The 136162-nt window shown below is 36.0% G+C and overlaps 5 protein-coding genes and 1 long non-coding RNA gene across 9 annotated transcripts; 2 read left to right on the top strand and 4 right to left on the bottom strand.

Annotated features, from left to right (window-relative positions):
* The first annotated feature begins 5632 nt into the window (after positions 1-5632).
* Positions 5633-12354, top strand: ostf1 (osteoclast stimulating factor 1). The gene is made up of 10 exons (XM_067406259.1): positions 5633-5838; positions 7217-7263; positions 7361-7411; positions 7525-7588; positions 9391-9444; positions 9524-9631; positions 9820-9869; positions 10049-10127; positions 11970-12068; positions 12162-12354. The coding sequence occupies exons 1-10, from the start codon at positions 5805-5807 to the stop codon at positions 12218-12220; spliced, it is 645 nt and encodes a 214-aa protein (XP_067262360.1). The 5' UTR covers positions 5633-5804; the 3' UTR covers positions 12221-12354.
* Positions 12355-21814: 9460 nt separating this feature from the next.
* Positions 21815-66875, bottom strand: pxna (paxillin a). Of its 4 annotated transcripts, XM_067405804.1 has the most exons (11): positions 41114-41186; positions 40942-41018; positions 38952-39157; positions 35468-35675; positions 35169-35361; positions 34398-34548; positions 26457-26615; positions 25627-25800; positions 23750-23831; positions 23486-23634; positions 21815-23233 (listed from the first exon to the last, which is right to left on the bottom strand). In XM_067405804.1, exons 4-11 carry the CDS (start codon positions 35562-35564, stop codon positions 22967-22969), a joined length of 1272 nt encoding a protein of 423 aa, XP_067261905.1. In that variant the 5' UTR covers positions 35565-35675; positions 38952-39157; positions 40942-41018; positions 41114-41186; the 3' UTR covers positions 21815-22966. The 4 variants fall into 4 exon arrangements, with proteins under 4 accessions (XP_067261905.1, XP_067261902.1, XP_067261901.1 ...); XM_067405801.1 differs by lacking the exons at positions 40942-41018; positions 41114-41186 and adding an exon at positions 66740-66875; XM_067405800.1 differs by lacking the exons at positions 40942-41018; positions 41114-41186 and adding an exon at positions 45197-45758.
* Positions 26651-34385, bottom strand: LOC137033663 (uncharacterized). The gene is made up of 3 exons (XM_067405805.1): positions 32524-34385; positions 30572-30841; positions 26651-29855 (listed from the first exon to the last, which is right to left on the bottom strand). The coding sequence occupies exons 1-3, from the start codon at positions 33427-33429 to the stop codon at positions 29526-29528; spliced, it is 1506 nt and encodes a 501-aa protein (XP_067261906.1). The 5' UTR covers positions 33430-34385; the 3' UTR covers positions 26651-29525.
* A 7796-nt stretch (positions 66876-74671) lies between the features above and the next one.
* On the bottom strand, positions 74672-81439 carry crybb3 (crystallin, beta B3). The gene is made up of 6 exons (XM_067407409.1): positions 81348-81439; positions 79955-80031; positions 79058-79176; positions 77233-77365; positions 77001-77143; positions 74672-74999 (listed from the first exon to the last, which is right to left on the bottom strand). The coding sequence occupies exons 2-6, from the start codon at positions 80027-80029 to the stop codon at positions 74702-74704; spliced, it is 768 nt and encodes a 255-aa protein (XP_067263510.1). The 5' UTR covers positions 80030-80031; positions 81348-81439; the 3' UTR covers positions 74672-74701.
* A 2844-nt stretch (positions 81440-84283) lies between these two features.
* Positions 84284-117800, bottom strand: tnks1bp1 (tankyrase 1 binding protein 1). Its single transcript, XM_067407738.1, has 10 exons — positions 117681-117800; positions 110298-111238; positions 106575-108996; positions 92830-92939; positions 91414-91546; positions 88618-88783; positions 88054-88190; positions 86781-86929; positions 86350-86441; positions 84284-85195 (listed from the first exon to the last, which is right to left on the bottom strand). The coding sequence occupies exons 2-9, from the start codon at positions 111221-111223 to the stop codon at positions 86366-86368; spliced, it is 4119 nt and encodes a 1372-aa protein (XP_067263839.1). The 5' UTR covers positions 111224-111238; positions 117681-117800; the 3' UTR covers positions 84284-85195; positions 86350-86365.
* A 13028-nt stretch (positions 117801-130828) lies between these two features.
* LOC137034921 (uncharacterized) lies at positions 130829-134351 on the top strand. The gene is made up of 4 exons (XR_010897010.1): positions 130829-131104; positions 132196-132224; positions 132357-132427; positions 133701-134351. It is a non-coding gene; the product is annotated as an uncharacterized lncRNA (long non-coding RNA).
* Positions 134352-136162: the final 1811 nt, after the last annotated feature.

Genomic DNA, 136162 nt, shown 5'->3' with positions numbered 1-136162 from the left:
ATAGACAGGAATATAATCACCACTTTCAAGGTCCAAAAAGATACTAAAGACATTGTTAAAACAGTTGACCTGACTCAAGTGGTTCAACCTTAAAGGGTTAGTTCACCCAAAAATGAAAATTTTGTCATTAATGACTCACCCTCATGTCGTTTCAAACCCGTAAGACCTCCGTTCTTCTTCAGAACACAGTATAAGATATTTTAGATTTAGTCCAAGAGCTTTCTGTCCCTCCATTGAAAATGTATGTACGGTAGACTGTCCATGACCAGAAAAGTAATAAAAACATCATCAAAGTAGTCCATGTGACATCAGTGGGTCAGTTAGAATTTTTTGAAGCATCGAAAATACATTTTGGTCCAAAAATAACAAAAACTATGACTTTATTCAGCATTTTCTTCTCTTCCAGAATCCTTTCCATTGAATTGATTCAATTGAATCCTTTCATCTGTCGGCGTTGGTAATGCACTTTTATGTCGCCGTGGTTGTTTTTGGCGATTAGGACATCTGCGACATTTTGAAGCATCGAAATACATTTTGGTCCAAAAATAACAAAAACTACGACTTTATTCAGCATTGTCTTCTCTTCCAGGTCTGTTGTCAATCCGCGTTCACGACTCTGCTTCTTCTTCTTCTTCTTTCCTGTTTTATGGCGGTTGGCATCCAGCTTATTGGTGCATTACCGCCCCCTTCTGCTCCGGAGTGTGGTTCTCGACTCCGCAGTGACGCTGCTGATGTAAGACGCTGCTGACGTGTTATCTGGTGCGCCTGAGCTTCATTTACAGTCTGAGGGAGCTATTCTACATTTTTTGTATTTTGGTATTGCTATATTTTTTAAAATGGTGCGTAAGTGTGCATGTCGCGGATGTCCTAATCGCCAAAAACAACCACGGCGATATAAAAGTGCATTACCAACGCCGACAGATGAAAGGATTCAATGGAATCAATTCAATGGAAAGGATTCCGGAATAGAAGACAATGCTGAATAAAGTCGTAGTTTTTGTTATTTTTGGACCAAAATGTATTTTCAATGCTTCGAAAAATTCTAACTAACCCACTGATGTCACATGGACTACTTTGATGATGTTTGTATCACCTTTCTGGTCATGGACAGTATACCGTACATACATTTTCAATGGAGGGACAGAAAGCTCTCTGACTAAATCTAAAATATCTTAAACTGTGTTCTGAAGATGAACGGCGGTCTTACGGGTTTGGAACGACATGAGGGTGAGTCATTAATGACAAAATTTTCATTTTTGGGTGAACTAACACTTTAATGTTATGAAGCGACGAGAATACATTTTGTGCTAAAAACAAAACAAAAATAAGGGCTTTATTCTACAATATCTTCTCTTCCCTGTCATTATCCATACGCAGGTGACGCAGTAAGCACAGTGAAGTCTTCCGTGTTTACGTCTGAATGCTGGCTCAGTATTGGTCAAAGCTGATCAGGTGAGCGCATGTGTGTGATGCTGACTCAGAAGCTGGCCAATAATGAGTCAGCGTTCTGACGTAGAACCTGGAAGCGCTGGACGTAAACAGCGTAGGAGAATGACACAGAAGAGAAGATATTGTTGAATTAAGTCCTTATTTTTGTTTTGTTTTTGCGCACAAAATGTATTCTCATTGCTTCAAAACATTAAGGTTGAATCACTGAAGTCACATGGGCTATTTTAACAATGTCTTTAGTGTTTTTCTGGATCTTGAAAGTGTTGGTTAAATTATAGTCTATGGATGAGTCATATACCTCTCGGATTTCATCAAAAATATCTTAATTTGTGAACGAAGGTCTTACGAGTGTAGAAAGACATGAGGGGGAGTAATTAATGACAGAATTTTTATTTTGGGGTGAACTAACCCTTTAATGCTCAGCTGTGATGATGACTTTACATGCGGTGTTTCAGGTTTTGGGACACAGAGTCACTGGAATTGAATTTGCCCTTGGAATATTTGAGATGGAATATGAGATGCATCATGTCTGGAATAAAAAGAATGAAAAGAATTAGGGAAAAATGCAATGAACAGATAAAGAGAGAAGCCAAAATATCACCAGTACACATACTTGTTCAGTGGAAGTAGCTGCCTGTGGGTGAACACGGCTTCATGGGTCATTAAATATGAATACTGTCCCTGTAATTTGAGGCCAAAAGAATTACGGAGGTACGGTAGCTGTAGGAACAACCCGTTTTTCTGAGATTGCCATTATTAAACGTGTTTGTGCATCTTAAATTCTGCGTAAGCCGCCTGCCGTGCAACATGTCCCTCACATCTGCATGGTAATGAGTTTCTGAAGAGCTCAAAAGGAAGAGAAATACAGCTAATGACCCTGAACCGTTAACAAATTTAGCACTAAAGACCCCATTAGGTGCTAACCAGAATTTAAATAAGAGTAAAAAACATCCCTCCGTTTAACTTTCAACTAAATGCAACGTATTTACTACTGCATTGTGCTATATATAACTTCAAAAACACAATGGACAGTGAACATGTGATGTGTTCATGAAATGTGTGTACAGAGGTCAATTTCACAAAGAGTTCACATTCTGATCATGAAGATGGCTTCAAATTCTGTGATAGCTGACGATATAGGTATTCAATGATAAAATCAAACATTCTTTGTTTTTACTCAAAATAGAGAACAGACAGGTCCGCTATGGGCAAAGGATGTAATGCTACAGTTTTTAGAGCAGAAATGAGTAACAGCAGACATACTACATACTACATACTTAGAAAGCTCCCTAAACTTGCCTGAAATGTAAACCAACTTGTTGGTGCAGCCCATGTGTGTCCTTTAATATGACACAAATGTTTAAAGGATTAGAGCATTGTTCCACTGGTATAAATGTACCAGTAATAAAGTAATACAAATAAATGAATAAAATGTATTTATATTAGTTGTGTGTGTGCCTGTACTTGTTTTGGCTATACTTGTGAGGACCAGATGTCTTACTTATATTGTGGAATACTTTCACAAGCCACTAGTGAGGACATTGACTGGTCCTCACTATTTTAAAAGACTTATAAATCAACCAGAAGATGTCTTTATTTAAATCTAGTGATGGTTACATGTTTCTGTGATGGGTTAGGTGATAGAAAATATCATTGACCTGATATATACCTCACTAAGATAGCAAAACAAACCTGTGTGTGTGTGTGCAAATTGTTTTGCAGAGCCTTTTTTCTGTACACAAATCTGAACTTTTATCAGCTTTTGTTAAACATAAAGGGTAGACTGGGGTAAGATGTCCCCTGGGGCAAGATGACCCACCTTATTTTTTTCTCTCTTGACCATAGATGGCACAAAATTTCAAAATTTCTGAATATCAACATTTGTGAGATTTAGATTGGCTGATCTAATTTTGTGTCTCTGGAAAATAGTGACGTATTATGTTGGATATCACAGTTTTGTTGTGTCTTGTTAATGAGGGATTTGTGGACACATTCATGTAAAGATGTGTGGAGTAAAATTTATAGTTTTTAAGTAAAAAGATTAGACCCCTCCCATTTAAATACAGACATCTTTGTACATTTCAGACATCTTTGCTTTTAATAAAACCTAGTAGAGTGGAATAATTACATTTGCATTCACAGTGTTGCTATTATGACAAACCTTCAATTAAAATATGGGGAATTAAATAAGTAAATATTCATATGCCCAGTGTTGGGGAGTAACTAGTTACAAAGCAAAATCCCCAGAGTTAAATCAACTCTGCTCTGGTTCCTCTCTACATGGAGTTAAAATAACACTGAAGCAGAGTTAAAGTTAATGAGATAATATGCTGTTTATGGAGTTGTTTATTCAGATCTTGAGAGATTTAATGTCTTTTATCTTCAGTAGATTTCATCTAAGGCTGTGGCTGGAAGTCATTTGTAGTTATTGTGTTTCTATTCAGTGATTCTGCTTGTTAACAGCAGGTGTTCATCACTAATGCCCAATCATAACTTAATTAATCACTTATCTCATTAACTTTAACTCTGCTTCTGTGTTACTTAACACTATATAGAGAGGGACCATATGCAATCTGAGCAGAGTTGATTTAACTCTGGGGATTTTGCTGTGTATATAATGGCGTACAAAATAACTGTAAATGTAATCCACTGAGAAAAAAAATGTGTCATTAAATTACAGTTACTTATGCAAATGAACGATTACAAAGGGGGTTACATCTGAATATTTTCTGTAAAAAGCTAGGATATGTTGAATAATATTAATTTGCTGCTTTTAATTTGCTGTACTTAACCTCAGAATGATCTTAAAGCAAAAAGAGGTGCTAAAGTCTGATTTTGTTGTGGCTGTGCTTTAAAATTAAATTATTATAATCTTAATTCAAGTGATGAAGGATTTTAAGGTTATTAGGGGTTAACCCTGCCTGCATGTTTGAAATGATAAACAGTTGAAAACATACCTTAGAAATGTAGAAAAGTAAACAAAAAATAATCAAATGTAATCAGTTATTACTTTAATAAAGTAATTGAAATAGATACACTACTTATTACATTTTAAATAGGGTAATTTGTAATCTGTCACCTATTACTTTTAAAAAGTAACCTTCCCAACATGGCATATGCATGTATGTAAGTTATAGAATAATTTTACCTTTCAGATGAATCTCTTTTACTGGTTTTTATTGGTTTTATTGGCTTTGTCTGTCATCGGTTATTCAATTATTATCAACTAAATTGTCGAAATAAAATTTTAAATACAAGTTTATTTAGTATTTTTATATTAATGACACTTTAAAAATATATAAATATTAATAAGAATTTATTTTTCCAGGGTGGGCTTCTTACCCTATAGGGGACCAACTTACCCCTCTCTTAATACTTGACATTTTGAGCTATAACTAAATTAGCAAATGTGTTTATTTCCTATAATAACACATTGGCTGATGCATCATCATCCTACATATGCTAAACTTATATCTAAATATATTACAATTTAAAAGAAAATCTGCATTGTTCCTAAGGTGGGCATCTTCCCCATCCTACCCTATTTTTATTTTGTTTGTTTGTTGTTTATACTATTTTGGTAGTAGGCTACTTTACATTATTGAGCCATGTTGTCTCAAAAAGGCAAGTTGTGTTAAATTAATTTTTTTACTTAATGTTGTTTTATTGTCTATATACTAATAATGTTAATGTTCATTGTGTACGTGATTAATGTTTGTTAATGTTATTAAAGAATGTTTATACTAATGTTTTAGGTCAAGACTTTCATCATCAAAGCCCCATTCAGTCATTTCTATAGAAATTACACAACTAAAGCGACATGTTGTTGATAGTGAAAGTTTCCCATATTGCGAAAACAAAAAAAATCAGCATTTTATATTCTGATGTTTGCAGTTTTGTCAGTATTTTTAGTTCTAAACAACAGAAATCATTATTAAAATGATAAATATTATAATAGGTCTAATAAACTGTTGGAATATCACCTCCAAATTTCCTACAAATTTTAATTTAATTTGTAGCAAATAAATTTATATCGAAGTTTGAGACATTTTAATATGCTTTTCGCCCCTGAAACTAAATAAAACTACAGTAACAAGGCATTTCGTTAGAAACTAGGTTACTAAAGTACACTTTTCATAAGGGCAGAAGCCTACGGAATTTCAGCCGTCCACTGACAGTGCGCATGCGCAGTGCAACTTTTCCGCATTGGGCTCCTTCACGCTTCCTCATTGACAGCGCCTAAAGGAAGAAAGCAGCGTTCCCCTGTTTCATTTGCAGTTTTATATCGCTTTTACGTACTTTTGACATCTTAAATAACTCAGAAGATTTCTTTAAAAGTCTTGGAAAGCTCAGAAATGTCAAAGCCTCCCCCCAAACCAGCTAAACCAGGTAAGAGGTGCGCGTGGAGGAAAAAGCCTCGCAAACCTACTAAAGTTTCATTATACATTCACATATTTTTGCATTGTTTCGTTGCCTAATAGCTGTACAAACACGCGGATATTCGATGTCATGCAATGAAATGTATATAAGAGCATGCAATTCCGTGTCTTAGTGAACTTTATACTGCGGGTGGAGTTTGGCGTTTCTCCAGCGCAGCGCAGCGCAACTTTCTTTGCGCTTTTGGAGCTTTTTAAACGATTGTTCTCGGTTAACATGCCTAAAACGATAACATCTTGGCTTCACTGTTCAATAGATAAAATAAAACGATTGAAACGCCTTGCCATGGACGGCAGGATTGGGTTTGGAAAGAGAAATATCACTCAAGCAAACCACTGGCTGTGTTTCAGAACCTAGTGAGAAGCCTATCTAGACAGCGCGAGTGGTCAACGTAGACGCACAACCCATTTTTGGAAACCGCATTTCAGTTGCTGTTCGCGCCCTTGATGCCCAAAATGCTGTTTAGTTAGAAATTTCAACGGTTTTGAGTCACTACCATTGTCGTTCGAGTGACCATTTACTTCCCTAAATGAAAGAGCAGCTTCACTGTGCTTAGTGTGCAAAAAAAACACATGACATTTGGACTGGTTGTGCACAGTCAAAGGAACAGGTCAACCAATATTGTTTGTTCACAAATGATTTTTGACACAACTAAATATTTAGATTACAAAACTAAAGCATAAGGTTCATTATGACTATATTATTTTTTTATTATTATAATGCAGTTATTGTATGCAAAATCATTTGAATGGTCCAAGTAGTCGCAAATTTATTAAGTTGAAATTAAGTTGAAAACAGTACAGTTTAGTACAGTTTACTCAGAATGTGGGTCTGCGATGTCCACCATGCAAATGTTACAATTTGCGTAGGATGGAATGTTTGGAATATTTAACATGTAATGTTTAGAAGTGGCCAGAGTGTTTCCATTTCACAGTCTGATATGTGTAGGAAGTTTGGGAGGAGCCAGTTGGATCCCACGTAGCAGGGCTTATTTGGTTGTTACAGGCCACATGGAAATACCTTTGCAGAAAGGAAGTACCCTTTGTTGTGCTTATAATGGTTTGTTTATTTATATATTTTGACCTCAGGCCTTGGGTTCCTCTGGCCTTGAGGCTTACACACTTTTGTCATGGGGTTTGCTACGTTTAGTTCTGATGTGATGGTGTTTTGCATATAGATGGGCTGATAGGTGAAGATAAAGGTTTAACAGGTGAAGTCTGTTTTGCCTCTAAACGGGCAACACTGGTCCTAAAAATGTGTATAAAATGCTTTGGATTTCCTGTAAATGATCATTTGAAACATGTAAGTAACATCCATTTGTTTTAAACAGGTCAGGTCAAGGTGTACAGGGCTTTATTCACCTTTGACCCAAGGACGGTGAGTTTCATTCTTACAAGTTCCCTTTTGTTTAGATATATTGATTGTTTTAGCTCGACAGGAGTGAGTTCATCATGTCTATTTTCCTCTTTTTCAGCCAGATGAACTGTACTTTGAGGAAGGAGACATTCTGTACATCTCAGATACTGTACGTTTATGATCTCTCTTGGTACTGCTTGGAAGTACTGATACTTCCTCCTGTGATTATGTTGATATTCATTACTTCCATGATTTTCTAGTAATTGCTGGGTTTGTTTTCAGAGTGACAGTAACTGGTGGAAAGGGACATGCAGGGGAAGGACTGGTCTTATTCCCAGTAATTACGGTAAGGAAAGCAAGTGGCAAACTAGAACCTACAAACAATAAAACCATATAGTACACCAGTGCTTCCCACACATAGACTTTACTTGGGCGGGCCGCCCTGGTATAATAATGGCCGCCCAAGTATATTTGGAGACACATTTTTGCTTTTATTATTTTTATGCTCTTATACTTTTATATCTGTCCAATATAATGAAACCATCCGCGATCGATTAACTAATCTTTTCGTACCTTCTCGTTATGTGTGTGTCAGAACTGTTTACTCCCGCTGACATTCCCACGGGCGCTGCATTTTGCGAAGTCACAACAGGGCGCTGTTGCGCGTTCTACAAGCTCGCGCAACAGTGCTTCAGACTGCTTCAAAGTGATTCTCAATCAATGAAAAGCGCAGATTTATGCCAAGTGATTACTAATGAACTCAAGTTGATGAATTATTACAATGTCTGCTTTGTAACATAGCCTTTATATAAAATGTTTTATACGGTTGTTTTATAATCTAAAGGATCAGCCTACAGTAGTACAGACATTTCAAAATAAGAGTCCCGGTGTATTGCGGGCTTGTTTATAATTAAAAGTCACACGCTAAGTTTTTTTCTTTTTGTTTTGGGCATTATTGGTATTTTAGTTGCATAATAAATTATATTTAATTTGATTTCCATTTAATTCTTAGTAAATTATTGTAGTCTCCCCCACAGGAAGAAAAGAATAAGAACATTATTTGACATATTATTCATTATATAAATTTTACTAGTAAAATCTGTGTCCCGTTCACTGAGAGAGACACTATATGACAGCAAGGAGAACATAGGAAAAGGATAACCATTTAAATACTGTAATTTTGCATAATTTACAATGCATAATATTAGTATGTAATTAAATGTAATATGCTATGTAATTAAAATTAATTTCAATAAATAAAAATACTGTTAAAAATCACACATTGTTTGTTTGTCACATGTAGTAGACCTTTTTTGTGCAATGGGTGATGGGAGGATTTTTCACCCGGCTACCACCGCAAGTATATTTCAAACCTGTGGGAAGCACTGTACACCTTCAGTGACTTTTTGGCTTTTGTAAAACGTTAACAAAATGTGTATATAAATGTGACTTTTAAAGACTTTTATGATGTCGGGAAAGTTTTATTAGAGATGTAACTGTTACCATTGCGCATATACTTGGGGTTAGGGAACGAATCCCAGCCTTAAGAATAAGTAAACTTTTCTGCTTATCTTTTCGTGTGCTATTATTGTTTTTAAGTGAACAGACTTCTGCTTGGCAGAAAATAAAATGGGTGAAAATAGCATTGCCATTGGTATACATTGGGGATGCATATGAAAACTTTGGCCTATACCGATAATTCTTTATATTTGAAAGCCGATAGCCGATATATTGGCCGATAAATCTAAATCCGCATTTTTATATAATTTTTTAGAGCCTGATTACAAAAACAAAAGTCTCCCCATTAAAAGCCATGTCCCAAACACACAATTACTATGTTCTCATTATAATATTATGTAGCCTATATGACAGACTTGCGCTCCACGTGTTGAACTTAACTGTATTTTCCTTTTTTGAAGTGATTTCAATCATATTTCAAGCAATTCAAAACCATCATGGTGAACGGTGCGCATCTGAAGTGTCTGAAGCCATTATTTATCAGCTTTAATATATCAGCCAAACTTTCTTAATATTCTTATTTTATATATCTGCTGATACCGATATGGTGGCCGATATATCGTGCATCCATAGTGTACATGCATCTTTCAGAGTATCATTTTTACGTTGGTGTGATTTGTCTTTTTCCAGTGGCTGAACAAGCAGAGTCCATAGACAACCCCATGCATGAAGCGGCCAAGCGAGGTACTCGAATTCAGACCCATTTAGCATTTTGTTTGTTTGTTAAAGTGGTGAAACAATCAAATGATTTGTGTAAATGCAGGTAATCTGAGCTGGCTCAGAGAGTGTTTGGATAATAAGGTTGGCATCAACGGACTGGACAAAGCAGGGAACACCTCTCTGTACTGGGCCTGTCACGGAGGGCATAAAGGTAAAAGATGAACACATTGGTAAAAACGCATACTTGGACTGTTTACAAATGCTAATATCTGAGGCGCAGCAGTAGCGCACAAGCTTGCCACCAATAGGAATTCAATTTTGTCTATTGACGGCACAGAGAAAAGCACCATAAATGAATTTTATGCAAACAGATGAGTAAAATAAATTGTTTGTTCTTAGATGTGGTGGAGATTCTGCTGAGTCAGCCAAACTGTGAGCTCAATCAGCAGGTACGTCTAATGTTGGTTAAAATGTTTTTGATGAATCAATGTTCTGGAGATCAAATGCATTTTATGAACATTGAGATGGTGTGTATGCAAAAGTGATTGCAAAATTATAGATTTTTCAGGAAACTGTTCTTTACATTTGACTCAGTGTATCAAATGACGTGTGTTCATTTCCACAACAGAATAAACTGGGAGACACGGCTCTACACGCAGCTGCCTGGAAGGGTTATTCAGATATAGTTGAGATGTTGCTCAATAAAAGTAAGTAAATACATTTTTCCTCTCATTAAAGGATTAGTTCATTCTCAAATAACTTTTTCCTGATAATTTACTCACCCCCCATGTCATCCAAGATGTTCATGTCCTTCTTTCTTCAGTCGAAAAGAAATTAAGGTTTTTGATGAAAACATTCCAGGATTTTTCTCCTTATAGTGGACTTCAATAGAGGCCAAACGGTTGAAGGTCAAAATCACAGTTTCAGTGCAGCTTCAAAGAGCTTTAAACGATACCAGACGAGAAATAAGGGTCTTATCTAGTGAAACAAATGAACGCAGCGCCAGTTCCATTTTTTCCATAAGTAGAATAGGGAAGGCGTAGGACATACATCGTAAGCTTTTTGAAGAATAAGAAAGTGCGGTTTTGGCGGAAGCACTTGGTAGGCGATCATTTGTCTTTATAAAGCATATACATTTACATTTTTTTCGAAAATGTGCGATGGTTTCTGTAGATAAGACCCTTATTCCTCGTCTGGTATCGTTTAAAGCCCTTTGAAGCTGCACTGAAACTGTAATTTTGACCTTCAACCTTACATTCTGTGATACAAGGATGGGGTAAAAATATTGATTAATTAACTTTCATCTTTAAAGATTTTAAGCTCTTTGTTTTTAAGCTATTTTTGTATTGTGTTTTTTGAGATGTAAAGCACTTTGGGTCAACAAGTGTTGTTTTAAATGTGCTATATAAATAAATGTTGATTTGATCCAATATTTGTTCTTAAAAGAATTTGGCTTTATGTTTATAAGTAGTGTTTTAGTAAACAAAGTTTTTTTAGGTCTTATATTTAATCTTAAAGGGATATTTTCACCAAAAATGAAAATGATCCCATGATTTACTCAGCATCAAGCCTTCCTAGGTGTATATGACTTTCTTCTTTCAGCCGAACACAAAACTTTATAAACTATTATCACTGGGCATTTGCATTTGCAAGAGAGTCAAGTTCCTGTGGAAGGGTGACCTCTGACCCGACGTATTTCTATCTGTCTGTCTATCGTTCATCCATCCATCCATCATTCTCTTTCATCCATCCATCTATCGTCTGTCTGTCTATCTCTCTCTCTATCCATCCATCATTCTATCGTCCATCCATCCATCATCGTATCTTTCACAAAAACCATGCAACTCGCTAGTGAACGCGTGTATGCCGATTACTGGAAGCCAGTGATTATAGTTTATAAAGTTTTAAATATGGGTATTTTTCTTAAAAAAACACATTGCGTCACTTCAGAAGGCCTTTATTAACCCACTGGAGTCATATGGACTCTTTTATGATGGATGGATATGCTTTGAAGCTTGGAAGAGCCAGGATATTATTTAATATAGCTCTGATTGTGTTTGGCTGAAAGAAGATAGTCATATACACCTAGGATGGCTTGAGGTTGAGTAAATCATTGGATAATTTTCATTTTTGGGTTAACTATCCCTTTAAACCATTAATATTTTAGTATTATTCATAAAGAATTTCTTTAATATCGAAGCAAAGTTAATATTGTAACTGGATTATTCTTAATTAAAACTGGAAGCGACCAATGGCAATCTTTATCATGCCAAAACAGAACTTGAAGCTTGACTTTAGCAAATGTTTACATTCAACAGAAATCCAGCTGTATTTGATTTAACTTCACATGGATTATATGAAAATAATGAAATCATTTTACACAAAATGGGCCTCATAAAACATGAGCAGGTTCATAAAATGATTCTTATGCAAAGTCATATTATGCGCGATGTCTTTGTAATAAATCAAGTACCAATAAGTGATAATTTTTAATCTGTATCTGCATCTTTTTTCATTGCTTATATCGCGTATGTGTGTTCATATCGTAGATGCCAGGACAGACATCCTCAACAATGAGAAGAAGACAGCTCTGGATATGGCCACCAACGCACAAAGTGCCTCTCTGCTAAAGAGGAAACTGGGAGGAGGTGAGTCAAAAGGCGTCTTCTTTCAGTTACCTCCTTCAGATGTCACTTCCTGTGAGATATTCACATAAATAACTGTGTCTGTTGAATTTACAGTGATTCTGCGCACCCACAGTAATGCCGAGGAGTATCTCGATGATGAAGACTCTGACTGAGAGAAGAGCAGCACTAATGAAGTCCATTCATTCCTACACTCATTCCAGCACAAACCATTATATGTATATAGATCTGATATCTGTGCGAGAAACATTACTTACAAAGGTTGGGAGGATTGCCACTGGTTGCCGCTGTCTGATAGTCTCAGCTTTCTTCTTTATTCCAGTTCATTGTAAAAGTATTGCAGTACTTGTCTGTTCAGTACATGTTTAGGATGGATACAGTGAACATTTGTTCTTCTATTTGCTGCTCCTCTCTTAACTGTATTTATTCTGTAAAATTGTCTTCTTGGTTTTAAAGTGCCTTCTTTAATAGGGAGATCGCCCAGGCAAAACGTCTCAGAGCCCTGGGTCTTTTTATTCCAATAGTTTTATGCACATGTATGTGGGTAAGCGTGTGTGTACACCCCTGAGCATTTTAAATTTTTGATTGTGTTTGTGTGTATGTGCATGTGTATGAGATGTTCTTGATGATGATAGAATTGCATGTAAATCCAAACATTACAACTATGCAAATAAATCAGTGGCATTTGCTTGATATGCAAGACTCAAGCTTGGAGCATGGGTATTTTAAAGTGTCCTCTTTTTACCTTGTATGCATTAATTTAGCCTTATTTTCTTAGGTTAAAAAAGGGTAGTTGACTTAAAAGGTTAGTTCACCCAAAAATGAAATTTCTCTCATTAATTACTCACCCTCATGTCGTTCCAAACCCGTAAGACAATGAACACAAATTAAGGTATTTTTTTTCAAAAATAAAAAAAAAAATTCATCAAAAATATCTTAAGTTGTGTACTGCAGTAAAGTTAGTTTAACGTTTGACATTCGTCAGACATTCGGTTTCATACCCAATTAAACTCTAAGCACATTTCACGTTTTCAGCCCAAACCAACTCAGATATGCATAAACAAATGTCCTTTGCATTGCACAAGGCTTAATTTCACCAAATAAAATATATAATAATTAGCCCTATAAATCAATTAAACAATTTAACTATATGACATTATGATATAAAACTAATGGTCAAATGTTCAGAAAAATATCCCCTTTATTGCACAAGGCTCTGTTTTTGGAATTAGCATTTCACTTATTTTATAATAATTTTTATTTTTATTTTAATGTATACAATACTGTAAATCCATTAAACCACAACACCATTTGACATGAAAGTATCAAACCAACTGTAAATTACTCAGAATATTATTCTCTATGATGCACAAGTCTTATTTTCCTGAGTAATAATCTGGTATTTTTATACGTCTTATTTTCCAGATTATAAATCTGGTATTTCTCATATACAGTACTAAACCCATTTATATCCATTAAACTACAACACCGTTTGACCTAAAACTGTCAAACCTACTGCAAATTACTCAGAATATTATTCTCTATGATGCACAAGGCTTATTTTCCAGATTAATAATCGGATATTTTTTTATATGTCTTATTTTCCAGATTATTAATCTGGTGTTTTTTTATATGCATTACTAAACACATTTAAATCCAATAAACTACAACAACGTATGGCCTAAAAGTGTCAAACCAACTGCAAATTACTCAGAATATTATTCTTTATGATGCACAAGGCTTGTTTTCCATATTTTTAATCTAGTGTTTTTCTTTTTTTTTTTTTTACAGTACTAAACCCATATTAATCCATTAAATTACAACACCGTTTGGCCTAAAAATGTCAAACCAACTGTAAATTACTCAGAATATTATTCTCTATGATGCACAAGGCTTCTTTTTCAAGATTAATAATATTATGGCTGTTATTTTTTTGACGGCCCGCTTTTCCGGTTTGATAATGAGGGCTCTTTAGGCTTAAAAGAACCCTAGATTCTATCCTTTCATGTGGAAAATGAGGAATCTTCGGTCTTCGAGCCGCAGGAAAGTAAGCTGGGTATATATTTTATATTTTAAAATATGTCAACCTTGGTTTTCCTGTATAGTTTTTTCTGAACATGTAGACAGCCAGGAGGCTGGTCCATCTCTAGCTGAGGCTCAGAGACAGGACCAGAGGTCCAGTATGGCCGCCGGGCGCCTCTTCGGTCTTGGAGCAAGTCACAAAGATGGCGGGACCCGAGGTGGAAGAAGCAGGTTATAAGGGAGGTGATCGATCGCAGACGCCAGCACCGTCGGTAATCGATTCCCTCTCTTTGCAAGGGTGACTTCACAACTGCCCTCGCCCCTTCTTCCTCCGCCTCCTGGGTTTTGGACTCGTTTAACATACTCAGGCACTTCTTAAACAGTCAGGCTGAAGGCTGGGCCCTTGATGAATATTTTTCTAAAGGCCTGCAAAGGGCTTGATAGTGAAAGAGGCTGTTTTACTCTTCAAAGAACCCTAGATTCCATCCTTCCTTGTGAAAGAAAAGGAAAAGAGGAATCTTGGGTCTTCGAGCTGCAGGAAGGTAAGCTGGGTTTATGTTTATGTGTATATATTGACCTTGTGTTCCTGCTTGGTTTTTCCTAAGTATGTAGTCGGAAAACGTTAGGGTTTTTTGGGAAAAGTTTGTTAGGTTGGCTAGAACGATATTTGTGCAGGCCACAAAATGGCCGCCTCTTAGCCACCATTGTACAGAGTAGGTTCTCCTCTGGTGTTAGCTAGAATAAGTTTGAGTTAGCACTCGTCACATCAGTTAATATTTATGACTAGTGTTGGCCTTAATCAGCCACCTCACATTGTTTGCATGTTGAGTTTTGATTTATTTCCTCTTATTTAGCTCTAATGGATTTAGCCTCCTTCTAGTTTAGCAGCTTGTGTTCACAAGTGTTGTTGGTCATGAGTTTTGCTCACTTAGTTTAGCACTGCCAGAGGTCTATGTTGGATCTCAGATGTTAAAATCCAAAGTTCCTCAGAATTGTAGAGACTTGGTGGTGTGTCTGATTAAAACACTTGAAAAGTTCTAGTCCTTACAGTCTTTATTTAATTCAGGATGCTTGAGTCTTGGACTCTTTGGCTGACCCAAGCACAAAGATACAGGGAGCAAATAAACATGACAGATGTTTGTAGGACAGGATTAACAGGATGGATAGGATGATCAGGATGGTCTTTTAATCACTACAAACCATACAAAAAGATAATCAGACTCAAACAATTCATAAATAAACATTAACAATATATATATATATATATATTCAATCCAAAATGATTATTAAACCCAATCCAAATAATTCAAATAAACAAATTCAAACCATACAATTGACACAAACAAACTTACGTAACGCATCCTAGACAACTCAAAGGACATGGTTGGGTGCCCATTCAAACACCCACTCCTCACCAATGCAAAAGAACAAAGGAAGGAAATTAGGTCTATTTATAGACCTTAACCAAAGAATTATGGGTAATGTAGTACACCAAATATGGTTATGCAAGTTACTGGGATTTTTGGGAAATGTAGTACATCATAAAAAAAAAAAAAAAGGAAAAAAAATAGGCCAATTTACAACAGTCTATGCTCGTGTCAGTTTGAGGTAGTAGGCCATTTGTAGGCCTCCCTTAGACCATGATAGCATTTCATTCAGCCCCTGTAACTGTGTAAATTCCTGTACATTTCCTGTTGGAATGTGCAGACTTAGCTCAGGTTGTGTTGAGATAGTTTCCCACAATTGTTTTTTGGGTTTAGAGCACTTTGAGCTTTATCCCCTTTATAACCACTAACTGGCGCCATGTGTTGTTGAATTTGTAGGCCCCATTAAGGCCTCCTTTCAGATTACATGTTGGCACAGTTCTGTGTTGGTTTTGTATGGCCCATCACCGCCACTGGCTAGGCCCGTCTCTGCTAAGAGTAGGTCCTAGGTAAGGCCTCTCAGAGTATTGTGGTGGAGTGTGTACTCCTCTTGATTTAAGAGTTTAGGAGTTTTTACTGAGTGCATGAAATGCACTCAGTAAAAACTGGTAACTGGTATGTTCATGATTGCCACTAGCAGATGCCACGTGTTTACGAGTTGTAGGCCTTCTGGGCCTCCTATGTTGCATGTTGGTATAGTGAACAGCACATTCCAGGGCCCAGTTTATGGCTGGGCCCCACTCTGTCCGTAACAGCAGACAAAGGTTTGCTACATTTTGATTGGATCTTGGTGGATCAACACAAACAAACTGTCCAACTCCATCAGATAAAGATGTAAGGACAACATCAAGACCTCTCTTAGAAGGCAAGAAGAATACCTCTTGTACCTAGCCTAGGAAGGACAGGACTTCTCTTTGGTCCACAGGCAGTTTCTGCCCTTCACCCATCTAGAGACTACCTCCTAAGGTTGGCCACAGACCCCCATAAAAATTCCACGAGACCTTAGCAGCAATAGGTGAAACAAAGAGAAATCACAAAGATCCATCCAAATCCATTCAAAATGATGTTTGAAAACCTTAGAACTGATGCAAACTACTAAATCAATTTCATACTTATTCAAATAAATAAGTATTCTAAGTGACAGCTATTTGTAGTGCAACATCTGGCACAAATTCAGCTGTTAATCTACAATTGAATGCCAAGTTCAATCTTTTTTCATCATGTTTAGTCTCTATTTGTTTAGAATATTGCCAAATGTATTCTGGTGGTGGTTTTGAAAGTGAGAAATGCATTGGTAAACTTTAAAGACACTGTAAAGACTTCCAACTTTGTGCTTTATGCAAATGATTTCCACAGGGGAGAGAGGTGTGGGGATAGACATACAGGGATAGACATTAACAGATATACCAAGTCCCGGCTTGCGAAGCTGAGACGCTAACAGATACAACACCGTTCTGAGCCTCTGGTTCATCCAGAGATACAACAACATATCCCATGATCTGAGTCTACAGCTTGTGAGGCAGCAACAGAGACGACCACGTTCTGAGCCTCTAGCCTGTGAGGAAAGAGACATTAACAAACACTACGTTCAGAATTTCTGTCCAGCGAGACAGTAACAACATCTGCAACAAGGTTAAGCTCAGGAGAGCACACCTTTAATCCAAGGTACCTTTGTCTGCGTGTTCCAGATTGTTAAGGACCTTCTGCACCTACACCAGGTGCTGACGCCACGTGTCTGTCTGAAGTTGTAGGCCCATTTTTGGGCCTCCTTTAGATCATGATGGCGTATGTTGTACTCCTCTTGCTTTAAAGAGTAAAAGTTGCTTTTACTGAGTACACTGCTTGCTGGATTGTGTTAGGTGAACTGTTATGTGGGCACTTTACAGTCTTATCTGTCTTGTAGTTATTTCTTGCTCCCAGCAAGATTGGTGTTCAAGGTGAGTGGCCTTGACACGCCGCCCTTGATTTTCCCACTCCCCTTCTGGGGTTGTGACTTAAGCAGAATGACTATTGTCATGTTGTAGGCCCCTCTCTGGCCTCCGTGATTATGTGCCAACTGTATGGTCTATCTGTTAGGTTGAGCTTTATACTCCCCTGCTAGGGTTGTCTTGTATAGTCCTTAGTTCCCTAAGCTAATAATTGGTTGCAGGCTTCCATGAGGCCTCCCGTTAAGGATCAGCCCCCAGACTGGTTTGTGCACCCCTTTATCAGGGTTTCTTAGCACACAGCCTGCTCAGTGCAAATAATCAGGCGCTGAGTAGATCCTAGGATTGAGCAGAGTATACTCCCCTCAATAAGAGGGTCCATAGCACTCAGCTGAGTTCTGCTCTCCAGGATGCCTGTCTCTACGTGTAGGTTTGAGTTACTTACTGCTTTTTTCAGTCGCTCTCACTTGCTGTCTTCTCTGAAGAATGCATTGTTGAGACTCTGTATTCAGACAGGGTTGGCCAAGACTAAGTTTGTCCTCTGTCAGACCAGGTCGGGACCATCTTTCTTTGGAAGATTTGGTCCCATAAGCCTTGGAGCAGCTATGGTAGGCTCTCTGCGGAAGGCCTCTTTGAGGTTCAGCTTGGGCTATTGGCCATAGGGATGCTGTCACTGACAGCCTTTGTGTGACCTGAGGGTGAGTTGCTACCTGGCATTTCTTTTGAAACTGCTTGACGTTTGTCTAGCCATCTTTGGCATGCACTCTCCTCAAGCATGGCGGCGTGGGAATATCGTTCCCCAAATGCGGTAAACGCAGAGTTCCCTTTCGAAAGGGAATGTCTCCGGTTACGTATGTAACCATGGTTCCCTGAGAACAGGGAACTAGACTCTGCATTGCTTAGCCATGCTTCGGGGCTGCTTGCTGAACAGATCTTATCGTCTTATCAAGACAATAAGATACTGACTGATTCTCTAGGCGCTCCTTATATAGATCCGGGTCACGCTATGATGATGTCATAGGCTGTCGCCGGCCAATAGGATTGGAGAGATTTGATACTTGGCTTTCGGACATCGGTTCACGTGTGACGTTCCCCAAATGCGGTAAACACAGAGTTGCAAGCCTTGTGCATCATAGAGAATAATATTCTGAGTAATTTACAGTTGGTTTGACCGTTTTAGGCCAAACGGTGTTGTAGTTTAATGGATTTAAATGGGTTTAGTACTGTATATAAAAAACACCAGATTAATAATCTGAAAAACAAGCCTTGTGCATCATAAAGAATAATATTCTGAGTAATTTACAGTTAGTTTGAGACTTTTAGGCCATACATTGATGTAGTTTAATTGATTTAAATGTGTTTAGTAATGCATATAAAAAAAAAAAACACCAGATTAATAATCTGAAAAACAAGCCTTGTGCATCATAAAGAATAATATTCTGAGTAATTTACAGTTAGTTTGACACTTTTAGGCCATACGTTGTTGTAGTTTTGTAACGAAGCGGGACTGAGGCAGAGATCCATATGCAAGCTTTTATTTACAGTGAGCATAGTCGTACAGGCTGGGTCGATCAGGGGCAAACAGGAACAGTAAGGAACAGGCAGAAACGTAGTCAGGGTACAGGCAGTAGATCGAGGCAGGCGGATATCATTCACAGAAAAGTAAACAAGGCAAGGGTCAGGACAGGCAGCAACGGGTCAAAAAAACAGGAACAGGCAAGATCAATCACAGGCAGACAGGATACAAGGAAACGCTCAAAACTGTCACAAGGAATCAAGACTTCGCAAACTGGTGGTGTGAGTCCTTTATAGTCCTGTTAATGTACTGCAGCTGGGTGTGGTGATTAGTGATAGTGATTGATGGAGTGAGTGAGTGCAGGTGATTGGCAGAGAGGATTATGGGTAATGTAGTCCGGGAACTGACAGGAACAGACGGTGATCATAACAAGTTTAATGGATTTAAATGTGTTTAGTAATGCATATAAAAAACACCAGATTAATAATCTGGAAAACAAGCCCTGTGCATCATAGACAATAATATTCTGAGTAATTTACAGTTAGTTTGACACTTTTAGGCCAAACAGTGTTGCAGTTTAATGAATTTAAATGGGTTTAGTACTGTATATGAGAAATACCAGATTATTAATCTGGAAAACAAGCCTTGTGCATCATAGAGAATAATATTCTGAGTAATTTGCAGTTGGTTTGACAGTTTTAGGTCAAATGGTGTTGTAGTTTAATGGATTTAAATGGGTACAGTACTGTATATAAGAAACACCAGATTAATAATCTGAATATAAAATCACCAGATTATTAATCTGGAAAACAAGCATTGTGCATCATAGAGAATAATATTCTGAGTAATTTGCAGTAGGTTTGACAGTTTTAGGTCAAACGGTGTTGTAGTTTAATGGATATAAATGGGTTTAGTACTGTATATGAGAAATACCAGATTAATAATCTGGAAAATAAGACGTATAAAAAATACCAGATTATTACTCTGGAAAATAAGCCTTGTGCATCATAGAGAATAATATTCTGAGTAATTTACAGTTGGTTTGATACTTTCAGGTCAAATGGTGTTGTGGTTTAATGGATTTACAGTATTGTATACATTAAAATAAAAATAAAAAATTATTATAAAATAAGTGAAATGCTAATTCCAAAAACAGAGCCTTGTGCAATAAAGGGGCTATTTTTCTGAACATTTGACCATTAGTTTGATATCATAATGTCATATAGTTAAATTGTTTAATTGATTTATAGGGCTAATTATTATATATTTTATTTGGTGAAATTAAGCCTTGTGCAATGCAAAGGACATTTGTTTATGCATATCTGAGTTGGTTTGGGCTGAAAACGTGAAATGTGCTTAGAGTTTAATTGGGTATGAAACCGAATGTCTGACGAATGTCAAACGTTAAACTAACTTTACATGAACGAAGGTCTTACGGGTGTGGAACGACAGTCATAACGACAGAAATTTCATTTTTGGGTGAACTATCACTTTAAGGACGAGCTTTTTTATTTATTTAATCATATTGGCGTCTAGCTTGTGCTGGTTTTTATGAACGTTGGCTTTGAGAGCAGCAGATTAATGGCAAAGAAATGTAATTTTACAATCGCAGGTCTTAGTTTATTAATCCAGCGTAACTGTGGCTAAACTCCATCTTAATTTAATGTTATTAATAAATTTACTTTAATAATTTTTTAAAAGAATTTGATAAAATTTGTCATGAAAAGACTTACCTCAGAAACTCGCGCCATTACTGTCAGGAAACGCTTGCTGGAGCTAAGCGCGCGCATTTGATATTATTTACCAATTAAATTAAATAATTAGGAAGTGTTGTAAATAACCTATAACTATAAAATTGAACAACCCAACTCTCACCGAAAATTAAATTTAAAATCTTCGGATATGCATGAAACATTGAACTTGACTAACACAATTTGCTTGCTTGAATTTATTTACAAAACTATTTTATTTTTAATTAGAGGAGTTCGAGTGGATAGTAAATTAAGAAAAAGCACCAGCAAGAGTTCCAACATATATGCATTCCCAGGGTGTTTTTTTTTTTTAAATATATTGGTTATTACATAATTCCATTTACACTGGTGTCATTTCATAGTTTTGATGGCTTAACTATTGTTCTATGAATATGCAAGATAATAGTAAGTAGGTTTGTGTCGTCTTTTGAATGGTTTTGTGATTTGACTAGTGGCTATCAACCTGCTAACCTGGAAAATAATTCAACATAACTGCATTTAGTGACCTCTTGTTACATTTTACCAATTCAACAACAACAAAAAAGGTTCTTAATTTGCTGACTTTCCTTTTTGTTCTGCCAGTCTCAACTGATGAAAGTGCATTTTAGATTACGATACTGAACAATACACTAACGACGAAACACTATCAAGTTAATCATTTTAGTGTGTGATGTATTCAAAATGTGCATTTTTGTATTAATTATAACCACAGGCCTGAGCTCAGACATACTGAATACATATTAACAAATTCTATCATAAGGTGGCGCTACAGAGCCAGACAACAGACAGTTGCACTTAAAATTTAATTAAAATGTAGTTAAATTTAAAATTTGACATCTGAATGTATTCTGTAAGCCTAGAAGGATGAGTCTTACCCCTTGGCAAAAAAAAAGCTCTTTAGCATACTATAAAAAGCGATTCTGGATATTTTAGTGTATCTGTGGTGGGAAACATTGAAATTTATGCATTTGGCAGATGCCTTTTGACACATCAGTTCATGCATTCCCTGGGAATGGAATTCATGAATTATGAATTTATATACAACATGACTTTAATACCGATAGAAAACAGCTGTTAATGGGACCTCAATGCAATGCAATCACATAAAATAAAGAAGCATAAATCAGTAAATGAGATCCTGGTATTTATTCAATGCCTTGTACAATCCATTTAGACCCCATGTTTTAAATACAATGTGCATGTCATAATTCAATTTAGAATAAAATATGACATCACTCTGAAGAAGAAAATCTTTAAATTACTAAAATGGGGAAAAAGAGTTGTGTAAAGCTTTTGTCATCAATTATAATTCATAAGACTTTAGTATATTTACTTGCATACAGTAGGAAATCATATGAATGGAAAAGGGGAAAAATGCATATCACAAAATTATTAAAACTTATTACATACAAGAACTTAAGACAACAATCACGTAAGTAAATCGCACATTTTGCCCGGTGGCAATAGGCACAATGTGGAACGCCACAAACTCAACGAAATGGGCATCTGAGCCCAAACTGGTATCTTTAAGAAGGCTTTTCATAAGAATGAAATAAGTATTATAACAGCAGAAGTCAAACTCTCATAAAGGCATAAGGATGGAAGCTCAAACCACTCCTGCCATCCAGATAAACAGAAACCTCCCATGAATATAAAAATAGAAACATCATCAAAAAAAAAAAAAAAAAAAGCACACTTTATAAAGTGATCAGACACAGAAATGCATGCACCATAAGATCAGGGATGACAAAACTCTTGAGTACCAAAAATTATAAAAATATACAGAATATGGCATTGAGATTTTGATGATACCAAGCAGTTATTGCACCTTTGAGAAAACCTGATGTGGCCAATGGAGGAAAGAAGCAAAATAAAATAGCAGAGTGTGTCGTTACCCTAGAAAGCAGCAAGAACAGGGTTTTAGTCTGAAATGTGCAAAGAGATGTGTATGTTCAAGTTAAGCTCAATGTGTGTGTGTAACAAGTACAAAAATAGATCTTGATTTGTCCAATGCAGTCGATCATATCCAAAATAGCTCCACGCAATTTAAAGACCTAGTCTGATAACATCTGGATCTTTAAAAAGGCTGTTAAAAATCATAATGGCCTCCCTGAAGATCTACACTTGTCTGACAGTGCTTTGGCACAGGAACAAGCTGGTGTAATGCTCACTATCACCACAAGATGACACAATTTTTAAACTCGACCCTCGGGACTGATATTGGCGCACGTGCTCAAACACACACTTTTAACGCTATCAGATTCTAGCTGAAGAGCTTGACAAAGCAGCTTTGGCAGTAGGGTTTGTCATTCTGCTCTTTGAATGTGCCTTTGTTCAGCTGTTTAAGGCAGAAGGCGCAGACGAAATGCTCGGGGTGAAACTTCTTGCCCATGGCAGTGATGCAGCGGCCGGTAATGGGTTTCTGACAGCCGGAGCAGAGGGAGCCGCGGCGCTCGTGGTAATGAGCCTCACAGTAGGGCTGCCCTTCATGCTCGAAGAAACTGCCGTTCACAAATGGAGTGAAACACTCCTGTGGAGGAGAGAGAAAACAGAAATCAGTCAGTTATATACAAATAGTCATTTGAGCTTCACGGGCCAGCCTTCACTCCCCACATGCATCAACGAGTCTTGGCCGCCCATGACCTTGTCACTTCTTTGGAGCACTTTTAAATATTGGGATATTAATATGCATAGCTGATATATCAGTCAATCACATTCTGTAGACACACAACTACATCAATGCATTCTTACACAGACACCCAACAAACACACACATACTGACCCTGCAGACAAAACACTCTGGGTGCCAGAGAGAGTTGAGGGCTGAAATGTAGTTCTCCAGGATGGCACGGGCACAGCCGCCACATTTAGGGGCAAACATGTCAAAGTAGTCCTTCCTACAGTATGCCTTTCCCTCCTTCTCATGGAAACCTGCAGGAAATAGAGGTTGACAAAGGCTTAAAACCTTTTAAAGAAAAAATAGCTTGGTAAAAAAAAAAGGCCAGCTAAAGAGAAGAAAAGAGGCTGAGAAGAGGAAGCTGCTTACCCTCAGGCCCAAAGAATGACCCGCACTGGGCACAAAAGAAATGCTCTGGATGCCAGGTCCTGTCTAATGCGGTCACCACCCTCTGCAGGATCAAATAAAGGCAAATGTACAATTCATGACAATGAACTGATGGCAAAACTAGAACAGAAAGCACAATTTAAATGTCAATGAATGTTTTCAAAATTAAGATATCTAAAACAAAGAATAAGACAATTACTAACAATTATTTCCCATTCCAGAAGTCATGTTTCCATCACATACTTCCTACCTTCAGACAGAATTGAGTGATTCAGGTAGTCAGGAATGTTATTTTAGCCTTTAGTTAAATATGCTTGTTATTTTTTTTCTTATGCATATGTTGTGAATGTGATTATTTTATGATTATTTCAGTTCATTTTCTATGTAAAGCACTTTGAATTACCATTGTGTGTGAAATGTGCTATATAAATAAACTTGCCTTGCCTTACATAATTCTGGTTTAGCAATGTAAACTACTCGAATCCTTACTATATACTAAACAAAACAACAAAATATATGCTTTTTTTTTTGCAATATACACTACCGCTCAAAAGTTCGGTAAGATTTTTAATGTTTTTAAAAGAGGTTTTGACTGCTCACCAAGGCTTAATTTAATTAATTAAAAATACAGTAAAAACAGTAATATTGTGAAAAATTATTACAATTTAAAATAACTGTTTTCTATTTGAATATATTTAACAAAGTAATTTATTCTCGTGTTGGCAAAGCTGAATTTTCAGCATCATTACTCCAGTCTTCAGTGTCACATGATCCTTCAGAAATCATTCTAATATGATGATTAGTTCCTCAAGAAATATTTGTTATTATTTTCAATGTTGAAAACAGTTGTACTTTTTTTTCCTTGATGAAAGCATTTATCTGAAATACAAAGCTTCTGTAGCATTATACACTACCGTTCAAAAGTTTGGGTCAGTAAGAATTTTTTTTTTATTTTATTTTTTTAAAGAAATTAAAGAAATTGATACTTTTATTCAGCAAGGATGCATTAAATCAATCAAAAGTGGCAGTAAAGACATTTATAATGTTACAAAAGATTAGATTTCAGATAAACACTGTTCTTTTGAACTTTCTATTCATCAAATAATCCTGAAAAAAATATTGTACACAAATATTTTGTACAATTTGCAGCAAATTGGAATATTAGAATGATTTCTGAAGGATCATGTGACACTGAAGACTGGAGTAATGATGCAGAAAATTCAGCTTTGCCAACACAAGAATAAATTATATTTTCAAATATTTTCAAATAGAAAATTATTTTAAATTGTAATAGTATTTCACAATTTTACTGTTTTTACTGTATTTTTAATTAAGTAAATACATCTATGGAAAACAAAATTCCATTATGGAAAATCTTGTGTTAATGTGTATATTTATCTATATTTATCATATACTGTAAACGTAAGTGAGTCAACATTTCTCTTTAAAAATTCTTGTTTTAGGCTTCTAATTAGTGACCAGTGATTTGGAAGTCAGTATATTTTTAAATATATGTCTGATTGTGTTTATCTGAAAGAAGATAGTCATATACACCCAGGATGGCTTGGTGGTGAGTAAATCATGGGATAATTTTCATTTTTGGGTAAAATGATTTATTTACATTCTCAGCAGACTCTATCTATATGCATGTGTTGAGTTCGATGGCAAAGACCCATTTAGACTGTATTTAAGTGACTGTTTATGTTTACAGGAAACATGAAGCCAGAGGTAATGTGTGAGCAGCTATAGTAAGCACCATCACTATTGGGTGGTGACATGTGAGACACACACAAACACACAGGCCTGTGAATGCCCTGTCTGTGACCGCTTAAGGTGGTGATAGGAAGCATAATCCTTACGTCCAGAATGGGTCCGTTGCAGTAGTAACAGCGTGGAGAGAAGAGGCTGTGGTAGTCCTTTTCACAGTACGGCTGGCCGTCTCGCTCAAAGAAGTTTTTGGAACCTATTTCCTCCTGACAGTGAGTACACACGAAATGTTCCGGATGCCACGTCCGACCCATTGCTGTCACCACCTGAATGAATCAAAGAAAACGATGATGGAAGTTTACAGCTATACTTAAAGTAGTAAACAACAAAAGACATAACTGAAAAGACATAACTTGAGATGCTATACAAGCTATGAAAGTTTGGAATAATTACAATTTTTTAATGTTTTTAAAAGTCTACATTTATTTGATCAAAAATACAGTGAAAACAGTAATATTATGAAATTAAAAATAACTGATTTGTGTGTGGAAACCAATACATTTTTTTCTTTCATGAATAAATTAGTTATCAACATTGATAAGAAATCCACAAATCAGCATATTAGAATGATTTCTGGAGCATCATGTGACACTGAAGACCACAGGAATAAATTACATTTTACAATATATTCAAATAGAATAGAGTTATTTTAAATTGTAATAATATTTCATAACATAAAATGCATTTTAATAATAAATGCAGGCTTAGTGAGCATAAGTGACAAAAACAATAAAAAAAAAAAAATACATATATCTGAAATCCACAAAATTTATATATACACACACAGACGTGAAAATATTCTTTGGTGGCTTTTTGGTTTGCTTTGGAACAGAGCTTCTGCTCTAGGGCATAATATCCTAAAAATCCAAATGGAATGTAGGTCAGGATAATGATTTGGGCATTAAATGAGATCATCTCTTACCTGGCCAGCGATTGGTTTCTTGCAGGCTCCACAAACACCTTTGGCTACAGTCTGGACACCCAGGCGGTTGAGGTCTGACTGCAGGCTGCCCAACATGTTATCCAGTTTATTCCCCTGTTTCGGGACGCTGGTGGGGGAACTCTTGCCCTGAGCCATAATCTACAGAAAAAAGAAACGAATTTTCATGTTTTAAAGTCTGTTTCATGTTTTAAAGCAAAGAAAATGTGGATGCAAATCCCACTCTGCACACGCAGACACAAAACAAGCAGCTTTGTTTATGATAAACACTTTCTACTTGGTACACATAACTAATTACTACCAATTAGTCATTGAAAGTGACTTTCAATACACTTTTTACCAGGTCAATCTTCCTGGAGCAACATGGGGTTTAATATCTTGAGCACAATGTTGATAATTCATGGCGAAACACATGCAGGATTTGAAGCCACACCATCCACTGATACTTGACTTGTTTTGGAGAACTCAACACTGAGAAGTCAATATAAATGTAGCCTTAATATGGAGTGTAGTTATTTAGATATTTTTGTGTGCTTCACTTTGTACCATGACTATGGTCAATCAACTTTATTTTTTTAAGTCAAAAATTTCCCAATATAACCATCATCACGTGAAAAGGGTATTTTCAAACACCTAATCAATCAGCATGTACATCAAGAGCTTTTTCCTTCAAACAAACAGGACTGGAGATGTTGAAGTGCACACATTTAATTTCATCATTTATTAGCCAATCCATTACAGGATGTTAGTGGTTTTAAACTACACTAGTCGTTCTCAGCTTCGCAAAAATACTCCACTTTTTTGGAATCAATCATGCATTGCTATGGCAATGGAAATGTTTACTGCATTTGTCTCATTTCACAGCCTTGAAAGCAAACAGCAATCAACAGCCAGCAGAGATACATGATCCTGCACAAACAAGAAATAGGCTAGTTACTATACATAAACAGCAAATCTGGTTAGATTTTATGCAACATTTGCAATTTTATATTTCAGTTTATTTCACATAAATGGAAAGGCTTTTGAATCATGTCTGCTTTATTAATCTAAGGAAACCAATCTCATGCTCTCTGCGTACCCTTCCCTAAATACAACAGGACCAAGAAGGTGCTAAATACATAATCAGATGACAGACCAAGCAAGGCCAAGAGTCAAAAAGTGCTGGTGTAACAGTATCCCCATCTCTGTTCTCACAATTCAAAGAACCGTGACACAGAAGCATTATTCACAAATCAAAAATAGCAACCTACACATCCTCTGTTATTTCTGCTTATGATCTCACACTTAAACAAGCTACTTCTGAAGTACTCCAGCGCAGCCTGACTATTAACTTGCAGCATTAAGCCTGGCTCATTCTGCAGCATTTTACACAATTTTTGCAGACTTGTTTCGAAAATCTACCAAAAAACAGGAAGAACACAAGTATAGATGGTAACAAATGTAATAAAACTCTTATGGAGTAGATTACATACAAAGTCAATGCAAAGACGCAAAAAGACATGAATTGGGCAACACGATTTGCCACGAATGCACGGTATTCGCCTCAAAAGATTTCACCTCGAGTAATTGATAACCAATTTCGTTGGCAACAGAATTAGCTCACGTTCCAGGAATCTAGAGGAAAAACAAGGGAAAACAGACTGTCTTCATGGGACATGTTGGCACCAGCAAAATATTTAATAAATGCTGAGACACTACTAGTGTTTGGAGGTCAAACACATAACTGCTTGTACTCAATAAGCAACATGCTAGAAACCATGAAATAATGAATGGAAAAGGCACAGGGTCTATCCGACCAATGCATTTTCAAAATATTTTTCATGATATTTTGTGATTACTAGATAGGAATCATTCACTTTTACATTCACATTCAAATTCAGAATGATTCACTATAGATTCATTCAGACTGATCAATTCAACAGATTCACTTGAAAACAATCCACTCATTCAGTAATCATTCCTTTAGGTCTCTCCCAAGGATTTTTCCACTACAGTCACCTGGTGGAGTTTGCTTGCTCAGTTTGGGTTTAAAAGACAATTAATATAAAGATGGTAAAGTCTTAAACACTTGTGGAAATCCTTTTGCTCCAGACTGCTTCACAAACGAGGGTCTTTTCAATGACTCCGGTTTGAACATATAAGGCTGAACACTGCTACTGACAGTTTCTGACATTTTCAGTGCGTGAGATTGTCCTGTTTTGTTGTTTCCAGTGTTCAGGCAATCTGTCCTACACTGGTATGCTGGAGAATGAGCTCTTGGAGCCCTGCCCTCTTCTTGAAAAAAGGGCCAGGAGCACCAGCTCAATTGCATTTGGCGCATTTTTGCTCACCCCCCCAAAAATGGCAATTTTAACATGCTATTAAAATAACCTGTGGGGTATTTTGAGCTAAAAATTCACATACACACTCTGGGGACATCAGATACTTATTTTACATCTTGTAAAAAGGGGCATAATAGGTCTCCTTTAACTAAACAAGCACTACATTTGCAACATCTACACTGTTATTGAATTGAATTGAGCTAAATAATGACACTATTGTCTTTTTAGAACTCCTTTACACCTGAAATTGAATTGGTTTCATAATTGATGACTTCTGCATCAATTACATTTTCCTGTTTATCAATGTGAGATCAGGTAAGATCTTACAGATTTATGAATGAACTGCTCAAAATCTTCCTGGTCTACTGACATTTGTTATGACATCCGCTTCAAACATTACAATGCTCATGATAACTTTTAAAAACTAACTCTATAATAAGTGAATCCACTTCACAAGCTAATTACTCTTTGACAGTGATGCCATAGAAATACAGAGCTAAAGCAAGTTCAAACACAAAATTCTAAAGATAGCAGCACACAAATAAATGTGACTTGACTTGAATGACTCACTATGACTTGTGAACTAGTTTTACTCTACACTATCTCAATATACAACCAGACTTTTCCAGGCCTATCAAATTCCCTGATATTTCCATGCTTTCCATGACCATGCAAACCCTTATGACAAAGATGCAAGCTCAGATCAGATGCAGATAAATAGAGAGCAAGTTCATGCCTGTACCGGTGGAAAAAGAGGTTCGTATTCCGTTTGGCAGCCCACAGATGATAAAACCTTTGGTGGAGGGGGTGGGGTCACAGGTTTGGGTTGAGGGGATGGAGGAGGGGTGGGGTCTTTAAGTGGAGGTGGGGCTGGAACTGGAGGAGCGGGAGGCGGAGGAGGAGGAGGAGGAGGAAGAGGAGGAGGAGGAGAGGGTTCCCTAGGAGGTGGAGGTGGTGGGGGGAGAGGAGGTGGCATCTGTACCATAGGCACTGGCTTTTTTGGGGCAGGATTGGTTAGGACTTTTTTCGGAGGACTGGGTGAGTCTGGAGGAATGATGATCTGATGGACAAAGAAATGTAAAACACATAATACGAAGTGAAATTGGCACAAAACGCATAATATTGTGCAACAGTCAGGTTCCAGAAGTAAAAAAAATATCACATTCATTTTCGCCATAGGAAGATTGGGTTTTTTTTAACGATAACCGAGGTTGAGGTTGTTAAAGAATAGTATATACTTTTGCTGAAGTCATCAGCTTACATTATTTCAAATTACAATATTATATAATATAATATATTGTAAATACTTATACATTTGTATATTTTTGCATATTTTGCAATAAACTTAAAACATATTGTTTCTATATATATAAAAAAAGGCAACTTTAAATTAATAATTTAATAGTTCTCCATAGTTTTTCATTGGATTGTCATTATGTTCATGGGATTGTAGCCTTTGTCATTTTGTCTTGTGTCTGTCTTCTTGTTTGATTTTAAAATACTTTTTTGCTTCAAATAAAAGTTTGTGATTCACATTGGTTAATGGCTTATAACACTTTAACGAAGACTTTTTTAAAAAGTGCCCTATGGGACAAATGAATGGAAAAGATTCTTCCAGAACTAACGCCACTGAAAAAGTGGACACGCATTGTTGCACTCTAATTCAAAACGTTTTATAAAGGTTAAAAAGCCAGTTTTATATAACAAACCAATTCAAAAACTGTTGTCGTGCAAGCTTTTTGTTAGTTCCACCAGTAATCTTGTGACTTACGCTACCTTATCAACCGTTGGTGATACACCACCTTCCTCTCTTAAGCGCTGTGGGTTGGAACAGACAATGACCCCTTCCGTAAGCCAATCATCTGGCCGTTTTCGTGGCCGCTCAGTGCGACCAATTCCCAGTTTCCCTTGCAGCTCTTCAATGAGTAGATCTTGTGAATTACTCTTGTTGAGAATGAGTGGGCCCATTTTTCTGCGCATGTGGCCATCACGAAACATTGGGTGAACGTTGGACGTTTCCTTTGTGCGTCTGATGACCGATTTAAGCTGCGGAGAAGCAGCATTAATGAAGTCACCACTTTAAATTTTTAGATCATGCAATGCTTTCTTTGCAAATGCCATTCAAGAACTCCAAAAGCCTCTAAAAAGCAGGCAGCATGATAAAAATCAGTACTGTAACCCCACACCTATCAAAGCTGGGCCAATGTAATGCATAGCCTAAAGCTTCCTTATAGTGACTCACTGAAGGAACATCTCTAACCTTTAACAAACAATCTGAAATGATGCAAGAGTGGGTATACAGACCATGAAGCCAACACATCATGCCAAAGCAATGCAAAGCAAAATTGTCAATTGACCCTTCGCCGGGAGTTTGATTGACAAGCAATCTAACCAATCAGAACGCCGAATCCGCCATTTTGTCTGACAAAGCAGTCAGGAGTTAGAAGATTAACCTCGGTGGACTTAAACTTGAACAATGGTGTGTATTGACGTCTTTCCGCGTTTGAAACAACTTTCCTTCTCATGTTTATTTGATGCTATAAATTAACTAGTAGGAAGAGATGATCATTTCACAAGCCTCCTCAGGTGAGGCGCTACAGCGATCTGTCACGACACATTAAAGAGTCACAAAACGTTTTTTATTGTTTGAATTTCTTAAAATAAACTACACAGTTTGAAAGCTGGGACTTTGTTTAATATCATAAGTAACCTGCTCTGTCTTGTCTGTCGACGTGTTGTCAGTGTCCTCTTTGCTCCGCGATGTATTTTTCCACTGCATGTGGCGTGACAGCACCACGGCTTGTCGGACAAACCAACAGTAACTAAGGGGGGCGGGTCTTTGCGAAGGGTCAATTGGACTAAAAAAGGAATTGAAATCACTACTAAAAATGCAAACTTGGGCCGTAATGATATCAGGTGTTTAGAAGCCTCAGACTGCTGAATCGATATTATATTTAGCATTTTAAATTAGTTACTGGTGAACACAATTTATGATTTAAAAGTTATATTTCAAGATTGATTTTAATGCATAGAGAGAATGACTAAACAGTTACACCCTTTGACTTCACACATCAAATTTAGCAATTGCAAATCATTTTCATCATGCAAGAATATGGGACCACAGTAAATAACCACTTTGCAGAACATCTCCTGCAGCAATCTAAAAAAGCATCATGTGCACTGAAGAAAGAAAGAAGTGAAGATGGAATGCAACTGCACAATGAAACTCCACTGCAAAACTACAAAGAAACAAGCAAGCCTAGCCTTGTTGTTCATTTAGCGGCATACACCTCTTTGAGGAAGCGCGTCAGGGCATGCATTTGAACATCCCAAAGACTATTAATATTATCCATTTCATGCACCACACATACTTTGGATTCCTCATTCCTCCACCTTTCCAACATGATACAAAGCAATGCAACTGAACAGAGCGGTTACAAACCAAATGAAATGACTAGCCCTCCAATTTTAGGAGCACTAAGTGACATTTGTGCTTGTGTATCAGGTTTTTGAGAGGCATATTTAACTTGCTAATGGTTGGTGCTTCTATATGAGCAGGATGGAAAGGTTCAGATTGGATATCAACAGGCCCCTTGACCCAAGGATCAGGCTCACGTATTTGAGAAAGCATAAACAGCCGTACGTGGTTCAGCATGCTTCTCGATCATGCTCGCTAAATTTAGGGGTGCAAATTGGAGACAGTCTGACAGAGTTGGTGCGCCTCATACTTGTCCAGAAGCGGAGAGCCTTTCAACCGCAGATGGCTGAAGAAGTGGAAGGTCCAGAGAAACATCTGATGCTCCAGGGTTAAAGGGGTCGTCTGTCCAACTGATCTCAGTTAAGGGGATTTGTGTGTCTTTATAGCCACCCTCTGGCGTCGATTGATGAAGAAGCTCCAGAATGTCATCGTTCATTTCAGATGAGGCAGGATATCCTTCAAGCAGTTTCACTGGCTCTGGTTGGGAAAGACCGGACGTCAACAGCTTGTCCAGAGCTTCCTCCAGAAGAGGCTTGGGGCAAGGTAGACTTATTCCCAATATGCCAGGTTCAGAGGTCTCAGGTTTCTCTTTGGAAGGCTTGGGAGTTAATGTTAGGGTTGAAACTGGAGGAGCGGGTAGTGTAATGAGAGTTGGCACTGGACTCTTGCTAGTAATCCCTGGCTCGGGACTTGGGCTCTTGGCAAGGACTCCAGGGACTGGACTTTTGGTTGCTTTAACAGCTGTAATGGGGCTTGGGCTCTTTCTTACCACAACTGGACTAGAGGTTTTAGGAGTTGTTCCAGGACTAGGACTTTTCACATCGACAATTCGATTTGAGCTCTTCATAACCTCTGGTGGACTGGGGCTTTTAGCCACTGGGCTAGATATCCTTCGAATGGTAACTGGTGAGGAGGCCTTTGCTACCACAGGTGGACTGTTTTTAGAAACCAAAACTGGACTTGAGGATTTAAGATTGACGGTCCTGGGTGAACCGATTTCACGTTTGTTTAAATTTGATGCCAGAAGGCTTGAAGTTTTTGCAGATGGTTCTGGTGATGAACGAGACTCAGGGGCTGGACTTTTTGCACTAGAAACGTCCAGTGGTTTATCCGAATTGGTCTTGGAGGAAGTGCAGATCACCGTGGTGCTGGACATTTGAGCTACAGTTGTTGATTCCTCAACAATGTGGAGTTCTAGCAGAAGTGGTGCACAATTAGAGGAAGGAGAGCTGCATTCAGATACCTCTGCTTCTGGGACAGAATGGACTGTGAGGCTCTTAGTCACCACAAGATTGGGAAGTTCTGACCCTTTAATGGATAATGAGTCCTCCTGAACCGACACAGAGCCAGACTAGACAACCAACAGTAAGACAACAATAATCAAAAAGAAAGGGAGGAAATCATTTGAGTAGAATCATGAAGGCATGCTGGGAATGATCCATTATCTTATTTTCAAATAAAAAAATATGCATGAAAGCCAGTGGCTTAATGCAGCGAGTTATGTAATATCTCGAAAAGTTTGGCTCATTTGGTCAATAAAAATGTATTCTAAGAATGCAACAAAGTACAAGTCGGATATTTGGTTTACCAACCTGAAAGCAAATATGATCACCAGAATTTCCAGATATAACATGACACCACAACCACAACATTCCAAATTCTTTTTGACCGCAGTGTGGCTCACGTCCAAGACAGATATGTTAACAAGACCTTCATAATGGCATGTCCTCATACAAGCATATAACCCTTTATTCATTTCAAAGGCCTTGACTGATAATACACTACTGTTTACTATCTGATTATCACTATCAGCACTCACAGACATGCATATAATAAATCACAACATTAAAACATAAAACCAATGACAACTCATTCAAAAAGCCTTTGTAATGCTATAGGCCAGATTAAAAATTAAAACCGTGTCTATTTCTATTAATAATTAAAATGAGTCTATTTCTAAACACAGTCTATTCCATCAGAGTGGCTTTCAAAAATAAAAACTTTTTGGAATAAGACTTATATTCTACTGTGTGGTAAAGCAATGGATCATAGTTTAGGGAACATTCATAGAAAATGTAAAAAATAACAGGTAATGTCATTCGTCTCTCTTGCTCCATGACTTACATTGCTCTGAACTTTGAAGTCAGACAGTGAAGCCATGAGTTCGTCGAGTTCTCGTGTGGCTGAGGAGGCTGAGATTCTGGCCTGCTGCTGGGTGGGGGTCTCTTCCTGAACTTCTCTCAATTCAGGAACATTCGGCACTGATGGGGCGGGTCTATGAATTTTACAATATTAAAAATGGGATGTAAGAAAAGGTCTAGCACATAGAACATCAATGTTAACGACAGTGGAGTACAAATGACCACAAAGAAAATCTGGGATTCAAATTCTAATTCTCAAAAACGATTCTGAAAAATGAATTTAATTTAAACAACATATTAGAGGTATGACCAAAATCTTATTGCACATTATGAGAAATTTTATTTCATAATAATGATATACAATACAACACTGATATTTTTGACGTAATGTACGCCCCATTCTTTATTTTCTCATTCATGCATGTCTCTTTATTTCTATTTCATTTCTATTTCGTGTCAATATCTTTAAGTAGTACTTTGCTATGCAAATATATTTTATATATTTATATATTTTAACATATTGATATAGCAAAATCTCTAACGATAGACACTTTATATCATTGCCATGATATATATCATCACACCGCCCAGCCCTACAACATATGATCAACATTACGAAAAAATAAAATAACATTTTGTTTCTACTCACTAAAGGTTGTATATATATAAATTGGAACATAAAAATATTAAATATGATACAATAATAATAATAATAATAAAAAAATGAAATGTTTTCAGCAGTGTGTAAGCTTACGCAGGGGCCGGCACAGAGCTCTCCAACTCGTTTAACAGGCTCTCCACACTGGGTCTGACATCTTCTATCCCCCGACCAGGTGCACTGCGTTTGGGTTTGTCTATCTTAGGAGGAGGCGCTTTTACTCCTGATGAAACACCATTTTCTGGGACATAGCGCTGGGCGTTGCTGGCTGGTTTGGGTGGGTAGGTCTCTGTGAAATATAAAATGGAAAAACATTCACATTTTAAAAACTGTCAAAAAGAGCATCTGATGTTTGTAGTGCTTTAACAACACTACTTGACTTTTGAAGGGCTCACCTTCAGTAGCGAAGGAGGGTGTGCTGTGCTGTACGGCGTTGAGCTCCAGCAGCAGACGGTCCAGCTCTGACAGGTTACTGCCCAGTGATGAGCTCATGACGGCAGTGGGGGAGTCAGTAGTCTTCTGCTTGTTGGGGAAACTATAGACGTGCTCTTCGTCGGTCTGTGACACACGAGGACTGGCGCTTTTCGGAGCTGAGCTGAAAGACTTGAGGAAAGAAAATATAGTTGTTTAACATTTAAGCACTTTTACTTTATAGATGGGAGAAGAAATAGCAAAAAATCACATAAAAAAAAAAAACGATACACCTGGGGTCTCAAAGAACCACTTAATGGTAACAAGACACTTAGCTCACAAGACGAGACAAGACACGAGATTGGGCTCACGAGAACGAGATGAAATTTTTGCATAGTATTTTTAAGAAATCCTCAATTCATGACTGGAAAAATAGTGTGCAGGTGCATTTCTAAATGTTTTAACTAATCATCTTGTAATGAATGTCATTTTAGTTCTACTTTCTGAGTATGAATTATCATATGCATTCAAAGACAACAATATAATGCTGTATTTTCAGTTCTACATTCTGAGTATGAATTATCATATTAATTGAAACAACAATAATACAACAATATACAAGCACTGAAAAAGTGAAATGAATTATGAGCTTCCAGAACTTCTGATTGAGGCTGTGTGTGACCTCCTAATTTAACTCCTTTCCACAAATTGAACAGAGAAATAAAAACAGTATAAACAACAAAAATAACAGTTCTAAGTACAAACAATAACCGCATCCATAATCAAAGTACTCCCTCAATATTCAAACTGCAAACAGAGACCAGAGTAAGAGGTGGTTACAACTACACAGCCCAGCCTAAGATAGGTTTGATATTGGGAGATTTTGCGCGCATCAGGAGAGTTCGCATTTTACTTTCACTTTCGAATTCGCAATTGCACATACTCTGTGTATAGGGAGTGGTAGTGCCTAGTGCACATACAAGACAAGTCATTTATCTGTCGCTTAAGCTCTGCTGCACAACGAATCCTCCACCATGGTCTTGTCAGTCATCTCACCTTATTCTCGTCACATGATCAGTGAACTGTAGGGGTGTGACAAGATCTCGTCACAACCCTATCGGTTGCAGACGCTCCATATTTACAGAGTACGCGCGATCACGAAAGTGAAAGTAAACGCGCGCGTGCATTCAAACGCGATTTCAATACCCGCATTTTGAAAGCGGCTCCCTGATGAATACAGATATCTCTCAATATGAAAGCTATTTTAGGCTGGGCAGTGTAGTTGTAACCATCTCTTAGCTCTGTATCAAAGAAAAATTTGGTCTTATTTGCACTTTGAATATTGAGAGAGTGCGATTATTGTTGCACTTATTGTAAAGTGTTACCATAAAAAACAGTTTTCTCTTAATCTTATTAAGCACAAACAGTAAGGTTTCATTTGTTAACATTAGTTAATGCACTGTGAACTATCATCAACTTACAATGAATGACATAAAACAAAGATTAATAAATACTGTAGCAAATATATTGCTCATTGTTAGTTGATGTTGGTTAATACATTAATGTTAATAAATGAGACCTTATTTTAAAGTGTTACCATTTTTATTTATACTGTTTTTATTTCTATGATCAGTTTGTGGAAAGGAGTTCAGTTAGGAGGTCAAAAGATGTAGAAACTCATAAATCATGTACAGTAAGGTCTGAAGAGATTGAAATCATACAGAAGTCAGTCAGCTGAGTTAGTGGCAAAACCTTTTACAGTACTTGAGTAATAAACAGTAATATTATGATTTAAATACACTGACACATCAGATGAGAATTTGAACTGGATAATGAGCTGGACACTAACTTTGCAACATCGACACTGTTATTGAACTGTACTGAATCAGCACTGAACTGAGCTGTATAATAACACTATTGTCTTCTGTAGAGATGCTTTACGGCTGAAATTGAACTTGTTTCATAACTAATGAATTTTACAACATTAACACTGTTTTTCCTGTTCATTAATGTGAAGCTGCTTTGAAACAATCTGTAATTATATAAAAGTGATATTGAAATATGTGTTTGGAGCTACATGAGGGGGTGAACTATACCTTTAATAATTCCTACTTTTTGATTTGGACTCCAAATTTGACCCCAAAATAAGTAAGTAATTTTTATTTCTATAGCATCTTGCTAGAGCAATCGTCACAAGGTGCTTTGCATCCAAAATATAAAAGAGAAATCAAAAATAAGAATAACAGACATTTAAAAACAGTCAATCAATAAAAAGATACATAGAGCACAATTTAGACAAAAGCAAGTTTAAACAAGTGAGTTGTTAACTGCTTTTTAAAAATGTCCACAGATCTTAGATCCAAGGGGACAGCATTCCACTCCCATTCCACTTGGGAGCAACTACCTCAAAAGCACAGCCATCTTTAATCTAATCTAGAGCGAGGGACGAGCTAACAAGATCTGTTTGGAGGATCTCAGATTCCTGCTGGAGTTATAAGGTTGCAACAACTCTAATATAAACAGGAGCTTGACTATGCAATGCTCTAAACACAATCACAAGTATATTAAATTGAATTCTAAATTTGACTGGGAGCCAATGTAGGGAAGTTAAAATTGGTGTTCCGTGTGACATCTTTGATGAGTTTGGGGGCAGCATTTTGAACCACTTGTAACAGTTTAAGGGATGAATTACTAAGACGAGTAAAAACAGAATTGCGATAATCATGATCTCTTTGATGACTTAGTTAAAAGCTTGGCGGCAGCATTTTGAACCACTTATAACCGTCTAATGTATGTTTGAATAATGAACATAATATTTTTATTACAGCCACTGTTTAAATGTTTATATTTCATCAAAAAATTGGAGTACAAACATAATTCTGTTGCTGATATAAAATACTGGCCTCATGTACACATTTAAATGTTAAACTCAGTTTTTATTTGAGTGTTGATTATTAAATACATCTGATAAATTAACTGATTATTTCATAAACTATTTTAGACCAGTTTTTGGCTAAATTAAAACCTTTCATTTTTTTTGCGCATCAGTAATATCAATACATATTCATTACTGTCTTAAAGGTACAGCAGCATAAAAAGTCAGATTAATTCTTAGGATCATTCAGAGGGTGGAAAATGGCCATGCAAGACTAAGTTTCTACTGTTTTGGTCCAAGAAAGCTTGACTAACATTATAAGTGAACTTAAAAAAAAAAAATGCTACAAATATGTAGAATATGGCTCCATTAAAGAAACCCTGAATATGCTGAACCTGCTTAATGGCGCAAGTTTCTGGAGCAACCGAAGATGAAGAAGTGCTTTGCTCGAGGGCACGACAAGCAGAAAGTGGAACAGGGCGGCATCTGGTATTTGCTGAAAGGTTAAAGGATAACCAAGTTGACTCATATAAAGACCAACAAAAACCCTGCCGAATAAAGAAACCCCTTCAGGAAGTAATGGTGCATTTTACCTGGGTTGATGAGTGCTTTGATTCTGGCTTTTCTACCCAAGATCCATTCAGTGTTTCAGCAGGAGGGGAAGTTACTCGAGGTGGGGAAGACACGTCCTGATAAGAGTCACTTCCTGTGGGGCAGGAATATGGCGTCTCTTCTGGCAGAAAAACAGCTTGTTTGGAAATGTGGGAGGTTGTGGACTCCAAATCCGCAAGAAGAGCATCTGTAAAAAAAAAAAAAAAAAAAAAATCATTCTCAGGGAGCATGTACTGATAAAACTTTGGATAACGGTGTCTATCAAACACATAAAGTAAATGTAAAAATCTGGAGCTATGGATTCGAAGGTCTGTTCAAACCCATAACCTCAAGTACTCAGATATTTGCATCAGATTCACATTCCCTGGAGTTGTTCCACGCATAATTAAATCTATCAGAATTCAAACGGGTTGTTGTTGAAAATAACCCTGATTCAACGTGACTTTGTCAAGTCTGTTCAAAACACGGCTCTCTCGGCTGGATCGGATCCTGGAGCGGTTATTATGAATCACATGACCGTGATGGTGAAATCACTGCAGGCTTCACTCATATGGGGTGTGGCGGAATGACAACCTCACATGTCAAGACTGCTCTAAAACTGCTTGCCTACAGGGATAGATTCAGCAGGAAGTAAAGCGCAAAATGCATGTGCATAAATGGACACACCTTTTAATGCACACATAAATCAATATTCAAAAGCCATACGCTCAGGAATAGAACAGAAAGCACTTCCACAAACTACCAAGTAAGCTTGTAAAACATGCTCTTAAGGTGACTATAAACACTTTTCCGACCATCACTGGTTTAAAAGTCCTTCACATAATTTCTTCGGCGATAAGGCACCTTTAGATCTCGGTTGCATCACCATCCTTTCAACCAAGCGTGTTACGTCGGTCGTGTCTACACAGGAAGTGATTAATGTCACATTGCAGCATGACAGCTCCAGGTTCTTGATACTTAAAGCAGCATATCATCTCAATTTGTTTGTCAGATTGAACCAGTAGAGCTGAGCTGTAAGCCCAATGGTAAACTATGAGAAATGTGTTAAAAACAAATCTATCGGTATAAAAATGTAAATTTTAAAAATTTAAAAGTATATTATATACATATATAGAATGTATATATAAAGTGAGCCATAAACATGGTCAGAGGATATTTAAATACAAAACATATAAAGTTTAAAGCATATTAATTGGTAAATATATTACATATAAAATTCAGAGGAAATTAATATTATAAATACATGTATTTATCTCATAAAATCCAGAGTAAATTAATTCATAAATACATAATGCAAAATATTCAGAGCATATTAATTAAAAAATATATAAATCATAGCAAATTAATTCATAAACATATAATTAATCAAATTCAGATGAAATTAATTAATGACAATATACTAAATTCAGAGCATATTAATTAATTAAATAAATATAAAGTATAAAAAACTAATTAAAGTAAAAAAAAGTAATTAATTCATACATAAATCAAAACTATAAATAAAGTAATTTTATTCCAGACAAATGGGAAAAATATATACAGCTAGAGTAGCCATGCAGTATATAAATAATATAAATAGGGGGTCCGTCAAATGAAGCTTCAGTTGTCAGAGTTTGTGATTTATGAGTGACGCTTCTCAAGCCGCTAATGTTGGGTGTCGACGCCTAGATGTGAGGCATTAGGTTTATCTACATTATTAACATTCATGTTATACAATCTAAAACTCACACAAGACACACAAGTGCAACAAAACACCAAACTTAACCCATTTCTGTAAGCCGAAGACACATTTTTTCAGTTCAGAAACACACAACACTCTGTTAATCACACAATATCAACCACCAATAATTGAAGAAGCCAGAAATCACCATTACAGGCACAAACACATGAAAGCCACAGTCCCAAAGACACTTTCCCAAGAGACAACCAACTAAAGGCAAATACAGCAACAGAGTGAAGCTGGTTACTTACACTGTGAGAGGGACAGACAGTAACGCCCTGCTGATCTGTGTGTCTTTACCTTCGCACTTTATCTCAGACGGGAGGAGCTACGACAAGGAGTGGGAAAAAACAGATAGGATAAGAGTGGAATATAAAAGAGAGAGAGAAAGATCTAGATAGAAGAAACAGGAGGAAAACGTACTTCAAGACAGGACAAGAATCGTAAAGCGGCAGCGTTCAGTAGCAGTGACTGTGGAGTGAGTCGTCCGAGGGGAGGGCGAGCTGTTTTTCGGCAGGTGCTAACTTTAACTACCCCTCCACATACCAGATACTAAAAAGGTTGCAGTATATGACCTGTCTGCAAATGTGTGTACAGGTCACTAATCTGAGTAAGAGAAAAACAGTGCTACCATTAGACAAACAGATGAACTTTCTAGATATTCACTCAATAATGCTTTAGCATCACAATTATGTCATTTGCACAATAAATGTGAATATTAGTAGAGAGGAAAGCAAGCAGGAAGACTTGTATCTGATTGTATCTCGACTGTTTGTTCAGCACTCGGCCTGATGAGGGAGTGGCAAAGGAAACATTAACCCATATTTCTCTCTGCTGTTTCTTCATCTACATCCATTATATTGATAATAGAAATCAGTCTGCCGCATGTTGAAATTAAGCACCTACAAAAAGGGATGTATCACACTCTTAAATAAAATAAAATAAAATTCAAATAAAACAGCACTTTATAGAGATTGCACTTAAAAATAGCAATTACTAGTCACTGAAACATAAGTAGAGTAAATACTCTATATTTTCCAGGTGCATGGTTGGAAATCACAATTTATAAATTCCCTTATTTTTCCAGGTTTTCGTGACTGTGGGAACCCTGGTAATATTGTGCACAAACATCTGATAAACATGTTTAAATGAGTGGATTGTAAATAATAAATCACAAAACACTACTCTCACATCCACAAGTGGACGTTCTGGTTCCTAAAATGACACGGTCTAAATGAAAACAAACACACTGAATAGACACTGCAGTGGACATGGAGTAAATAAACTTCCCCCAATAAGATGCTGAGATGTGCTAAACTACATATCCTATATGGAAACATGCCGAAACCAAAGCATGCTAACATCATCTCTAAATCTATATTCATCCCCTTTAAATCACTTATATTAAAAATATTAAGGCTGATACAAAAAGAAACAAATAAAAAGAAGAAGTCTTGACTCAACCACACTTGGGGGTTGGGTTGTAAACATTTGTATCTGCTGCTGTATATTATAAACAATATATGTTTTTTGGTGCACTGTCTGCTGCCAAACTGGACAACAAGTTACTGCTGTATATGATTAACAATTATAAATGCACATATCTAAATGTGTAACTGTGCAAATGAACAAAAAAGGAAGCATAACTGCAAGTATAACTGCATTTATGCTTCCTTTTTTCACACTGCTCTACTTGATGCAACTAATCAGACTTTGAAAATGCTAAATCGGGATGCAGTGATCAAGATTTTACAATCAAATGGGCCGATTACGATACCAGTTGCCTTTTTTGTCGCCATTGTTTCAGAGGATCTGTTTTGCAGATGTTGTTATATTTCCAAACAAATAACACTTTGGGAAATGATTGCAATGCAAGTCCTCAACAGAGACCGGCCAAATGAAAAAAAAATGATGGATGGCCAATCGACCAGTGCGTCTACAATGCTAAACTTTGATTGGTGTGAAATGTCTGAAAGCTAAAAGAAACCTCAGGTCATATAATCATTGCATTTTCACAATCAATCTGGGTTTGTTTCCTAAAAGCATTGTTAGCCAACTATAAATGCAAGTTCCGTCATTATCAGTGCAAGTCTGTTTCCTGAAACCATAGTTCCAGCAAACAACATTCACAACGACAGCTCTTGAGCTGTGTTTAGAAGCATAGTTTCTTGTTTTTATGTGGATTTTTTTTTATGACTTATGAAATCCTTGAGCTAAATAAGCAAGCTGGCATTCAGTATTTCGAATATATACAAATGTCATTTACGTCTTTCAGTTTGTCAAGAGAATTAAAGCACCCTTTTTGAAGAGTGCACATGTGTGTATGTGCTCACGTATGTAAGAATGAGCCAATGACTGAATCTGGAAATGAAGCAAAACAGCAGAGAAAAATGAGAAATAGTCATTGTGATGGCAAAATCTACTGATTCGTTCTCAAACATTAAAGACCCACTGAAGTGCCTTGAAATGCCAGCATTATTTAATGTGGTGAAGTAGTTTGCACTGAAACAGGAAGACAGGGCAGAACATATCGAACAGCTCCTTCCCTTTTTTTCAAATAACCAACAGTGTTTTGTTTATACCACAGCTCGGTCAGAGTAGTTGAGTTTGATAAAACCTCAATTTCCTTCTAATCTCTAACCGTTTCTCCTCCTAATCTCCTCTACATCGCTTTAAAATACAGCGTTCTGTGCAGAATTCAAATGGGTCCGATACGTTTTGTGGTCTGCGCCGACTTGCGCATGATGATCCGCTCTGTGCTATCACGCCTCTGGACCGGAGCAGACTGTGTGTGTGTGACTAACATGAACCCAGACTTCATTCGCCTCAATGGAAGATCTTAATCTGCCCTATGTGATACTGACCATGTAGAAAATAGCAAATGTGTGAACAAGTGACCAATTTCAGCTGCAGCTTCAGTGTCTATTTATAATGTAGGGGGCAGAAGGCTTTAGATTCTAGAGCATTTGATTGGGTGGAAGTGGAAGTGGTATTGGTGGAAGTGAGAGACTAAGTTTTGAATGCTTTTATCTACTAAATAGAGATGCACCGATCGACCAGCAAGGGATCGGATGATTTTTTACATGATTGGCCCGGATCGGTGACCAGCCAGTCAGTCTCATGTCTTTTCAATTGACCCTTCACCAGGAGTTTGATTGACAGGTAATCTAACCAATCATAATGCAGAATCTGCCATTTTATCCGACAAAGCAGTCAGGAGTTAGAAGATTATCCTCGGTGGACTTAAACTTGAAAAATGGTGTGTACTGACGTCTTTCCACATTTGAGACAACAGTTCTTCTCATGTTCATTCATGTTCATGTTTATTTGATGCTATAATATACGAGTCGCTTAAGCTGAGGCGCTACAGCAATCTGTCACAAAATATTAAAGAGCCTCAAAACGGTTTTTATTGTTCGAATTTCTTAAAAAGTACCAAAATGAGTGGCTTACTGCGCTTAAACGGTCAAATACACACAAACTTATGTCAAAATGCCCATATAGGCGAGTATCCAGTTAAACACAGTCAGTTTTGGAACATTAAATAGTTGATAAAGAGAACGCATGTTGTGTAGCAGTATTTTGGGTCCCTGCATAAACTCTTAGGGTGCTTTCACTCTTGGTTCGATTGCCTGGACTGAACCAGAGTTTGATTGCTCCCCCTACCCCCTGCCTCCACTGGACTGAGTTCACATTATATTATTTGGGTCCGAACCGCGGTTCGTTTGCATCATCAAACCAGCAGCTGTTTACTACATTGCTTAGTAACAACGGCGCAGGAGAAGGGAGCAAAACGCATAACGTTGCTCTCCTCACTTTTATATTTTTGTTTTTGAACCGTTGATTTTGTTCATAACGGCTCTTGCATCGATCTGCCGGAAATGCAGAACACTGAAGGAGAGCAGAAATGAGAAAGGCTACACTACAGCTCTCTGCTTGCAGCACATCAGTCACACTCGTCGGGAAAGTGAGTGAAACCAACAAACAAACACACATTTTTATCAAATAATACGGCAAAAAAACAAAACGACACTTACAAAAAAAAACGGAAATCAGAATTGGCCATTAAAATTGCGATTGGTGTATCTCTACTTCTAAATACGAATTTTGTCAGTGTTTTGGAGCACACTAGCTTATAGATAACAGTAAGGCTAACATATTCATACTAAAAGCAAAAAAACTTCAATTTTGATTACATGGTGACTTTAAAATAAGTTATAAGTTACCTGAGTGACGTCATTAACCAACGTGGTTTGCAACAATAAGTTTCGGGAAATTTCATGACAAGCGAGTTGATTTTTTCAACGATGCATCGTACTATGGTAGTTAAGCAGCGAGTTACATCATTGTTAGGGGAACGCACCACTGAATAGTCAAGTACTTGTGTCCATCCTCATCGCAGATGAGCAAAAACTCACATATCAGACAGCATATGTAGGTTTTTGGCAAATAAATTAACACATTAACTTAACTGCACAGTGTCAAGAAGATAAGAGCCAATCCTACCTCTCCCTGTCACCCAGTCTGCATCTGGGATCATGTACGTCCCGTCTGAATCAGACATGCTGGTCGATTGAACGGCAGAACCTGGCAATGACTCTCCAGCATGTGCTCCTTTAGTTTCCAGAGCTGTGTGTGTCTCTGATGCCTCCGTCAGAGCTGAATCTGGGGCTGAATGTGGGTCAGGAGCGGATGTTAATGATGGAGCGACTGAATCCACCTCTAAAGTTGAAACTGATACAGATTCAGCAGCTAAATCAGAAATAGTCTCCTTTTCTAACACATCTTCAGTGGCATCTGTCACAGAAGCGGAAACAGGTATGAAATCATCAACCACGGTTAAATCTGGTGACGTCTTCTCTGGTAAAGTTGATATATTGGTCTCAGAGACCTCAGTTCCTTGAGACTGTCCCGCTTCTGGTGTGAAATCCTGCATATCGAATTCCGATATAACCTTTTCAAACTCCTCGACGGCAAATGCTGATGCCGTTTCTTCATCCATCGGGGAACAAATAAGGAACCACACCCGAAGGAATCGAGCAGAGGATCCGGAAAAGTCTGGACTCGAGAGTGGGATGAGGAAAGGAAGGGTCGTTCCCGTTCCAAAGCATTCAAAACATTCCACAGGGCTCGATTATGTATACAGCCGGCAGTTCGCTAGATAACGGTTACTCTCAGGGGGATTTGCTTACATAAGCTATAGACACTACACAAACCCATATATGACCACGTTTTAGGGTGTACAAAAAATGTACTACGGGGAAAGAATTCCCAGACGTTATCTAGAAAGAAAGTTATTTCGAAAATCCCTAGAAAACCCTGCAAGAGCGAGAACCTTCATTCCTTTGAATGACTATACAGGATGCCACTTATTTAAACATCGTTTATCACTGACAAGTTGCCGGACAATCTCTGCTCAGCTTCAAAAGGGGGACAGTCCACTCAAAATCAGTTATCAGCATAACAATCAGGTCTCACTGTCCCCCCATAGAATCCTAGTCCCTTCTCAATGCATGCTTAAAGGGACAGTTCACCCAAAAATTTAAATTCTGTCATCATTTACTCACCCTCAAGTTATTCCAAACTTGTGTGAGTTTCTTTCTTCTGCTGAACACAAAGGAAGATATTTGGAAGAAAGTTTGTAACCAGGCTGCCATTGACTTCCATAGAAGAAAAAAAAAATACTATGGAAGTCAATGGTGCCCCAGAACGGTTCAGTTTCCCTTAATCTTCAAAATATCTTCCTTTATGTTCATCAGAAGAAAGAAATGTATACAGGTTTGGAGCAATTTGAGGGTGAGTAAATGGCAGAATTTCCAATTTTGGGTGAACTATCCCTTTAAAGTCCGAATGAAACGGACGTTGTGATATATAGTCTTTTTTACCCCATTTGTGACGTATATTAGTGAAATGGCTTCTCGAACATGAACAAATGTAGGGCGGGACTTGATTTTGTCCATCAGGATTAATTGAATGGTTGTGGTTTGCTATTGGAGGATCATTAGAGAAGAGAGAAGAGATGTCGCTGCAACAGTGAGGAGAAGTTATTTTGATTTAAGATTATGAGAATGCATGAATGATATGCATAGATAAATCATTTATAATAAACACTGCAATATTTCATAAAAAAACAAGAACTGTCAATTTTGATTTCATGGCATGTTATCATGATATCTTGTTCTAGTAGGGCTGGACGCTTATGGCCTAAAATCAAAACCTCGATTAATTGAACATTTTACCTCGATTATGATTAATGAACGATTATTTTGTTTTGTTTTTTTGGCCCTCATAGTTCACTGACAAGGTTTATACTTGTAAATATGATTGACTTAAAAGGTGGGATTTTTTTTTTCTTTTGAAAGAGTGATCTGACATAGCTCACTGTCAGCAGTTATTTTATCTATGGTTTGTAACATTTCTTACAGATTCCTGCTCGTTGTAAATCATATAAAGATAAATTAGCACAGTACCAGTACGTAATGAGAGCGATTGCGTGTGTGAATTAGTCATACCGTCCCTCTATTAAATATAAATAAATATAAATATAAATATATGCGCTACTTGTTTCAGAGTGAAGCATGGCACTGTGTTCTTAAACTAATGCCAATTTATTCCTATCAGATACACATTGTGTAAGTAAATATAAAGCTCACTCACTCTATTGTTCTCCCAGTTCACCGGCCACATGTATTTCAGGACAAAGGGAGGAATTCATGTTATATATTAAAAGGGGTCATGACATGAGAAATCAAATTTTCCTTGAGCTTTTGACATATAAGAGGTCATCATACTATAAGAATATCCTGTAAGTTTTAGAGCTGAAAACTTCCTTGTTAGTCCAATAAAAGCTTTAATTGACACCAGACCCAGAAAACTACATGATTTACAAAGTAGGGATCTATGACGTTAAAGGGCAGCAAGCACCTCCTCTTCAGAAGAAGATCAACACCTACTTCATCACTGCCTGTTTAGCCCCACCCACCGAATCGCGCATAAGTAACATATGAGGTGCTAAACCAGATTGAGCTAGCGAGTAATAAACATGCCATTGAGGATTACAAAATATTGTGCAGTGTCTGGTCTTGACAGTAACGCAACAACATGTGAGTAACTGTGTTAATTCTAATGCCTGATCTGATATTAATGATTCATGTACAGTCAGATGTTCTTTGTCTGTGTGTCAGTAAATCAAACCAGTGACTAAACGTCACCTTGCGTTGTTTCTCTTAGTAGGATGAAAATAATCAGTTATTTAACAGTGATTAAATTACATAAAGAAAGCTCAAAGTAATCGTTGGAGCTGTCAATCAAACAGCGTGAGTTTATCAGTGACTGACGCGCAAAACTCCCATTTTATTCAACAAATCTTTAAGTTATATCGCGTTTGCAGTGTTAGAAGATGAAAGATGAAAGCATTTGTTAGTGTACAGAAATTGAGTTGATATGACGAGATCACTGCGTTCATGCGCTCAACAACATGTCTGTGATCAGCTACAATGTTCATCACTGCAACCTTTCATGCCACGATCTAAATATAATGCAACACTTTTCACGATTAGTTAACCTTAGAGCTGTAATAGCAAAAACGCGCTAAAAGAGAGAGTAATACTTGGATATTTTCATATGCAAAGATGTCAGCCAATCACAGCAGTGGGCGTTTACACTGAAGTCTTACAGCAGACACGCCCCTTAAAATGGAGCGTTCAAATCAGAGGTTAAAATCAGGGTAGGAAAAATGCCTTTTATTCATGAATTATGACAATTTTGGATGTAAAAAGCATACTAACATTATAAGTGCACCCCAGGAAACATTATAAAACAATAAACCAATGCAGTTCATGACCCCTTTAAGATTAAGGTCATTATGTAGGTTTTTAAATGACAAAACACTCATTTGTACATATTTGAGATTTAGAATATCAGATAGTTGACGACATGGTTAGAAAAGCAATACATCTGTCATATAGTGTGTCCGGCTGGCCACGGTGTGTCATGTGACAATCATGACACGTCCTAATGGAAACAACAAAAGGAAACCTTCTAAAATAACAGTCGCCTTAACTCTGGGATGCGAGCCAGTCACATAAACTTATGTGTGAAAGGGTTATTTTAATTTTAATTAAGTTGAATTTAGGGCTGTCAAACAATTAATCGCGATTAATCGCATACAAAAAAAAAAAAAAAAGTTTGAGTTTGCCTAATATATGTGTGTGTACTGTGTGTAATTATTATGTATATATAAATACAAACACATTCATGTATATATTTGAGAAATATTTACAAGTATGTGAATTTATTTATATTCTTATATAATTTCTATTAAATAAATAAAAATATTTTGTACATAAATAACATATTTCTCTTAAACATATACATTAATTTGTGTGTATTTATATATACATATTAATTACACACAATACACCCACAAAAAATGAATACAAAAATAGGCATTCTTTTAAAATTTTATGATTTTTTTCTTGTTATATTTTTTTATAATGAATTGATTGAGGAATACCAAGAAGGTTGATGTCTAACTTTAAAAAATGAACAAGGAGGAGGGTAGTGAATGACGTCCCGGGTCACTAAAGACCCGAGGTATGCATTTAAGGGTTAACTATTTTAACAATGTCTTTACTACCTTTCTGCGCCTTGAATGTGGTAATAACGTTACAGTCTTTCGGAAGTCAGAAGCTCTCAGATTTTATCAAAAATATCATAATTTGTGTTCCAAAGATGAACAAAGATCGTACGGGTGTGGAACGACATGACAGAAATTTAATTTTTGGGTGAACCCAAACTACAAACTAATGAAGACTTTATAACAGCAATAAATATCAGTGTTGTAATTTCACAGTTGTAATGGGAATTTAAGAAGTTTTTCTGAAATACTATGTTTTATATTTCATTACATAAGATTTTGGTAATATCGCCCACCCCTAACTTGATGTAATTGAAAAGACAAGAAACAAATAACATTTAATATTTTCATGATTAAGAATAAATTTCATATCATATCATTCATATATTTTAGTTAGCTACACTGCAAATATACAGCCAATGCAAACATAACTTTACGCTGACATAACCTCAGTGTTAGGAAAGTGCTTGTACAAAATTCAACGACTACGATTATTAGTGGAACACAGTGATTATGTATCGTAAAAATTTTGAAAAATAGAAAGTATTTCATAACACTATTTCACAATGCACCACGTTTATATGCTGTAGGTCAGTAAATCTAATTCTGAGATGTCATTCATGATGGGAGTAAACAAAGCTGGAAATACACATCTAGACTGCCAAGACCTGTTATCTCTTTGCTTTAAAGGCCTGTTATTATTGCCATTTTTATAATCCATTCATCTCCACTCTCACATGTATACTTGTACGCCCCCATCTGGTCAACGAGTGGAAATGCAGATAACACTTTCTACACCTAAAGAGACAATAAAACTTATAAAAAACAATAAGACTTGAGAAACTAGTCTTTAAAATGACTCCAACTATTTACTCCAGTCTTAATTGCAGGAAGCTCAATCTACACAGACAGATCAAACCTGAGCGATTAAGTGTCTAAATTTGGCCAACTGACATTTTGGCCACAAGAAGACTCATTTATGACAGTAAAATATAGATGTTCTCAACTCCTTCCTAAGATCTGACCTTCTGAGATTTGAGACCACCAGTGTGGTCAGCCAAGGAGGGAGACCCAAGACCCCTGCGCTAAAATAAGAAGCCTCCAGTCCTAAACCTGCCACAGAGAGACGATGAAATACATCCCATGCTATAAAACCTGATAGATTCGAGAGAGTAAAGCATTAATAACCCTGAATTCTTGAGCATTCGGTTCTTGACATGTGACACAGATGTCAAACCAGCAAGAATGAGGGAGAGTATCGCTATTACACATTAAGGAAATGACACAATCTGTTTTTCCACAACAAGAGAGGCGAAAAAGTGTACATATACATACATATAAACACACACACACTTATAAGAAAATTAAAATTGATACTTTTCACGTTTGATTGATACTGTTATCATTTATTAGCAGCAGTAAATTATATGGTTTATACATTTTTAAAATGATTTTTTATTGCATTTTATTGATGCATTTATAATGAAAGGTAATAAAAAACAATTATATTAGTAAAAACTATTGCTCAAGATATATCAAAACGACAACGTATTGCTCCACTTATAATATGTGACAGTTTAAATAAGAAAACATTCAACCTAGGCTTGTTAGTTACTTTAAAATCTACAGAAAAAGAGAGAAAGACAAGAGAAAAATGATGTTCCTCGGTGGAGATTGTGTCCTTTGGCTCCTCTATATTTAAGGCTGTGTGTTTTTTAATTATTATTCTGTCAGAGTGACGCCATGTGGGACCAATTACCAGCTCTGAGTGAAACACACAGACAGAAAGAGAGAGAGTGAGAGTCCAGTATCATTATCAAAACTGCTATTTATACCAGCGGACCAACTCATTAATAACCTGAGAATTATAAGTTATATTTAATTTAAAATGATAGCCTTCTCATGAGGAGAATCTGTTGCTGTACAATATATTTGTGTAACATGGTCAAGATCTTGAAATTAACCACAAGCCAGTGATGAAGCAATGCAGAAGTGGAGGAATATGGAGGAAGTGAAGACACATAGATGGACAGTGATTATGAGCTGAAGCACAAATGATCCATCCTGAACGTTGCCAGACAACAACAGTTATTATGACTCAAAAATAATCTCAAAAATATGACTGCGGTGTTACCGGCCCCTATGATTGTGATTTTGACTCTGAACATGGAAAGGCATTCACAGGCTATTTTACCTCCAAAAGCAAAAACATAATAATGAAAAAAAAAAAAAAATCTGCAGAAACTTAAACAAATAAATGAGATAAATAAAATAAATGATATAAATAAAAAAAAAAAAAAGGAAAAATAAAATGATATATAAAATGAAAAACAATGAAAAATATATAAAAAAAAAAACATAAAAAAAAATGTATAAAATAGGAAGTTAAAATAGTGAAGTTCTCATTAAATGGAAAGACAAAGTACTCATGAAGTAGTTTTTGTTCCAGCTGCCATCTACAGGTGTATCTGAGTGAACACAAGAGCAAAGGCCCAAACTATCTCAGTCGACACAAAAACTGAAAGCCTTAAAAGTGGATAAGCACATTAATTTTTTAACCTACCCAATCTTGGTCACGATCTTGGCCTATTCAAACAGATAAACAAGCAGGCCTGACCTGACCTGAGAGTCACTGTACATTCAATATAAAAAGCACAAAGAAGGAACACAAGATAAATGTGCAAGTCTCTACTTAACATTCCTGCATCCAGCCGTTCTCCCATGAGCTCTTTCACCCTCCCAATCCCTCCGTCTCCCTATCTGATGGGCAGAAAGGTGTGCTGGGAATTCCTCAAATGTTTCAGCCTGTTTAGACTTGTGCAGAACGTCTCTGAACATCCTGCCAAAAGCATCACTTAGATTAAGATGGAGAAAAAGCAAGGCTAATTCTGGGAATAGAAAGACTTCACGGATTCGTCTAGTGATTATCCTTACAGTAGAACGTTAAATTTATCTAACTAGGTTATACAAGACATCTAACCTTTGCATGTCAGTTATGCTGTAATTTTACTTTGGGTGATGAGATGCATTTAAAAAGACATTAATTGTTCCTTTCTTTTTAAACAATTTAAATGATACAATTTAAAAGATGAATGACTAACAAATGTGATCACTTGGCCAGCTGGAAAAACCAACTACTGGAAAAAACAGGGATCGGGGACATTTGTTCACCAATGAAAGAGCTTCCAATTACATTCTGTACAGACCAGAGGACATTACCACAAACCATATGGCATCTGTCTAAACAATATGTTTATTGATCACAGTAAAAAAATAAATATAATCCAGTGTATTTAAGGATAAATAAAAAAAAATATATATATATATATATATTTACACACACACACTATATTGCCCAAAGTTTTGGGATGCCTGCCTTTACATGCACATGTACTTTAATGACATCCCATTCTTAATCCGTAGGGTTTAATATGGAGTCAGGCAAGTACCGTTCTCCTGGCAACCGCCAAACCCAGACTCATCCATCGGATTGCAGAGAAGCATGATTCGTCGTTGACTGTGGAATATTAAGTAGTGAGGAAAACTTCACAAATGGACTTATTGCACAGGTGGCAACCTATCACGGTACTGCGCTTTCTTTCACAAATATTTGTAGAAGCAGTCTGCATGCCTAGGTGCTTGATTTTATACACCTGTGGCCATGGAAGTGATTGGAAAACCTGAATTCAATTATTTGGAGGGGTGTCCCTATTGAGGATATGCATGTGACGTCACCGTCGACCGTTATGACTGTGGTCACGCCCACTGAGTGGCAAAAGACTGAGTGGCAGCATTGGTTTTCAGCGTGAACGCTGCGAAATACACACAAAACACATCCAAAACGGGAAAGAGCTTTGTGACTGACTGTACAAATAGATTTGACACAAAACCTGAGGTATATATTTAAAGACTGCCGAAAGCTACAGAAAAAAGCAGCAAATAGATCAGTGCAATTCACAGAAACAGCTGGACTCCAGGAAGAGAAACATGGATTTGCAGTTATTATTTTGTGCAAAAATTGTTGGATTCTGAGGTAAAAATCATACCGTATATATTGTTTGACAGATCATCAATTAAATATTTACCATCTTATATTTTGCATAATTTGGTGTTTTAAAATAAACACTGACAAAAACTATACAAGTTTTAGGGCTGGACGATATGACAATATATATAACATTGATATAGTGATTACTCAGATTTAAACCTACCTATATTGTAGTTATATAAAATATTCACAGGCAGATTTGCTCCATGTATTTCCCCGGTGTCAAAATCAGGCAAAAATAAATAACAGGAAACACGACTCCTGGCTGCATGTCAATATCCATGGATTAGGTTTATTTGACAAGTTGTAAAGAACACTTTCAAGTCCAACCTTTAGTGTAATTCGTTAGTTTCACGCGCGTTTTCGCAGTTTCCCTTATTAAATCCAGTCATCAGCAGGTTCTTTTGCCACTCAGTCCAGCTGAGGGAGCGCGTTTTCAGCGGGAAAGCGACGTCGATGCATACCCTCTATACTTTTCGCAATATAGTGTATATGTATGAAGAGTTCAGATGCAAAAGCCGCTAAATGCCACCTCCGTCAAAAATGAGAGAATGATATTGAGCGAATGCTTTCCACACTAGTATACGTTCATCAAATACCTTTGCTTCAAATCCGCTAAATCCTAGCATCAGTACATTTAGAAATACCAGTTCGCTGGCAGAAACCTCTAAATGCCACTTCCCTTTGTCAGCAAAAGTCTCTAAGTCAATCAGAATGATCAGATGGCCCGACAGAGCGACGCCGATTCAACATGTTGAATCGGCCGAAAAAAAGCAGACGAGGACCAACTTCAGCCGACAGTGCGGGACACACTAAGAAAACTTAAGTCGGCCGACGAACAAAAACTTTTTGAAATCGCCCATCACTAGATATTGTTGAATAAAGTTGTTATTTTGTTTTTTTGGCACACAAAAAGTATTCTCGTTGCTTTATAACATTACGTTTGAACCACTGTAGTCACATGAACTGTTTTAAATATGTCTTTAGTAGCTTTTTGAGCGTTTGAAAGTGTTAATTATCTTGCTGGCAATGGAGGCCTATAAAAAATATCTTAATTTTTGTTCCAAAGATAAACAAAGGTCTTACAGGTGTGGAACGACATGAGGGTGAGTAATAAAAGACAACATTTTCATTTTTGGGTGAACTAACCCTTTAAGACATGCCTTCACAAGCGCCCGTTGGAGCTTGAGTTGGGGGAGGTGAGATATGCGAACCATGCATTTGCAAGGTTGTTTCAAAACATGCTTCATTTTTGTAATTCTGCTAGGTGCCTCTAGTGTCACAGAGACTAAATACTTCACCTTTAAGGAAAAAAATAAATATAACATTAAAACATGTCAAAGTCCTGATCATTTTTACTTTGCAATAATGAATGAACATTATTTTTTTCTATAATCTACCTTCCTTGCAACATTACTTAAAAATAATAATAAATATTGTGTTAATACTTACAGTAACTTAATTGTATTGTATCCCAAACACAACACCTTTTGTTGATTACAACAGCATAGTATGTGGTAACTTCAAGAAAGATAAGCATTCAGCCGTGAGAAACATTAGGCCTATGTGTTGTCTGTATCTGCAGTGCAAATATGTGATTCTGTTGATAAATTCAAGATAACCTGAATGTGAAAGTCAGTTATTGACCATTATAAAACAGAACATGCATAAACATAAGTTAAACAAGATAAGCTGTATGTAAAATTTCAAAAAGTTTAATTCAGTGTTACTTGCTGTTTCTTTGTAATTATTTGTAAAATTTACTAGCAATTTCTGAGTGACGATTGTTTCTTCTACACCAAATTTATTTTAGTGTAGATTCAATTTCATAGACACAGGCTTTTTTTGCTTTTTCTCACCATAATGCATACAAACATTTCACAGTTTGAGCATGTACATTTCACCATAAAGCCTGTGAATGTGTGTGTGTGTGTGTTGAGGTTGAAGCGTTTCACCATTCACCAAACACTCTGTGTTTACACATCACAACCAAACGCTCTTTCCCAGAAAAGGAACCGTTGCAAGAGCATTTGCTATGTGACTAAGAATCATGATGGGGAGTTTATACAGTCATTTTTACTCATCCAGACAGATCAGTGTTAGTCTACTTTAAAAGAGTAGTTCTCCCTAAGATAAGATTAATTAGTAAGATTAGAAAAATTATTCACATAACACAATGAAAACAAATGGTGAATCATATATACACGCCATGGCCACACACCAAAAAGTACAAAAAAGGCATTATAAAAGTACTTCTTTTACCTTGTACACTGTTTGTATGAACTTTCTGGAGTCATACAACAGCTTTGTGAGTGAAATTTAAAGGGATAGTTCACCCAAAAATGAAAGCTCTGTCATTATTTATATTGATGTACCGATATGAAAATTTTGGCTGATACCGATAACCGATAATACTTTATATTCGAAAGCCGATAACCGATATATTGGCCGATAAATCTAAATCCAAATTTTTATATCATTTTTGAGAGCTTGATTACAAAAAAAGTCTCACTATTAAAATCCATGTCCAAAACACACAATTATAATGTTCTCATTATAAGATTATGTAGCCTATATGACAGACTTGCACTGTATGTTGTATTTAACTGTATTTTCCTTCTTGAAGTGATTTCAAACATATTTCAATGGGGGGGGGGGGGGTGCTTATGGTAATAAAGGCCTTCCGAAGCAAAAATATCCATATTTAAATATTCAACTTACAGAAAAGCTTAAAGGGTTAGTTCACCCAAAAATGAAAATGATGTCATTAATGACTCACCCTCATGTCGTTTCAAACCCGTAAGACCTCCGTTCATCTTCAGAACACAGTTTAAGATATTTTAGATTTAGTCCGAGAGCTTTCTGTCCCTCCATTGAAAATGTATGGTATACTGTCCATGACCAGAAAGGTAATAAAAACATCAACAAAGTAGTCCATGTGACATCAGTGGGTTAGTCAGAAGTTTTTGAAGCATCTAAAATACATTTTGGTCCAAAAATAACAAAAACTACGACTTTATTCAGCATTGTATTCTCTTCCGGGTCTGTTGTATATCTGCTTTCACTCCACAGTGACGCTGCTTCTTCTTCTTTCCTGTTTTACGGCGGGTGGCATCCAGCTTATTGGTGCATTACCGCCCCTTTCAGCTCCGGACAGTGATGCTGATGATGTGTTATTTAGTGCGCCCGAGCTTCGTTTACAGTCTGAGGGAGACGCACGCTGTATTCAAGCTATTCTACATTGTTTGTATTTTGGTATTGCTATATTTTTTAAAATGGTGCGTAAGTGTGCATGTCGAGGATGTCCTAATCACGTCACTGTCCGGAGCACGTTTATGATGGATGGATGTAGATGGAGGCACTTTCTTCAGCTCATACTCGTTGGTCCCGTTCACTGCCTTTATAAAGCTTGGATGCGTCAGGATATTTATTAATATATCTCTGTGTTCATCAGAAAGAAGAAAGTCATATACACCTAGGATGGCTTGAGGGAGAGCTTGGGCTAATTTTCATTTTAAAGTGAACTAATCCTTTAATATAATCGGCCAAATTTTCTCATCAGGTTAATAACAATAACATTAAAAATCAACATATATCTGCAATACTGATATGGTGGCCAATACCAATATATCGTTCACCCCTAATTATTTACTCACCCTGAAATTGTTCCAAATCCATAAGACTTTCATCTTCGAAACACAAATGAAGATATTTTAATGAAATCTGAGAGATCTTTCCCTACACTGAAATGCTTCAAAATGTTCATAAAGAGATCATAAAATATATCCATATGAACAGGGATGCTGCCATCTTTTCAGACATGAGAGGAAAATAAATGTCAAGTCTGGTACCAGCTTGTTTCTGACCTTTGTCTAATTGAGAGGTTTTATTTTTTTTATTAATTTGTACTCAGTAATATTTTTTTCCTATATTTTCCTTGTGACAATTTTATGATTGGTTTATGTACTACAAACACTTGTGCATTAAAGGGATAGTTCACCAAAAAATGAAAAATTCTGTCATTTACTCACCCTCAAGTTTTCCAAACCTGTGTGAATTTCTTTCTTCTGCTGAACACAAGAGAAGATATTTTGAAGAATGCCGATAACCAAACATGTTCTGGTCCCCACTGAGTTCCCTAGTATTTTTTTCCATACTATGGAAGTCAGTGGGGTCCATCAACTGTTTGGTTACCCATATTTCTTCATGATAACTTCTTTTGTGTTCAGCAGAAGAACGAAGCTCAGACAGGTTTGGAACAACTTGAGGGTGAGTAAATGAGGAACTTAAATTTTTGGGTGAGCTCTTCCTTTAACTCACAGATATCAGATCATCAAACCACAGTGTTGCATTTTAATGCATGCAACAAACAACAGTTTAAGTGCTAATGTCTTCACATATCATGTGTTTTTGAGATAAGCACAACTTCACATTTATACACAACAGAATAGTGCAGCAAACATCAGCAAATTCACAAGATGGTTTAGGTCAGACACAAAATAAAGCTTAATTACACACAGGCCTTTCTGATCGTCACCGTAATTCAGATAAATGTCATCTTGAGCACACATGGGTGGCCAGGTTAAACATTGCAGGCCTTGATCATACAGACTATCATCATCAAGCTTGGACTAAATGACAGGTCACTCATAAAGTACGAGAACAGACGATACATTAGGACAAATACTGTGTTATAATTCATGACAGGGCCAGGTAATGTATTCAATATACTGGTAAGATTTTTTTTAATGTTTTTGAAAATAAGAAGCTCACCAAGGCTGCATTTATTTGATCAAAAATACAGTAAAGAGTAATATTGTGAAATATTATTATAATTTTAAAAGTATTTTCTTTTTGATTATTTTAAAATGTAATTTATTCCTGTGATCAAAGCTGCATCATTTCTCCAGTCTTCAGTGTCACACGATCCTTCAGAAATCATTCTAATATGATGATTTGATGCTCAAGAAACATTTCTGATTATTATCAATGTTGAAAACAGTTGTGCTGCTTCATATTTTGTTGGAAAACAAGATACATTTTATGATTTTTGATGAATAGAAGGTTCAAAAGAAGCATTTATTTGAAGTAGAGTTTTTTTGTAATTATAAATGGCTTCATTCAATATTATTCTGTTGCCGAAATGAAATTAGGCTACAGCCACAATATTGTGATGGTGATTTTAATACACTTTTTAATAGTGGCGATTACAATTCCTAAAGACATAATTTAGCTATAACACTAAACCAAACAAACCAGTCATAAATATAAGAAATTGACTTATCTATGTCCCAACTAAATTTTACATTATATAAAATATACATAATACAATCAATATTAATGATCAGTCCAAATTTTCAATATTTACAGTCCAATTTACAGTCCAATATTTAAGAAATGAATAGCATTTTAGTAAAGTCAAGTCAAGTCACCTTTATTTATATAGCGCTTTTTACAATGCAGATTGTGTCAAAGCAGCTTTACATTGATAATTGGTATATAATTTTTCCTTTTAAAGAATAGTGTCATTGCAGGCAGATCAAAAGCACTGTTGAATAAATGTCAAGGATACTGTTGAATATCAAATGTCAAGTCAAATTAAATTAACTTAGGGCTGCATCATTAATCGTATTTTATCAAGATAACGATATCTGCTTCTCTCGATTGATTTTACATAATCGTCACAATATTGGCCTGCTCTATGAAAATGAACATAATTTGGAAATATTGGAAGTGATATTAGGAATTTCGCTGTTAGTAAAGATGCACTCAATTGATCAAAAGTGACAGTAAAGACATTCACAAGATTTCTATTTCAAATAAATTCTGTTCTTTCGAGTTTTCTAATTATCAAAGAATCCTGAATAAAACGTATCACGGTTTCCACAAAAATCTGAAGCAGCAACACTGATAAAAATAAGAAATGTTTCTTGAGCAGCAAATCATCATATTAGAATGATTTCTGAAGGATCATGTGACACTGAAGACTGGAGAAATGATGCTGAAAATTCACAAGAATCACAATATTACTTGTAACTAGTGTTGTCAAAAGTAGTGACTTTGGCACCAAGTCGGTACTGAATTTTTAAAAATGTGACGATACCAGCATTTCCCACAAGCATTGTGAGCACTGTTGAGCGGATTCTTAAACACCTCTGATTGGCCGTTGTGTTCACTCATTCAACAGATATGTCTTGCGTGCTTACACAGAAACAAATGGGAGCGTTTGAAAGCAGATCTATCATCAGATCCCCAATGGCTGATAGACACCTGCTTTCTTTTTACAACATGTTTTTGAAGCGTTATCACAGACATATCTGTTGAGCTTGTGAACACAATGGCCAATCAGAGGTGTTTAAGAACCCTCAAAATGATAGGGGGAAATGCTGCTGGCAGAGGTGGGTAGTAACAAAGTACATTTACTTCGTTACATGTACTTGAGTAGTTTTTTGGAAAATTTGTACTTTTTAGAGTAGATTAAAATGTGGGTACTTTTACTTTAACTTGAGTACATTTGTAATGAAAAATCTGTACTTTTACTTCGCTACAATGGGCAACGTTCCTCTCGTTACTTTATTTTAATTCAATACTGTAAATGTTAAGAAATGTGTAGTTCCATGCGCGCTGTCTCTTTTTCATGAACGATGCCCCATTCACAAATGAATCACTCTTTTGAGTCGATTCTGTTCAAAGACTTCAAACAAGTTGGTAAAGCTGTCTAAATTGATTCGCGAATCAGTTTGAATGATTTGTTCAGTTCCTGCACGCGCTGAATCGTCTGAAGCGGTTTCTCACTCGAGCGGATGAAGTGGCAGTGGACCTACAGTCAATTAAAAGCAAATCTGCAAATGCATCAAATTGTTTGCCAGCGATGAAGACCTTTATTAGTTGAGCTGCGTATGCTGTCTGTGAACAATTCCACAGGTAGGCCTATCAATTTCGTTTGATTTTACTTTATGATACAGCCAATAGCCGACATTTTACAACCAAACAGATTATTACGTCACTATAACAAAAGTATGCAGTATTTCTTTAGCGTTTTTATGGGCATATTTCTTAATTTATACATTAATTTATACATATACTATTGCGCAATGGCGGCGCCAGCGACCTGTTCGTCTTGAAAATGAACGCTTTGCGTTGACACAGTTAAGCAGTTACACGCGCCTGCAGAAATATACATTTAATTACATTTTGGAGAACAGACCGAAGAAGATCCGTCAATGTGTATTTGATCGTTGTTTGTGTCAAGTTCAGATATGAGCGCGAGCACATGTAAAGAGTTTTCTCTATTCTTTAAAATGTAACGTTAGCTGTATACGTTATTAATATAAGAACGATACATTCGGGTTACAGATGCTAGAAATAATGCTAGTCTCTTCTATGTTTGTTTGTTGCAAAGATATCTAATTATGATAATAAATTAAATATCTATTTAAATAATAAACATTAAATAATAACATGCTATTGTGTGTGTGTGTGTGTGTGTGTGTGTGTGTGTATATATATATATATATATATATCATTAAAGTAACTAGTAACGAGCTACTTGAGTACGATTTTTATTGGATACTTTTTTACTCTTACTCAAGTAACTATTAGGATTATTACTTTCACTTTTACTTTGAGTAAATATTTCTATAAGTACTTGTACTTTTACTTGAGTACAGTTTTTGGATACTCTACCCACCTCTGGCTGCTGGTATCATCACATTTTTTTAAATTTCACTAATTGACACTACTTGTTACTGTATTTTTCATTAAATAAATGCAGCCACTGGTTAGCAAAACCCTTACTGACCCCAACTGGTAGTCTAATCCTTTACTGAACGAACTAATTTGTTAAAATGAATCAGACTTCTCTTCTTTAAGAGGCATACATGGACATATTTGTTACATCAACAGTCTCAGGGCACAATACACCATCACTGAAAAGGACGCTGACGTACAGGTTTATTAGGTTCAAACAGTCCTCCACAGGCTTACGGTTACAGGAGAATGGCCTGGCAAAAAGAAACGCTCACACCTGCAATCTCAAAGTCCGCCTCGATCTACGCTCCACTGCTGAGGATAAAGCGACACTGTTTGTGTGCCATTTAGGACACATCGACGCGGGCCTGATGAAAAGAGGTGAAAGTGTACTCAAGTCAACATGAGCATATTTACATTCTTCATGCACGCTCTTGGTCTTATTGTGAACAGAACTCAATAACAAAGATTCACTGAATATTTGTGCAGAGACGCACTGAAATCAGATTGTGATGCTGCCACTGCAAACAGCATTTTCAAGTGCACTTTAAGCTTTTTCTAGAGGCCTGTTTCTCGTTGAAAATGTCTCATCTTTACAGAAAATTTGTTTATGTATATATATTCTGTTTAAGTATATATGGTATTCAATATACAGTACCAGTCAAAAGTTTGGACACACTTCCCATTTGTGGGAAGTGAACTATAATATACACGTAAAGAATATCACGCAATTCTGACTTTATATCACGCAATTCTGACTTTATATCACGCAATTCTGACTTTATATCACGCAATTCTGACTTTATATCTCGCGATTCTGACTTTATATCAGGCGATTCTGACTTTATATCACTCAATTCTGACCTTATATCAGGCAATTCTGACTTTATATCTCGCAATTCTGACTTTATATCACGCAATTCTGACTTTATATCAGGCGATTCTGACTTTATATCAGGCGATTCTGACTTTATATCAGGCAATTCTGACTTTATATCACGCAATTCTGACTTTATATCACTCAATTCTGACTTTATATCAGGCGATTCTGACTTTATATCACTCAATTCTGACCTTATATCAGGCAATTCTGACTTTATATCTCGCAATTCTGACTTTATATCACGCAATTCTGACTTTATATCAGGCGATTCTGACTTTATATCAGGCGATTCTGACTTTATATCAGGCAATTCTGACTTTATATCACGCAATTCTGACTTTATATCTCGCAATTCTGCTTTATATCACTCAATTCTGACTTTATATCTCGCGATTCTGACTTTATATCACGCGATTCTGACTTTATATCACGCAATTCTGACTTTATATCACGCAATTCTGACTTTATATCACGCAATTCTGACTTTATATCTCGCAATTCTGACTTTATATCTCGCAATTCTGACTTTATATCACGCAATTCTGACTTTATATCTCGCAATTCTGACTTTATATCTCGCAATTCTGACTTTATATCAGGCGATTCTGACTTTATATCACTCAATTCTGACTTTATATCAGGCAATTCTGACTTTATATCAGGCAATTCTGACTTTATATCACGCAATTCTGACTTTATATCACGCAATTCTGACTTTATATCACGCAATTCTGACTTTATATCACGCTATTCTGACTTTATATCTCGCAATTCTGCTTTATATCACTCAATTCTGACTTTATATCTCGCGATTCTGACTTTATATCACGCGATTCTGACTTTATATCACGCAATTCTGACTTTATATCACGCAATTCTGACTTTATATCACGCAATTCTGACTTTATATCTCGCAATTCTGACTTTATATCAGGCAATTCTGACTTTATATCACGCAATTCTGACTTTATATCAGGCAATTCTGACTTTATATCAGGCAATTCTGACTTTATATCACGCAATTCTGACTTTATATCAGGCGATTCTGACTTTATATCACGCAATTCTGACTTTATATCACTCAATTCTGACTTTATATCTCGCAATTCTGACTTTATATCACTCAATTCTGACTTTATATCACTCAATTCTGACTTTATATCACTCAATTCTGACTTTATATCACTCAATTCTGACTTTATATCAGGCAATTCTGACTTTATATCAGGCAATTCTGACTTTATATCACGCAATTCTGACTTTATATCACGCAATTCTGACTTTATATCACGCAATTCTGACTTTATATCACGCAATTCTGACTTTATATCACGCAATTCTGACTTTATATCACGCAATTCTGACTTTATATCTCGCAATTCTGACTTTATATCAGGCGATTCTGACTTTATATCACTCAATTCTGACTTTATATCACGCAATTCTGACTTTATATCACGCAATTCTGACTTTATATCAGGCGATTCTGACTTTATATCAGGCGATTCTGACTTTATATCTCACGATTCTGACTTTATATCAGGCGATTCTGACTTTATATCAGGCAATTCTGACTTTATATCAGGCAATTCTGACTTTATATCAGGCAATTCTGACTTTATATCAGGCAATTCTGACTTTATATCAGGCAATTCTGACTTTATATCAGGCAATTCTGACTTTATATCAGGCAATTCTGACTTTATATCAGGCAATTCTGACTTTATATCAGGCAATTCTGACTTTATATCTCGCAATTCTGACTTTATATCAGGCGATTCTGACTTTATATCAGGCGATTCTGACTTTATATCAGGCGATTCTGACTTTATATCTCACGATTCTGACTTTATATCAGGCGATTCTGACTTTATATCACTCAATTCTGACTTTATATCTCGCAATTCTGACTTTATATCAGGCGATTCTGACTTTATATCACTCAATTCTGACTTTATATCAGGCAATTCTGACTTTATATCACGCAATTCTGACTTTATATCACGCAATTCTGACTTTATATCACGCAATTCTGACTTTATATCACGCTATTCTGACTTTATATCTCGCAATTCTGCTTTATATCACTCAATTCTGACTTTATATCTCGCGATTCTGACTTTATATCACGCGATTCTGACTTTATATCACGCGATTCTGACTTTATATCACGCGATTCTGACTTTATATCACGCAATTCTGACTTTATATCACGCAATTCTGACTTTATATCTCGCAATTCTGACTTTATATCAGGCAATTCTGACTTTATATCACGCAATTCTGACTTTATATCAGGCAATTCTGACTTTATATCAGGCAATTCTGACTTTATATCACTCAATTCTGACTTTATATCACTCAATTCTGACTTTATATCACGCAATTCTGACTTTATATCACGCAATTCTGACTTTATATCACGCAATTCTGACTTTATATCACTCAATTCTGACTTTATATCACGCAATTCTGACTTTATATCAGGCGATTCTGACTTTATATCACGCAATTCTGACTTTATATCACTCAATTCTGACTTTATATCACGCAATTCTGACTTTATATCACGCAATTCTGACTTTATATCTCGCAATTCTGACTTTATATCAGGCGATTCTGACTTTATATCACTCAATTCTGACTTTATATCACGCAATTCTGACTTTATATCACGCAATTCTGACTTTATATCAGGCGATTCTGACTTTATATCTCACGATTCTGACTTTATATCAGGCAATTCTGACTTTATATCACGCAATTCTGACTTTATATCACGCAATTCTGACTTTATATCAGGCAATTCTGACTTTATATCAGGCAATTCTGACTTTATATCTCGCGATTCTGACTTTATATCTCGCGATTCTGACTTTATATCACGCAATTCTGACTTTATATCACGCAATTCTGACTTTATATCACGCAATTCTGACTTTATATCTCGCAATTCTGACTTTATATCTCGCAATTCTGCTTTATATCTCGCAATTCTGCTTTATATCACTCAATTCCGACTTTATATCAGTCAATTCTGACTTTATCTCACTCAATTCTGACTTTATATCTTGCAATTCTGACTTTATCTCAATTCTGACTTTATATCTCACAATTCTGACTTTATATCTCGCAATTATGACTTTATATCTCGCAATTATGACTTTGTATCACTCAATTATGACTTTATTAAACATAATTTTGAGTTTATATCATGCAATTCTGACTTTTTAACTCACGATTGTGAGTTTACCTCAGAATTGTGAGATAAATAGTCACAGATACCTTTTATTTATTTTTTTTATTTAGTGGGATAAACAAGCATCCATACTTTGTGACATTTGTGCAAAAACAAGCTCTTTAAATAAACCACCCACCAAATCTCTTATCATACATGACAATCTGTGTTAAATGATCAAATTGCCAGCAGACAACGTCAATGGAGCAAAAGCATAATTAAGTTTCAGAAAAGTCTTCCAATGAAAAGACACTTAAGACGCCCCGTTTATGGCAAAATCTACATTACAGAGTTTAAACTGTGCCTGTGATCAGTAAGCGAACAGATCTTTAAAACAGGACAGATAAGTGTGACGGACACTAAAGCGCTGTCAGGATGATACTGCCGTACCCCTGCTAAAAATAGGTTTGTGTGTTTGAAAGACTGAGGCTTTGCACAGCATCTTGAGTCATTCGGTGAACTTTTTTTTCTGTATAGAATCACATGACGATTAGCTCATGCAAGACTCTTTGGTTGCAATACGACACCCAAAGCAGTTTAGTACTTTAATTTGAGCATTTTAGTCCCCAGTCCTGGTTAATTTCTGACCTTTGCAGCACATTAATGTCTAAACTCTCTGAGCCAAACAAATGCTTGTGGTTCTTTGTCACAGGTGAGCGAAAATAACATTACTAAACAACATGTCACTCATGAAGACTCAACAGCCTCAAGGCACTAATATTGAGACTAGTTAGATTAGGCAGTGCTGATCTTTTTCTCATTGCCCTGGGCAACAAGTCAACAAGTTACAACATCAAGCTGTAGTTTATGGGATCAACTGTCTTACAGTAAGTGAATACAGTTAATTGGCAACAACAACTACCAGTTTTGCTGCTGATTTTGAAACATAAGTGTCTTGGCAAACCATGTGTCTCGATTCCTCCATTAAAGCGAATGCAGTCAACTGCACACTATCAAGACCAACAGCAAGTTTTGGTCAATATTTGTGAAGTTTGGAGGTCGGCTGCGAAATGACACATTGTTGTTTTGTTGACACACTGCAGAAACTGCACTGAAAACCAACCAGACAGGAACTATACATGCACATAAATCAGCAAAAAAGTATCTTCTAAACTTCTGCATTTAGGGACAAATATAAAGCTGGTTTTGCACTGGTAAGGGTCTGATATTAATCACATACCGTAGTGCTGCAAGAGCTGCAGCTGTAAAGACTGAATCAGTTTGACTCTTGCAACACTGCAGCATCAACGCAGAACACCAAACACCTTAAGATACACGAATATAACGTGTAAAACCAGCTTTAAATAGCCATTCAGACGCGCGAGCATGTGTTTTTCAGCATGTTGCTGCAGTCGAGCATCGGCGCGCGCTGACGTTGGCAACAGCACCGCGCTCCATCCGCTTCTACAGTGACAATTCAGCGGTCTAGCGTCGCGTCAAACTTCTCCTCTCGCGATTATCTGATGTCAAACGTCAAACCAGCTCGTACTTACCTAAATCGTCCATGTTTTGAGGTGGTTTTGATTCGGCAGCGGGAGCAGGAGCCCGTGATTTACCGCACGGTTCTGTTTCGGGTCTCGTGTGCGCTCCGCAATCGCACGCGGAGAAGTTTTCAACTCAAGTGCACGAGCTGCGCGAGCCCGTGATGAGTCAAGCACACGCCGCGCCCGCTCACCGTCCTGTTGACCGAAACGCGTCTAAAACAATATATTAATTATAATAATAATGATAATAATAATAATAATAATAAAAATGACAGAATTAATAAAAACAAAAAATATACAAAATAACGCAAATAAATATAATGGGTGCAAATATTTATATATAAAACTCTAGAAATAAGACAAATAATAATAGCTGGTGATAATATTCAAACAATACATTTTAATAATAATAATAATAATAATAAATATATATATATATATATATATATATATATATATATATATACACAATACGACAATAAATTATACAAATAATACAAATGATTGTAATGAGTGCAAATATTGAATGAAATAGTACAATAAATCTTAATAAAATATTAATATTTAACACACATATTTGTATAAATATATAATTATTTTATTGGTATTTGTATTGTATTATTATTTGTAATATTTCTTAAGTTTTATATATATAAATAAATATATATAACTTAAGAAATATTATAAATAATAATGGGTGCTAATTTTCAAACAAATACATTTTTAATAAAACAATATACATTATACAATATACTACAATATACTACAATTTAACATTAATACAAATAATTATAATGGGTGCAAATATTTAATAAAATAACAGAATTATTCAAAAAATAAATGTTAATAAAGTAATAATATATAATAATTAAAAATATTATAACATGTATATATATATAATCATATAATTAAAAAAATAATAATACATAATTAAACAATACATACAATATATAATATAAAAACAGAATATAATAATATATTCTAATATTTCAATATAAAATAACATAACATACCAATGTATATAGAAAAATATATGAACTAATATTACGGACAACTAGTAAAATTAAATTTAAAATAATAAAATTAATAAAACATTTAATTAGATAGTGTACAGGCTATTAAAATACTTATAAATATCTAATAAGTCTAAATTTAGCATTTTTTCATTATAAATCAGAAACACAATTTGATTTGTTAAGTTATGCATATATGTACAGTATCTGCATTAATTCATAGGAATCACGTGATAAATTTGCTGATGCAGGTATGTGAAGCTGTCTTTCCTTCACTTTTCCCCAGGTGTTTAACTCATTTAGACAGCAGTAATCACCCACAGATGAAATGTCACTCCACATCGTTCATGCCATACCATGTCAACTTATACATTACATAGTGATCAAGTCATCAGAGCATTGCACAACAGCTTCAACATGTTGTTATGGATTCTGCAGTGCAGAATTCCAGTAATGACAACAGATATGCAATGGATTTCAGTGGTAGATGTCTCACTGGTCTTTGTTTAATGAGAAGAAATATTTTTATCATCTTTAGTCCTTTCTGTTATGAGGGGGAGGTTGTGTGTGTTGGTGTGCGGGCCCGTAGCTCTGGCTATCATTAGACACTGGGACATCCCATGTTTCAACAGCTGTGAATGGGCTGCTGAAAGCTTCAGGATCTTAGGGAATCTACTGAACACACTCTAAATTCACACGTTCATTTCCATGTCCGAAGTGAGCGGCGGTCACAGCTGTACTATTCCTGCATTTTAATACTGTATTAAGACAGAATTTCCTACTCATTGCATAACTGTAACTACTCATTTGATCAAACATCTAAGAAATATCATATATTTGTAACAATGATAAATGTGCAATATGTGCTGTACACTACCATTTAAAAGTTTTTTGTTTCTTGAGCAGCAAATCATCATAAAATGATTTCTGAAGGATCATGTGACACTGAAGACTGGAGTAATGATGCTGAAAATGCAGCTTTGATCGCAGAAATAAATTATATTTTAAAATATGTTTACATAGAAAACAGTTCTGTTAAATTGCAATAATATTTTGCAAAATTACTGTTTTTACTGTATTTTTTATAAATGCAGCCTTAATGAGCAGAAGAGACTTCTTTAAAAAAAAATGCAGTATGCAAATTAAATACCTGCTACAAATGCCAAAATTTAACATAATATTTAATATATTTATTTGCTAAAATTTAATCCATACTGTAATATTTAATTACAAAATAGACCGTGTTGACTGGTTTCCAGTGTGAATGAATACCATAAAATTATATTAAAAATGCAAAATTAAAAAAGAAAGAAAGAATAAGCACTAGATATGCATGCTGTTTTCAGAACAGAAAAGGCCCGAGAACAAAGCAGAAGAACCTCTCTTATGATATCACATTGTGTGTAATGATTTGAAATGCCAGGAAATCTCATAATTTCACAACTGCTGAAGCCAACTGGATGAGTAACAAAACATTCTGAGCAGCTGAGCACATCTAACTTTACCAAAAAAACACACAATGACCTGGATCGCACTGAACCTTCTCAGACCGAAAAAAAAAAAAAAGAAACATACAAATGAAAAATGAAAGAATAGGGTTATTGAAGGCTCTTGGGGAAACATGTCAAAAAAATCAATTGATTCTAAAATAGAATCCTTGTCTGAAAATACAACATGTTTCTGTTCTTCTTCTGTTTTTAGCAACTGCAGTCAGTTCCACGGAAACACTTCTTCCTCTCAAAAACAGCAACTGAGCCGACACGGGCTAGAAAGAAAGCGTTTATTTAAATACTCATTTGAATAAATGTCAAACATCTGTTCTCTTTTACACGGAGGTTGTTTGCGGCACATCTCAAACCATTGCAGAGAGAAAATAACGTTCTCAGTCATTTACAAGATAATACATCATAATAGAAAGCTGGAAAATGTGCATTTTTAATAAAAAATCTTTCCAGAAGAGGGCGGAGCTTTAAAGGTGCTAAAGAGGATCTTTTCGTCGACTGAGAAACCAAAAACTGTTAGTGAGTTTTTGAAATGAGCGCATGCGTAAGAACAATCCCCCTCCTTCACAGCTCATTTCGAGGGAACGCCTCCCAAAACTCGTGCACGAGTGTTTACAACCGGCATTCGCTGTGTCGAATTCATTATGTCGGACTCACCGCAGGTAACTCATAATCTGCAGTTGTTACTCCTGACAAAAACATTGCATGCGGCGCCTGTGGAGTGTGGAAAGTCTCGATGATCGCGTAAACGATTGGCTGATGTTTTTAAGGCTCTACCACGTGCACAGATGATGTATATTAATATTATTCCTTTCAGTGCACCTAATAAATAGTCTTTTATCAGTTAGTAAAGACAGTTTCAAGTAATATTGCAAAAATGTATAAAACTAAACATCCTCTTTAGCACCTTTAAAAGCTTGAGCTTCGGTTGCTCAACAACAACAAAGCTGGAGAATCTCACGCAGCCAAAATGAGGATTGTCAGTAACGGTGTTCAGCCTTACATTGTTCAAACCGGAGTCGACACTGATGGAGAGACTCAGGAAGAAGTTACAACTTTTAGAATGAAACTGGACGCTTCTGAATGGTTACTGGATAAATTTAGGTAGTTGCTGTGAAGTTGATTCAACTCATCGACTAGCATGTGCCGTCATGTTCATCTTTTGTGGAAATCCAGTATTGACCCTCGTTTGTGAAGCAGTCCGGCGTAAAATGACAGCATGACAACAACACTCTACTACAACAACTCTTCCTCTTCTCTAAAGCAGCCCAACATGGCCTCACCCCCTTTGTTGTGTGTTCTCAGGGGTGGGGTTTATGTAAATGTGGGGGTTTGTGATGTCACCAACCTGGGAAGAAACTCGCTGTAGTCCCTAACAGCTGTTTGTTGTAGTCCTTAAACAGAGAATTCTGTAAAAGAAAATATCTCCCTTTGCATTAAACTTTGTTATTTACAGACCATGTTTATGCCCAAAGAGCAACATTACACACTAACTAAAATTAAAAACGTGAAATCATAATCAACCACCCCTTTAAAATTAGGCAAAATCAACCTCAACACATGACATATTGCACTGTGTCATTATTTATTTAACAAAATCTAGGCCAAATTGGACAAACCATGGGTGACAAGCAACCTTACTGATTCTATAGGAATTAAGAGAGTAAGTGATAGCAAAGTCCCTTTAAGACAAGTCATTTCACTCGGCGGCCATCTTTGAAATGCCTCTCAGGCATTGTGGGCATCATGCAATCTCTTTGAATGGGGAAACATCAAAATCTCCAAATCTGTTTGCCAAGCTTTCGATTAAATATTTAAATATAATAAATCACCAATGAAATCTGACAACAACTGTCTCATAATTTTTTTTTTCCAAACGCTCGAATCATGACAAAAAAACAACAACTATTTTTTAGGCTGGATCAAGCTAATGCGCATGCGCAGACCTAAATGCGCGTCTCTTGTGCCTAATTTCGGAGGCGCGCGTCTGACTGTTTCTATAGAAACCAGTACTTCTAACTGCCGCTGCAGTGACGCCATGACTTTACCAGTCAGCGATTGGCTCTTATTTTGAAGGCGGGACTTATTCCGCCATATTGCGCGTTACACTTTTTCCCATTCAAAACAATACGAGTGACACGTCTTGTGTTATTCTATAGTCAGACACTGCTAATCTAATGCCTTTGATTAACTGATCATCAGCAAGCATGACCAATTCTATAAAAGCAGAAGTTTTGGCAGTGTACTGGTCTGGAGGCTTCAGGTGTGTGTTAACACAATGCCAAGGAGGAAAGACATCAGCAATGATCTCAGGGAATCAAATTTGTTGCTGCCATCAATCTGAGAAAGGTTATACGGCCATTTCCAAACAATTTCAAAGTCCATCATTCTACAGTGAGAAAGTGGAAAACATTCAAGACAGTCGCCAATCTTCCCAGGAGTGACATAATGCTCAGAGAAATTGCAAAACACCCAAGAACGACATCTCAGACTCTACAGGCCTCAGTTAACATGTTAAATGTTAAAAGTTCATGACAATACAACTAGAAAAAGGGGGGAAACGAATGGCAAGTTTGGAAGGGTTTCCAGGAGAAAGCCTCTTCTCTAAAAAAACCACAACATGGCAGCACGGCTTGCAAAGTTGCATCTGAACAAACCACAAGACTTCTGGAACAAATTCCTAGTTTTGACAGACGAGACCAAAATAGAGATGTTTTGCTATAATGCACAGAAAGCCATTCACAGCATATCAGCACAAACACCTCAACTGTCCATCACAGTGCTGGAGTGGTAATGATTTGGGCTTGTTTTGCAGTCACAGGACCTGGGTATCTTCAGTCATTGAGTCGATCATGAACTCCTCTCTATAGCAAAGTATTCTAGAGTCAAATGTAAGGCGATCTGTCCAACAACTAAAGCTTGGCTCATATTGGGCCGTGCAACAGGACAATGATCCAATGAAAGAATCAAGGTGTTTCACTGGCCCAGACAAAGTCCAGACCTCAATCCGACTGAAATGCTGTGGCAGGACCTTCAGTGAGCCGTGCATAAACAAATGCCCACAAACCTTGATAAACTGAAGCAATGTTGTTACAATGGCTTGCAAAATATTTAGTTCAACAAGAGTCTCATCTGCTTTTCACTACCAAAATCTGCCTGTACTAGTAGTTTGGCGAGGTGTAGAGAGGCCTAGTCTGGTTTGGTAACCTCATAGGTATGCCATGGATAGGCAGTTTGGTCCAGTAGTGGAAGCTTGCCATATTTTTTTTCATCATCAGCTCTGATATCGATGCCAAACCATGCCAAGCCCTGGCCTGGCCACACCAGACTGGAGTTATTTCATTAGTAGTCATTTTTGGAGGCTGCCATGCTTTGTTCTCCGTTCACATGACTCAGCTGAACTCCTGCCAAGAGCCAGTGACTTACAAAGAGACAGGAAAGACATAAAGATGATGAAAGGAAATAAAGGAAAAATACACACACATGCACACCAAAATGGACAATAGCTGGCCTATTCATTGACTTTAGAAATATAGACATGAAGCCAACATGAAAAGCCATTCGCAACTCGTTTTACTTCCATAATCAGAAACAAGGTATTAAAAAGAGATTTTCTGGCTACGTATACCACAATGGAGGTGATTGGAGCAAACAGGGTTAAAGTTGTTTCAGAAGTACAGCCAGTTATACGTTTTAAAGGAAGATTACGTCAGGTCAGTTTTGATTTCATGTTGACTTAAAGGGATAGTTCACCCAAAAATGAAAATTTTGTCACCATTTACTCACCCTCATATTGTTCCAAACATTTATGAGTTTCTTTCTTCTGTTAAACAGAATTGCTTGATTAGAATTGCGTGGTATAAAGTCACAATTGCATGTTATAAAGTCAGAATTGTGAGTTATAAAGTCGCTATTGTGTGTTATAAACTCACATTTGCGAAATATAAACTCGTAATTCTGAATTTTTTCAGTTATAAATTCAGAATTGTGAGATACACCGATCAGGCATACCATTATGACCATCTTCCTAATATTGTGTTGGTCCCCCTTTTGCTGCCAAAACAGCCCTGACCCGTCGAGGCATGGACTCCTCTAGACCCCTGAAGGTGTGCTGTGGTATCTGCACCAAGATTTTAGCAGCAGATCCTTTCAGTCTTGTAAGTTGTGAGGTGGAGCCTCCATGGATTGGACTTGTTTGTTCGGCACATCCCACAGATGCTCAATTGGATTAAGATCTGGGGAATTTGGAGGCCAAGTCAACACCTCAAACTCATTGTTGTGCTCCTCAAACCATTCCTGAACTATTTTTACTTTGTGGCAGGAGCATTATCCTGCTGAAAAAGGCCACAGCCACCAGGGAATACCGTTTCCATGAAAGGGATGTACATGGTCTGCAACAATGATTAGGTAGGTGGTACGTGTCAAAGTAACATCCACATGGATGGCAGAACCCAAGGTTTCCCAACAGAACATTGCCCAAAGCATCACACTGCCTCCATCGGCTTGCCTTCTTCCCATAGTGCATCCTGGTGCCATGTGTTCCCCAGGTGACGCACACACACCTGGCCATCCAAGTGATGTTAAAGAAAACGTGATTCATCAGATCAGGCCACCTTCTTCCATTGCTCCGTGGTCCAGTTCTGATGCTCACGTGCCCACTGTTGCCGCTTTCGGCAGTGGACAGGGGTCAGCATGGGCACCCTGACTGGTCTGCATCTATTCAGCTCCATACACAACAAACTGTCATGCACTGTGTATTCTGACACCTTTCTATCAGAACCAGCATTAACTTCTTGAGCAGTTTGAGCTACAGCAGCTCGTCTGTTGGATCGGACCACACGGGCCAGCCTTCGCTCCCCACGTGCATCATGGAGTGCATCTGTTCCTTCCTTGGACCAATTGTGATAGATACTGACCACTGCAGACCGGGAACACCCCACAAGAGCTGCAGTTTTGGAGATGCTCTGACCCAGTCGTCTAGCCATCACAATTTGGCCCTTGTCAAACTCGCTCAAATCCTTACGCTTGCCCATTTTTCCTGCTTCTAACATCTACTTTGAGGACAAAATGTTCACTTGCTGCCTAATATATCCACCCAACAGGTGCCGTGATGAAGAGATGATCAGTGTTATTCACTTCACCTGTCAGTCGTCAAAAACTCGCAATTACCTTTTTTATTTTGTGGCAGAAACAAGCTTCCATACATAAGAGACTTCTTTCAAAAACTTCTTTTTAAAAAGATCTACTTGTGAACAGTAGTGCATTATCAGTCTAGCAGAGCAAATGAAAGCAGACACGAGCCAAAGGTCAGAGATCAAACCATGGGGCCGAGGCCTTTATTTCCAATGATAGACACACAAGAGGCAAGGCAGTCACTTTTGCTTTCGAGCTTTCTTCGCGGCCCTCTGAGCAGGTGCAGGGCAGAGGTCATCGGCGACGGGGCGGGCCGCCCTCCTTCAGCTGCTGGCAGGCATGGTGGTTGGGGCAGGAGGAGCGGGATTGGGGGCAGGATTGGGCGCAGGATTGGGGTTAGGATTGGGGTTTGGATTGGGGTTGGGATTGGGTTTGGGAGCTGGGTCGGGGACGGGGACAGGGACAGGGAAGCAGCCCCGTTTGTGCCACTGCATGTCGCGTACACGTCGGACGGACTGCAGCTGTGGTTCTGTGGCTCCCCATTCGTTCCAGTGTTTGTAGTCACCATGTTCAAACACGAACTGACGGCCGCGGTAGCCAGGGTACATGTAGCCCACCCACCTGAGAAAAGAGATCGGAGTGATATTTGAGTTTGCAAACCAATCTGGGATCTGCCGTGCTGATCCAGTCTTCAGTGCAATACCAGAAAAAAAGGAAATTAAGTAGCAAAAAGAGGAAATAAACTGTGATGCACAGTTATGGCATGGAGGATGGCCATTTTTGGTTCCCCAAAACCATTTAAATCAACATTTCTGAAAATATCCACTTTTTTCTTAGTGTGAAGAACATTTTAATTATCTAAAGAAACTTTTTCCACTTTAAAGTTTTTACATGACTAGAAATGACCATACATAGAAAACCATTATAAAGAAAACACAACCATTTAACACATTGCGTTCATATTCTGGGCTCATCTAGACTAGTATTCAGCATCAATAAGGTGTATACTGAATTTGCTGTTTTAATAGTTTTAGTTTTAGTACATTAAGGCACTTTAATGGTTTTTTACATTGAGCGTTTTAGAACATCTTGCTGTTTTTAGTGATTGAAATACTGCAGCAGGTGCTGGATATGGATCACAAGTGGCTAAAACTTGCATTTTATTCACATATGTTAATTAATCTTCTTTTTTAGATGGAAAATTGACAGGCCTATAATGCAGTTCTATGGATGTTTTGCCCACCCGGTCATATCATGTGACTGAAAACTATTCCATGAATGTCAAAGTGGTTTCGTGAATGTTCTTCATGGAACAACTGATGCCAATAAAGAACCTTTTTATGAGTGTATTTAAAATTGACAAACTTTTAAGTAACAAATTATTTCAAATTATTTTTATCTCTATATGACCAAAAATGAAGAAACTGATTGCTTGAAGATTTACTTATCTGACTAAGAGTCAACATAAAACAGAGTTCGAATCCAATCCAGTGGTGAAGAGATAATGTCAAAACCCGGAAGACTTATTCACCACTTGTTCACTTGAGATTTTCCTATGGAGTTTTTCAATTTATGAGTAAAATGAAGCCTGTGGTAAACATAATTGATGAAACTTGAATGTTTTGTTTCTACAACTTAAATGACACACACCCAACATGAACTTTGAAACTGTTATGTTTATTTAAAAAAAAAAAAAACATAATGTTTCTAATAAGTTACTAGATAAGCGGGTCGAGTGTGTGTAATCTTCGTTGTATAACAAAATATCAGTGTATCATCAATTTATGTTTACAACAGACCTTATTTTATCCATCAATTGAAAAAACCCATTAGTTTTCCGGGTTTTTACGTCATCCCTGCGACCCACTCTATTTGTTTTGTCATGTGAAACAGGATATTTAACAAGAAAATCACAAGACTTCATTTTATGATTGAATGAAGTGGGCATTTCATAAAATAATTGAGTCAGATTTGAGTTTGCTGTGGATCGTGGGGAACTAGCGGTGCACAATTTTTTAACATTTCTTTATCAAATCTATCTTTGTTTGTTATTATTGCTGTAACTTTTATTAGATTAACGTTAATCAACAAATTACTCTTTTGAAAGGTCGCAACCTCAGCCTTCCTGTGGGTCAAACAATGTCAAACATGGCGCTAAGAAGAGGTTGGGTTTTTGAAAGTCTCTTCTGCTCACCAAGGCTGCATTTATTTGATCAAAAATACAGTAAAATTAGTAATATTGTGAAATATTTTTGCAATTTAAAATAGCCATTTTCTATTGTAATACAGTTTAAAAAGTAATTTATTTCTGTGATCAAAGCTGAATTTTCAGCATCATTACTCCAGTCTTCAGTGTCACATGATCCTTCAGAAATCATTCTAATATGCTGATTTGATGCTCAAGAAACATTCATATCTTTTGTGGAAAAAATTATAAAAAAATTTTCAGGATTATTTGATGATTAAAATGTTCAAAAGAATTTGCATCCTTACGTAATAAAAGTTTTTGTTTTTAATTTACTAAATGCAAAATTAATTTTACTAATCCAAAAATGAAAGCTCAAGACCATCTTGAAAAAAATGAAATGTTCATAAGTCAATGGACTTTGGATAACAACTCACGTTCCATTGACAACTTTTGCACTGGCCACACGGTCCTGGAAGCCGTGAACCCACAAGCTGGGAATGTCATCATCCACGATTTCCATCTTTCTGCCGGCAAAGCCGCTGTTCTCAAACAGATGTAGTTTGTGGTCGGCACTGTCCTGGTAATGGAGCATAAACACAAGACTCAATGGACCGTGACAGCAGATCAGATCCTTAATAGCGTGTGCGGTGTGAACGAGTCTCTCACCACTCTCAGGGGTCTAATGGACAGGAGGCAGTTGCTGCTCTGGCTGTTGGTCCAGGTGGTCCAGCGAGGATATTCTCCTTTCTCCAAAACAAACTGCTCTCCCAAAAAGCCTTTCTGCTCAAAGGCGACCCATCTAAGACAAGAACACATTCACAGGCAAGCTCATTATATCATGATGGAGAAATGGATGATTCCTTTTGATTAAAGCAGGGATTCCCAAACTTTTTGTCAGCCAAACACATTCACTAGAAGATTAACTGAGATTTTCAGTATAAATAATTTAATAACAACTTCACATGTTCACAATTCACATGACATGCAAGTATTATTCATATACTGTACTACTATAGTTTTAATATTTTAAATAAGATTTTTACATGTTTTTTCTCAGTATTTTTGTCTTATCTTCCAGTTCAAATATCTAAACATTCTTACATCAAGATACATTTACTTCAGAAGCTTAAGACTTACGATAATACGTCTAACTTAAGATAATACAAGATAATCTTGTTTTCTAAAAAAAGCATCTAAATTAAGTAAGATTTTGCTGAAAACAAGCAATAATTTCTGCCAGCAGGGTCAGAAAAGTAAACTTAGTTCAAAGGGAAAACAAGATTATTTTTCTGATCCAAGTGGCAGATATTTGTTCTTGTTGTAAGCATGTCGCATTTTTCATTAAACTAGACTTATATCTTAATATCTTAAGTAATTTTGCTTCTCAAGTAAATGTATCTTGATTTAAGAATATTAAGATATTTGTACTGGAAAACAACAAAAATACTGAGGAAGAATATAATTTTTTTTCAATGTAGTTATTTAGTACTTTATTTTAAACGAAAATGAGAAATATTGTCTTGTAAACTAGCTGAAATAAAATAATTTTACATTTTTTTTATTTCATTTCAGCTAATGTTTATTTTATTTCAAGAAATGAAAATGTTTTTAGTTTTAATCTTAGATTTAGTTAAAGACTAACTGTCAGTCTCCTACACTCAAAAAAATAACTCTTTGAACGAACATAAAAAAAATAATGGAAATGATTTCCACATGATTAAGTTGCTTTATTTCAGCATTATGCAATTCTGTTATTCCAATTTAATGTACTTACGTTGGGTCAACTTAATTTATTAAGGTTGATTCAACCTTTTTACTATGTTTGGGCACAGCTTAATTTAATAGTGTCAGCCCAACTATTTTGCAATGTTTTGGACCAACTCATTTACTTAAGTTGATCCAATCTATGCAATTTAAGTTAGCCTAACAAAAGTGCTTAATGCTGAAAGAAAGCCATTTAATCACGCGGAAATCCTTTCCATGATTTAATTAGATTAATTCAAAGAATAGCTTTTGAGTGTACACTAAAACCACTAATATAGTCCACTTGAAGGGGTGAATGAAAATGTAATAATGAAAGGATTTATCTTGAACTCTGTCATGGAACCGAGCATGTATAAACCTTAATAAACAATTTAATAATCAATTAAAATGGAATTTATACCTATATGATATTATGATGTACCCACATCGGACCAGCGGTTTAGAAAATGGAAAATTCTGCGCAACCATCACAGTGCATTATGGGTATTCTCTAGCTGTTGCGCGTACATCAGTTGTACACTCGTTATTGCGGTGCATTACGGGATCGAATGAGAGCACTAGATAACATCAACTATATTTTCAGACAGCACTACAAATGTCTGTCCCCTCAAACAGTGTATAGAGAGCGATTTCGGACATATTCCTTGATTAGTTTGTTTAGGTGAGTTTGATCAGGGTTGCAGCAAAACTTTGCAGGAAAGCGGATCTCGAGAGAACATGTACTCACGGGCAAGACTCAACTATGACTGATCCAACTTTTTCCAAGTTCTTCTCAATCAAGTCCTTGCATTCTGCTGACAGCTCAACCTTTTTTCCTCTGAAGTTCTCAAATTCATACAGTGAGACCTGTTAAGATAATTCAATACATTTTAAGTCATAAACTGTTTGGGTTCAGCATTTACATGTAAATAATTTATAAAACCATTTATGGAAATTGTCAGAATCACTTCAATATATTTGCAATAATACTTAACAATAACGTTAAATTTGTTAACAACATTACTTAAAGGATTAGTTCACTTCAGAATTTAAATTTCCTTTCTTTCTTCAGTCGAAAAGAAATGACGTTTTTTGAGGAAAGCATTCAGGATTTTTCTCCATATAGTGGACTTCACTGGGGTTCAACGGTTTGAAGGTCCAAATGTGAGTTTCAGTGCAGCTTCAAAGCTTGACATAGGTGGAAGTCCCGCGGTAGAGCAAAAAACTCCATCTCATTTTCGCCTACAACTTCAAAATCGTCCGACATCGTTCTTTTATCTTTTTTTGTAAAGGCTGTTTGACTTTTGCACTTTGTAGACGGTATTTCCGGCTGACCTTTCCAACATGATTATGTAATGTGTGGCGCATCACAGAACAGTGCAAGATGAGCAGTTTTGGTTAAAAAGTATATATGTATATATACACCTCAAGAAGTGTGCAACCAATCAAAAGTCAGAGATCTCAATATGAACTCAAACATTTCTCATCAAATTCAAATGATGCTCCACATTCATTTATAGCTCAATAATCTTACTAACTATTGACCCATTGTATCTATTTATGCATGTGAAGTTGAAGTTGATACATAATACAAACTGAGGCTTTCCTCTGCGAGTAATAACTGTATAAATTAGCATATCTGTACCTTGTAAACTGCTCCTGCTCCTCCTTGGCTTTTACCAGCGACTTGCTGATCTGGGACTCCCTGCTGATCCGACATCTCTGTCAAACACATGTTAGAGATGATTGAGAAAGCCGTTCTGAATCACGTCATACACCAATTATCACAGCATACGCATGAGCACTGAAAGTTAATCAATCCAAAGGTTAAACAGAGAGAATATATGAGATCTGATCTACAGTGGGAAACTCTATTTGGACACTTTTAAATACCTGAATGGCACTGCATTAGATAACAACATATCAGAACAAGTGCCATTTATTTTGAAGAAAGATAAGCACTGCCTAAGCATGCTTTTAATGCAAAAATAAATTCAAAATGGTATGAACTTATATTTTTATAAAACACATCTCCTTTTGCCTAACATTAAATAGGTAAACATTTTGCCTCGAGCAGCAATTTACACAGCTGAGGTTTAATAAACATTGAAAAATTACTGAAAAATATCAGGAACAAGGAACACAATTAATAAATAATTTTGTTCATTGCACGGATTTATGTTTGCAAAAGTGTTCTTGGCAAAACAAAACAAAACAAAGTTGATAAAAATATCTAAACAAGTGGCATTTATTTTGAACAAAGATGCATAAGCTGAGGTATAACAAACGTTGACAAATGACTGAAAAACTTCCAAAAGAAAGACAATTAAATTTTAAAATTAAACTTTGTTCATCGCACGGATGTTTGCGAAAGAGTTCTTGACAAAACAAAACAAAACAAAACAAAACAAAAAACATCAAAAGATGACAAAACATCAAAACAAGTGCCATTTATTTTGAACAAAGATGCATTAGCTGAGGTTTAATAAACAACTACACAACTAAACCAAACTAAACAAAAAACAAAACAAAACAGCATCAAAAGATGATAAATCATCAAAACAAGTGCCATTTATTTTGAAGAAAGTTGCAATACGCATGCTTTTGATGCTAAACTTTCAGGAAAAAAAGAGGTTTGCTTGGTTTTAAACTATGAAATATAAATTCAAATGAAAAAAAAAATGCTTTATTGGCATGATTGTAAATAATACAATATTGCCAAACATAAAACAAAAAATAAAAACATCTGTATAATAGAAGAAAATATTATCAAATATTATAACATAATATTAAAATTAAATTGACAGAGTAACAAATTAGAACATTTGATACTTCAGTGTATCTAGTGTTGAAAATGAAGAAAAAAAGGATTTTGGATCAAGAAGATCACGTCCCTACTTCTGATTAAGGAAAAATCATGAATTTTACAACCTTAATTTCTATATTAAATTACAGAACATTTCATTAGATATTCAAACAATAAACCTAAGAATTGATCAGCATACGTGTGAAAATCAAGACTTTAAATGCATCTTTACCTGTTTCTCTTGTCAGTTCTTCTCACACCTCCACTCTGTCTCTGCGAGTGTGTGTGAGTGTGTGAGTGTGTGTGCAGGTGAGGGTGTGCCGGGCGAGTGGAGGGGACCTGGGGGGTATTTATGGTTTAATTCCGTCCACAGCAGCAGAAATGGGTTGGGCGTTGATTGCTGTTGATGCAGCAAGTCTGTCGTTCGCATTTGTGTCCGTCAGACTGCCTCTCAATAGGCCACGAGTTGGCAGGAGTTGCCCGCAGCCACCAGCCTGCTCTGCTGCCAGCGTGGGTACAGCGGGCACCGACAGGGCGCGAGCCAAGAGGATTCAGACAGGATCAGCTGCTGTCATCACAACCCTGCTCACTGTCCTCTCTCTCTCTCTCTCTCTGGTCACTGCAGTCCCGTGAGCCGCCTCTGTGTGCCTTAACACACTCCACACATTTGGGTCACTGATCCTTATTGATGGATTCTCGAACTTTGTGATTGTTTTCTATATACTGTAAGTGTTTGCCCAAGAAACACATGAATGGAAAAAAAATCAGTTACTACACTCTAAAAAATGCTGGGTTAAAAACAACCCAAGTTGGGATGAAAATAGACAAATCCAGCAAATAGGTTGTTTTAACCCAGTGATTGGGATCAATGTTTGACCAACCTGCTGAATAGTTTTATTTAACTCAACTATTGTTTAAAAATGACTATATGTCTGGCTTAAAATGAACCCAAAATATGCTGGAAATGAACATTTATTAATAAGTTTAATGAATAATAATGAAATAATAAACATTTATTAAATTGCTTATTAATAAATGTTCACCTTTTGATTATTATTGTTGCCTCTAGTAATAATGTGTCTGATTTTTAATTTCCAACATATTTTGGTTCATTTTAAGCCAGACATATAGTCATTTTTAAAAACATGTTGGTCAAACATTTAACTCAATCGCTTGGTTTGTCCATTTTCAACCCAACTTGGGTTGTTTTAACCCAGCATTTTTTAGAGTGTAATTCATTAAAAATTAAATATAAATCACTTTTACTTTTCAAATGGACAAATAAATAGAAAAAGGGTTGTTTAATGTAGTAAAATTTAAAAGATGATTGCATTTTACATTTTTATTTATTTTTTTTGCTCAAATTAATAAGGAATCATTTTATTTTTGAAGTCCAACTGTTCGAAAGTTTGGATTCAGTGATTTTTTTTAAAGAAATTAATACTTTTATTCTGCAAGGTCAGGTTAAATTGATCAAAAGAGACAGTATAGACATTTATAATACTACAAAAAAATTCTGTTTTAAATAAAGTCTGTTCTTTTGAACTGTCTATTCATCAAAAAAAAAAAAAAAAAAAAATCCTGAAAAACAATGTATCAGTTTCCACAATATATGAAGCAGCACAACTGTTTTCAACATTGATAATAGTTTAAGAAATGTTTCTTGATCATCAATTCAGCAAATTATTTCTCAAGGATCATGTGACACTGAATTCTGTAATGTTATGCTGAAAATTCAGCTTTGAATCGCAGGAGTAAATTACATTTTACTATAGAAAACATTTAAATTGTAATACTATTTAACAATATTAATGTTTTACTGCATTTTTGATTTAAAAAAACCCATCAAAAAATAAAATAAATAAATAAAATAAAAAAAAATCTTGCCGAACCCAAACTTTTGAACGTCAGTACTTCATAATAATGGTCCAGATTGGTTAGAAATAAAAAAGCTGCCACTGTAAACTCACCCTGACAAATTTGTTTACACAAACAAAAGTATTTTTTTTTTGTGTTAGATCAAGTATGATCTTAAGGTAACAAACTTTTACAGTGAATTACAAGTACTTGACTTACTTTTTCAAAGCAAATAAAGCAAAGTAAACTGTACATTATGGGACTTTTGGACCTCCAGGATTTATAAAAGCATCCATTTTGCATAAGAACATTGTTTTGGTTGTGCTTCGACACCGCGTGACTGTGCAGATGAATATAGTAATCCTACTGATCAAAAAACATCTGAAGCTGACTAGCTGAAGACATTACTGGAGATTTACCCATTAATAGAAATTAATGAAAATAAATTCCAGTACAACGCTACAACAACCATAATAAAATGAGCCTTCACAATAAGTAAGGCTTTACAATGAACTCTGTTAGAGAGCTACATATGGCGATTTATCTGTTCAATAAAATACCTCACTCACCTGCTGAATAAAAACGCCATCTCCTTTTTATTAAAATGGGTGATTTCCCAGAGGTCCGAGATTTAGCGGCTCCATGTCAACCTTTCTCGCTCGTTCTGCCAGCTAACCTCTGCCATCCCCACAACATATGCTTGCCTGGTCTAAAATATAAACACTTATAATAGTCTTACCACAGTGAATCAGGGAAAGACAAAAACATGTTTTGGAAGAAGGATTGATAATGTATTGACTCATAATTTAATTTTTTTGTTTTTAATTTTGAACAAAAAAAAAAAAAGTTATAGTGTACCTTTAAAAAAATAAAAATGAATATCAATAAACTGCACAGATCTTTATAGAACTGTTTAACCGTTTTGCTTTTTCAGTTTAAATTAAATGCCTAAGTTTGTGCCAAAACACTATTGAAAGAGTAGCTATGTATGATTCAAGCAATGCGCATTAAAATAAAGACATCTTACAGCTCACTGCAACTAAGACATAAATATGTAATTCAGAAACTTTTTATACAGCCATTTTCCACAATGAAAATCAATGAATAGACTCTAAACAATGGCCTATGACTTGCCGCTCTTCACCTGATTCTACTGTGACTGCATTTTCCAAACACAAACCTCTCTTTCTATCACCGACCTACTGTAAATTCACATTTAGAAAGGTTTTTTACACCTCTGTGCTTGTACCCACCGATATCTCGGTCCTGGCACACAATCAAGTACATACAAAGACAAACTTGCTTCCCATTTAGAAAAAATATTTAATGAAGATCCCTTGATTGTAAATCATAATTCATTTTTTTTTTTATAAAACAAAACAACAGTTTCCCAACATTAAACAGGTAAACATTTTCCTCGAGCAGCAATTTACACAGCTGAAGTCAATAAACTAACATGACTGAAAAACATTCAAAAGGAACACAGTTACAAACACAACTTATTATACATTATTATAACTCTGATTTGTGTTTTGTAGAAGTGTTCTTGGCAGGACTGGAAGGACACGGGCAACAATGCAAAATAAAACATTGTAAATGATAATCAGCCCAATTAAAGCACATTAGCTTATGCTTCTCTGCTCACTAGATTTAAAAATACGGAGAATAAAAGAATTTAAGAATGATAATAAAAGCAAACCAGTGATGTTTATAACATGTTGAACATATTGAACAAAAACAATTAAGAGAAAGAAAATGGATGCAAATCAACTGCGAAATAAGGCACCTTTCCCAGTGTCTGACTCATTTAAAGTGCATTGTAGCATGAAGCTATACTGATATCTGCTTTTCCCATGATGAGAGATGGACAGAAGACGGACTTCTTAAGATTGCTTGTTTTATCATCCATCATCATGTAGGATAATAACATCTACTAAATGAATAAATGTAAACAGAATTAGACTGATAGTAAACAGCTCATGCTTTTCAAAGACACCATCTTGTGCCGATTATGATTCGGCATTATGACAGACTTTCATGTGAAAGTAAAAAGGTGCATAACAGGACATCATCTTGGCAAAGCCTACAGTCCAGGACACATACTAGAAAAATATCTGATAATCAGTCAGTATGAGAATGAAAGGCTCATTGCATTTCTCATTTATGCAAGTCGCTTCCTTTGGCATCTTTGTGGAACCACACAGAGGATTTCCTGCATCAGACCTGTGAGGAGAAACAGCAGGGTAAACGCCCTTCGAAAACTGGAACAACATTTGCAACCAAATGACAAAAAAGTCAAAGTGATCTAAAAGTGGATTTTGTCACCCTCTGCTGGGGATGAAGGGAGCAACACACATATATATTCCACCGGGGTTCTAGATAGAAACTTACGGTTGTTGACTCAATTTTTAAAGAACCATTTACACCAAACATTTACTATATAAATGTCTTAAATTATTGCATAATACTTTCCTGTTTTATGGATTATTTCAATTTTTTTCTAGTGATAAAGTAGGCTATGTTTACAAGCTGTTTAAAAAAAAAAAAGTAAAGTCAAGGTCGTAATCATGTCTTGCACATTGGGGGGGACCAATCTTTTTATAAAGCATAAAGAAATAGAGGAGTGAAGGAAATTCTTTGTCTAAACTATTTGCAAAAAACAAATTGCATTCATTTGACGTGTATTAAATGTTTCACTATTTTCATCTTATCTCACTCATTCCCTTTAAGGTTAAACTGATGTTTCACACAGAAATTCATGCTCAGGGTTGCCAGGTTTTCACAACAAAACCTGCCCAATTGCTACTCAAAACTAGCCCAATGGCATTTCAGGGGGCCACCTGGTAAAAATCTCATTCCAGGGGCTAAATATCATTTGGGGTCGCTTCAACCAGCGGACATCAAAAACAACCCGTGGAAACAGTGTTAAAGTAGCCCAATTCTGCGGGAAAACCGCAGACTTGGCAACACTGTGCCTACTTTGATTTTGATTGGCCGTCTCAATCATTTTGACATTGACGAGTGCTGTTAGACTGCTGACGTGGATCAGACTAAAAATGTAACTTTTATACCTTTTTGTCATCCTAACAACATATAGAGGGCTGCGTAATGAAGTGCAGCAGAGCAGTGCAAGAATTTCAAATATTTGGGGGGACGATTTGCTCATTTCTAATTATTGGGAGAGACTTGTCCCCCTCAATGTTTTAAAGTTAAAAATGAATTAAAAATTAGAATTAATTACATAAACTGATCCCACAATGGGAACCCCTAAAAGGTTCTATTTATGAAGAGCCTGGCAGAATAAAAAATTCAAGACACTTCATTATTCCTGGGGGAATCAGAGAACTGGACGGCGTGATTTCTGGAAACACACTCACCTGAGCTTCACAGACTTCATGCTTCACTTTCAGGTTGACTCGTTCGCTTCTTGGATTTGAGCTCAAGCAGCCATGAGGGTGAAGAGCCGGACCTGGATTTACACAAATCACAGTTATTACATACATCTTTATTGTTACAACAGAATGCACTTTTTTCAATGTATATTGAAATGTGTCTGCTGTTCAATGCATGTGTCCCTCACATCTGCACTGCGTTCTATTGAAAATAATTATGATTTATGTAAAGTCACCATGAAATCAAAATGGTCAAATCTTATATTTTAATGAATACGGCAGTGTTTATTATAAATGCAAACCAGAACCATCCAATCAGTTCCCCATGGACAAAATCAAGCCCCGTCCTACATTTGTTCTTGTTCGAGGAGCCGTTTCACTCAAATATACGTCACAATAGAGCAGAAAAGACTCACCCATTGTCCTTGGCGCCAACAGGGGGCAGCACTCTGGGGCCGAGGGCCATGGTAGGAGTGCGGGGAGAGCGTGTGGGAACAGATGGAGGCGTCTGTGCTTCTGGTGGACTGTCTGCTTCCACGACTCCACTTCTCCGCTTGAGCTGTGCCTGAAGAGAAAGAATACGTTAAGAAATGCATGACTCACAAAATTTGGACTCATTTTGGAGAGAAAACCTTGTTGAAACGACTGAGACGGAAATTCATGTTTTATGCAAGTTTAGGCTGGTTCATGCTGGTTAGTGCTGGTCTTGCTGGTTTACTACCAAAGCCACAAACCAATATTAAAAATATTGGTAACAATTTACAATAAGGTCTCATTTGTTAACATTAGTTAATGAATTAGCTAACATGTATTAACAATAAGTAATATGTTTAGCAATGTGTTAATACTATTGTTCAATGTTTGTTCATGCTGGTTCACAGTGCATTAAGTAATGTATTTATTTTATTTTAAACAGACATTAACTAAGATTATTAAATGCTTTAGTATTTCATAACCGTATTATAAAGTGTTACTAAAATATTATATTCCAGCAACATTAAAAAGAAAGTAATAATAAAAAAATCTGTCATTTTATTTTCAAATAATAGCATTTTTCAACTAAAAGACTTTACATAGGTTGCTTTAGTATAGCGATATCATTTCAAACAGTTGGTGCTGCTGAAATTGCACTAAAATGGGTGTAAACAAAACGATCATGGTTTCACAAAAATATGAAGCAGCACAACTGTTTTTCAACATTGATAATATGAAGAATTGTTTCTTGAGCAGCAAATCATTATATTAGAATGATTTCTGAAGGATCATGTGACACTGAAGACTGGAGTAATGATGCAGAAAATTCAGCTTTGAATCATGGGAATTAATTACATTTTAAAATATATTACAATAGAAAACATTTATTTTAAGTTGTAATAATATTTCACAATATTACTGTTTTTACTGTATTTTTGATCAAATAAATGCAGCCTTGGTGAGCAGAAGAGAGTAAATTTGTAAATGTGTCCTTTGCCATTGTACATGTAGAATGTACATGCTGGATTTAGTAGAAGCTTGTTGAAGAGTAAGGTTTTTCCAGTGAACCAAGCTTAAACCTAAACCTAATGCTTGCTGGTTAAGACAAGCATCCTAATGGAGACCCCAGCATCTAAAACCTGACATGTACAATACCAGCAATTCTGGTCTCATCAGCAGGCACATAAAGTGTTAAAGATCCATGTGATGCTCTACCATGAGGGCTGAAGGGTTCATCCCGGGAAACATAGGGACTCTCTTCGGCTGGCTGGGGGCTGGAGGGGACGTGACGTCCCGGGACGGCTCCTCGTCTGATTCTGAGTCCCCTCCATTGGAACACTGATCTTTTGCATCTATAATAGATTGACAAGTTTGGGGTCGGTAAGATTTTTTTAAATAAATTGATACTGTTATTTAGCAAGGACACAACAAAAGTGACAGTAAAGACATTTATAATGTAACAAAAGATTTTTATTTCAAATAAATGCTGCTTTTTTGAACTTTTTATTCAAAGATTAAAAAAAAAAAAATCACAATTTCCACAAAAATATGAAGCTGCACTATTGTTTTCAACTTTGATAATAATAAGAAATATTGCTTGAGCAGCAAATCAGAATATTAGAATGATTTCTGAAGGATCATGTGACTCTGAAGACTGGAATAATGATGAAAACGTGAAAAAATATTTCACAATATTACTGTAATCTTGATCAAATAAATGCAGCATTGGTGAGCAGAAGAGACTTCTTTAAAAACATGTGAATGGTATAATGAGCCCACCTGTGGAGTCGCAGAACCTCCAGTCAGGGTTCGTTCCCTCGGTCAGCGCGGGCAGGGCGTCTTTCTGTCGGACGGCACGTGTCGGCCTGGAACGCTTTATGCTTCGCTTCTTTGCCAGATCAACCTTCGAACGGAAAACACTGGAATCCAGCAGAGGAGCTGCAGACTGATCCAGCATTTAACATGCAGACATATACACAAATACACAATGAGACAGGTGCACAAGGAACACTTTTATATCATATATCATATAATATAATACTATACAATACAGTGCAATACATACGAAAGCCATCACACCCTGTGAAAATCTTTACCTTTTGTCACATTATACCCTGGAAAATAAAATAAATGAAGTCTAAGTTTATTTTAAGCTGTATGTACACATTCTGACCCTCATCATCAAAGTGAAAATAACATTTTAAAACATTCTGGAGGATTAAATAAAAATTAATTAGTGAAATACCTGGTTTTGTAAAGTGACCAGCCCCTTAGAGTACCATTATAAACTTCCAGATCAAACACCTGACATTGATTACTTCAGAATAAAACCAGCTGTTTTTTTTGAAGATTTCACTGTTAGTAGCGCACAATACTGCAAAGCATACACCATGGTTGAGAAAGTGCTTTCAAAAGGCCTCCGGGATGAAGTTGTAGAAAGGCACAAGTTAGGAGAAGGGCACAAAAACATTTCGAAGGCTTTAGCTATCCCTCTGAGTACCATTCAGAGCATCATTAAGACGTGGAAAACGTATCACACTACAAACACATCAACTAGATCGTCCATCCATGGATGACCGAGTCAGGAGGACATTGATCAGAGAAGCTACCAAGAGGCCAAAGGCAACTTTGAAGGACTTACAAGGCTTTATGGCTGTGACAACTATCTCACAAGCTTCACAGGAAGCTGGCCTGTATGGCAGAGAGGCAAGAAAGAAGCCTTTCCTGAAAAAGTGTCACACTCAGTCTTGTTTGCGCTATGCAAAAACACACCATCTGGCAAAAGGTGCTATGGTCTGATAAGACCAACATTGACCTTTTCGGACTGAACTCCAAGCGCTATGTCTGATGAAAAGCAAACACGGCACACCACCCAAAACACACCATACCTACTGTGAAGCTTGGTGGTGGCAGCATTATGATGTGGTGGTGATTCTCTTCAATGGGGACTGGGCGATTGGTCAGGATTAAAAGGAAAATGGACGCTCAAGTACATACATATTCTTGAGGAAAACCTGCGTCTCTCTGCTAGACAGCTGAAGATGGGCAGGTCATTCACCTTCCAAAACAACAATGATACTAAACATACCGCCAGAAGAACAACGCAATGGTTTAAGGATAGGAAGGTGAATGTCCTTGAGTGGCCAAGTCAGAGCCCCGACTTAAAGGGATAGTTCACCCAAAAATGATCCCATGATCTACTCACCCTCAAGCCATCCTAGGTGTATATGAATATCATATTTCAGATTAACACAATCGGAGATGTATTGAAAAATATCATGTCTCTTTAAAAAAATCTTCTAATTTGGGACCGGTGTTTTGTTTTGCTCTATCCTATGTGTTTCTACATTCGTCGTTACATCATACGTCGGGTCAGGGGTTACTCTTCCACCGTTACTCGGCCGTCTGCCAGAAGCTAGTAATTTGCTTTGCTTCAGAAGGCCTTTATCAACCCCTGTAGCTGTATGGATTACTTTTATGATGGATGAATGCATTTGTTTGGGCCTCAAAATCCTCCAATCTAGGTGTGCAAAGCAGACATATTAAATCAGGGAACTGATGACTTTTTCAACCCTGTTATTCTAGTTTTTCAGTTTTTAAAAAAAAATACATTTTCAGAACTGTTTTTCTTTTCTTTTTTGTTGTTGTAAGGCACAATGTGTAAATATTTTTTTTTAAAATTTGATTTCAAGCTGTACGACAAATAAAGTAACTATTTCAAAGGGGTATGATGATTTTCTATGTAGGCACTGTATTAAAGGGTTCGTTCACCCAAAAATGAAGATTCTGTCATTTATAACTCACCCTCATGTCGTTCCACACCTGTAAGACCTTCGTTAATCTTCGGAACACAAATTAAGATATTTTAGTTGATATCCGATGGCTCAGTAGGTCTCCATAGGGAGCAATGACATTTCCTCTCTCAAGATCCATTAATGTACTAAAAACATATTTAAATTAGTTCATGTAAGTACAGTGGTTCAATATTAATATTATAAAGCGACGAGAATATTTTTGGTGCGTCAAAGAAAACAAAATAACGACTTATTTAGTGATGGCCGATTTCAAAACACTGCTTCAGAAAGCATCGGAGTACAAATGAATCAGTGTGTCGAATCTTGATTCAAATCGCGTGTCAAACTGCCAACGGCTGAAATCACGTGACTTTGGCGCTCCGAACAGAAGATTCGATACACTGATTCATTTGTGCTCCGAATCTTCCTGAAGCAGTGTTTTGAAATCGGCCATCACTAAATAAGTCGTTATTTTGTTTTTTTGGCGCACCAAAAATATTCTCATCGCTTTATAATATTAATATTAAACCACTGTACTCACATGAACTGATTTAAATATGTTTTTAGTACCTTTATGGATCTTGAGAGAGGAAATGTCATTACTCCCTATAAAGGCCTCACGGAGCCATCGGATTTCAAATAAAATATCTTCATTTGTGTTCCGAAGATTAATGAAGGTGTTACTGGTGTGGAACGGCATGAGGGTAAGTAATTGAGATTATTTTAATTTTTGGGTGAACTAACCCTTTTAACTGTTAGGTAATGTAAAATTCAAATGCACCTCAAGAACAGGCAGGGGTTCGGGCTCCTCCTCAGCCGGGACGTCTGGCCTTTCTGAATCAGTAGATGTGTTTTGCTGTCTAACCCGAGTCAGCCTCTGAAGGGCTTGACTGATTCTGCTCTCTGTGCCAGCACTGAACAGATAAAAACATATGAAAACAATCCACACAGAACTCTACAGTGAGAGAACTAAACTTTGATGCACTTCATGACCACTAGGGGACAGTCTGAGCAAAACTTACATCCATTAAATGAGCAACCAGTTACATGAATGTTGAGTAAATATACACTACCATTCAAAAGTTACTGTGTTAAATGTTATTGTAATAGTCTCTTTTGCTCACAATGCTGCATTTTATTTGATTACAACTGCGATAAAACTAATACAATAATATTGTGAAATATTATTGCAATTTAAAAGAACTGTTTTCTATGTGAATATATTGTAAAATGTCATTAATTCCTATGATCAAAGCTGAATTTTCAGCATCATTCCTCCAGTCTTCAGTGTCACATGATCCTTCAGAAATCATTCTAATATGATTATTTGATGCTCAAGATTATTATCAATGTTGAAAACAGTTTTTCCTCATCTTTCTGAGGAAACCGTTTTCAGGATTATTTGATGACTAGTAAAAAGTTAAAAAGAACAGCATTTATTTGAAATAGAAATCTTGTAACATTTTAAATGTCTTTACTGTAACTTTTGATCAATTTAATGCTTCCTTGCTAAATAAAAGTATTACTTTCTTTTTTTTAATTTCTTAATTTCTAATTTAAAACACCCAAACTTTTGAACAGTAGTGAAATGGTTAGTCTGAAGGTAACTTTAATGCAGTGTTGGTGACTAAACTCAGTCAAGCTACATTACAAGCTCCTAAAAACCCTAACAACTAACTATATTATAACTTTAAAGTTATGTAATTACTTTGTGGACCCCCATTAAGGTGACCACGTCAAACTTGAACATTGTACATTGTACATTTACGCTATAACTATAAAAGGCTAATTTATGTCATTTTAATGTAAGCATGTAGATAAACAGCAGCATTTAACAAAATATGATGAATTACTATTAAATGATTACTCAGTGAATCCATTTTTGAACTATATTGAAATGAATCAATCATCTAAACTAAACTATTTGCAGAAATGTTAGTTGAGGGCATTTCAGGAGACTTTGATTATTTTTACCTTAATAACTTGTTCGACCGTAAGACTTTGTACACCTTATGTAAAAAACACAGAAATTTTGTCACCCGACACCAGTGGAAATGAAAATAGCTTGTTACCGGAAAAGCAACATTGTTTTGAAAACAGCCGAGACTCTGAAAATGTAAGTAGCATTGCTACTTTTAGTTTGGTACGTGGTGATGGTGAAGGTGATGAGATGAGTCATGTTATGGAAATGTCTTACTCATCAACTGCGTCGTTGTTTTCAGTTTGTTCGTCGGTTTCATCGATCAGATTCTCTGGGTCCAGTTCTGAAACTACATCTTCCTCGGGTTCGCAGTCCTTCAACTGACCCTGAGAGAAAACAAAGACAGAAGTACTTCAATACTCAGATTACAGTAAAGTTCTGCAAAAGACCAGCTTGTTGTCACATCACATGTTTAGTTGTGGATGCCGGTGTACCCACCAGGCTTTCTTAACTAGCTTAACCAGATCAACCAACTGATGAACAGCATGCCGAAACCGGAGCTGGCCTTCTCAAACCAGACTTAGTTTTATTTATATACTATTATAGTTTTCAATAATATTCTGAATTAGCTTTTATTTTTATATTTTCAGTTTTCATTTGAACTTTATTTTATTTTTTTATTAATGTAATGTTATGTATCTTTTTTAGTTTTGGTTTAAAAAAATATTCTTTAGGTTTAATCTATTTTTATTTCAGTTTTAGTTTTTATTGATTCCCAATTAATAATTTTAGTGCTTAAACTTGCAAATTTTAGTTTAAGCTTTCAACTAATATTTTTATTTTGCTTTATTTAAGCTGTATTTCTATTAACCAACTTTAAAAAAAAAAAAAAAGTTTTAGTTAACGATAATAATCCTATCTCAAACGAGAGTTCATTTATATGAAGGACTTGTAAAGATACGGTACTTTGAGGACATGTGTATTATCTTTAGCTGGCTGATAAGACAAAATGAACAAACGAAGCACCAAATGAGTAAAGATTCCATTTGGCAAGTAAAATGGTCAGCTGACTGGTGCAGTATTTTTAAATTGCAACACAACACATAGTTAAATCACATTTTAGGAATGATCAACCAAAGCTACCTGAGCAATTCCAGGTCAATCAAACATCCTATAAAAGAAGAATATCAGTGACCAAAATAAAAGTTTAAACAAAACACACACTAAAATTACTTACTAAAATAAAATGTGCATGTTATGTGATCATTAGAAGACATCAGAGAACCACAAACCTTTGATTGTGTTGTTAAATTATTGAAATATTATCTTAAAATCTCTAGATCAAAGCAGTTCAGCTGACAAAGAACTCTGAATTCCTGCATTAGAGGTACAGATAAGAAGCCAAAAATGTAATTTGCTGTCATTTCATAATTCCTGAACATTTATGGCATGACACATTCCTGGAAACAAGCCACTGAAATGAAACTCTGTACAACAAAACAATTGTAGCTCTCAATGTTATGATAGATGTCATTTTAGCAACTGGCTAGAATTTACATATATTGAAAACATATTGCGGGAAGTAAAAGAACAGAAAATGTCATTTTAATTACATAATGGTAATTTGTAAATAAAATAAAAATAAAAATATATATAATGAAGGGGTGGCCCAACAATAATTTTTCAATTCACAATCTATTGGCAGGAATGACAAATAGTTAACCTATCATTGTGCATCATGCAAAAGTGATTATTACAATGCAAAACTCACAGTCAGCTAACACACACACACACACACACACACACACACAAACAGTTGTAAACATAAAAGTACCAACGACAATTCAAACATGTTTTAATGAGCTGACATGGTCACAGGGACGAAACTGTCCTTTACGAACACAACAAACACTGAACAGATACTTTGAATTTCATGTCACTGCAACTCAAAACATGTCAGCGTAAAACAATCGTTACTAGGAAACAAAACATTTCCTTGTAAACAGATTCTGTGTGACATTGAGCAAATGTCCATCACGAGACAATCCAGTACATATACGGTATAAATGACTTCTGGACTATATCTCTGATCAGAATATAGAGATCTGATTCAGTTCTCTTCTATACTGACCAGAGATGGATGCTCTTAAAGATGATACTCTTTGTAATGATTTTAAAGGGATAGTTCACCCAAAAATTAAAATTATCCCATGGTTTACTCGCCCTCAAGCCATCTTAGGTGTATGTCTTCTTTCAGTCAAACCCAATCGGAGTTATATTAAAAAATATTCTGGCTTTTCCAAGCTTTATAATGGGAGTGAATTAGGTGTTGTATTTTGAAGTAAAAAAAGTGCATCCATCCATCATAAAAGTAATCCATATGGCTCCAGGGGGTTCTGAAGTGAAGTGATGCGTTATAAATATCCATATTTATTACGTCATAAACTAGAATCACTGGCTTGCGTATGTGAGTTCCAGTGGAAGAAGCATAGAGGATAGAGCAACACAAAACACCGGTCACAAATTAGAAGTCTAAAATGAGTTACAGAGACAACATAAGTTAAAACCGTAATTAAACTAAACTATTCCTGTTCTATTGGAGCTTCTAACATGAGCTCTTGAAACTCCGCCCTCTTCTAAGAGCAGCTCATTTGCATTTGAATTGACACACAAAAACTGAGCATTTTTGCTCACCCTCAAAAAGTGACAAATTTAACATGCTATAAAAATGATCTGTGCTGTATTTTGAGCTAAAACTTCACATGCACACTTTGGGGACATCATAGACTTATTTTACGTCTTGCAAAAGAGACATTATATGACCCCTTTAAGCAATGAGATATTCATTTATATAAACTCATGTCCAAACATGAATGAACAGGAAAAAAAGTTCAAGAAATAGATTAATTTAGTTGACTACAATACTGTGCAGAATAAATGCTGCATACTGTATATGGCTTTGAATTTGCAAGTGCATCAGAAAAAGATGTGCATGTAAACAAGGTCAATGTGCAGCTTTAATTTGTGTATTTACTCACTAGGGAGAGGACTACATTTCTGGTCTACAGTTCTAGGAGCATAATTGTAGTTATCCAGTGATATTTTAGTAACAATCCATGAGTCATGCAGCAACTAGTGACCTAAAACACACCGTCAAAACCTCTTTCCTGAAATAACACAAACATTAAAAGATATAAAGCTATCCGCCAACATATAGAGACCTTACAACACCGTTCAAAAGTTTGGGGTCAGTTTGATTTTTTTTTTTTTTAAATAAATGAATACTTTTATTTAGCAAAGAAGCATTACATTGATCAAAAAGACATTTATAATGTGACAAAAGATTTCTATTTCAAATAAATGCTGGTCTTCTTTTGTACTTTATATTCAGTTTCCACACAAATTTGAAGCAGCACAACTGTTTTCAATGTTGATAATAGTAAGAAATGTTTCCTGAACAGCAAATCAGCATATTAGAATGATTTCGTAAGGATCATGTGACACTGAAGACTGGAGTAATGATCACAGGAATACATTACATTTTAAAATATAATCAAACAGAAAACATGTACTTTACAAATTTTGCAAATATTTCACAAAAATGACTGTATTTATGATCAAATAAACACAGTCTTGGTGAGCAAAAGAGTCTTCTTTCAAAAGCATTTAAAATCTTATCAACCCCAAACTTCTGAATGGTAGTGTATGTCATCTAAAACCTCTATATATACACATGAGCACGTTTGTGGGATGGGTGCCAAATTAAGGTGCATGTAGAAGAACAGAAGATTCAGCATGAAAGGATGAGCAAATTAACAAGTGAATAAAAACAAGCCTAGACAGCTCGAGATTCCGAGCAAAAATATTTCAAAACGCCTCACATCCTGTTTAAGAGTATTTGATGTGAACACACTGACTCATGCTTGTGCACTGACAGGAATCGTAATCAGATTGTAATAATTTAAGGGGACCTATTATGCCGTTTTTCAGATGTAATATAAGTCTCTGGTGTCTCCAGAATGTGTCTGTGAAGTTTCAGCTCAAAATCCCCCACAGATCATTTATTATAGCTTGTCAAATTTGCTCCTATTTTGGTGTGAGAAAAAACACGCCGTTTTTGTGTGTGTCCCTTTAAATGCAAATGAGCTGCTGCTCCTGCCCCCCTTTCCAGAAGAGGGCGGAGCTTCAACAGCTCAACAACAACAAAGCTGGAGAATCTCACGCAGCCAAAATGAGGATTGTCAGTAACGGTGTTCAACCTTACATTGTTCAAACCGGAGTCGACACTGATGGAGAGACTCAGGAAGAAGTTACAACTTTTAGAATGAAACTGGATGTTTCTGAATGATTACTGGATAAATTTATGTAGTTAGCATGTGCCCTCATGTTAATATTTTGCACAAAATCCATATGGAGCCCACTATACATAGCGTACCTGTTTGCCAATCAGTGCCATACACACCAGGCTAAAGTTTATGATTGCTATCAAATGCTGTGAATGGTCTAATATTTTTTCCAAAATATCGTTGGGACAGAAATGCTCCTTTTTTAGCATTGAGCTCGCCAGGGTCAACTTGCAGGCTATCCAAGCTAACGAGACTCTAAATAGTGTTCTGTGCTCATCTATGCAGTCAAGACAGAACAGTTAGCATGCTTTACTTCAACTTTTGCCATGGCGTTAGAATTGGCACACCGTTTTTGCTTGTGAAAACAAAGTGGCAGTGCCGTGGGTGGAAATGATTAAGGGGCGGTAATATTATAATAAAATCCCCTTTATAATGACAGACAGTCCCGGCTAAGAGTGAAATGAAACATGTCATGCATGTATTCCCACTACTTATTCTCTTAGCGGATACTGGCTGCCGCTATAATTAGATCAACAGAAAGTGAGCGTCCCAGCTACTCACCCCCTTCCTCTATGCTATCCACATGCAAACTAACAGGTAATATGCACCTATACAAAGTGATGTAACAAACTGGAAGTGACAATTTCAAAATAAAAGACATCAAACCATATCTGGCACCTACACCTTCCTACTTCACAAGGGGAGCGAAATCTAAACGACTCATTTTTTCACGTGCTTGCAAAGAAAGGCTTACCAAAACAAAGTTACTGGGTTGTCCTTTTTCACATTTTCTGGGTTGGTAGATGCACCAGGAACCTACGGAAGAGGATTAGGGCCAAGCAATAATAAAAAAAAAATAAAACCATTTCAAGATTAAGTTGTTAAATTTTGAGAAAAAAAACGTTAAATTTCGAGAAAAAAGTCAAGATAAAATGTTGAGAATAAACTCGTTAAATTACGAGAAAAAAGTCGTTAAATTACGAGAACAAATTCAAGATAAAATGTTGAGAATAAAGTCATTAAATTATGAGAAAAAAATTCATTAAATTACGAGAACAAATTTGTTAAATTACAAATTTGTTCTCATAATTTAACAACTTTTTTCTGGTAATTTAATGAGTTTATTCTCAAAATTTTATCTTGACTTTTTTCTTGAAATTTAACAACATTTTTCTCATAATCAATGAATTTGTTCTCGTAATTTAACAACTTTTTTCTCGTAATTTAATGACTCTATTCTCAACATTTTATCTCAACTTTTTTCTCGAAATTTAACACGTTTTTTCTCGTAATTTAATGAGTTTATTCTCAACATTTTATTTCGACTTTTTTCTCGAAATTTAACGACATTTTTCTCATAATTTAACAAATTTGTTCTCAACATTTTATCTCGACTTTTTTCTCTAAATTTAACGACATTTTTTCTCATAATTTAACGGATTTGTTCTCGTAATTTAACAACTTTTTCTCGTAATTTATTGACTCTATTCCTAACATTTTATCTTGACTTTTTTCTCGAAATGTAACAATTTTTTTCTCGTAATTTAATGAGTTAATTCTTAACATTTTATCTCGACTTTTTTCTTGAAATTTAACAAGTTTTTTCTCTTAATTTAATGAGTTTATTCTCAACATTTTATTTCGACTTTTTTCTCGAAATTTAACAACTTTAATCTCGAGATGGTTTTATTTTTTTATTATTGCTTGGCCCTAATCCTCTTCCGTAGGAACCCGATTGTAGCATTTAAACACGGAAAAAGTTAGATTTTCATGATAATAATAATTTAATTTAATAACAATAATTAAATTCATTTAAATTGCAACAATAATTAATATTAATAATTATAATAATAAAAAAATAATAATTTTGGCCTCAAGATCAAAACTTTCACAAAGAAAATTGCAACAGTGACTTTGCAAATAACCTTGAGCATGCAGTAAAAAAAAAAAAAATCATGAATGTGTTGGACTGTCACAATACCTTAAAAATACATTGGCTCATAAAGCAAGAAGGAGAAAGAGCAAGAGCAGAGTACACACACTCTTACATTATTCGAGTTTGAAGTCGTAGTGCGTTTGCGCAGGGAAAAACGCTGCCGGCTTTGCTGAGACAGATTCCGAAGGGACTGTCGACCACGAGAAGCAAAACTTCTCAGCGGTGAGATGGCCCTCTCAAACCTTCCCACTTGTTCTTCATCCTCCTCTACTTCTATTACTCCCTCATGCTCCAGAGTGCCTGACATCAACTCCACCGCCTCTTGCAACGAGCGACGCATGTTGCCCATCCAACCCGACACTTGTGTCTGCACCTCGGAGAGTTTATTACCCAGGAACTGCATCTTGTTTTACCCCAAATGACAAAGTATGTTAGGAAAGTCTGTGGTATCTGGTGGAACGCGACTCTATCAGTGGGAATAAATCCCAGATATGAGGTCTAGGGGGCGTTATAGCCAAAACACACTGGCATCTCTTTAGGCATCTTGACCTGTAAACCAAACTGAGTTTATGCCGATCACAGAAAGCGCTTCGGGTTGTCTATCAATCCTTAACGCCCTTCCAGAACGTTCCTCCACAAAGCACACGTATTAGTCCATTCTGCGGTTGATCTCCTGTGAAATCTTCCTGTTTGGATGCAGTAGAAACACAAATGAGGGGAAAAAGTCTTCAGACATCCAATATTGAACTCCAGTGAGCACTTGTTCTTGTGCACTTCTCCCAGATCCCAATGGAAAAACATAGCAGTACTCCGGCAAGTCCACCTCTTATGCTTGTTCCGCTGCAGGTATGAACAGGTACCGGAAACAGGCACAGCCCTCAAATGAATGACAACATCCCAGCTCTGAGAAACAGAGAGAAAGGGGGAAGGGAAAGGGGGAAAGCTGATCGAGGAAAATCACGTGTTACTGTATTTATAAATAATAAAATATAGAAGGACAGAAAGAGAATACAGGAAAGAGTTTTATGGGAACCTTTCTGTATCTGTGAACTTTGGAAGAGAAATACTAAACCACAGAATCCTTATGCAAACTACGGCTGAATCAGGTGCTTTGTACTTCACTCGTTTGACTATTTGTCATGACTAACAGGCTGTGTTTGTCTAATATAACCCATTGCTTGTGTGTGCTGTACACACTAAAAATGCTGGGTTAAAAACAACCTAAGTTGGGTTTAAAATTAACAAACCCAGCGGTTGAGTTAAATGTTTGCCCAATGTGCTGGGCAGTTTTATTTAACTCAACTATTGTTTAAAAATGACTATATGGCTGGCTTAAAATAAACCCAAAATAGGTTGGAAATTAAAAATCAGACACATAATTACTAGAGGCAACAATAATAATCAAAAGGTGAATATTTATTAATAAGCAATTAATGAATGTTTATTGTTTCATTATTATTCAGTAAACTTCTTCATACATTTGAGCGCTGGGTTAAAACAACCCAATCGCTGGGTTTTTCAATTTTCAACCCAACTTGGGTTGTTTTTAACCCAGCATTTTTAGAGTAATACATGCTATCCATGGTTGGGAGTTATCATTATGAAGCATGGCGTTAGTTTTCAGTGTTACGCTGATGATATTCAGCTCTATATTTTTTCACGCCCTGATGAAACATGCAATACACAAAATTAACGGAATGCATAGTTGATTTAAAAAACTGGATGATTAAAAATTTCCTACTACTAAATTCTGTAAAGAAAAAAAAAAAAAAAAAACATCTGCACATAATAAACTAAATTACTGTCTAACACTTGATGGATGTTCTGTCAAGTCTTTGTCGTCAGCTAGAACCCTGGTTGTGCTCTTTGATACCAATCCTTCATTTGAAAGCCACATTTCTAGCATCTGTAAAACCGCATTTTTCAATCTTAAAAATATATATAAACTACGACATATGCTCTCACTGACAAATGCCGAGCAGTTCATGCATTCATGACCTCAAGGACTTGTAATGCTTATTGTAATGATTATTGTAATGCTCTACTGGGTGGTTGCCCTGCACGCTTAATAAACAAACTCCAGCTGGTCCAAAACGCAGCAGCTAGAGTTCTTACTAGAACCAGGAAGAATAATATTAGCCCGGTTCTGTCAACACTGCATTGGTTCCTGATTAAATATTGCATACATTTTAAAATCTTTCTAATTTCTTATAAAGCACTAAATGGTTTATCTCCCCACTACTTGAGCGAGCTCTTAAAGCATTATAGTTCTTCATGTCTTTTGCAATCTCAAAATTCTGGCCAGTTGATAATACCTAGAATATCAAAATCAACCACAGACGGTAGATCCTTTTCCTATTTAGCAGCTAAACTCTGGAACACTCTTCGGGAAGCCGACACAGTCTGTCAGTTTAAATCTAGACTAAAAACACATCTCTTTAACCTGGCATACACATAACACATTACCACATTTACCCAAAATAGGTTGGAAATTAAAAATCAGACACATAATTAATTACTAGAGGCAACAATAATAATCAAAAGGTGAATATTTATTAATAAGCAATTAATAAATGTTTATTGTTTCATTATTATTCAGTAAAATTATTAATACATTTGAGCGCTGGGTTAAAACAACCCAATCGCTGAGTTTTTCAATTTTCAGCCCAACTTGGGTTGTTTTAAACCCAGCATTTTTAGAGTAATACATGCTATCCATGGTTGGGAGTTATCATTATGAAGCATGGCGTTAGTTTTCACTGTTACGCTGATGATATTCAGCTCTATATTTTTTCACGCCCTGATGAACTAAAATCACCAATCACATAGGAATACACTAAATACTCAGGACAGCTAAAATAGTGTCAGTTTTGATTTCATGACAACTTCAACATTTAAGCTATAAACCCTTACACTCAAAATAATTAATTAGTTTGAGTAGGACAAACTCAAATTAAACAAATTAGTTCAATCAAATTTTATGAGTATTTTGAATTTTTTTTTCTTTTGAGTTCACAGAACTGACAAATTCTGAGTTCACAGAACTGAAAGATTCTAAATAATCTAAATTGTTTCACTGTTTTGAGTTTTATGAACTTGTTTCTTTTAATTTAGACAAACTTAAATTTACCTAAAACTGGGCTATTTCCCAGCATGCTTTGCCATGGCACTCGAAAGGGAGAATAAATTCTAAAATTAAATGTTATATAAGGATTTTTAATGTTTTTGCGAGATTGATGTTAAGTTGGAGACTTAGTAGTGTTTCATGCTTTGCTATGCTAATTAAGAAAAGTACCCGAATCCTAGTAATCTACAACAAAAACAACACTCACCAGTCACACGACACTGAAGCATACTAAAGGATAGAATAGAAGAGTTCAGTAGTACAGCACAGGTAACTACAACACATCCTGACTCTAGGTAATCTGAACACCGTTCAACAGAAGTGAAATATAGACATTTCCTCAGGCAAATAAAAACTTCTCCAGAAACAGATTCACTTGACATTACTGAGAATCATACTTCATAACCATTTACTGCTGAACAGCTGAATGACTTCTTTAGAATGGCATTTGATTAAATCCTTTCACAACAGCTTAGGAGATGGAAAGTTAAAGCATACCACCCCGATTTTTTTTTTAAAGCAATCAAGACCAGGAAGCAGGAAAACATCCTCCTATGTTTTAATATTACTTAACTAAGGAACTGATAGAACAATTTTCACCTGGCAGATGATAAAACAGTCAAATAAAATCCTATCAACCCTTGAAGAACTTAATAATATTCAGAATGCTTAATTAGCCAGAACACCCTAGAAACTGAACATTCTTATTTTTAAAAGAACAGATTTATTAAACAGTTAACAAGAGTAAATACACCAAAGGAGGAGATGGAGGTAAGTCAAAATTTCCATACATGCACACATTTTCTCTCCTTTTCCTGGTGTAAACCATTGCATGAACACTCAGTAAGACCCGAGCAAGTCTTAGGATACATTTACATGACAATGATGTACTAAAACGGGAAAGTTTTTTCCGTGAAAATGACTAAAAACGCTGTATTCTGCTGCCAGACCAGTAGTAGTTGGCGATGTCATTCGGTAAAGAAACACCGGGCACCACACATGACGTTACCATTTTCACAAATTCACGTTTTTTACACTACAAACTTGCACTTTGAAACCTGTTTTAAAAAGTTAACATTTTCAGGCCCCCAAAACACTGTTGTCATGTAAATGAACGGCCAAAACACATAAAAAGTTTACAGTTTTTAGTTGAAAAAGGACCCATAGTAGATTCAAAGTGACAAAATAAAATATTTAAATCATTCTGCATCACTGCAAATGTGCTATTTGTTTCAAACATTTTGAAGATTAAACTTCAGGATTATTTTTGACATGTTTTGCATATGAAAGGAATAAACGTCATGTAAATGATGCAAATCATTTACATGGAGATCGGAGAAGAAAAAATCCCCTGCCTGTAACCAAACATTTCACAATAATTAAATGCAAGTTCAACTCCCTAAACCATAATTAGTGTTGCTTACTAAACTCAAATTATAGCTCAAATCCAGTGTATCTCCAGGTGAAAGTAATGGCAACATTACTTTAAGGAAGTGATTATGTTGCTGTGATTAGATTGGTGCACATGTAAACAGAATATTGTGAATGATGTAATTCTGATCATAATTAGAGTAACCATAATCACAGTTAAACATGTGGAGTACTGCGATTTGATTTGATTGCACTGTACAGTGAGGCAAGTATACAATTTAATCACCAGGGAATATTTTGCATTTGAAGCAGATACATTAAAACAACAGCAACAAACAGGACTACTGCATTTGAATTGAACAAAATAACTGTAAAACAACTATATTTCTTAGTGAATAATTTGAATAATGACATGTAAACATAATTGAAGGGGTTCCATATGTCATATAGACATCCAAATAATAATAAAATATGGATTAATTGCAATAATCACTCATAACATATTGGTGTACTGTACATATAATCAAAGCCAATGTCTGTATAATCTGATGCAAAATGTTACTGTACAGTTTGACAGTGGATAGGTGTTGTTTGAAAATTCCATAAGCCTGACTAAAAGACGAACGTCATGTAAGAATAAACACATCTATACCCACACACACACACACACACACACACACACCCAACACAAAACCATCGACTGCGGTGACATCACCCTATGCCGTCATAAGACACCATTGGGAAATTCCAACATGACAATCAATGGAAACAAAGGCCCTGCCCTGAAGAAGCTGGTCAACCCCACAAGAGGAACAGCAACAGAGAAAGCTTTCTATTATCCTGCCTGTAAACCCAGTGCAGATTATAGGCCAGATTTACTAAACAGGGCAAATAAGCGTGAGAGCGCAGTTCCAAAAAAATCACAGATGTGAGTAAAAAACTTCTGCTTGTGATCTACTGAGGACACGCAAATAAAAGAACGCAGATGCAGCCGGATCATTTCCATAATGACCAACGCAATCAAGAGCAGCGCAAACTAGCGTCTGGTTTTTGGGGTGGTAAATAATGCCGCAAATACCAGTAAATTGACTAGCGTAAACCTTAGTAAATCACCCTGCATGATTCATTTAAAGACCCCCTGTGGTGAAAATCAAGTTTTTAATGTTGTTTATATGTCTATGTGGTGTTTTTAATATGATTTAAGACAAACCATGTGCAAATTCATAAGTCAATTTTCTCTTTAAAACGGCAGTGATGTAAAGATGCTTTGAAATCACTGGTAACCAAACTACCTTGTAACCAATCACATCAACGTATCAGCGGGCTTTAGCATATCATTAACTATGAGCGCTCTGAAGCAGGAGAGTCTCAAGAGAATATATCCTGGTATATTTTTCTGTTGATATAAAAATCGGCTAGATTTAGCAGTATAACGGGTGTATGATGTATGTTAAAGGGATAGTTCACCCAAAAATGAAAATTTGATGTTTATCTGCTTACCCCCAGTGCATCCAAGATGTAGGTGACATTTTTTCTTCAGTCGATCACAAATGATGATTTTTAACTGCAACCGCTGCCCTCTGTCATTCAAATCATTGCAGTAGATGGGAGCTTCATCTATAAGAGTGAAAAAACCTTGCTTAGACAAATCCAAATGAAACCCTGCGGCTCGTGACGACACATTAATGTCCTAAGACACGAAACGATCGGTTTGTGAGAGAAACCGAACAGTATTTATATAATTTTTTACCTCTAATACACAACTATGTCCAACTTCGTTCAACTTCCGGCTAGTGAGGTCTGATCGCGCTCTGACAACGGAAGTGATGTCTCGCGCTCATTGAAGTATATGGGCGAGACATCACTTCCGTCTTCAGAACTCGTTTTTTGACCTCACTAACAGGAAGCTGAACGAAGTTGGACATAGTGGTGTATTAGAGGTAAAAATTATATAAATACTGTTCGGTTTCTCTCACAAACCGATCGTTTTGTGTCTTAGGACATTAATGTGTCGTCACGAGCCGCAGGGTTTCAGTTGGATTTGTCTAAGCAAGGTTTATTCACTCTTATAGATGAAGTTCCCATCTACTGCAATGATTTGAATGACAGAGGGCAGCGGTTGCAGTTAAAAATCATCATTTGTGATCGACTGAAGAAAAAATGTCACCTACATCTTGGATGCACTGGGGGTAAGCAGATAAACATCAAATTTTCATTTTTGGGTGAACTATCCCTTTAAGGTGTTACGATTAACTATATGTCTCTCTCCACTGACATTAATGTGTTCAAAGTGTTTCTAAGGATACTGATTGCTAGAAGGCAGCTGTCTTGACTCGTGAACGGGAACATGGTATGTGTAACATTAGCAACACATTATGCTAACAGCTGTTTGATAAAGTAGTCAAGCAAAAGACTAATCATATTAATTACCGTCATGTGTCCGACGTTGTAAAGCGCGATACCATTGTGCAGCATTTACCTCAGTAAGTTGACTGAGTGGATCTCTTGAACTCGTGTGAGTGAGTATAGGCGGGGCTAATTAGCATATTCATAGATCCACGTATATTAAATGAGGTAAGGGTGTAGGGTTACATTCAAGCTATTTTAAGGCATGAAATGTTTTTCCACTTTTTTTTTAAATATGTCATTTTGGTGATCAAAGATGAGTTTTAAGGGATAAAAATTATTGACTACAGGGGGACTTTAAATACTCTCCTCCTATAAATTTTGCATCTGAAAGGGAAACTCCTACAAATGCATATGCAATAAGGTCAGCCACAAAAATAACTCAATACATTCAGCAATACATTTTCATTGCGTTTCATCCTGACAGTAGTTTTTAACACCAAAAGAGTGTTTGCACTGGCGCAAGCTGTTAGTAAATGTTTGTTTACTTTTATATTTTATATTACATTATTTTCTATTATAATTTTTATTTTTAAATATTTTCTATTATATCATTTTTATATTTTTAATATATTATGATGTGCCTTACTGGACCATAAATACTCTTGACAAGTTTTTTTTTAATTTTATGCATTGGACACATGAAAATTGGAGTATTTTATAATATTGATCTTGGCACCATTTGATAAAAGCAGTAAGTCATGCATTACAGTGATTATGGTTAAGGGAGTTTAGACCTCTTCTGTTTTACCTTTTCACCCTTTTACCTGAGGTCAAATCAATGTAATGTAAAATCCTTTAGAGTAAAACATATATAAGGAACCGCTATTGGTCTCACCTCGTCAGAATGTGTTTCAGGCACCAGCAGATCCTCTGGTTTGGACTCAGTTTCCTCCTCAGATAAAGACGTCTGCTCTCTGCTCTCTGTGTGTTTATAGGAGTTCTGAGGACTGGAAGCTTCAGGTTCAAGCCCGATCAGGTCATCCACATTTACCTGATCTCCGTGTGGTTCTTGGGATCCAGGATCATTGGACTTTGATTCTGGCTGTAGACTGTGGTCAGGAGCAGCGAGAGGTTCTCTGGATGGAGACGGTGATGAGGAACGTCTCGCCCCGGTTCCCCATCTTCGTGGTTTCACTGAAAAGTCATCGTAAAGCACTTCGATGAGTTGAGGTGAGGCGGCGGAGACGAGAGTCGGAGACGCTGCCGGTTCCTCCGCGTTAAATGATATTAAATCATAACTTGTAGGAACTTCCTCCTGCAGTCTCTCTACTGATTTACACGCCTCCATCTCCATCTCTTTCTTCAGTCTTTCTCCTTCCTGTCTCAGTCTTTCTTCTTCTTCTTCTCTCTGTCTCTGTTCTTCAGTTTCTCTCTCTTTCCTTATTCTCTCCATTTCTCGCTCTTTTCTCATTCTTTCTTCCTCTTTCTGTCTTTCCATCTCCTGAATTCTTCGTCTCTCTTCTTCCATTTCTCTCTCTTTCTTTAACCGCTCTTCTTTTTCTCGTTCCTGTTTCAATCTTTCCTCCTCCTTCAGTCTCTGTTCTTCTATTTCTTTCTTTATTCTCTCCATTTCTTGCTCTTTTCTCAGTCTTTCTTCTTCTTTCTGTCTCTCTAACTCCTGAATTCTTCTTCTCTCTTCTTCCATTTCTCTCTCTTTCTTTAATCGCTCTTCTTTTTCTCGTTCCTGTCTAAGTTTTTCTTCTTCTTTCTGTCTCTCCATTTCCTGAATTCTTTGTCTTTCTTCTTCCATTTCTTTTTCTTTCTGTATTCTCTCTATTTCTCGCTCTTTTCTCAGTCTTTCTTCCTCTTTCTGTCTCTCCATCTCCTGAATTCTTCTTTTCTCTTCTTCAATTTCTCTCTCTTTCTTTAACCGCTCTTCTTTTTCTCGTTCCTGTCTAAGTTTTTCTTCTTCTTTCTGTCTCTCCATTTCCTGAATTCTTCTTTTCTCTTCTTCCATTTCTCTCTCTTTCTTTAATCGCTCTTCTTTTTCTCTTTCCTGTCTAAGTTTTTCTTCTTCTTTCTGTCTCTCCATTTCCTGAATTCTTCTTTTCTCTTCTTCCATTTCTCTCTCTTTCTTTAATCGCTCTTCTTTTTCACGTTCCTGTCTAAGTTTTTCTTCTTCTTTCTGTCTCTCCATTTCCTGAATTCTTCGTCTTTCTTCTTCCATTTCTTTTTCTTTCCGTATTCTCTCTATTTCTTGCTCTTTTCTCAGTCTTTCTTCCTCTTTCTGTCTCTCCATCTCCTGAATTCTTCTTTTCTCTTCTTCAATTTCTCTCTCTTTCTTTAACCGCTCTTCTTTTTCTCGTTCCTGTCTCAATTTTTCCTCCTCCTTCAGTCTTTCTTCTTCCATTTCTTTTTCTTTCCTTATTCTCTCCATTTCTTGTTCTTTTCTCAGTCTTTCTTCTTCTTTCTGTCTCTCCATCTCCTGAACTCTTCGACTCTCTTCTTCCATTTCTCTCTCTTTCTTTAATCGCTCTTCTTTTTCTCGTTCCTGTCTTAGTCTTTCCTCCTCTTTCTGTCTCTCCATCTCCTGAATTCTTCTCCTCTCTTCATCCATTTCTTTTTCTTTCCTTATTCTCTCTAGTTCTTGTTCTTTTCTCATTCTTTCTTCCTCTTTCTCTCTCTCCAACTCCTGAATTCTTCTTCTCTCTTCTTCCATTTCTTTCTCTTTCTTTAGTTTCTCCTGTCTCAGTCGTTCCTCCTCCATCTGTCTCTCTTTTTCTTCTTCAATCCTCCTTTTCTCCTCTTCGATCTGTCTCTCTCTTTCCAACCTCTCTTGCTCTCGTTGTCTCTCCCTTTCCTTTTCGGCCTGTCTCCTCCTCTCCTCTTCTTTTCTTTCTTCTTCAAGTCTTCTCTTCCATTCTTCCTCTTGCTTTTTTCTTTCTTCCATCTGCCGTTGTTTTTCCTCTTCTTGTTTTCTCTCTTCTTCTTTCTGTTTCTGGATTTCTTTTGCCTTCCTCTCCTCCTCCAAAAGTCTTTCCTTTTCCTGCTGCTGTTGTTCTTTCTCTAACTGCTCATCTTTTCTCTGTTTTTCTTCTTCTTCCTTTCGCTTTTTCTCCGCATCTATGCTAATCCCAACCCTTCGGTAAACAGGAACTTCGACATAGTTCTCTTTGTCCTCTTCAACTCCATCATCTTCCTTTTCTTCTGCAACCTCCACACCAGAGTTCTTGATTTCTGTTGTATTTGGTTGTTTCTCTGTTGCTGAATCTGCAGGTCTTTCAGATGATCTCTCATTCATCTTCTCAAACGGTGGACTGCAAATATAAGAGTTTGGAAATATGTTACAGCTTTGAAAGTAAGGACAACATAAGGCCAGAAACAGATGTAAGTATGCATACTTAACATTCCTGCCAACATTTTCATTGCTCCACTACAAAATGCTAAAAATAATGAGTATTCAACAATATCTGTGTTAGACAGTGTAGAAAACATCACATGTAAACATAGCAGAAAACCAAACGTTTGAGTTTGCAAAATAGCTACATGAATCCAGATAAACTGTAAATCACTTTTTATGCATAGAATAGAGATGACAAACGTAAATGTTAGGCTACTAAATGAAATAACATGTAATTTACTAGCAGTTCTGACAAAATGTTCTTTGCTTCAGACTGTTTTAAACACTTAAACAAAAAGTTGGAAGTATGTGAAACAAAATATGGAAATATGCATGGAAAAATGTAAATTGACATTGTGTCAATTATTTATTTAAAAGTTTTAAAGCATTAGCATTTTTGAATTAATATATTGGTATATACAGTGCTTATCAAAAGTATTAGACCACCTGGCATTATAAAGTGAAAACTAGGAATCTGTCAAAAAGTTGTTTAAAACTAAAAAATGTATTGCCATTTATTAGGCAAATAACAAACTGAAACAACTAAATAGTCTTTATTCATACATAACAATAAAAAATATATATTTTTTATTATTATTTTGTATGGCCTCCTTTGGCCTTGCATTCTTGCTGGCATTATTTTAATGTACTACAGTCCAAAGTCTATGATAGATGATAGAGTCGAGAGCTCGGGAGGGGGCGGAGATCGTGAGCAATTAAAGGGGCCGCAGCCTGAATCTGCACATTTCTAATTATGCCTCAAAATAGGCAGTTAAAAAAAATTAATAAAAAAAAAACTATGGGGTATTTTGAGCTGAAACTTCACAGACACAGTCAGGGGACACCTTAGACTTATATTACATCTTGTAAAAAAACGTTCGATGGCACCTTTAAATCCCAACAATAATTATATTTTAGCATTATAAACATTTGACTCACCCATACTGATGTGGATTAACCATTACAGAAACATAAAAAATGATTTTGGTACTTACCAATATTGTTAGTTTAGGGCAGCAGTGGCACACACCTTATATACTGTATATATCCACATACATACAGTACACTCACTTAAAGTGATATAAACTATACAGCAAATCTCAACTGCCTGATTTTTTTTATTTCGTTGAAAAATGTAACTATATTATTGCCCAGCTATATGAAGTTGGATAAGCATGTCCAACTTTTTAAAGGAGAAAAGAGAGAATGCAGGCTAACCTTTTAGGAGCACCAGTGAACGGCAAGCTCAGATTCTGGATTCTCTGTTTAATGTCAATAGATATTTCAGCAGGTGAGATGTCTGTTTTGGTGAAGTTGTCCCTGCGCTGAGATGCTGCAGATCGATCGAAGAGGAGGCTGATCCGTCTTTTAATGCTGCCTCCACCGACCTCCTCGTTTCCTTCCTCTTCTTTTTCCAGCAGAGGCTTTGAAGGCTTGGACTCAGACACTGCTGAAGGAGAACGTGGTGGCCCTTCTTTCTCCGTCTTGCTCTTCACAGTGTTAACCTCCTGCTGGGGCTGAGACGGTGACTCGAACTTGGAGGTCAGCTGCATGGAGAGACGATTTCGAGCTGGCCAGCATCGTGAAGGCACTTTGACGTCTGCCTCAGTGTTGTCGGCTTCTCCTTGTGACTTCTGGTTGAGATTCTTTTGATCTTGAGAACCCAAGGATTTTGCTCTACTCCTGTGCTGAACTTTCTTTATATCTTCAGCGGTTACGTCAGGCTTTGAGTTTGGACCAGTTATGTCAGGACTCTTAGCAAGTTCTGGTTTAGGCTTAGCCTGTAAGTCAGGTTTTGGGCTGAGTGGGACAGGTTTAGTAGCTGCACTTAGATCAGACCCATTTACAGTGCCAGTTGAGTCTGATGTTTCTAGACCACCAGCATGAGTATCTGTGGTATTCAAAAGGGTTTCAGAAGAGGCGGCTCGATTGAGCTGTCTGTTGAAGTTGGTTTTTGGGGCCCGGATTGGGCGGACGGTTGCATTCCTTTGCAGGGAAAATGGTTTGGGTATGAGGTGGGATTTTGGGCCAAACGCTGGCTTCTCTGTGTCTCCTGGGAGTGCCGAGGCTGAATCTGAAGGTTTGTCTGGGTTAATGAGCGATTGGCCCATTTCCCTTGTGGTCGCCTCCACCCATGCAGCCATGGCTACTCACTGCACCTGGATGGGAAAACAAAAGAGAAACACCCCTGTGGGATCTCAGTGGTATAAACATACATCTTTAGGATGTTACTATAAACATGCTTGTAAGAGATTGACATGTTTAAAAATACCATGAAATATATTTGAGCGAATCAGTCAGGTGAACCAATGATTCAACAATCCATTCATAAAGAGAGCCATTAGTAATACATGAGCAGTGTTGGTGGTCACACATTACAAGTAACTTCAGTTATGTAATCAGATTACTTTTTTCCAAGTAACTAGTAAAGTAACACAATACTTTTAAATTTTCCAATAAGTAATGCAAGTTGTTTTCCCATATATTGACCTACAGCTCTCCTGTCCCCATGTTAAATCGTGAAGTTTTATCGTAAGTGCAGAGGCATTGTGTGTGTGAACACATTTACATTTAGTTCTAGACTAAATATGAGCATTTACTCATTTCGCTTGCACAAAAACAGTCTGTATTCCTCAAAATTAATAAAAATGGTGAAATGCAAACTCAGAATATTGCACAAACCTGCAATAATTAAATATATTAAATTAAACAAGTATACTTTATGTATTTAAACCTACTTTATTAACCAATGTCTTTGTTGCTGACCTTCAATGATCCAATTCAACCATACTAATAAGCAAATATTACTTTAGAAAAACATCACATTTCCTTCAGCCTGAAGTTTATTCATTTCACTTTTGGTGTGAAAGGGCTTTTACTTTGGCCAAAAACAGAACTTTTTTTTGTTATTATTAAAAAACGCAGTTATTTACTTTTTTAGAGAGTAACGCAGTATTGTAATGGATTACATTTAAAAGTAACTTTCTTCAACACTGTACACGTAAATGTAATAAACAGGGTTTTCATTTTTGGGAAAATTATCCACAAAATTAATATCAAGTATTCAAGTCGAACACACCTATTACTTAATTCCTGAATGAATCAGCCGTTTTAGCTAATCGAATGAATGAATGACTCAATGACTTACCTGTTTAGACATTTACTGCCACCTACTGGCATTTAGAGTACTATTTACCTACTATTTAGAGCAGGGATGGACAACTCCGGTCCTGGAGGGCCAGTGTCCTGCAGAGTTTATCTCCATCCCTGATAAAAACTCACTTGCCTATAACTTTCTACTAATCCTAAAGACCTTGATTAGCTGGTTCAGGTGTGTTTGATTAGGGTTGGAGCTAAACTCTGCTGGACACTGGCCCTCCAGGACCGGAGTTGTCCATCCCTGATTTAGAGTAACATTTCATAAAAAAAAATAATTTCATATTTTGGGAATAGTTTGGCCAAAAATGAAACTTCTCAATTCAATTCAAATTCAAACCTGTATGACTTTCTTTCTTTTGCTGAACATAAAAGAAGATATTTTGAAGAATTTGTAACCAAACTGTTTTTGTCTGTAAATATATCGAAATACCAACTTAGATGCAGCTTCTGAACAAAATCATGGCCGTTGTAGCTGTAGTATGTTGAATCAAATAAAATATGTATTTCTAAAACTACTTTTTGTAATATCTATTTGTTACTTTTCTCATTTAACACAATAATGACTTTAAATTAGCTTTTGGGGGTAATTTCTCACCTGAATTTGATGTGAGATTAATTTACGATGAATTATCATGTAATGTAAGGATTTACTTAAAAATTTTAGGCAAGTGTGTAACAGGATTGTCATGAAAATCTGTAGGTTAAATGCCAGCCATAAGAAAAGTTTGTTAATAATTATTAGATAGAGATGTCTGTTCCCTTTTCAAATTAGGTGGTATTGCATTTATGTTTCCTCCTAAAGCTTCTTTTTCCCAAACATTGTGTTTGATTACTTCAGTGGCTAGCTAAGAAAAAAAGCCCAGAACATCTGAACATCAATATAAATGCTGTACAAGTCAGATAAGGAAAGTGTTATGTAATGCCCATGAAGTGGTCGAAGGTTTTTGGCTTGTTTAATCAATGTGCACTCTGGAAAGATTTGTTTGTATGTTCTCTGTCTGCTGTTCTGATTTAGAAAGTAAATAAAGTTACTTAGCAGACAATTTAATGCGTCATGCAGCATTTTTGCTTTCAGTACGCTTATGCTGTAATCTTGTCGCATCGCACCTGGTTTGAACTTTAGATTAGCCACCACAATGGTTTGCCTGGTTAGTTTTACCAGTTAGTTAGTATTGGTGGATGCAAATACAAAATAATAAGAAAAATATTATAAATAATATTAATTAATAAATTAATTTAATACAAGATATTTTCTCCAAAAAAAAAAAAAAATCTTATTACATCATCCAAATTCGCTTCTCAAGTAAATTAACATTTTGTGCTAAGCATGTTAAACAAGACAAAATGTTGATTAAGAAAATTAGTTTTTACAGCATAAAGGACCATTCACACACTATAATTATAAAGATAACTCTATTAGCGTTCACACCAGTCAGTGGATGATATTGTTGTTTTTATTATAAACACGCGCTGCAGATTTGTCGTCTGCTGCTTTAAATGCTTGAGCTCTGAAAGCAGGATGGATTCTGATTGGCTGTCAAAAACTGTATTTAAAGTGATTAAAACTATATTGTTTCTCTGTGCCGTTACCGTTATAGTTGTGGTGTGGACTCTGCTATTCTTTTTTATTTAGAACGATTTTTAGAACTACATCATTATCATTATCAATATTGTTATAGTTATTGCTCTTGGTGTGAACAGGCCTTAAAGGGTTAGTTCACCCAAAAATGAAAATTCTGTCATTAATTACTCATGTCGTTTCAAACCTGTAAAACCTTCATTCATCTTTGGAACACAAACTGCCAAAGTCACGCAGTGGTGAACAACTGAAATTTTTAAATGTTTTGAAACACTTGTTTACTGAAATCACGTGACTTCGAAACTTCATGAAGCAGTTTTTTTTAAATCGCCCATCACTAGATATTGTTGAATAAAGTCGTTATTTTGGTTTTTTTGGCACACAAAGTCTTGTCACTTTGTAACATTAAAGGAACACTCCCCTTTTTTTGAAAATAGGCTCATTTTCCAACTCCCCTAGAGTTAAACATTTGAGTTTTACCGTTTTCAAATCCAAAACCGATTTCTGGGTCTGGCGGTACCACTTTTAGCATAGCTTAGCATAGTTCATTGAATCTGATTAGACCATTAGCATCTCGCTCAAAAATGACTAAAGAGTTTTAATATTTTTCCTATTTAAAACTCTACTCTTCTGTAGTTACATCGTGTACTAAGACCGACGAAAAATTAAAAGTTGCGATTTTCTAGGCCAATATGGCTAGGAACTAATACTCTCATTCCGGCGTTATAATCAAGGAACTTTGCTGCCGTATCATGAGTGCAGCAGACGCAGTTATATTACGCCCCACCTGTGACCCCCTGTTTGCCTTGCAACCATGGAGACATTTGTGAGAGACTCTGCGTAATTTCATTGCGTCTGCTGCACTCATGATACGGCAGCAAAGTTCCTCGATTTTTACGCCGGAATGAGAGTATAGTTCCTATAGCCATATCGGCCTAGAAAATCGCAACTTTTAATTTTCTGTTGGTCTTAGTACACGATGTAACTACAGAAGAGTCGTGTTTTAAATAGGAAAAATATCAAAACTCTTTGGTCATTTTTAAGCACGATGCTAACGGTCTAATCGGATTCAATGAACTATGCTAAGCTATGCTAAAAGTGTTACCGCCAGACCCGGAGATCGGCTGAATGGATTCGAAAACGGTAAAACTCAACTGTTTAAGTGTAAAAAGTGGAGTGTTCCTTTAAGGGTGAACCACTGTAGTCACACACTGCAAAAAATGCTGTTCTTACTTAGATTTTTTGTCTTGTTTCTAGTGAAAATATCTTAAAGTTCTTAAATCAAGAAGCATTTTCTTGACAAGTACAAATTATTTTCTTGTTTTCAGGAAAAATAAGTCAAAATTAAGTAAGTCTTTCCTTAAAACAAGCAAAATAATCTGCCAATGGGGTAAGCAAAATAATCTTATTTCAAACCAAGAATAAGATATATAATCTTGTTTTCAGTTTGGGCTAAGATTATTTTGCTTACCCCATTGGCAGATTATTTTGCTTGTTTTAAGGAAAAAAGTACTCAATTTTGATTTATTTTTCCTGAAAACAAGAAAATAATTTGTACTTGTCAAGAAATCGCTTCTTGATTTAAGAACTTTAAGATATTTTGACTAAAAACAAGACAAAAATTCTAAGTAAGAACAGCATTTTTTGCAGTGCATGAAGTGTCTTAAACATGTCTTTAGCCCCTTTCTGGGCATCGGATTTGATCAAAAATATATTAATTCTTGTTTCGAAGATGAACGAAGGTCTTACAGGTTTGGAACGACATGAGGATGAGTAATTAATGACATAATTTTCATTTTTGCTGAACTAACCCCTTAAAGGGATAGTTCACCCAATCATCATTTACTCGCCATCAAGTTGTTCCAAATCTGTGTAAATTTCTTTGCTCTGCTGAACACAAAAGAAGATATTTTGAAGAAAATTTAAACAGGCTGCTTTGGGGCGCCATTAACTTCCATAGTAGGAAAAAAAAATAGGCTACTATGGAAGTCAGTGGTGCCCCAGACATGTTCAGTTTTCCACATTCTTCAAAATATCTTCCTTTGTGTTCAGCAGAACAGAGAAATTTATACAGGTTTGAACCAACTTCAGGGTGATTAAATGATGACAGAATTTTAATTTTGGGTACTTTTGAACTATCCCTTTAAATAGAAGAAAAATCATTATATTGTAATATGTTTTTCACCAGTGCATCTTCCCAGTGAAGCAAAGATGGCAGCATGCAGGTTGTATTTCTGTTGCTGTATGTGCCAGTGGAAATGCTATTCCTGCTAACAGAGATCTGAATGAATGAATGAACACTTCAAAGCAGCCATAAACGCATGAAATCAGTGCACTCTGGGAAAGGCCAATCCAGTTGGTTTAGCTCTGTGAGGCCATGTTACTCTGGTTGGGCTAGATTTTTAAGTTTCTCCATCTAACTAGAGTTACTGGAACATGAAGCGACTAGACGTTTCTCTGCAGGCTATTTGTTACACACCCTGTGTGACCCACAATAAATGACCAGCATCACTCCCTCCTGATGTTTGACACTGATATCATCAGCCTGCATGCAGGCAAACACCATCCACATGGAGAATTTCTAACAACAAGCTGCAATAGCCTGAAGTGAACTGGAGCAATCTGAATGTTGACATTTCGAAATCGTTGCCAATATTCTCTTATCATTGTGCAAAACTCACAGTGCAAAACAAGTGGTTAGAGCCTGGCTTGTTGTGAGTGTTTAGGACAAAATCCCTCCTAAGACTGGAAACCAAGTTAGGCAAAGATGAGTTATCTTCCTGTTCTTTCAGACTCTAATACTGAAAATCCTTCAGGTGAAAACACTGAAACATTATCCACAGGTGGAAGAAAATGCTCACTTCTCATATTTTGGCTTGGCATAAATCTGTCTTGGTTGAACAAACCGGTCCAACAGCAAGTCAGTACTGTCAGATGAGATGTATAGCCGGACAAAATATGTGATACTCAAAATATATTGTAATGCTAATGGATGACAGATGGAATCAGCAGCAAAGCCAGGTTATCAGACAATCCCTTATTGGTATCAATTGGAGTTGCCGCAATGCAAAATGTTTAGAAAAATAGCTGCTAACTTCTTGATTTAAATCAGAACAAAAATGTCCGTCTCTTGCGGAGACACTAAATAAATTAGATTATTAATTATTAGATTAGATTATCCAATCATTTTGACACTAATAAAATGAAGACCTTGTATACGGTCAAAACCATTAAGCAGGTTCACAGCATGTAGAGCTGCAGAGTTTACACTCACCAAGAACATATGCAAATTATTATGCACAGATTTGCATGCTGAGCTTATTACATCCCAGTGGACAGTGTTTGTCCAGAAAGGAGCAATATAACTATCTTTTGTTCATCAGTCAGGACAGGTTAAATATTACTTATTTACATGTCATGCTTTCCTGAATTTAAAATATATGTACAGTTCAAAATAACTTTTTAGTTAATCTTTTCTAATAATCTTTACATATATGAATGTAGCTATGTGAGCTCTTGATTATATAACGTAATATGTTATAATTATATAAAGTTTTTGACTTATTAATGATTTTACATATATTAATAAAGAAAAATAAAAGCTTATATAACAGGGGCACAGTAACCTGCACCTGTTGGTAATAAGTAACTTATAAATAAGTGTCTCTTACAATGAACCATCTGTCTTTGAACCCTGTATAATTTCCAGCGGTGGAAAATACACACTTTTGTTGCAGTTTATACAGAATAATTAACAAAAATAAAGTAACAACATACTATTTATTTACATTGGAGACAGAGTGAATGTTATTATTAGCATACATAAATACGCAAATAAACAAGTTCAAACTATGTACATTTACCTGTATAGTGATAAAATTATTCCATACGCTCAAATACACGTCCTTTTGGGTTATAGGTGTGCGCAAACTTTAAAGAAAGGAGGGCGGGTGGCAAATTTACAAATCCTACGGCGACTGCTTATCTTATGAATATTAATTTAACGTTACCTTCCGGGAGTGTCCACTCACGCAACCTGATTAATATTCATAACCAAGACTTCGACTGAGCATGATTCGTTTATTTTAGAACTGCACCGGCTTTCAGCCAATCAGCTGAGCAAACGGCACGTTACGTAATTAATATTCATGAGACAACCGGGAGGGACGTTTCCTGTCAACAGCACACGCAGCTGCGGTCTCGAGGTGTTGCGCGGGGCCACTCCTCTCATAAACGTGTTTCAACCGGAAAAACCAGTAGAGCTGAATGGAAGAAGAAAGACACGGGTGTGTATAAAACACTGTATATGGTAAGGAGACACAAATATAGCTACATGTTCAATTAAAACGCGTGGGATCTGATTGATTGGCTCGACGACAGCATACTGTTGTACAAACTTTAACGCCAATTAATCTTTTCTACATGATTGGACAAACCATTTTTCCCATGGTGGGAAATCAGATATCCCCAAAATCCCTTACACTGAAAGGTCTGTACATTGAAACATTTTAAAATTTAAGGCAGTGTTTTGTCAGCCAATATAAATGTTTGTCTTTATGAAGTATTTTCATCTACTGTTTTGCTGATTTCAGATGAAATATGGCCTGACATCTGTCCATATTCCCAATCTACCCATATTTAAGTGAGAGTAGACAATATTAAAGGATTAGTTCACTTTCAAATAAAAATTTCCTGATAATTTACTCACCTCCATGTCATCCAAGATGTCCATGTCTTTCTTTCTTCAGTCGAAAAGAAATGAAGGTTTTTGATGAAAACATTCCAGGATTTTTCTCCTTATAGTGGACTTCAATGGCCTCTAAATGGTTGAAGGTCAAAATGATAGTTTCACTGCAGCTTCAAAGCGTTCTACACAATCCCAGATGAGGAATAAGAGTCTTATCTATAGAAACCATCACTCATTTTCAAATTTTTTTTTTTTTTTTAATTTTATACATTTAAACCATAAATGCTCATCTTCAACTAGTTCTCTTCTTCTCTATTAGAATTCCGTCAGTGTAGACGCTGCTAAGTGTATTACTGCCCTCCACAGGTAAAAGTTTGAACTAAATTGTCATATACAATATGCTATTGCAAGTATATAGTTCAAACTTTGACCTGTGGAGGGCAGTAATACACTTAACAGAGTCTACATTGCCGGAATTCAAATAAAGAAGAAGAAGAGAACTAGTTCAAGATGAGCATTTATGGTTAAATCATGAGCGATGGTTTCTCTAGATAAGACCCTTATTCTTCGTCTGGTATCGAGCAGAACGCTTTGAAGCTGCACTGAAGCTGTAATTTTGACCTTCAACCGTTTGGAGTCCATTGAAGTCCACTATATGGAGAAAAATACTGCAATGTTTTCATCAAAAATGTTAATTTAACTAAGCATCTATGTTGTGAACATCTACATTTGCTGTGACAACACTTAGATAGTTAGACTTTGGTCCAATGTAAACTTTGTGTAGGTTTGCAGTATAATATCTTACTTAGAGTACAACAATTATGAATATACTGTTAACAATAACAGTTGGCACATTGAGCAACAAAATCTGTAACTGGGCCAAAGGGAATTATATGATTTATATGCAACCCAGTGAACCTGACTAATTTAAAACTATAGGCCTATGAAACCATAACAAATTCACATTTATAGTACAGTCAGTGCATGTTCAATATATTTACCCCTTTATTGCTGCTGTGTATAGATTGACAGATGATTTTCCCCCTTGGTGACAGGGAAGTCAGGGAAATGAAACAAATAACAAACCAGGAATGTATACAGGAAACACTAGTGGAACTAGTGCATTAAATAAATGTAGCACTTTCATGTCAACCTGTAGATTCATGATCAATGGGCATGCATGTGAGTTAAAGGATTAGTCCACTTTCAAATAAAATTTTCCTGATAATTTACTCACCCCCATGTCATCCAAGATGTTCATGTCTTTCTTTCTTCAGTCGAAAAGAAATGAAGGTTTTTGATGAAAACATTCCAGGATTATTCTCCTTATAGTGGACTTCAATGGGCACCAAATGGTTGAAGGTCAAAATTACAGTTTCAGTGCAGCTTCAAAGAGCTTTAAACGATCCCAGACGAGGAATAAGGGTCTTATCTGGAGAAACCATCGGTCATTTTCGGAAATGACGAAAGAAAGACATGGACATCTTGGATGACATAGGGGTGGACTAATCCTTTAAAGGCACTATATGTAAGATTGTTGGATTAAAATATTCAAAAACCACTAGAACAATGTTATATATTTTGTTGACTTGTGTACATACATTATCCCAAATGTTTCCAGAAATGTTTAAATCCAGAGAAATAAGCAATTTTAACCAGGACTTAAATTTCCGATTTTATTGTAGAAACAATGGAAACACCAAAGACGCTTTAATATATAATATCTTTTATTAGACATGAGAAAACTGTTTGGATACATTTATAGACAGAAAACACTCATGTTTATAGCTCAACTCGTTTAGTCTTATTGTTTGAATCTCGTTTTCTTGATTACACTAATATGATATTCTAATATTGATCTAGTTTACTACAGTGTGCAACAAGTGTCTCATAGCAGTCGCCGAGTAAACGCACAGGGTAAAGGCCCTTTCACGCCGAATGCGAAACGATTTATACTAATTCACGCCTGCACACTAGGTGGCGCCGACAAACAATGCATTTGTCCTCATGTATGTGTTTCGTATATGGCTTTAACATTGTTCACTGCATAATATACAGTGTTAAATTAAGATCAATAAAGTTTGGTACTACATTAGAAACCCAAACTAAGTAATGCTTACAAGAATACATCTTAAAATATAATTAGAGGTACAATTTGTATCAAGCTACATTTCAAAATGGATGATTATTAATGTCTTTGTTAAAAATGCACTTTAAACCATCATCGAGCTATTGTAATAACCTCTGATTATGATCTAAAGTGGGTTTTGATTCGATACGTTTAATAATGGACTGAACGCTAAATCTGCTTATCGTTTGTCATAAACATCCTTTATTGTTATAAAAATACCATGAGCTGCATAAAAAACAGAAAACATGTCGTCATATAAAAAAAAAAAAAAAGGTTGTCCTTATGACTTTTGTGTCTATATCAAAGGTATTCTGAAGTAGATTTGTGTGAGGAACAGAATGTAATTTAAGTCATTACCTACTGAAGATCTTCCTCTCCATCACAGTTTTTAAATCTCATTAGTGCTCAGTTAATTTTAAGTATTTTAGTATCCACAGTTCCCAGGTTTAAAGTGTTAATCACACCCACTGAACCGAATACAGGAGAGAAACACTCTTTGCCTTGTTTGAAGAGAAACACATTCTGGTAAATCACTTGTTTTCAGAACAACAGGATAAAATGATAATACCGTCAGGACTTCCTCTTTTTACACCTCCCAGACAGTTTTAGATGCCAAGAGTATTTTCCTTTAAACCACTAGATGGCACAAAAACTTTCTGTGGCACTTTCCAAAACATCCGCTTTTCAAAATGCTTCGGCTGATACTTGACGCGATCGCTGGCAGCAGAGCAAAGTTGATTCTGTGCTAATTTAATCTAATATTTTAGGTTTTTAAAAAAAATGTTGTATATTTAAAGGAACACTCCACTTTTTTTGAAAATAGGCTCATTTACCAACTTCTAACTACAGAAGAGTCGAGTTTTAAATAGGAAAAATATCGAAACTCTTTGGTCATTTTTAAGCGCGATGCTAACGGTCTAATCCGATTCAATGAACTATGCTAAGCTATTCTAAAAGTGGTACCGCCAGAACCGGAGATCGGCTGAATGGATTCGAAAACGGTAAAACTCAACTGTTTAACTCTAGGGGAGTTGGAAAATGAGCCTATTTTCAAAAAAAGTGGAGTGTTCCTTTAAGTAGCAAATGAGAATCACTAAAATTATTGAATATATTTTGAGACAAAGGTCTTCTTAATGATTTTCAGTTTTGTTCAAGGTAACTAAAGCAATCGTTTTTCAATAACGGAAGAATATGTGGCATTAGGGGTACAATAAATAACCTGATGATAAACAGCTGATTGACTTTTTCAGATGATAAATATCATATATTAATTTGGGTTTCCACCTTAGAAATAATCACCATATTTATAATGAAACCATCCTATTTAAAAATATGATACATATCATATAATAAAATAAAATTAATTGTTACTACTGTAAATCTATGTTAAATATTATAGACTCTCCTTCAATGCTTTCAGAATCTTTACACTCTAAAAAATGCTGGGTTAAAAACAACCCAAGTTGGGTTAAAAATGAACAAACCCAGCGATTGGGTTGTTTTGACCCAGCTGTTGGGTTGAATCTTTAACCAAACCTGCTGGGTAGTTTTATTTAACTCAACTGATGTTTAAAAATCACTTTATTGATCACTTAAAATGAACCCAAAATAGGTTGGAAAATAAAATGTATTAATATGTTTAATTAATAATAATTAAATAATAAACATTTATTAAATTGCTTATTAATAAATGTTTATTAATTAAACTTTAAACATTAGTAAATGTATTATTGTTGCCTTTAGTAATTATGTGTCTGATTTTTAATTTCCAACATATTTTGCGCTCATTTTAAGCCAGCCATATAGTCATTTTTAAACAATAGTTGAGTTAAATAAAACTACCCAGCACATTGGGCAAACATTTATCCCAACTGCTGGGTCAAAACAACCCAATCACTGGGTTTGTCCATATTTAACCCAACTTGAGTTGTTTTTAACCCAGCATTTTCTAGAGTGTACTTTCTAAAAATAATTTTGTTTCTGTATTTTTTAAACATATTTTTATATTAACATTTTAATGACAGTGTATTTATGGAACAAAAATGAATTTTTTTATTTAGCAAAATAAACAGAAAATAGTACAAACTTTACAAAAGTGATTGTTTTGAACAAGTATTTACTTAGACATTACTAAAAACATTATTTTAGTGAAAGTATTTGTATACCTTTTGCCCCATACTGGTTTTGCCCCATGTTTCTGTGGTAAAAGGCCCCCCTCGCCACCTCATACATTTATACAATTTTTAAACAAAATAAACCACTTTTATGATTTATTTTCACTAGGGCTGTCAAAATAACTCATTAATTTCGATTAATTAATCTGAGAAAAAAAAACGTGTTAAAAAAATAACGCAGATTAATCTATTCAGTATTGACCTTTGAACCTGAAGCCGTTCTAGCCACCATTCAACTAAAATGAAGGAGGGAGATGACTGCTGCGCTGACGGACAGAACGAGCAGAGCTCCTCCCTCGTGTGCACGAGTTCTCTCTCTCTTCAAAGTAAGCACCGTCTTTGCACTCTCTCTACCTCACACATAATAATCTAAATCAAGTGACACAGTGCTAAAAGTTCGTAAGACAGAATCCATGTTTCACGAGGCGCATTCAGAGAATGTTTTTCCTGAATAACCGCTGGGTGTGAATAGAGTGCCCCAGGGATTACGCGTATTTGTAGGCAAAAACCGGAAGCGAGTTAGCATTTTAGGACTTCCGGTTCCAACGCAGTAAAGTCTGTGGGTTTTTTGAATGGGTTTTTGCTAAATCGCCTGAAATAAGGTCTGTGGTAAACAAAACCTCTAAATACTTTCACGTTTTGATCTATGACATAAAACACACGAGTTATAACCCGCTTGTGATTTTTTAAACTTTTACTGTGTCTTAAATTCGGCGGTTGCTAACAAATTGCTAAAAGGGACTACTTCCTTTGGCGGGGACTTTAGACGTCATCATGATAAACAGGACATTTGGACAGCATTTCTCATGAAAAAGTGGATAAGTATTCATACACAGCGCATATATAATCAGTGAGCATGTTTTTAAATAGAGTTGTTTTTTAAATAAAGTTTGAGGAAGCTTGGTGGTGACGACGTTGATCCGCGACTATGGTGTGCTGTAGTCCGTTTATAGCCTACTGTTAGCCTTTTATATCTGACCACTTTATTTAGGCTTCAAAATCTATAAATGTTGTGTTAACTTGTAAAGATTATCTTGATAGACAAAACATGTAAGTGTCATAACCCTTTGTTAAACGCAGAGCTTATTTTCTGCGATTTTCCAAAAGTCTATGGGAAAAATGGATATGCTTTCAGTCGAGGGAACCCTTGCGCCGCTAACTTCCGGGTTGGCCTACAAAAACGCGTCATCCCTGGGGCACTCTATAGTGCTCAAAAGAACGTCACCTCATCTTCTCTGACAGGCGCCCTGCACGTGCAGCTGACATAAACCACACTTTCAGTAAACATAAAGAAAATCCTATCCAGTGGTGAAGTGTTTTCTGTGTTGACAAATCTTTTGCGATGTCCTAATAACAGTCGCGATTCGCACGCAACGCGTCAACGTCCGCTAATGTCAGATTCGCGACCTAATGACTCATTTGAACAGATTAATTTTAATGAATCATGACAACAACTGATCTGTCCACACGGTCCATAATGAATCATTTACTCGAACAACTCTGAAATGAGAACATAAGTGTGCGTACCCCATTTAGCAAGAGTGATTAGTAAAATTAACCTTAATAATCCACAATATTTTCAGGTTATTTGAATGACAATGTGTAGTAAATTAGGCCTACCTATAAAATCAGTTAGAGACTGGAGTGAGGTGAAACCAGAACAAAGCAAGTTGTTGTTAGCTAGGTGCATTCAATTGTATATGGTAGAAAATGATATTATTAGTTAATATAACTTCTAAATGCTACTTTTTAATACTTTTCAGGTTTAGCAAAAAAGCATCTTCTCTTACAAAGCTATAAAATCACTTTTTTTTTGCAAAGAGGGCAAGAAAGAATTACAGTGACAGGGGTAGGGCACTTTTTACTGTTTGTGTGGATGACCATATCTGTCACCACCGAAGACCATTTTTGACCCAGGAAAAACCCTGCATTGATTCATTTGAATTGAAATATTTAATACTTTCACAGCAAAAATTATGTGATTAATTTAGATGAATTAATCACAGAGTATGTAATTAATTAGATTAAAATTTTTAATCGATTGACAGCCCTAATTTTCACACAAAATCTGTTGCTCCATAAATTTTCAAAACAGTCAGATTTTTTCTGCAATCATACACTATGGGAGTAGTGAAAAGCACATTGTATTCTTTAACAAATCAAAATAATTCCACTTCCTGCCAAAAGGGTTATTGTCATATTATTATCATAATCACATACTTAGTATTATCACATAAACATAGAAAGTGAACGTGACTCGGTCTGTGAAATCGCATTTCAGGAGCAGTTTCGCTGCGTCCCAATTCAGAGGCTGCATCCTTCAAAGGCCGATTGAATCAGCAAATGTCCCAATTCAAAGGTTCCTCCAAATGTGTCTTTCATTTCCCACACAATGAAGGATACAACAGATGGATCCTTCGGGGTCTTGCCTACCCCAAAATGTATTGTGCGTCCAGTACAAACATTACTGCCACTCATCAACGGCAGCTGTCACAGTTGCTAGTCGAAAAGAGCAATCCTCCGTAGGCTAGACCGCCCCATTTAACAACGCTCGGTCCGACCTTCTCTGCCTTCGAAGGAGCCTCTGAACTGGGACACAGCTTATGTGTGGGGTTAAATGAGGACTTCACTGCCTTTTTCTTCTTCTGATTTCTTTGATATGCTTGCTGACATCTGGTGGAAAGTGTTTGCTACTGCGGTTGAGTTTTCCTCTACAGAACCCTTAGTCTTAGTGGATGGAAACAGAGCAGGATCCTGTTAAATATAAAACAAAGGACTTGAGTTTAAGCCTGGCCTATAATATCATGTGTATAGTACCCTAAACATAGTCATATATTTACGTACCTTTTGATGCTTAACATATTGCAAAGCCATTAAAATAATAATTATTGGTGTGCAGAGCCATGTGTACTTGTGTATTTGATTTTACTGAATACATTTAATGTAGGATGACAGAATTTTAACTTTAATCTTAACTTTTTCTTTAGTTGTAATTTACATAATGTACTTTCATTTAATAGATTTTTTTTCCCCACCAAAAAATAGTTGAGCTTAAACAGTTTTTGGCAAACACACAATTTGTGACCTCTGATTTAAGCCTTTGAAATGGTTTGATATTTCATGTCAGGTTGCATGTATTTGTTTTTTGGATGGCAGCATAATTAGGTGCGATAGGTGCGGTTTCCTCCCCGTGCTCGTGTTACCTGTACGCCACACCCAGTGATCACAACTGATAGCCTCCATTATTTGTTTAATCCATTTTTTTATGACATGCTGACAAAGGTCAAATGGGTGGAGTGGAGCCTTTCGATCCGTGACAGGGCATGTGCTTTCTGTTGCTTTTGTGTGGATCTCATCGCCCTATTAATGTGTGCTAGTCCACTGCAGCAGATATATAAATAAATGAGGCATTGTTGGATAACAGTACACTCTAAAAATGCTGGGTTAAAAACAACTCAAGTTGGGTTAAATATGGACAAACCCAGCGATTGGGTTAAATGTTTTATCCAACATGCTGGGCAGTTTTATTTAACCCATTTATTGTTTAAAAATGACTTTACGGTTGGCTTAAAATAAACCCAAAATAGGTTGGAAATGAAAAATCAGACACATAATTACTAGAGGCAACAATAATAATCAAAAGGTGAACATTAATAAGCAATTTAATGTTTATTATTGAATTATTATTTATTATACTTATTAATAAATGTTAATTTCCAACCTATTTTGGGTTCATTTTAAGTGAGCATTACAGTAATTTTTAAACAATAGTTGAGTTAAATAAAACTAACCAGCAGGTTGGGTCAAACATTTAACCCAACAGGGTTAAAAGAACCCAATCGCTACACTCTAAAAAATAGCTGTAAAAAACAAAACAAATGTACACAGTAAAATACCGTTTTCTGTTGAAACGGAAATATACCATAAAACCATGCATTCTGCGCAATTTTATTTGTCGTTTTTTTGTTGTTAAAATACATATTACTCAATTGTTTTTTTGGTATATTACTTCTGTATATTACAGTGCATTCTGGGTAACATTATTTGTCATCAAATAATACCCAGGATGCTTTGTTTTTACAGTATATTACTGTTTCATTGGAAAACAGTATTTTACTGTGTAAATTCCTGGTAAATTCATTTTGGGGGTTTTTTTCAGCTTTTTTTTTTTAAGTGTGAGTTTGTCCATTTTTAACCCAACTTGGGTTATTTTTAACCCAGCATTTTTAGAGTGTATATATAGGGCATAATAACTATTATCGCTGAGAATGGCTGAAATGTTATTATTAAATAATTCATTTATATAATTTGTTTTTACATTTTCTGAAGAACATGTGAGTGATGCTTGCCTTTGCGAAATTCAGGGTGTTGTCAACCAGGGTATTACTATGTGGACGAAAAGGTATTGTAAGTGGTTGCTAGGGTATTCTGGATGGTTGCTAGGTTAGAAAAAGATCCCTGTCGTTTTGGATAAAAGCGTCTCTACATGTGGCTGGAGCACTTTCTGTTTGTGTTCATAAGAGGGCGCCAGAGGAGAAGAGACTCCATTCAACTCGGTAGCTCCATCCATTGATTCCTCTGTGAATTTATCCAAATTTCAAAAAGTAAATTTAAGATATACATGTTATAAATATGACTTAACCCTAACATACTCTGAAAAATCATTTTTTTTATACATAGAACAGTTTATTGAACCTTTAGTCAAAATCTAGTTGCATGCAAAAAAAGTTGCATGTGTTTTTGTTGAATATCATATTTGATACATCAGGCTCATATTGTTTATTATAGTGAGTATATGGAAAAAACATGAAAAAAATGCTCAATTTTGTTTAGAGGCCCAAACTGAGAAAAATATGCAATTTGCTGCAGATGCTGATATTTATATGGCCAGAAAGTAAGAAGAAATTCTGATGCTTTAATGTAAATCAGTGAGTTCTTTATACATATAATGCAAATGCATATCACTCTATATCTCCCAATAATATATTAATGCTTTTCTTTATGATCAAAGCTCTGTAGTTTTTATTGAGGTGGCAAAACATAATGGCATTGAGAGATGAACAAATAAATGTTCCTCATGATCATATTTGATATTCACATTTTAACATGACTTTTCTAAATAATGATGTATGGATAGTCAAGTAAACCTAAGTTCCTTCAGTCCAGTAAGTGTTCATCTTGAAATATTACTTACAATATAAAAGTTATAGTTTAGTTTATAGTTTACTTTATAAAATCAGTAAAGATTTCACAGCAAAAAGACACGTGAAGCATGAGCTAAAGGGGGACGTTTTTACAATGACATTAAAAGGCCTTTTACTTGCTAAAAATGTATAAACTATCAGTCAGACGACAGAAGACGTGTAGTAAATTGTGTGCAACATGTTTTTCAGCAAAGTTTTGTTCCGTTTGATAATTTAATTTAAGCCTTAGAAGTTGGTGAATCAAATATGATAGGCATTATAGGGTTAAAAACCAAATTAGAGTCAAAAAATGATTCTGGTTATGCATTTCATTAGCAAATATTTCTGTGCAAACCCTCCCTGTTCTCAGAAGGCCTCTAAATCACTCATTCATCCTGCGGTGATCCCGTCTTTATGTTAACAATTCATCCTGTCTTCCTCTTCCCTATTCTCCCGTTTCTCTCTCGGCACCTTTGCGCCCCTCCCTCGCTCCGTCGTTGTGTTTTTCTTCCTTTCTTCCACTCTCACCAGGTAACCAGACCTCCTGTGGGGGGTGTTGAGTTTCCACTTTCCCAGAGAAGGAGACAATTTGAGCCTCACAAAGCCCACAAAAGCTGTTCGGCACCGTCCCTCCTCTCTCGCTCTCGGCCCTTTCTCCCTCCAATTCGCCACTGTCCGTGTGCCTTCCTCGCTGTTCCCTTGACATTTTATTTCTTTGCACTCTTTCTCTCTCTGTCTGTCTCTTTCTTTCGGTTTGAATCAGATAAACAGACAAAAAGTAATTGCAGGCCGACTGTGAAACACATCCACACATTCACGAAAATCACATCAGAACTCAGTTGCTCACAAGAGACTGAAAAGAAATCGAATAAAAAATAAACAATGATTGGGATCTTCTCTGCTGAGCTGTCTTGCTTCGCTTAATACAAAACACTCATGTGTATGTGTGTGTATATGTGTGTGCAGCTGGTCAGCAAAGAACAAGTGTAACTGAGTCGATGTGGCAGGCGGGAGGGAGAGATCTATATGAGTGTTGGTTTACAGTGCGCTATGATGACAGCAGTGGCACCGTGAGAGACGAGCCGAGATTCACCCTGTGACCCCTCATGCTGTCATTCACAGAGAAAAACACAGCGTCATTATAGCCATTTGCTGCTGCTAAAGGAGTAATTCACTCAGAAATGAAACATCAGGGATTTTTTGTAGCATGTTTGAGCTGCACTTTTCTGTACAATGAAGGCGTTCTGTGAAAGTGAAATACTTTAATTTTGGTCTGTGACTCACAAAAGCTATATCTTAAGACTTGAAAGTGCAATAGTCTCTTCATATCCTGAATCACTTGGTTGAGTGGTCGAAATGTATTTTTAAAAATATATATTAGTGCTGGGCGGTTTGACCAAAATTCTGTATCACTTTTTTTTTAAAGATTCTGGCGATTTCACGGTATGGCACGTTTTTTTTTTTTTTTTTTTTTTTTTTGTGGCATATTTTACTGTCAGGAGTACAGGGAATATATTATATAAACACTGTAAGGACAAATAAAAATGTTTTTAAAAATGTAACCAAATCTACGGAAGAGGATTAGGGCCAAGCAATAATTAAAAAATAAAACCATCTCGAGATTAAAGTTGTTAAATTTTTGAGAAAAAAGTCGAAATAAAATGTTGAGAATAAACTCGTTAAATTACAAGAAAAAACTTGTTAAATTATGAGAAAAAAGTTGTTAAATTTCGAGAAAAAAAGTTGAGATAAAATGTTGAGAATAAACTCATTAAATTACAAGAAAAAAGTCGAGATGAAATGTTGAGAATAAATCATAAAATGACAAGAAAAAAGTTGTTAAATTTTGAGAAAAAAAGTCGAGATAAAATGTTAAGAATAAAGTCATTAAATTATGTAATTACGTAATTTAACGAATTTGTTCTCGTAATTTAACCAATTTTTTTTTCATAATTTAACGAGTTTATTCTCAACATTTTATTTAGACTTTTTTTCTCGAAATTCAACAACTTTAATCTCGAGATGGTTTTATTTTTTTATTACTGCTTGGCCTTTAATCCTCTTCCGTACAAATCAGTTCATAAAGCTAACAATTTAGTTTAAAACATAATCAAATTAATTTAATTAAATAATATTAATAAGTAGGCTACATTTTTACAGTGCAATATCTCTAATTTCAATGAAGACCTTTGAGTTTGTGTTTTAATAAACGGTGTTATTATTATTATTATTATTATTATTAGGCTAGTATCTCTATTAATCGAAGTACACTCGATATTACAATAGTATATTTCTGTTTTTTCAAGTTATACTGAACTTTTATTTTGACAGGATTGTGAAGATGTTTGACTTCCTGTGTATATGTGTATATGATATAACAAATGTTGATTGTTTTATTAAATTAAACTGTGAAATGTTCATAAAGAAATTCATGTATGGTGAGTGAGACAGCAGCAGACACTGAAATCATCACGAGCGCTTCAGTATGTGTAGTAGAGGAAAATGCGGCACTCATTCAAACAGACTTTAGATTTCAATAATAGTCATTTTTAGCTTTAATATTCACAGACACTTGTCTGTATCGATATCCGATTCATTGTACAGCCCGACTTTTGGTTTATTCATCCAAAAATGTCTAAATTCTGTGATGTTACGCTTTATACAGTAAGTTCTATTTGTGACTGGATTCTGTGATTTCATCCATGTTTTTTGCATCGTGGAAATGGCTCTGCATGGTATGTGCAGTACACTGTAAAAAATGATTTTTTGAACTTGTAAATAAAGATAGCATAATTTAAGTATATTTTACAAACAAATCCTATTTTGTCTTTTTACTTCAGAATGTCATGTTTAATTCAATAAACTACTTGAGGTTTCGTTTTATTTTATTGTGCTTAAATACATAAGTAAATGTAAATGGAAATCCCCAAGTAATATTTACTTAGTATCTTGTCGTAAAATGAACTAATGCAAAAAAATGACAAACGCAAGTAAAACTTACTCCACGAAGCAAGGCAATCTATGCGCATGCGCTCTTGGTCCCCGAAGTGGCGCGCAGAGGAAGAGGAAAGCAACGGAAAATTTCCTGGAAGGACGATTTGATTTTTACACGGTAAGTTATAAAATATTTGTTTATTTAGTTATGTTTCCAGAGAAGTATAGAGCAATTAGGCTGTCTGCAGTTCGGGTGGTTAAAGAGTTAACGCATTAACTGTTATAGTCGACAGAGTTGAGTTTGCTAAAGAACCGATTAGCACAAACATCCGTTATTAGCAAACGGCATATGTGTCGAAAACAACTGACTTGTATTTTACAGTGAAGTTTAAAATAAACTTTGCCGGACGAGAGCGGCGCGACAAATGCCAATAGAAGGGCGTCTGTTTATTCATCTGTGTGAATAAATAATTGTGTCCTCATGTGCTATCTGAATTATAAATACAAGTTTTCTAATTAGAAACTGGACATGTACAGCATCGGAAGTCAAATTTACGAACCCGGAATGATACCCGAGCCCTGAGATGGGTGGCCATTAACTTTAAACGCGACTGAGAAAACCACTAATACCCCATTAATCCACATCAACTACACTGCTTTGTCTTATTTATAAAATAGATAAGCATTTGATGCATATCAATCAAGTAAAACAGAGATTATACTCCCTATTGAAGCTATACAATAGTGATACATTTTCTAGTGTATGTGTTCAGACAGCCTTAAAGGGATAGTTCACCCAAAAATAAAATTCTTCACCCTCAAGTTGTGCCAAACCTGCATACATGTCTTTCTTCTGTTGAACACAAAAGATATTTTGAAGAACATGGTAACGTTAACCAAACAGTTGATGGACCCCATTGACTTCCATATGAAAAAAATAAATAAATACTACAGAAGTCAATGGGGTCCATCAATTGTTTGGTTATCAAAAATTTTCAAAATATCTTCTTATGTGTTCAGAATAAAGAAATTCATACAGGTTTGGAACATCTTGAGGGTGAGTAAATTATGACATAATTTTCATTTTTGGGTGAACTATTCCTTTGACTCTACCAGATGATTGAAAATGTATTGTTGATAGGCTACTTACTTGAATGCAGTTTTTCCTAAATAAATTAACTGTTCAAATTTCAAATCAAGTATATTTATTCAAATTTTATTAAAAGAAATCTATTTCTGACATTAACATTTCTAACATATGTTCCACAGATTGCACTCACCGTTCAAGCTCATGCAAGGTAAGTTGGCAATACTTCTTACAGCCTATGCAACACTGATTAAGCTTGCAGTATTCACTCTGCCAGGACATGTATATAGTTGTATGTAGATGGCTGTTAATGTTCACTGCAATTTACTTTTATTTTTAACAGCAAGTTGAAGATAAGCGAGATGCTGTTATTTGCTGGGAGAATCATCTGAGGAGCTCATTGAAGCCTACCAGGTACATTAATAGATTAATTCAAATTTTGTTTTGACTTAGCATATGTACAGTACTGCAGAAGTCTAGGGCACATTAGTATTTTCATCCCCCAAATTTTTTTTTACTTTTTATATCTTTGTGCTTTAGTTTGGCATAAAATATCAGTTTACATTCCTAAACATTTATTTTGCCATTATTTTTAATAATCCAGTGAGATTTTTGTATGCACAGGGAGTCTGACAACAGTTGGTGCTCCACAGAAGATCTGGTCTCACCATCATTGAGTCTGTCTATTATAACATGAAGAAAGAAATGAAGCTGAGAATAAATGCGTAAATTAAGAAAAACTGTGGCAATGTCTGCAAAATGTAAAAAAAAAAAAAACATGCAAAGCTATCTGAAAAACAATATCAAGTGTACTAGGCCAAAAACTGTTTTAAGTGCAAAGGGTGATCACACCAAATATTGATTTAATCAATAGAAGGTAAATGAAAATCAATTTATGAAAGCATTTTAAAGGCATCCTCACTTTACAGAATTTTTACACAAGTGCCTAAAACCTTTACAGTACTGTAGCTTTGCAGGTATTTTCTAATCGACTTGCAGATACAGCTCTTCTGGATTTAGTCTGTCATAGTCCCTTTTCCCTCTTTCTTCATGTAATTACAGATTTAAAGGTGCTAAAGAGGATGTTTTGTTTTATACATTTTTGCAATATTACTTGAGACTGTCTTTACTAACTGATAAAGACTATTTATTAGGTGCACTGAAAGTAATAATATTAATATACATCATCTGTGCACGAGGTAGGGCCTTAAAAACATCAGCCAATCACGTAAACGATTGGCCCTCTGGCTTGTCAATCACTGCCATGACGTTCCTTGTGAGAGACGAGCGCGGCTGCGCGCTCCAGTAACTTTCCACACTCCACAGGCGCCGCATGCAATGTTTTTGTCCGGAGACAGGAGTAACAACTGCAGATTATGAGTTACCTGCGGTGAGTCCGACATAATGAATCCACTAACACAACACAGCGAATGCCGGTGGTAAACACTCGTGTTCCAATACTCGTGCACGAGTTTTGGGAGGCGTTCCTTTGTTCTTACGCATGCGCTCATTTCAAAACTCACTAACAGTCTTTGGATTCTCAGTCGACGAAAAAATCCTCTCTATCACCTTTAATGATGTCGAGACCAAATCTCTGTGTGTGGCACTTATCACATAAAATTAAAGAGAACATTCAACTTACTGTACAGTATTATAACCACTTTGCATTTATTTGTGTATTTGACAGGATGTCAGCAGAGACATGATTAAAGATTGCTTCACCAGTCATGTAACGAAGATCATTGAACTGGGCAGCACTGCAGGAGAGGAAGATGCCAACACAGCTGACATCGTTATCGTCATTGAGGGAACTAAGGTGTTGTTTTACTCTGATTAAATCTGAGAGCTTTCTGAACCACACATTGGCAGCAATGTCATTGGCCCTTTTGAGGTCTGGATAAATAGTAAATACATAGTTAAAATAGTGATTGTGACTACAGTGGTTCAACCGTAATATTTTGAAGAGAGAGGTATACTTTTTGTGCACAAAAACAAAACATATTCATTCAACAATTTGAACCATTTCATACCTAGTGAACTCAGTGCAGGATTCCATGTTTACGTCTGGATGCCGGCTCATTTTATTAGCCGCCTCCTGCGTCAGCATCAAACCCATGTGTTGTGCCGCTCACATGTTCAGCTTCGGCCATTACTTATTCGGCATATGGACGTAAACATGGAAGCCTGCATTGTCTCTACCTATGACAATGGTTCAAATTGTTGATTTAAGTCTTTATTTTTGTTTTGTTTTTGTGTACAAAAAGTATTCTTGTTACTTCATAACATGAAGGTTGAACCACTGTAATCATGTTGACTATTTTAACGATGTTTTTACTATTTTTCCAGACCTCAAAAGGTGCAATGACATTGCTGCCTATGTGTGCTTCAGAAACCCTCGGAAGATGAACGAAGGTCGTATGGGTGTGGAATGACATGAGGGTGAGTACTTAATGAGAGAAATTTCATATTTGGGTGAACTTACCCTTTAAACTAACCCCCAAATCTGAGAAACACATTTGAAGTATTTCAAAAATCTTTCTTGGGCTGGATGCTTTAAAGGGTTAGCTCACCCCAAAATTAAATTTCTCTCATTAATTACTCACCCTCATGTCGTTCCACACCCGCAAGACCTTCGTTTATCTTTGGAACACAAATTAAGATATTTTTTGATGAAATCTGAGGGTATCTGATCCACACATTGGCAGAAATGTCATTGCATCGTTTGATGTCCAGAAAGGTAGTTAAATATTTTTAAAATAGTCAACGTGACCACTGTGGTTCAACCCTTATGTTATGAAGTGATGAAAATAATTTTTGTGCACAAAAACTAAACAAAAATAACGACTCGTTTACGTCCAAGTGCCTGTTCATTAGTGGCCATTTCCTGCGTCATTCTGCTTATGTGTTCAGCTTCGGCCAATACTGAGTTGCTGTTCGGACATAAACAAGGAAGCCTGCACTGAGTTCACTATGTATGACAACGGTTCAGATTGTTCAATAAAGTCATTATTTTTGTTTTGTTTTTGCACACAAAAAGTACTCTCGTAGCTTCATAACATAGAGGTTGAACCACTGCAGTCACATTGACTATTTTAACAATGTTTTCAATTACCTTTCTGGATGTCGAAAGGTGCAATGACATTGCTGCCAATGTGTGGTTCAGAAACTCTTGATTTCATCAAAAGTATCTGCAAAAAGTCTGCTAGTTGGCCATTTTGTTTGACACTTACACTTTTTGTATTTGCTCATTTGTTCAGCAAGTCTCTAAAAAGGTTTGTTATTTTAAATTAAGTTTGTACTATACTGTACTGTTTCAAAGAAACATTGTAATGCAGTGTAATGAATAAGTAAGTGTTGTATGTAAGATCACAGTTAAGCATCTCACGTTAAATTGTTGAGCTCTGTTAAACACATTGAAACATCTGTGATAGGATAAAGATGTTGAACCACTTTGGCCATGTTTTTGGCCGACAGCAGTTAATCTTAATGAATGTGTCCATTCATTTTTGTCCATTTGTTTTATCATTGCCTTTGTTTAATCTGTTTTTTGAAGAGTTTAATTCAAATAAAAATACTCAAGGAAAATGTCTGTTAGTGTTGTTTTTACTGAAAACATCAGTAGTAATACATCACAAATTATATTAAGTAATGTTTAAATAATATTTGAAGTAAAGGTTACTCGGGATAACTAAGAAAGATAACTAGGACTCTTAAGTAAAAGAAATGCAATAAATCCTAATACATTTATAAGCATTACTTAAGTAAAATTTACAAACAAAGAGTCAATAAAATTTACTGGGAATTCCCAAGTAAACTTAACTTAAAATTGTCTAATTAAAGCTACTAATAATTATGTTTAGGCTTTTACTTGGCAATTTTTTGTAAATTTACTAGCCTTTTCTGAGTGAAAAAAATGTCCAAGCTTTTTTCAAGTAAATCCTACTCCAAATTTTTTACAGTGTATTAAAGAGAGTTAGTTTTATGAGTTATTTATTGTTGTGTAATAAAGTTGTTTCCAATAGTGTAAGAAGGGTATGCAGTTAATAGAAGTCCGCTCTCTATACACTCTACATAGCGCTTCATGGCCATTGAATAGATACAGCAGCTGTTCCAGCTATGCACCGGTATGGCGTTTTTTGAAAAATTCAT

The sequence above is a fragment of the Chanodichthys erythropterus genome, chromosome 13 (assembly GCF_024489055.1).
Source record: "Chanodichthys erythropterus isolate Z2021 chromosome 13, ASM2448905v1, whole genome shotgun sequence".
Lineage (NCBI taxonomy): Eukaryota > Metazoa > Chordata > Actinopteri > Cypriniformes > Xenocyprididae > Chanodichthys > Chanodichthys erythropterus.
The sequence above is the reverse complement of the archived record's forward strand: the minus strand, read 5'-3'. Positions and strand labels throughout refer to the sequence as shown.

Bases quoted from the DNA above. Each gene is read 5' to 3' on its own strand.
- crybb3 (XM_067407409.1), bottom strand. From the start codon at position 80,029: ATGTCGGATCAGCAGGGAGTCCCAGATCAGCAAGTCGCTGGTAAAAGC. The intron at 79,177-79,954 runs GTACAGATATGC...TTATCTTAACAG, and splicing joins GAGCAGGAGCAGTTTACAAG to GTCTCACTGTATGAATTTGA. The intron at 77,366-79,057 runs GTGAGTACATGT...TTCTTGTCTTAG, and splicing joins GTCATAGTTGAGTCTTGCCC to ATGGGTCGCCTTTGAGCAGA.
- tnks1bp1 (XM_067407738.1), bottom strand. From the start codon at position 111,223: ATGGCTGCATGGGTGGAGGCGACCACAAGGGAAATGGGCCAATCGCTC. The intron at 88,784-91,413 runs GTGCATTTGAAT...ATGCTGGATCAG, and splicing joins AACCCCTGCCTGTTCTTGAG to TCTGCAGCTCCTCTGCTGGA. The intron at 88,191-88,617 runs GTGGGCTCATTA...AATCTATTATAG, and splicing joins GAGGTTCTGCGACTCCACAG to ATGCAAAAGATCAGTGTTCC.
- ostf1 (XM_067406259.1), top strand. From the start codon at position 5,805: ATGTCAAAGCCTCCCCCCAAACCAGCTAAACCAG. The intron at 9,445-9,523 runs GTACTCGAATTC...GTGTAAATGCAG, and splicing joins GCATGAAGCGGCCAAGCGAG to GTAATCTGAGCTGGCTCAGA. The intron at 9,870-10,048 runs GTACGTCTAATG...TTTCCACAACAG, and splicing joins ACTGTGAGCTCAATCAGCAG to AATAAACTGGGAGACACGGC.
- pxna (XM_067405800.1), bottom strand. From the start codon at position 45,692: ATGGATGAAGAAACGGCATCAGCATTTGCCGTCGAGGAGTTTGAAAAG. The intron at 35,676-38,951 runs GTAAAATGCACC...TCTTTCCTCAAG, and splicing joins CAAAGCACTCATCAACCCAG to TCTTTCAGCTCAGCTCCGAA. The intron at 25,801-26,456 runs GTAAGAGATGAT...TGATTCATTCAG, and splicing joins AGAAACCAATCGCTGGCCAG to GTGGTGACAGCAATGGGTCG.
- LOC137033663 (XM_067405805.1), bottom strand. From the start codon at position 33,429: ATGTCCAGCACCACGGTGATCTGCACTTCCTCCAAGACCAATTCGGAT. The intron at 30,842-32,523 runs GTATGAGGCGCA...GCTTCTCCGCAG, and splicing joins GGCTCTCCGCTTCTGGACAA to CTTAAATCGGTCATCAGACG. The intron at 29,856-30,571 runs GTAGCGTAAGTC...TTTGTCCATCAG, and splicing joins TATCACCAACGGTTGATAAG to ATCATCATTCCTCCAGACTC.